General features: G+C 33.3%; 11 protein-coding genes and 1 pseudogene across 17 annotated transcripts; 6 read left to right on the top strand and 6 right to left on the bottom strand.

Annotated features, from left to right (window-relative positions):
• The first annotated feature begins 5475 nt into the window (after positions 1 to 5475).
• On the top strand, positions 5476 to 12808 carry LOC110635663 (shaggy-related protein kinase kappa). Its single transcript, XM_021785099.2, has 13 exons — positions 5476 to 5749; positions 6520 to 6761; positions 7034 to 7126; positions 7233 to 7292; positions 7361 to 7633; positions 8321 to 8395; positions 10056 to 10112; positions 10192 to 10332; positions 10468 to 10518; positions 11032 to 11127; positions 11947 to 12030; positions 12114 to 12216; positions 12425 to 12808. Exons 2-13 carry the CDS (start codon positions 6615 to 6617, stop codon positions 12511 to 12513), a joined length of 1269 nt encoding a protein of 422 aa, XP_021640791.1. The 5' UTR covers positions 5476 to 5749; positions 6520 to 6614; the 3' UTR covers positions 12514 to 12808.
• Positions 12809 to 21358: 8550 nt separating this feature from the next.
• Positions 21359 to 25687, top strand: LOC131182240 (uncharacterized). Its single transcript, XM_058151138.1, has 2 exons — positions 21359 to 22362; positions 24289 to 25687. The coding sequence occupies exon 1, from the start codon at positions 21561 to 21563 to the stop codon at positions 22317 to 22319; it is 759 nt and encodes a 252-aa protein (XP_058007121.1). The 5' UTR covers positions 21359 to 21560; the 3' UTR covers positions 22320 to 22362; positions 24289 to 25687.
• LOC110651662 (translation initiation factor IF-1, chloroplastic) lies at positions 24066 to 26397 on the bottom strand. Of its 2 annotated transcripts, XM_058151139.1 has the most exons (2): positions 25917 to 26397; positions 24066 to 24772 (listed from the first exon to the last, which is right to left on the bottom strand). In XM_058151139.1, exons 1-2 carry the CDS (start codon positions 26268 to 26270, stop codon positions 24749 to 24751), a joined length of 378 nt encoding a protein of 125 aa, XP_058007122.1. In that variant the 5' UTR covers positions 26271 to 26397; the 3' UTR covers positions 24066 to 24748. The 2 variants fall into 2 exon arrangements, with proteins under 2 accessions (XP_058007122.1, XP_021662753.2); XM_021807061.2 differs by lacking the exon at positions 24066 to 24772 and having other exon boundaries at positions 25697 to 26397.
• Positions 26398 to 27131: 734 nt separating this feature from the next.
• Positions 27132 to 30630, bottom strand: LOC110651663 (phosphoribosylamine--glycine ligase). Its single transcript, XM_021807062.2, has 4 exons — positions 29946 to 30630; positions 29052 to 29425; positions 28290 to 28820; positions 27132 to 27879 (listed from the first exon to the last, which is right to left on the bottom strand). Exons 1-4 carry the CDS (start codon positions 30226 to 30228, stop codon positions 27463 to 27465), a joined length of 1605 nt encoding a protein of 534 aa, XP_021662754.2. The 5' UTR covers positions 30229 to 30630; the 3' UTR covers positions 27132 to 27462.
• A 27520-nt stretch (positions 30631 to 58150) lies between these two features.
• On the top strand, positions 58151 to 60959 carry LOC110653020 (uncharacterized). The gene is made up of 3 exons (XM_021808642.2): positions 58151 to 58438; positions 58559 to 58810; positions 59868 to 60959. The coding sequence occupies exons 2-3, from the start codon at positions 58597 to 58599 to the stop codon at positions 60725 to 60727; spliced, it is 1074 nt and encodes a 357-aa protein (XP_021664334.2). The 5' UTR covers positions 58151 to 58438; positions 58559 to 58596; the 3' UTR covers positions 60728 to 60959.
• A 3191-nt stretch (positions 60960 to 64150) lies between these two features.
• On the top strand, positions 64151 to 86197 carry LOC110642609 (phosphatidylserine decarboxylase proenzyme 2). Its single transcript, XM_021794713.2, has 21 exons — positions 64151 to 64497; positions 64633 to 64712; positions 65539 to 65563; positions 66720 to 66779; positions 67857 to 67925; positions 68692 to 68784; positions 68860 to 68910; positions 70466 to 70549; positions 70901 to 70992; positions 71783 to 71938; positions 72051 to 72135; positions 73712 to 73823; positions 74094 to 74194; positions 76547 to 76594; positions 77299 to 77445; positions 83455 to 83550; positions 83995 to 84069; positions 84174 to 84266; positions 85184 to 85270; positions 85370 to 85420; positions 85866 to 86197. The coding sequence occupies exons 1-21, from the start codon at positions 64282 to 64284 to the stop codon at positions 86013 to 86015; spliced, it is 1971 nt and encodes a 656-aa protein (XP_021650405.2). The 5' UTR covers positions 64151 to 64281; the 3' UTR covers positions 86016 to 86197.
• A 1598-nt stretch (positions 86198 to 87795) lies between these two features.
• LOC110642594 (stromal 70 kDa heat shock-related protein, chloroplastic) lies at positions 87796 to 92096 on the bottom strand. Its single transcript, XM_021794697.2, has 8 exons — positions 91229 to 92096; positions 90456 to 90708; positions 90133 to 90212; positions 89894 to 90036; positions 89714 to 89812; positions 89380 to 89569; positions 88830 to 89228; positions 87796 to 88516 (listed from the first exon to the last, which is right to left on the bottom strand). Exons 1-8 carry the CDS (start codon positions 91775 to 91777, stop codon positions 88121 to 88123), a joined length of 2109 nt encoding a protein of 702 aa, XP_021650389.2. The 5' UTR covers positions 91778 to 92096; the 3' UTR covers positions 87796 to 88120.
• A 320-nt stretch (positions 92097 to 92416) lies between these two features.
• On the top strand, positions 92417 to 99760 carry LOC110642568 (MACPF domain-containing protein At4g24290). The gene is made up of 8 exons (XM_021794663.2): positions 92417 to 92743; positions 93759 to 94062; positions 94648 to 94886; positions 96274 to 96475; positions 97181 to 97249; positions 97379 to 97562; positions 97857 to 98023; positions 98804 to 99760. Exons 2-8 carry the CDS (start codon positions 93802 to 93804, stop codon positions 99488 to 99490), a joined length of 1809 nt encoding a protein of 602 aa, XP_021650355.2. The 5' UTR covers positions 92417 to 92743; positions 93759 to 93801; the 3' UTR covers positions 99491 to 99760.
• A 1783-nt stretch (positions 99761 to 101543) lies between these two features.
• On the bottom strand, positions 101544 to 104295 carry LOC110642685 (pentatricopeptide repeat-containing protein At3g16610-like; annotated as a pseudogene).
• A 92-nt stretch (positions 104296 to 104387) lies between these two features.
• LOC110642578 (uncharacterized) lies at positions 104388 to 107569 on the bottom strand. Of its 5 annotated transcripts, none has more exons than XM_058151136.1 (4): positions 107128 to 107569; positions 106014 to 106234; positions 104789 to 105209; positions 104388 to 104632 (listed from the first exon to the last, which is right to left on the bottom strand). In XM_058151136.1, the coding sequence occupies exons 3-4, from the start codon at positions 105080 to 105082 to the stop codon at positions 104483 to 104485; spliced, it is 444 nt and encodes a 147-aa protein (XP_058007119.1). In that variant the 5' UTR covers positions 105083 to 105209; positions 106014 to 106234; positions 107128 to 107569; the 3' UTR covers positions 104388 to 104482. The 5 variants fall into 5 exon arrangements, with proteins under 5 accessions (XP_058007119.1, XP_021650363.2, XP_058007120.1 ...); XM_021794671.2 differs by having other exon boundaries at positions 106142 to 106234; XM_058151137.1 differs by having other exon boundaries at positions 106142 to 106234; positions 107266 to 107569.
• A 1844-nt stretch (positions 107570 to 109413) lies between these two features.
• On the bottom strand, positions 109414 to 113435 carry LOC110642533 (60S ribosomal protein L3-2). 2 transcript variants are annotated; one of them, XM_058151133.1, is made up of 6 exons: positions 113259 to 113435; positions 112078 to 112182; positions 111182 to 111292; positions 110658 to 110962; positions 109967 to 110376; positions 109414 to 109839 (listed from the first exon to the last, which is right to left on the bottom strand). In XM_058151133.1, the coding sequence occupies exons 2-6, from the start codon at positions 112160 to 112162 to the stop codon at positions 109581 to 109583; spliced, it is 1170 nt and encodes a 389-aa protein (XP_058007116.1). In that variant the 5' UTR covers positions 112163 to 112182; positions 113259 to 113435; the 3' UTR covers positions 109414 to 109580. The 2 variants fall into 2 exon arrangements, with proteins under 2 accessions (XP_058007116.1, XP_058007117.1); XM_058151134.1 differs by having other exon boundaries at positions 113318 to 113422.
• Positions 113436 to 125862: 12427 nt separating this feature from the next.
• LOC110642523 (leucine-rich repeat receptor-like serine/threonine-protein kinase BAM3) lies at positions 125863 to 130563 on the top strand. Its single transcript, XM_021794612.2, has 2 exons — positions 125863 to 128862; positions 129860 to 130563. The coding sequence occupies exons 1-2, from the start codon at positions 126297 to 126299 to the stop codon at positions 130252 to 130254; spliced, it is 2961 nt and encodes a 986-aa protein (XP_021650304.2). The 5' UTR covers positions 125863 to 126296; the 3' UTR covers positions 130255 to 130563.
• The last annotated feature ends 3082 nt before the right edge of the window (positions 130564 to 133645 follow it).

Here is a 133645-nt window from a genome sequence, read left to right as displayed (position 1 = left end):
TCAATTTTACTGATATAAAAGTCAATTAAATGGTGAAAAAAAATCTTTTTATAAACCTTTTGATTTTTCTGGCCAATTTAAGTTGATTTAAAAATTTTTCTTTTAATTTAAAAAATAATTATAAAATTATTTTCTTTATAATTTAAAGGTTTTAAATTCAAGCCATGAAAATAACATTTATGCAAAGTAAGAGTAAAATTGCATAAATCAATCCTCTTCAAAATTCATAAATATGAAATGTTCATGTATTGAATAGTCTAAAGACTTTAATTTTACACAATATAATATATTTTAATTAATTTAAAAAAAATAAAAATGAAGTAGTTAATTTTGAGAAAATGCAAGATAATAATTTACCCACTATGTTAAATAGCTATTAAAAATATAATTTATTTAAAGTATATTTTATAAGGCAAATGCATTTATATTTTTAAAATAAATAATTAAATATATATATATAAAATAATTTAATCATAAATTTTTCATATTCATTATATAAAATATTAAAATTTAATTGAGATTAACAAAGACAAGCTTGAATTAATTTTTTTTTATAGCATATATGAATTTATAAAATTGGAAGACATTGTTAATGGTTGATTGATTTGAAACATCAAATATATATTTCATTTGTTTTCCTAATTTTCAAGAAGATGGTTAATTAAATATGTCTAATAACAATAATAATTTGGAACTTCACATAGCTCAATTGCTTTATGGCATCTTTTTATTATAAACTTTTGTTTACTAACTATTTATATTATACTAAAAATATTTTCCTTTAATTAAATGAATTAATTTTACAATTATGCATTTTATTATTAAAATAATTTAATGGTATATTTTATAATATTTCAATTCTCATTAAGATTAATTTTTCTTTTTTATGTTTCTCAATTTCTATCTAAAACTAACTTCTATTCTCATAATTTCTTTGAAAAGCATTCTAAAAAAAAAAAATCTAACCCAAAAAAATTGAGCATTAAAAAAATTAAAAGGAAGTGATAATTGATAAGTGGAATAAAAATTAAAAACAATGAGATTAATGGTGTATTATATGGTTATTTAGTTTAAAACAAAGTAAAATTATTTTATTTCAGAAAATAAGATGACTTAGTAAAATTTTACAATTTATCTTATAAAATAAATTTTTTTAGCAAAATAATTAATTATAAAAAATTTATTAACTTAATGAAAAAAATAAAATTTATTCACGTAAAAGTATGTATATAATATTTTTAATAATATTATAAATAAAATTAAATAAGGTATATTTATTTAACTTTCATATATTTAACATCTATTATGTTAATTAATTTAAAATATGGTGAAAAATATAATAATTTAACATGTGGAAGAAATTTTATTTTTTTTCGTTAAGTTAATAATTTTTCATAATTGATTATTTTATAAAAAATGAATGAGATAAATTATAAAATTTGATTAAATTATTTTAATTTTTTATAATAAATTAATTTTATTTTATTTCAAATCAAAGTAATCTTAGAATACACTATAATAATAATAATAATAATAATAATAATAATAATAATAATAATAATAATAATAATAATAATAATAATAATAATAAGACTTAAATTGAAGGCCCAATAAAAAAGGAAAGAAAAGCAGTAGATAGTTTAATAAGTTAAAATTTATTTTATAAATGATAATTATTTAATGAATTAACAATAATTCATTCAAAGGAGAATAATAAAATAAATAAAAAAAATATAGAATACCTATATATGATATATTTTAAACCAATAATCCATCTTTATCTTGAATTTAAGTATAATAGTCAAATAAATCTTTTATATTTTTTTATTGCTAATTAAGTCTTTCAACTTATAATTTTGATTATGCAAATTTAAAATTAATGTCATTAAATAACATATTAAAAATTAATAAACTAAATTGGTAATGTGTAAATATTATTTTTATACTCTAAATAATTAAAATATTTTTTAATAATTAAAGAAAATCATAATCATTTATAAAACTTAATCAATCATTCACTAAATATATTGAAAATAAAAATTAGGTCATTAGAAACGGCTATAAATCTTGTTATTATATGAGATTAAGATTGTAACACCCCAAAAATTTTATATTTTATTATTTTATGAGTATTATTAATATTTTAATTTTATTTAAATTTTAAGAAATTATTTGAGATTTTTCGATTTTAAAAATCGGGTTCGATTTTCCGAAAATATAAATTTAGATGATTTTTAAAAATTAATTTAAAAACCACGTGGCAAAGCTAAAAATATATTTAGAGTCTACGAATTTTTCTGAGTTTTCTGAAATTTTTTCAGAATTTTTGGACCTCGTTTTTTATCCCGAGGCAGAGTAAAAATTTAAAATTTTGTATCATGAATCGAACCGGCCTAATCAAATCGGATCGGATCAGACCGATCGAATCGGACCGACCTTTTCTTTTTCTTCTTTCCCCTTCCCCCCGCGCGTCCGACCTCCCTCCCTTTCTCTCTCTTTTTCTCTCTCCTCCCTCCTCCCCTTGCCGCGCCGCCGCCTGCCACCCCATTGTCGCCACCCCCACTGCCCCACCACCTGGCCGCCCCAAACGCCCCTCCCTTGCGCGCGCGACTTTTCGACTTCCCGACTAAAATTTGGCCGATCTAGCCACCAATCGGACCGGATCTTGTGTCTAAATTCATCTACTCGTCGAGAGCTTTCCATAAACACCAAGAACACCGAAATCCATTGAGCGTTTTGTCCAATTTTTGCTCGGGAAATTTTAGCCCATTTTGATTTTCGGGCTAGATTTTGCGCAAACCGTGAACCCCACGAGAAAATCGAGAGTACCAGAGCGCTCCACTCGTCGAGAGCTTCGCAGGGATATAAATTTCAAAATTTTCCGACACCGTTTTTCGGTGGGTCCCACGGAACTTCGCAGTGTTTTTCCGAGCATTAAATGAGCTTAGAAAATTTTGAAAAATTTATGTACTAACCCCCGTGTTGTGGGCTTCGTGTAGGTATCATCAATTTGCGGAAATTCGACAGTTGACCGGGTCTGTGAATTTCCGGCCAGACAGACCCGTTACCGGAAAAGTCTCCGAATTGGACCGAGATTTTGGCTACCCCCCCCCCCCCATTGTCAGACCTCCCGAGCGCGTCCCTGAAGTCGGAATCGGCAAAGGTAAACCCGAACCTTGTTTTTTCGTAATTTTCTAGTACTTAAATATGATTAAAAATCCATAAAATATTCGTGGTAGCTCAGAAAATTGTGATTCTTTTTGCAATAGCCTAGTAATATTGCTAAGGACCGCGGGGCAAAGTTTCAGAATTTTTAGAGCTTGTTTGGGTAGTTTTTGCAAAAATGATCAATTATAAGGACTAAATTGAAATTTTACATATTGTGATGGATGACTGATTTGATGGGTCCAGGAGGGGCTGTGTGATGTGATTGAATTGTGGATATATGAGTTGCGAATATAAAAGTGTGTTTTGATCCCTTTTGCAGGTTGGGTAAGTTCTAGGTATAGGGGAGACTCTGCCGGATTTTCAGCACGACTTAGGACGTATTTGGTCTTTTCTTGATTTGTATCGAGCCATTTTTATTAAATAATTGTAATGTAATTGTCAGGTGAGCCGGGACAGCCTTCTTCCTCCGCCCAGCCGCCACAGCGACCGTTGTCAAGTCTGTGAGTAAAATATTAATTTTAATTGTAATTTCACTATTATTATATGCTCAAGCATGCCCATGCATCACTTTTATGCATATATCTATGTAGATAAACTTTAGGCACGATTTATGTTGCATTCATAACTGTGAAAGTGTTATGTATGTTGTTGTGGTAATTTGGAGCAGTGTGCGTGCGTTGGCATGCGTGTGATGTGGTATGGACTATGGATAAGACGGGTAGACACGGCTTGAGATCTTCGCTGGGACCCGGTTCTTCGGGGTAGACACGGCTTGAGTTTTTCGCTTGGACCCCGATTTGGTTATTAAGTGGAAGTCCGAGCCGAGTTCTTCGCTGGCACAGTTGGAATTAAGAGAGCTGTATAGGGGATCAGCTCCTATATATATTATGATTGATATTACCAGGTGCGTGAGTGCTCCAAATTACCTTTTTGATGTTATGATGTGAAATTATTGCTGGTGTTGCATTTCACTCTACAGGGTGCATTAGTTTTAGATAGTTATAGAGATTATGGTTAAAATTGATATTTTACTCTCTGAGTCGAACGCTCACTCCTGTTCAACATTTTTTCAGGTTACAGGAGGATTTTATTGTAGTTAACCTGCTTTTCTCCTTCGCAGATTGTTCATCAATATTTGTGTAATTTTATTTACTCATAGAATTTCCGCATGTGTTAGAAATATTTAAATGATTCGGGTCTGTAATATAAATTGTTATGTGGACCTGTAACATTATTATATGCATGTTTGATGGACTGGATGAGGGAGCTGAGCTCCCATTTATCTTTATGTTGGTTTGAGTATGTGGAGGGTGAGCTGAGCTTCCCAATTGATGATATATTTTGTTTACAGGTCGGGTGAGTCAAAAACTCCCCGTTGAAAGGTCCACTTTATGGCCGGACTCTATCCGGTTGATTTCTTGAAATTGGGCCCAAATGGGCCTTAGAGTTGAATTAATGAATAGTTAGGCTTACTACGGGCCTCGGGGGCTTTAAGCTGGCCCAGGTCCTAGTGCCGGTCCGGCCCATAGGTTGGGTCGTGACAGAGATTATATTAGATACACTGATAAAAATAAAATAAATTTTTAAAACTACATTAAAAATAAAAATTGAGCTTAATATAAATATTTGATCTAATAGTTATAAAATTTATTTTCATGTTTCAAATTATATTAGATGCAATAATACAAAAAATATAAACAAATTTTTAAAATTAAATTGAACATGGAAATTGAGTAATTTGAAATGGATATAAAACTCATTTTCATATAGTGCTGATATTATAATAAATGCATCAATGCAAAAGATATAAGCAAATTTTTAAAATTAAATTGAAAATCAAAATTAAGTAATTAGGATTAATAGGAATAGGAAATCATCAAAAGAGTAATTTGCAAACTTATGGTTTGCATTTGATTGCATCTGGAATTTATTTTAGTTTATGAATCGTTTAATTTAATTTATTAACTTTAAAAATAAATTTAGTTATTTATTTTTAATAATTTTAAATTTATAAATTTAAAAAAATTTAATTTTTATTTCCATAAGTACTATATTTATAAATTAATTTGATAAAATATTTTGTTATATTATTTTTATTTAATTTTTAAAATTTTATTATAAATTTTATTTAATATTTTTTAATTATTTAATAAATAAAAATTTTAAAAATAATATGACTGTTAATTAACGGTGACGTGATGCGTATATAATTAAATTAAAAATAGTATCTAATTGGTTAAAATGAAGATTTGAAAGATTTAATTAATTTTTTTTTAAAAAAAATGGGGAAATGAGCCATTGACCCAATATTCATTCACTGTCAAAGACAGGAGGTGATTGAACATTGTCAGGTTACTGTCGGCGCTCACTCGAAACCGAAAAACCATAAAATCATCAAAAATAATTATAAAACAAATTCCTAAATTTCAATCGTCAGAAAACAATAACACTCTCCCACTGCTTCTCCTTCTCCTTCTTCTTGTAATCTGATCGATAGCAACAGTTTCGCTTCAAGTCGTTTCGAAATCGGAAGCTTCAAATGCTAGAAATGTGCTTCCGCTTTTCCTTGAAGCGTTTCCAGGTCAGTGTGATTTCATGATGAAGATAAATTGCTTCTCGATCTGTTTTGAATCTGTGGTATTGTAATCAGAGTTTTTTTTTTTTTTTTTTTTATTACTGAATTTTTTTTTTATATTTTGTTTTTTAATTATTCATGGTTTTTTTGGTGTTTTTAATTTGAATTTGGGTTTTATTTTTTACTAAGAAATTTTAATTATTTTAGTCTTAGATCTGATCAGTCTTGTTCAACTGTTCAAGTCAATTTCAGTGCTCGATTTTTCTTTTTCTTTTTTTTTTTTTGTTCTTTTTGCTTTTTTACTAGAGATTTATGCTTATTGTTTGCTATTGCTAGATCATGGCTGGAAGCAGAGAATATTAGTGGGAAGCATTCATTTTCTGCTTTCATAAACAGTGTTACATATAGTTCTGACTAGATTGTAACTTAGAAACATGGAACTTAATTCTTTATTAATTTTTCTCAAAAAAAAGTTATTTATTAAGGCAATCGTTGATAATTGATTTTAAACGATGACCCATTGCTGATTTTTTTTTGGGTAATTTGTTAACCTTTTCTTTTTTTTTTTTGTCGAAGGTAATTTGTTAACTGCAGAGTAACGTTGTTTAGGAATTTTATGATCTGAAATCTACCTGAATAATGAAGTTCTATGATTATATTTTTACTTCCTATATTTTTTTATTGATGAACAATGCTATGTGAATCTCATGCATTCCTATCCATCTTCTTTAATTATCGTTTTCTGTTTCTGACTTGGAATTTTGTAATTCTATTAGGAAGATAGGTGTTTGGATTGGATGGAAGGCAAAACTGCAAACTATCACAAGGTTGATAAATACTAGCAACTGTAATACTTCTAACGTTTACTATTATGGCGTCTGCCAGCCTGGGAAATGGGGGAGTTGGAAGTTCTAGGTCTGTTAATGGCTTCAAGAGTTCATCAAGTTCCATTGACTGGCTGGGGAGAGAGATGCATGAGATGAGATTGAGGGACAAGACAGACCATGATGAAGACAGAGTAAGTTGGCAGATTTTAAAAGTTGTTTTTCATTTATACTTTGATGTTTTGAAGTTTCCTTTCAGCTGTTGTAAATAATGCAGTGAGCGGCAGCTGTTCCTTTGAGTATCTCCTCTAGCGAGAACCTCCTTGGCAAATCGGTTCCATGGCTATTTGATCTTGAGAAGGGCGCTTCGCTAAAATTAGAAATGTTTGCTCTAGTTTTTATGAGTGGACAAAACTATGCAAATTTATGCTTAGTTGCAATGGTCCTCACGTTCTCTTGGTTGCAGGATAGTGAACCAGATATAATTGATGGTGTGGGTGCAGAAGCGGGACATGTCATAAGAACCACTATTGGTGGTCGAAACGGTCAATCTAGACAGGTTGGAAACTTATTTGTATAATCTGGAATATAAAAATATTGTGCTGGAGGTATCATACTGATTGAATATTTACGCTTTCTGCAATCTGTGTTGTTTGAGTTGACAGACAAAAAGTTATATAGCAGAGCATGTAGTTGGAACAGGTTCTTTCGGTGTTGTCTTCCAAGTAAGTAGAGATGTGCATTAAATTAGTTATCAACTCTTTTCTCTCCATTAAGTTACACTATTTTGCAGGCTAAATGTCGGGAAACTGGAGAAATTGTTGCTATCAAGAAAGTTCTTCAAGACAAGCGCTATAAGAATAGAGAGTTACAGATTATGCAGATGTTGGATCATCCAAATATTGTTTCCCTTGAGCATTGTTTCTTTTCAACAACAGACAAGGAAGAGCTCTACCTAAATCTGGTACTTGAATATGTTCCAGAAACTGTCAATCGCATTGCAAGGAATTACAGCAGAATCAACCAAAGAATGCCTTTAATATATGTTAAACTCTATACCTATCAGGTTGGTATCAATTTATAAGCTTTCTTCCTAATTGAATGGATGTTGCTTCTTGAGTGAGAATATGGATACTGGCAACCGTGCTCACATAATTGGCAATATAATTCCTTAGAACCAAGGATTTTCTAGTTTCTGTTCTTCTAACTGGGACTTTTGTGTGGAAGCCATTAAAAAATTGGTGCCATTTTAGACTTCTTTTTATTGAGTGCTTTAGGAATTAATGAACTATAACGTCTGTTGACAGCTTAGGTCCCCCTTTTTTTTTGTGGATTTGTCACTCTTATTTCTTAATTTTTTAAAATGGTTTCCAACATGGGGACTTCATTTTTTTTTTCACCATTGTTTAAATGACTCTTATCATTTAAATGACTCTATCATGTTATGCCTAGGATTGTTTTTTTTTTGGTGAATATGGGCATTCTTCAATATCAAGAGAACCATGTGACAAAAGTTCATAGGTCTATTTCTAAAAAATCTAAATTTGTTTCACAAACAACACAAGAAAATGCAGTCTGGGACTCTGGATTGTCAAAGCTGACCAATGATGGCTTAAATATCAGTGTTGGCGGATAGCGCAACTCACCATCAATTCTTATAATAATAATAATGACGATGACGATGAGATAATAATAATAATAATAATTATTATTATTATTATTAATTTTCTTGTGTTTGTTGTTTTGGATGCAGATCTGTAGGGCACTCGCCTATATACACAATTGCATTGGTATTTGTCACCGTGACATCAAGCCTCAGAACTTACTGGTAAGACTTTTTCAAGTTGAGGAACCTTAGTCATTTTAAATGAAATCTAGCATTTAATTTACATGTCTGTATTTAATCAAATATCCCATGAAAACAGTGTTTTGATTTTTGGTTTAATATTTTGTTGTGATAATTAAAAATATTTACTTTTTATTTCTTGCAATTAACTGCATTTTCTATTTATATTAAGTATTTTATGGTTAAAGATTGGGTTTCTGCATCCTAATTTTATATATAATAAAAGAAGAGAATGTAAAAAATTGAGATAAAAAATCATAGTTGAGAATAAAGAAAGAGTTGAAACTCATGTTATTTTGAGAATTGATGGTCATACTCAGTGTATATCAATTTACAAACAGGGCATTCTTTAATATTTTTCTTGTTTTACTAAGAAGTCATCAAATTCCTACACCTTCATACGTATTTAAGGTTATTATTATTATTTTTTTGATGATTTGAAATTTGAGGGTGAATTTATGCATTTCAATGAGAACAACACTATTTTCCAGAATTCTTCACGTGGTTTGAATTACTTCTGGACAACCTTGCGGACAATGTTTAGTTTAATGATGGTGGAACGATGGGAAACTTCATTTACAGAAATATGTTCTTTTTTTTCTTTTAATAAAAATATATTTAGTACTATTGCTATAGGGCAACCAATATATTTCTATGCATTGATTCAGACTAATGAATTCGTCCATTTAGATTGATTGTATCTATGCGGGAATGATAAGGAAGAGAAGAATTTACAAAAAATGAGATGAGTGACATCTCTTTTCCATTTCCATTCAAGAGTTCTTATGTGTTTCCACACCCCTTTGAGACCCCGAAAAATGGACAAATTCCTTTTCTTAGGAACATATATAAGATTCGTCACTACAAAAAGGATAATGGTAACCCTACCATTAACTATTTTATTTATTAACTACTTCATTTATGAATTTCATAGTTGGGTTCCTAAGTATAGGTCAACTCCCTTGAAGAGCATAAGTTGGAGGCTTGACTTCCTTAAAGTCTCAAAATCCCTTCTTGACACATTCCTATTTGTTAAACACAAAAGAACCTTCAAATTTATTGTTGATGTAGGTAGTTCAGAGAGTAACTCAGTTATTTCACATTCATCTTACCCTCTTCTTGTGCTTCCAGCTTATACAAATCAGAAGCTTCATGGTAATGCTTTCTTTTCTGCTATTGCTGGGCTCAACCTTGAGTCAGTTATATGTCATTGGTTTTATATCTGGCTTGTCACCCATCATCTTTTAACCTGAGATGCTTATACAAACATTAGATGCTCTATATCAGTGGCGGGTGGGGAGATAGGTGCATTGTAGGAATGAGTATTTGAGGAGTTACATTGCAATCCATGTTATACTGGCAAAATAAGAAAACTCGTTACTTGGGACCTTGGAAAATTGTCCTGAAATGATGTTGCACTGGGATTTGCAGTTTTTACTCATTTGGCGTAGTTTGTTTTCAGTAGCATTCTTTGCGCATCAGTGTGGCTTAAATAGAAGAGGATTTATCTGTATTTAAATCCAATTTTTTCACTTGTATTTATTTTTCTTTTGCTTCTATTGTGGAGGAGTACTCTGACTACTGCTGTTGTTGTTCCATCCTTTTTTCCTATTGTTATCAAAAATTAATTCTTCACTTTCAGGTGAATCCAAGCACACATCAACTGAAACTTTGTGATTTTGGGAGTGCCAAAGTGCTGGTAAGCTTTCGTGCAACAGTGATCAGTAATGATCATTTGTTATTTTTTGCTTGAATATGTTCTCTTTGCCATTTTGAAGGTGAAAGGAGAACCCAATGTTTCTTACATCTGCTCAAGATACTATCGTGCCCCAGAACTGATATTTGGTGCTACTGAATACACTACTGCCATTGATATATGGTCTACAGGTTGTGTGATGGCTGAGTTGCTACTTGGGCAGGTGGTTTGACATTCTTCATATTACCATTTCTTTGCTACTTCTCTCTCTGCCACCTTTTTTTTGGTTTGACAAGCATCATTTCCTTGCTACTTCTTAATATTAACCATTTCCCTTATACCAAATGATTGTGTGCAGCCTTTGTTTCCTGGTGAAAGTGGAGTTGACCAACTTGTTGAGATCATTAAGGTGATATTATCTTTTGATTCTGATGTGCTTTTGGAAATTTCTTGATTTTACCCTTTCCTAATATGTGATCTCAGAGTTAATTTTTGACCCAAGGTCTGAAATTATCAAGCTTTGGTATACACAAGGCATTTATTGAACTTTATTTCTGGGTTGAATTCAGCCATTCTGGAAATGAAATCAAGTGCTGTTGTTTAATTTCTTCTTTCGATGAATATGTATTTTGAATTTTTGATAGTCTATGGCTAAATGTTGTACCATGCATTTTTTAATTGTAGCTTATATTATTTCCTTTGGAATTTTTGTCCAACACAAACAGTGCACACTTCTATTTCAATAGAGCATGGAGCTGAAACTTAAATTGTTAAGAAAGCAATTCACATCAAAATGCTTACTTTTCTCATGTTTTACCATTGATATGTCTGATTAGCCTGAACTGAACTTGAAACCAGAGTTTGTTTCAACAGCCATTAGGGCTATGCTTAATAGCATATATATATATTTGTTGTTTTTCAGGTTTTGGGAACTCCAACAAGGGAGGAGATAAAATGCATGAATCCAAACTATACCGAATTTAAGTTTCCACAAATAAAGCCTCACCCGTGGCACAAGGTATATGTTCTTTAATCCTTTGCTTATGTATGAGCTGTTTCGTTTGAAATGAACACTGGTGAAATAAATGCATTCTTATGATTTAAACTCGGAAGGCACATGTTTATGGCCTAAAATCTTTCAAAAGAAGTGCAGTAATGGCTCCCAAGCCTCTTTAGAAAGACTCCTTGGGTAGAAACCTACTAGGCTTAGCTGCTATGGGGCTTGCAGAAGGACTGGAATTAGGAGCACGGTGTGCTCTTGGGGACTCACTGAAGTTTTATAGGAAAGGACTTCCATATTAAGTGACCTGTTCAGGAATTCACAATGAAAATTGAATACTTGACTAATAAGAAGCAACATGCTATGCTGCATGTGATTTTCCTAGATATGGTATTCAAAATAAGCTTCTGGAAATGTCTATTCTAGCTGCACATAGAATGTACATGATCTAAGAGTTCAATCCAACCAGGTTAGCCACTATAGGACCTGGAAAAACACTGGAATTTGAAGGGTTACGTGTTGGGGATTTACTGTGAAGTTTCATGGTAAAGTACTTCCATCTCAATTGACTGGCTTCTAGCCTTACCTAAATCCAGGAAATAATCACAATAAAACATTGAATATTAAACTAATTATTAGGCAATCTTTTATGCTACATGTGAATTTTCCAAATGCGGTTTTTCAAAATAAGCAGCTACAAACATTTATTTTACTTGTATTTCTTGCTCTTGTTTCTTTTATCTGCACTGTATTTTCCCTCCATTTTCTTCATGCCTTTAGTAATCCCTATTTCTTTAAGCTATTGAGATTCACTCTGACGTCATTCTCATCTGCTAGGTCTTCCAAAAGCGTTTACCCCCAGAAGCAGTGGACCTTGTCTGTAGGTTTTTCCAGTACTCTCCCAATTTGAGATGCACTGCTGTAAGTTTCTGTTTATTTAGTTCTTATTTTCCTGAGGTAATGTTCATTTATTAGTCAATTTATTTGCTTTTCTGGCACCACAGTTGGAAGCTTGTGTGCACCCTTTCTTTGATGAACTGAGAAATCCAGAGACTCGCCTTCCCAATGGCCGACCTCTCCCGCCACTATTTAATTTTAAACCTCAAGGTAAGTTGCTGGTTAACATCTCCATTACGTATTGGTGCATTTAATTGGGAGACAGGCACAATGAAAAGAAGTATCGGATTCTCTAATTTCTTTCAACTCCAGGAAAGCTATATAGAACTTCTGCCAGAATATAGTACTCTTTGCTTTGTTGATGCATCACCTATATATGCACTTGAACTGAAATATCACTTGCTCTTGTATTCGGCAGAACTTTCAGGCATACCACCAGACATTGTCAACCGGCTTATTCCGGAGCACGCTCGTAAGCAGAACTTATTCATGGCTTTGCACACCTAGCAACTGTTACAAAATCTTTGCATGTGCAGTGTCTTCTATGCGATTGTCTTATATCATCATACTGTAAAAATTCTCTGCTTTTGTTGTCTTCAACTTCTTTCCTGTGAGAGAATGCTGCAAAGATTAGTTCTTTTAGGACATTCTGGAAACCTGAGGTTTTGTTTTTCCAGTTTGCTTCTGTGCCTGGTAAAGTTGTTTTGTGGCTGTCCATAGCTTATGATGTATATTCATAAAAAGCCATCTGTTATGAGGGATTTTAGTAAGGTGAAATATTTGAGAACATTTATATGTTTAACCTGTGCTGAAGTTTTTTTTTTTTTTTTTTTATAATTTATGTTGAAATTGATTCTTCTCAACAGTTTTTAATCCTTTTTTCCATAACTGGATGTAGCATGATGAACATATTGTAGTGTTTGGCTTGTTTGCTAAAAAGCAACTTTTTTTTTTTAAAGTAAAAATGAAAAAGCATCGTTTTTTGCACATTGATATTTGACTTTTTGAAACCAAGAAAAGTAAGAATATTACTTCTCATAAAAGCAACAATCTAAAATAATTTACCATCGCATTCTATCATTATCACTATCATCATCATTACTATCATAGTTATCTTTGTTATAATGAACTATCATAATTATCTTTGTTATAATGAACGAATTAATAAGTTCTAAAAAAAATCTATAATATACAAGGTGTAGCTGCACACAACACAAGAAAAGTTTACAAAGAGTTTGAAGGAATATTTTTGTGAGATAAAGATGAAAGTATTGTTTTATGGGAAATTTACAATTTGATTTTAAATTTTGCCTTATATTATAATTTAGTTTTTAGATTTTAAGAAATTAATTATTTAGTCTTTGATTTTACATTGTATCACATTGTAGGTTCAGTATTTTTAATATATAGAATAATTTAGTTATTTTATTAATGGATAAAATTGTTGTAAATATTAAAATTATGAGGATTAAATTGTATTATATATATGAAAATTAAAGGGATTAAAAAATTAATTTCTTAAAATTCAGGGACTAAAGTGTAATATAGTGTAAACTCAGGAACATTAAGGGACTAAAGTGTAACATAGAGTAAAATTCAGGGATCAAATTGTAAATTCCCTATTATTTTATGAGAGAATTCCCTTGATTCTCTAGTGGCATCTCTTCTTATAATGAGACCATACCGAATATAAATGGTAATGTATAGGGTTGAAGAGGTTCTGGAGATCTTAATTTCTAGTGTTTTATGATAATTTTGCTTCTCTTTGTTGCAAAATGTTTGGATTTAATAGTCCTGCACATGAGCTTGTATGCTGCAAATATGTACCCCTGGAAATGATCTAGGGTCAATCATGCATTCATATTTGGCTTCAAGCAAGAAACAGAATTGGATTACTGAGAAGTCTTTACTTCTTTTCTTGGTTCAGGCAATTTCTTTAACATTTCTAGTTGTTCTGTTATTAAAAAAAAATCCCAATTTACAAAAATATATTTTTCATTTCTCAGGCTGTCATAAGATATGATGAGAAGAGGCTCAACTTGGAGAAGGAAGTCATAGCATCCATGGCTTTGAAATCTAGACTGACCAAACTGGTCAAATTGTGAAGTTCATTAAATGGTTTGGTTTATCTTTAAAATTCGCATATCATCAAAATTAGAAAAAATTTGACATACCATTTGGGTATTCGTCAATCCATTGCAGGTTACTTTGAATATAGTTTATATAGATAATTATATTATATTTATTTTTTTTAATAAAATATAATATAAAATATTATTTATGAACATTTATATTGAATATAATAATTTATATTAAATTGATAATATTATTATTAGATTCAAACTCGATTGAATTTTAAACTTTAAATTTTTTATTTTTATTAATTTTTAAACTGAACTGAGTTTGAAAACTCTTAATAATTTATATTAATCGTTGCTCAACTTTGAAGATACAAGATGCAAAACTAATTTTAAGAATAATAATTTTACTGAATAAAAATATAAAAATCTTATTTTTTTTTAATACTCATGAAATTTTTAATTATTTTTTTTAAATTAGTGATTAATTTGATGAAAAATTTTAATTTGAATTTAAAAAATAAAGGTAAAATGAATTTATTATTTTATCATTTTTAAAATAATATAATTAAGGTTTATGTTGTATTTGACTAAATTGTGTAATTAAACTATAATAACTTTATAAATTATATAATAGAAGTTTATAGAAAAATGAGTTGGAGTTAAAATTTCTTTTAAAATCACCATTAACATATAAATATATAACAATTAATTCGAATTTTATAATATATAGAAAATAATAGATTATAAAAATAAATTTGTAAAAAAATGAAAACTGAGATTTAATATTTCTTAAATTCAGTTGTATTATCTAATAATAAATATATTTTATTAATAAAACTTTAAATTTAATTAAAAAGTGCATGTAAAAAAAAATTAAAAGAGACCTAATCAGGCCTATCAGAAGTATTCATTGGAGCAGAGGTATCAACCAACAAATAATTAAACATAATTAAAGGTTAAACATCATAATTTTTAATCAAATATTAGTTAATTAACTACTTACCGGCTAGTTTTATGTGAAAAATTATTCAATGAAATCAATGTATGTATAATGATTTTCTTGTAACCATTGACTGTGGTGAGTCTCACCATAATCAATGATTATAATTAAATCGTTATATGTACTACAGTTGTACCAAATAAAAATTTTAAGAGTTGAAAATCCAAAATTCACGTATGTGGATCTACCATATACCTTAAGTTCATAATATAAGAAAAATCTCGCTAACTTACTTGAAAGTTTTTTGGAAAGCTATACATGGGATATGGATTTTTATTGTCTACACCGAATCTATCATGGATCCAAGATATAAGATGTACAATGGGATATACTTATTAAATATATAGGTCCTACGTAAACGTGTCTTGAGTTTATAATAGATTGAGCCTATGCCAGAATTTTCCTATGGAATGGATATCTATCAGACAGTTTCTGTGAAGACTACACTGAGATTGTTGAGGTCCTGTTGAGCGTAAACGCAGATGCCTGTTTGGTTCCTGATCAACATGGGAGGATTCCTCTGCACTTGGCCGCGATGAGGGGAAGAACAGAGGCCATACAATGGTTGATCACTGCACGTCCTGAGTCAGTTCAGAAGAAACTGCCTGAAGAAGAAACTGTTCTGCATTTGTGTGTTAGGTATAATCATTTGGATGCTCTTAAATTGTTGGTGACTTCCTTGCATGGTGATGAGGAGCTCCAGCTCCTCAATTCTGCAGACCAGGAAGGCAACACTATCTTGCATTTAGCTGCATCAATGAAGCAAGTTGAGGTATGTTCACCTTGTAGATAACTTGAGAAGGAAAATGAGTAGAAGAAAACCCAAAAACAAAAATCATTCACCCTCTTCACCCTGAAATTTTTCTGTGCTAGCTTTTGTTCTTATAATTAATAATTAATTAAGTACTAATCGATCAGCGGTTATCATTTGTGCAAACCATAAAGTATTTGCTTTCAGTACCTAAAGTGAAAGTGGAAGCAGTCACCTCGTCTGCAATCTTTACAAGCTACCAACTCTCAGATTCCATGACCATGCTAATTCCAATTCATCAAGATGAAACGACAGAAACTACAAGTAAAAGAAAACCAACATATCAAAAGGCAACCCAACCACAACTTCAAGCAAAACCCTCTCCCAGGAAGTTGAAAAAATATCTAGAGCACCAAGGTAAATGGATGAAAGAGACTCGAGGCAATTTAATGATAGTGGCTACTGTTATCGCATCCATGGCTTTCCAAGCTGCAATAAACCCACCAAGTGGACTCTGGAATGATTCCCAGAAAGGAGAATGCATAGGTGGAACGCTGAAGGATATGATCATAAAAGAAAAAAAAATAAATAAGCCAGGCAGTATATTTAACTATTACGTGTATTTATCAGCCAAGAACTCGTTATCTGCAACACTATCTCCTTCGTTGCATCTCTAGGCATAATCCCTCGGCTTGCATTCGTCCCCATGTTTGACAATCCCTCTTCCCTCTATATTATCACCACATACACCCTCCTTTCACGACCCCTCAACCACACATTGTCTTCAACTCCACCAGCAAAGACACATCCCTATTGGCCTTTCCTGCCGTTCCCTACATCCCATCTCCTCCATACACTGTCGAACCCATCACCTCTACTCCTTCCTATTTCCTTTCATCGAGGCTGCTTTGGATTTGAGGATGGGGATGGCAGAGTCAAGACTGTGAGGTTCAAGGTAAAAATGAGGGGGTGGCATCAAAGTTTTGGGTGAGAAGATGGATGCTGGGTTTGCGGGGGGTGAGTGGGTTGAGACGGTATTGGTTTGAATCTATGGCGGAAAGACGGAGATAGAAATTTAGCTGCTCAATTAAAATATATAATTTGTTAATAAATCACTTATATAAATGTTAATTAAGGAGATTAATTAATTAATGATGATAATTTTATATAGTTAATTGATAAAATCGTTTCATAATTATAAAATAAAAATATTTAATAAATATAATGATAAAAATAAAAATTTTAATTTAGAAAAAATAATTTACTAAAAATTAAATAAAATTGTTATTAGTTCAAAATATAATAAATGATTAATAAAGTGAATTGCTAAATTTAAAATATATTAATGATTTAATATTAAAAAAATTATCTAATTTATCTCAAATATATATTTTTTAAAAAATCATTAAAAATAAATTTAATTAAAATTATAGATTAAATAAAATAAAGGATATAATTTAACTTTTAATATTATGAAAGAGTTTTTTTTTTCTAACTTAAGTGTAAAAACATTTCAACGAAAAAAAAAATAGTAATGGGATTACGAAAAGAAAATTATTAATATTTTAAATTAATAAAAAATAATAAAAAAAATTATGTTAAAATTTTCTTTAATGATATTGTTTAATAATTTAAATTTTAAAAAATATAAATTAATAATTATAAGTTTATTGAATGAAAAAAATGATAAAATAAAATTAATAAAAAATACAGAGTTAAAAGATAATCACAATTTAATTTTTTTAGTAAAAAATTTATATCTTACTATTAATAAATAATTTAAAATTTTTTTATAAAATTACTATTAGACCTTCTAAAATTTTTAAAAATCTTAAGGTCTTGTACTCACTAAACTTTAATATAAAATAACATTAAATACTTTAAAATTTTAAAACTTTGAATGGGGGCAATGGACCCCCTTTGGCCACAATGCGACTCCCTCCCTGAAAGGAACAGTGAAATTTTTGGGGAACAGGGAAGATGAGTGGGCGGCATTCATGAGGAGAGAGCGATGCTACAATCGATGCCACCGAAGATAAGTGGTGGCTATGATTGAGGCAAGAATACCGAAAGTAAAATCTAATGCGACAATTCCGTCAGTCATTAATGGTGCCACTAAAAGAGACAGTATAATTATTTAGTGCATAAAGTTCATAATGTGATATAATTGTAAAAAATAACAAAAATTAATTTTTTTTTGCCATTTGCTTTATATATATATATATGACATCATTCACCGTAACAAAATTTATATATTAATGCACAAGTAAAATGATTGATTATTAGTTAATTCTATGGGCTAGTCAATTAATTGGCAAATGCAGTAAGATAATAGGTGGTTGGGTCTAATGGGCCTATGATTTCATTATATTAAACGTCAATTATAGAGCTTAAGCCCTTTTTTGAAAGTGATTAGAAAAAAAGCTTATGCTCGCAAAACCATTCTCTGATGGCTGCTGCCATAGACAACTTCAGATGATGCAATGATCACAGTGCAAGAATCACTAAAGATCTTTCATTCGTCATGGAAAATTTTCACATAAGAGTTAAGCTCTCATATCCAATCTATCACATCATATATCATCACCATAATTTCATATAAAATAATTTATACAACTCAACTCAACTAAGTCTTTATCTCAAAAATTTGAGATCGGCTATATAGAGTTGTTTTCTCCACTCTGAACGATTTTGGGTTAAATCCTCAGAAATATGTAACGCTTCTATGTCATGTTGTATTACTCTCCTCCAAGTCAATTTAGGTCTACCCCTTTTTTTCTTTCTATCCTCTAACCTAATGTGCTCTACTTGTCTAACTGTAGCCTCCGTATGTCTACGCTTCACATGACTAAACCACCTCAATCTCCCTTCTCTCAACTTATCTTCAATTGGCACCACTCCTACCTTTTCTCTAATACTCTCATTACGGACTTTATCTAATCTAGTATGGCCACTCATCCACCTTAACATTCTCATCTCTGCAACTCTTATCTTAGATGCATACGACTCTTTCAGTGCCCAACACTCACTACCATATAACATAGCAGGTTATATGGCTGTACGGTAAAATTTTCCTTTCAATTTATTGGGAATCTTACTGATCACATAAAACTCCCGTGGCACGTCTCCACTTCAACCATCCGGCTTTAATCCTATGACTAACATCCTCCTCACATCCCCCATCTACTTGAAGGACCGAGCCTAGATATTTAAAGTGATTATTTTGAGGCAGTATCACACCATTCAAGCTAACTCCTTCCCTATCACCAGTTTGGCTTTCACTGAACTTGCAATACATGTATTCTGTCTTCGTTCTACTTAACTTAAAACCCTTTGACTCTAGAGTACTTCTCTAAAGTTCTAGCTTTCTATTGAACTTGCAATACATGTATTCTGTCTTCGTTCTACTTAACTTAAAACCCTTTGACTCTAGAGTACTTCTCTAAAGTTCTAGCTTTCTATTGACTCCTTCTCGTGTCTCATCTATCATAATAATATCATCTGCAAACATCATACACTAAGGAATACTCTCTTGTATATGTTTCGTCAGTTTATATAAAACTAATGTAAAAAGTTATTTTCTATGTTAAAAATAGTTTTTCTTTTAAAAAAAATTATAATTATTTTTTTATTTAATTATCATATTATGATTAATTTATCATTTCATGTGTTAATTGCCCATAAAGTATGACGGCGAATGGCAGAAAGCCACATAGTTCTATCTTTCACTAGCCGTCAATGTATTGCCTCAAAAAGTACGCACTGGTTTGGTCAAATTATTTATTTCATTGTTGCTGGTTTTCAATTAAGAGAAATTGCTGGGAAGGTAGACCAAGCAATCAAATTTAAATTTATTTCTAAATTTTATAAAATTTAAATTAAATTTTAATAAAAATTAAATTAATAATAATAAATTAATAACAAATAGATAAATAAATTTATTAATAAATAATTATTAATTAATTTCATCATAAAATATTAGGAATGCGACAGTGAGAAAAAAAAAGAAAAAAATAAAATTGATGATTTTATTTTAGAAGAGATGAATATAATGGTAATTTTTCTTTTTTTTATTATTTTTATTTGAAAACTTGTTATTAAAGATGAGGGATATTTTTTTTTTTTAAAAAAATTAAAATAAAAATTAAGTAATATTATTAATATAAATTAAAATTGAGGGATAGAAATGCATTACTGAGTGAACCTTATCTCGTAAAGCGTGACAAAGCCACATACTTTCTTGTCTTATTCAATTATTTCTAGTTTTCAGTGTAGGGAAATTGCTAGGATTGCACACTGTCAAAGTCTACTGATTTGAAAATTATACAAATCCTTTGACACGGAGTCTGAGTGTGAAAGAAGAAAAAATGCACTCCAGTTCAAGTTTGTTATCCAAAATTTCAAGGCTTTCCAGCTTTAATTGAATTTTATAATTTTTTTAGATAATTTTATTTTTGTTTTCTAGTTAATTTTAGGACCGAGTAGAATTTGATTCAAATCGAATTGAATTGAGTCAATTTGATTTAATCAATTCAATTTTAAAATTAAATCGGTTCAATTCGATTTCAAATTATAAAAATTTCAGTTACTTCAGTTCTGTTCGGTTTTAAAGAGAAAAAAATCAGTTAAACCGAACCGAACTGAATAGTAATTTATATAGTCAAATCGAATTAAATCAAATCGAATTGATTTTTGAATTAATTTATTTTTATGAAAAATTTATGAATTATATTTAATTATATATATATATTAATTATTTAATTTCATTGATTAATGGTTATTAGGTTCAAACCAAAGTTAAAATTAGACCAAATAACTTGAAAATCAAGCCTAAATTAAAAAATCAATCAAAAGTCAAACCGATTAGTTTAAACCAAATCGAATCAAAATAAAGCAGTTCGATTCGGTTTTTCACCCATTTCGATTCGATTTTTAAAATTTACGATTTGATTTTTATAATTTAATTCGGTTCGATTCGATTCGATTTGAACCAAATACTCACCCTTAATTAATTTGGGTCAATTAAACATTATTTTTTTATTATAACAATATATATATATATATATATATATATATATATATAAGACGTATTGAACAAGCTGACTATATATTTAGAGAAGAATATTGCGCCTTTTACACCTACATACATCTAGAAGCACTCTCACATCCATGGACAAGGTTAATTGAATGTAAATATATCATATATATATATATATATATATATATATATATATATATATATATATATATATATATATATATAAGACGTATTGAACAAGCTGACTATATATTTAGAGAAGAATATTGCGCCTTTTACACCTACATACATCTAGAAGCACTCTCACATCCATGGACAAGGTTAATTGAATGTAAATATATCATCTCACTGAGAGAAGGTGAGTGAAGAAATTTAAACCTGAAATCTTTGAGGATGAATGAATTTTACTTACCACCTGAATCAACCCCTTTTGAGGCTAAATTGTGTCATCATTTTTCGCTTGTTGCGCTGCATGCTGCGTCATCCTTTGTTAGCCTCGTAAAGAGAATTTGCTTGGAAGCCATGGGCATTTTAATAGAAGAAAGGTCAACGATAAGGTAAGATATTTAGCATAATCTGGAATAAACATAAAAGACATACATGCATTTTGATTTTTTGTGTAAACCTTTCAACACAGGAAAAAAAAAAAAAATCCTTTTAGCCAAGTTCTGAGAGAGAACAATCATGGAGGTAGACCACCCATCAGATTTTAAAACCATGCCAATTCAAGATGAAGCAGCAGAAACTTCAGCCACAAGAGGAAAAACAGATCCACAACAACCACCACCAAAACCCACCGTATTGGACAAGTACCTAGATTACCAAGGTTATTGGTTGGAAAAGACTCGAGGCAACTTGATGATAGTGGCTACTGTTATTGCATCCATGGCTTTCCAATCTGCAACAAACCCGCCAAGTGAACTCTGGAAAGAAGATTCCCAGGGAAAAGAATGCAGATTTGGAAAGATAAGGGATGCGATCATAAATAAAAGGATACTCGAGGCAAGAAACTTAGCAATAGGCTGTGTCAATAAATATGACAGCCAAGAATTTATCATCTGCAACACCGTCTCTTTCTCTACGTCTCTGTGCATAATCTTTCTGCTTACTGTACTGCCCCTCAAAAACAGGATTTCTATATGGATTTTACTTGTAGCTATCTGCATCACACTGATTTTTGTTGCTGCTACTTACATAATCTCGATCAGGTTGGATCGTGGTAAGCCAAAGCAGGAAAGATTTAACAATGACATTCTTTTGTACTACGTGCTATTTTGGGTTTTGTTCTTGGGGATGGTTGTCATATTTCTTGTCCTTAAGCTTCTGTTTTGGCTATTCAAGAAACTGGCAATTGGCCTCTTCTATGCCATGAAGTTTCTATGTAAGATGGGGAAGCAACAGCAGAAGCCGAAAGTGATCGGCTCACCAGCAGCCCGTGTTTGAGAATGAACAACTACTAGATATTGAAAAATGAAGAACTACAACGGTTAGTACATATATAGTCTCCACAAAGTATCTTAAGATCAAGTATTTGTCCAGATTAATAGTGTGTTTCCCTTAAAGCATGCTTGGAATCGATCTGATATATGTTTACAAGTTAGGCTAGGAGTTCCAAAATCTACAGGAGAATATTATGAAGGCAATTTATATTGGATTCACTATTAAGGATGTTAGATGCATGATAGAAGAATATTAGGTGAAAAAAATATGTGTGCAATAAATTAAAAAAAGCCGCCATAGCCATGCATGGTATAAGCATGGCATTTGTTGTGCAGTGAACGATTGAGAAAAAATAAGAAAAAGAAGAAAATAATAATAAAAAAGTGTTTGTTTATATATTCTAATATTGTATTGCTTGAAATTTGTGTTTTCTCTCATCTTCAGTCTCTCTTTTCTTGTGTTATTGAGAAAGCTTTCAATTTGCCTGGTTAACAACTATTTCCAACTCACTTCCTTTATTTTTCCAATAATGTAGAATTCAAGTGAGTCTTACCTATACCTATACTCAGGTGTATACACCCAATCAATCTAAACACGACGCATTATATAAAATCAAGGTGATTTTATCTAAATTCATAATAGAACCTACTTAAAATAATAGTTTACTAATTTTTTACTAGTTAGATGTACATACACCAGTGTATTCCGTAGAATTCTGGGTTAATCAGGTTGAAAAGCAAAAAAAAAAAGAAAAATCCTAAATGATTCATCCAAGCTATTTGCAATAGGGCATTAACTTTTCAAGTTAGCTTATGTTGTAAAACTTTGTTTCTTGGCTATAGCATATAATAATACATGTTTAGTTTCCCTTTATTTAGGATCCTAGGATTGATTCTCCACTCTCTCAAAGATGTGTTCTATCTGAAAACGGCATCTCTAATGATCAAAGGCATAAAAACTTATCAACAACAATGACAACTAAGTTTTAATTCTAAACTAATTGAGTTTGATTATATGAATTTTTTTTTTATTATTCAGTTCTATTAAACATTAAGTGTGCTTCAATATTCAAAACTTATACGTTAAACATGACCAAACTATTTTAATCAACCGCCTCAATTTTAATTTGTCTCAATAATATCACTCAACTTTCATTTTATTTCAAAAAAGTACCTCTAACTGTAATAGTAAGTGAGAAATTACAATTTTGCCTCTCCTTCAAAAAGGAAATTATCATTTTATCTCTCTCTTTTCTTTCTTCATCAATTCTTTATGGTCAAATTAATTAATAAATATATTAGTAAAATTGCTTTATCTTAAATAAAAATTTTTAATTCATTTTTAAAATAAAATTATTTATAATTTAAAGTTTTCTGTATGTTATAAATTTCAATTTATTAAACTTTAATTTAGATTTAAATTTTTTAAAATTTAAATATCAAATCAAAATTTCAATTTTCATTAAAAATTAATTTTAAAAAATTAATTTTATTTTCAAATCAAATAATATTTTAAAAGTCTTTTTTTAAAAAATTAACGTTTTATTTAAAATTTAAAATTTATTTTTAAGTTTTATTTTAAATTAAAGTTTAATATAAAAATTAGATTAATAACAATAATACAAAATTATAAATTAATAAATAAATTTCTTAATAAAATTTTATTAATAAAAAATCACTTTATTAATAAATAATTATTAATTAATTTAACTATAAAAATATTGAGAATGTGAGAGTGAGAGACAGAAAATGAAGGAATGGTAAAATGGTGATTTCCAAATAAAAATAAAATATCTATTTAAGTTGAGAGATACAATGAAATGAAAGTATGGCATTCAGCGGCAGAAAGCCACATACATACCTCTTGTATATCTTTGTTAACAGTCAGTGTATTGCCTCTAGAAATATGCACTGGTCTGGTCAAATTATTTATTCAATTGTTTTCTAACATGATAAATTGCTATAAGGTACAGTTGGTTTGCGACTCTGTCAAGATCTCTATAAGCATAGGAGGAGGTATTGCTTTAAAATTGTACAAATCCTTGTCAGTCACCATCGAGCGATTTTGCTACGAAGCCATTGGAATTTTAATATAAGCAAGGTCAATGCTAAGCTGAGAAATTTAAACACAATCTGGAATAGACATATGAGACATACATGCCCTTTGGTTTACTCAGTTTTGTGGAAGCCATCCACCAACACAGAAGAAAATCTCTCTAAACAAGTTCTGAGAGAGACCAATCATGGAGATAGACCATCCATCAGAACTCAGAACCATGCCAATTCAAGATGAAGCAGCAGAAACTGCACCCACAAGAGAAAAAAGAGATCCACCACAACCACCACCAAAGCCCACCGTGTTGGACAAGTACTTAGATTACCAGGGCTATTGGTTGGAAAGGACTCGAGGCAACTTGATGATAGTGGCTACTGTTATTGCATCCATGGCTTTTCAATCTGCAACAAACCCACCAGTGAACTCTGGAAAGAAGATTCCCAGGAAAAAGATTGCAGATTTGGAAAGATAAAGGATGCGATCATAAATAAAAAGATACTCGAGGCAAGAAACATAGCAATAGCCTGTGTCAATAAATATGACAGCCAAGAATTTATCATCTGCAACACCGTCAATTTCTCTGCGTCTATCTGCATAATCTTTCTGCTTACTGTACTGCCCCTCAAAAACAGGATTTCCATATGGATTTTACTTGTAGCTATCAGCATCACACTGATTTTCGTAGCTGCTACTTACATAATCTTGATCAGCTTGGATGGTGGTGGGTCAAACAAGGAAAGATTTATGGATGAAATTCTTTTGTACTACGTGGTATTTTGGGTTTTGTTCCTACTGATGGTTGTCATATTTCTTGTCCTCAAACTTCTGTTTTGTATATTCAAGAAACTGGCAGTTGGTGTCTTCCATGCCATAAAGTTTCAATATAAGATGGGGAAGCAACCACGGAAGCCGAAAGTCATCGAGCTACCAGCAGCCCGTGTTTGAGAAAGAACAACTACTAGATTTTGAGAATGAAGAACTACAAAGGTTAGCACATATATGGTCCAGACTAATAGCGTGTTTCCCTTAAAGCATGCTTGGAATCCATTTGTATATATGTTTGCAAGTTAGGCTAGGAGTTCCAAAATCTACAGGAGAACCAATGCCAATGAAATTTATATTAGATTCACTATTCAGGATGTTAGATATAGAAATCTTGGTTCGTCAGTTTGAACAAAACAGATCCTAGATGATTCATAGAGCTATTTGTGATAGGTGGGTATTAACTTTTCAAGCCAGCTTATGCTGTAGAACTCTGTTTCTTGTTTTGTACTATACAAACAATAATGATATTTATAGTATATAATTGATCCTCTGCTACAGCATTTCTCACAATCAAAGGCATAAAAATCTTCCAAACAAGAACTAAGAATTATACAATTAATAAGATAACGTCAAGAGAGATGCAAATTCTAGAAATTGATTTCATATTTTCCACAAATTGCATGAAAATTAAAGGCAAAAATAAACAAATTAATCATTGCTTGTATCCTTGTTACGCATTCTATAAACAATACGGCCTCTAGAGGAATCATAGCGACTGACCTCAACCTTGACTCTATCTCCTGGAAGTATCCGTACAAAATTCTTTCTTATCTTGCCCGAAATATACCCTATGATCCCATCTTCATTGTCTAAGCGCACCCGAAACATACCGTTGGGCAGCGATTCAGTCACGTAGCCTTCATGGGTCCATTTCTGCTCCCCACTTGGATTGGCTTTTGCTTGGGTCGAAACATCTACTCTTGAAGCTGAAATTGTGAGGTTGAGCGGGTTCGTTCTGATGAATCTCTGGCCAAGGAAGACTGTTCTTGGAGAGAGATTGGTGGGTTTTGTAGAGGACGGAGAAGATAACCCAGGCGCGGCGAGGATGTGGACTTGGGCGGTAGTGGAGGTCATCTCCTTCAGGGTAGGTGAGAGCAAAATCGGAAGTTAAAATTGGAGGGAAAGAGGGTTTGGGAAGGGAGACAAGCCCTGGGCTTGGAAGAGGAGAGATGCGCGCTGGAAAAGACAACGAAGTTCGCCAAGTACTTTCTTTTAGTAATTATTTTGAAGTTTATTTTTTATTTTTTTTTTATTTCTTTATTTTTGAGTTCTTTGTTAGTGTTTAGGGGACTGCCTTGCATGTTGTAATTGTATTCCTTGCGGTTCGTTGCGAAGCTCTAATGATTGATCACTTTTCTATCAGGGGGAGTATGAAAAACTCATGTTTGCCAAGCCTATTCCCAGTCATCCAGCACTGGTCCTAGGCCTTACTATCTTTGGTTTTGCCACAAATCTCCTTTATTTTCCTCTGGGCTTAAAGGTTTAAACATGAGAGACCTATGAGTTAGAGAGGGTGTTTAACCACTCCTTATAATGTTGTTTTCTTTCTCTCATAATTAGTTGAGTTGATTGTAGATCCCCTTTGGCTTTCTCTCATAATTAGTTGAGTTGATTATAGATTCCCTTTGGACCCCTTTGGAGGTAAGGGTGAGTTGCCGGAGGATGAAGATGGGAATCGAGCCATACTAGGATTTCAGACCGGTTAGGGTCTGACCTTGGATTAGAATTTTGTGGCAGGGCTTAGGTCTCATTCATCTAATGAAATATATTTTTTGATAAAAAAAAATTGCCAAAACTATATCCATTATATTGCTCAAGTTGTTAAGGTTAATGTTTAACTTCTAACATTGTTAATATATTAACTATTCTGGTAAAATTATCTGTTACGATTAAAAATTATATCTATATGCATCCATCCCAAACAGGTACATGAGATAAAAAAGCTGAGGATTTCATTGCTCAAAAAATAATAATAAAAAAAGGGTGATGATTTTCTGTTGTTATTCTTTAATCGCAACCAGCCAACCATTTTATCCGTTCAATGGAAAACAAGAGACTTCTGAAGTGTAATCCCATTACAGATAGATATCTTTCAAATTCAAGAACTGCCCCAAGGGATTTATCTTTCTCTGTTTGATCATTGGACTGTATGCTAGAATGGCCTCTGAAGGGTAACCATTTATCTTCCATGGATGATTCAAAATATCCTACAATATGTAAAGTTTTGTATTTTCAAATGGGCAACATCGATTACCTCAGTGTTAATTTATTTTCTTGTAGCAAATTGCTTCTGGGGAAGTGCTCGCCACCCTATGTCCCGCCTGTAAAACCCTCCTGGCCAGTTGATTTCCTCAACTGCCAGATAGGCTTTATCCCTTGCCTCTTGAAGATCACTTCCCTTGGCAGTAACCCCAAGCACGCGGCCCCCAGTAGCAATGAAGTTGCCATCTGCATCCAAAGCAGTTCCAGCATGAAATATCTGAACTGTTGGAGCAACATTTGCAGCCTCTTCAAGATTTCCAATAACAGTCCCCTTCTCATAGGATCCAGGGTAGCCTTTACTTGCCATTACCACCACCATGGCACACCCTGGGGACCAGTTCAGTGATACTCCTCTTAACTCTCCTCTACATGCAGCAAGCAGAACTTGAGCCAGATCAGATTCCAACCGAACCATTAGTACCTGCACATTAAAATGAACCAAAAGAACCCGTATAAATTTAGGGTCATGGCTGCTAAAATATTATCTTTTCTGCAGTATTTAAAAAGTAACCATCACAACTAAACTGTAATTCTTAACGAGTTTAGAGAGACAACCTGAAGAATACTTGAGAAGATGAGGACAAGCATCATGGCTTTCCTCATCACTATAACATATTTACTCAGTGACTAATTTAGATCAAGATAATTAGACAAATGATAGTACCAAATGTTAGCAAGGACCAAGGAACTATCTACGTATGATATTGAATTTCAAAATACAGATTATGTTATATATGGATCCCAAATTCAATTCTTCCTAGCTATAATGCTCATTGAAGGTCACAGGTCATCTCTGTTGTATGTAAGGCATATGACAAGTTTGAAACTGACCTGGCACTCTGGATCGCCAAATCGTACATTGTACTCAATTAACTTAGGCAAGCCAGACTTCTTCTCTATCATTAACCCAGCATATAAAACTCCAACGAACTTACAACCCTCTGCTGCCATTCCTTTCACTGTTGGGAGAATTATAGTTTCCATAACTACTGACTGAAGTTCTTCTGTTAACACTGGTGCAGGAGAGTACGCCCCCATACCACCAGTATTAGGCCCTGTATCGCCATCTCCAACACGCTTATGGTCCTGAGCAGATTCTAAGGGAATAGCAGTCTCTCCATCCACCAGTGCAAAGAAAGATGCTTCTTCTCCTTCCAGATATTCCTCAACAATGACACGGCAACCTGCAGAACCAAAAACTCCTTTCACAAGCATTGAATCCACAGCTTCACATGCCTCCTCCAGTGTCATAGCAACAATAACCCCTTTCCCAGCAGCCAATCCATCTGCTTTGATAACTATAGGAGCTCCCTGGTCCTGAATATATTGCTTTGCAGCAGATGGATCTGTAAATGTTTGGTACTGCAACAAAATAATAAAACATCAGAAAGAGGGTTTCTAGTTTAAAGAACAGGAATGCATAAAAAGGTAAAGACTTTAAAATTTTAGTTTGACCAGAGACAAGGGTATACGCACAGTAACATTTAAATTATGTTATCCAACTGGTCGAATTCAGCAAAAACAATGAACTTTTTTATTCTGCATCATATGGTTATCAAAATTAAAAGTAGAGAGAGAGAGAGAGAGAGAAACCTTTGCAGTTGGAACTCCATATTTGTCACACAAGCTCTTCATAAAGTTCTTTGAGCCTTCCAAAGCTGAAGCCTCTGCAGATGGGCCAAAAGTAAGGATTCCAGCCTTCCCTAGATCATTTGCAATTCCAGCAACTAGAGGTGCCTCTGGTCCAACAACAACCAATCCCACATTCCATTTGCGGCAGAAAGAGATCACAGCTGAGCTATCGGAGATGTCAAGGTCTGGAATACAAGTAGCATTCCCAGAGTTGGAAATACCCGCATTGCCAGGAGCACAAAAGACAGCATCACATGAAGGCGATCGTTGCAAGGCATAGCAAAGTGCATGTTCTCTTCCCCCACCACCAATAACCAACACAACCACCCTTTCTTCTGCAACATTAGAAGATAAATACGGTTACAAAATGAATAGGATTGAGTCATCACAACCACTTCAATACAACACTCCATACCATCAATCTATACAAACAAATGACCCTCCCCAACCCTAACAATGTTGGTATCCTCGTGCACAGGAGACCCCTTTTCTATGGTCCATCCATTGCCAACGGAAAAGAGAAATACCAATACAATTAATCATTTGGGAACAACCAAGAATTCCACAAGTTACATTCTTTATACGACCATTGAAGAGATAATCAGAGGAACCAAGTATCCAACCACCACTCAATTTAACAATACTCAAAGGACCTCAGAATACTAAAACTTCTATTCTAACCATTTCTGTACAAAATTTGCTCTCTTCTCTGGCAAACAAAAAGCTCAAGACCCAAATAGAACACCAAAAACCTCAACAAATTACCACATTAGAGTCAATTACAGTAAAAATAACCTTTTTTTTTCCTAAAAAAAGAAGAAAAAAAGTACCAAACAATAAAATCCCAGTTCTTACCAGAAGCACCGTTGCCACGGGCATTAATCGAAACTGACGATTCTGATTTCTGGGAAACACACTTGAACACCGAGGAAAACGACCTAGAGCCCCTGATTACACGGAGGGAATCACAACGATTTTTGCTGTGAATGGAACTCAAGGGTCCCAGAAAGAAGGAAGACGAAGAAGAAGAGTTGCCAATGAAGCAAGAGAGATTGTTTGATAATCTGGCAGAGTTGGCACTGGTGTTGCTGCCATCAAGATTGAGAGAAGGTACCAGGTTTAAAGTAACACAAGACATAGCTCTATTTTGTCCCCAAAATACAAAACTACTCCCTGGAATTCCAAGAATTCTCAGTTCTGGAGCTATAAATTGGAGGAGGAGAAGGAAGAAAAGAGGAAAGGGGAAATGGGTTTTGCGTTGGAGAAGGGTTTAAGGCTTTTTAAGGACAAAGCCTCGAGAAAGTAGCAGAGATGAGTCAATGACGAGCATGCACAAAAGGAAGAATAAACGCCAACATCAAGAAAATGTTAGAAATAAATCAAAACAAGGTGCTTGGGCGCCATGGAATCGCAGAGTGGTATTGCTGATTTGCTGTGGTCCTCAACCCAATCCTGGGTGCTAGGTCCGCAGTTTAAGGTCGCCGGACACTGATAAAAGGAAAATTCGGTTGATTTTATGGTGCGGTCTCTTTATTCTTTAACATTTGTTTCAACTTTCAAGAAAAGTGGATGACTGGCTTTGAGCATTTTTATTAATAGTAATTTAAAATTATTTTTAAGATGATTTTTAAATATATTATAAAAATGAAAATAATTTAGATATAGCTATTTAAAATTATTTTTTTAAAATAGTAAATTTAGCTTCAATACTAAATAAATAGTGAATGGCAAAAAAATTGCACATTTACAAATTTTTATTAAAATAAATTATTTTTTGATTATTATTTTTTTAAAATAAATTATTTTTTAAATTAAATTGAATTTCTGTAATTTAAATTTTCAAATACGGAGATTGCATTTGGCCAGCCACGATTCATATTTTGTGAATTCCAATTCAAGACAGAGAATAAGCTGAAATCATATTAAAATTGATTGTTACTTTCAATTTCAATTTAATTTTGATTAAATATTAAAAAATAAAAAAATTGAAAATATGTTATAATTATAATTATAATTAATTTTAATTTTAATTTCCTAAATAATTTGATTAAATTTCTGTTAATTATATTATAATTATGTTTAATTTAAATTTATTTCCTAAATAATTTTATCTTATTCTCCTTATATAAATGTAACATTATTAAATTTTATTTCCTTAAATAATTTGATAATATTTTATCAACTATATTAAATCATAGTTCAGAAAGTTCTTTTCCTTAATTATAGATTTAACTTTTTTATATTATAATAATAATTAATCAAAACATTTTTTTCAACTTATTTTTTTAATTAATAAATTTAAAAATTATTATTTCAAACTGATTTAATTAATTTATAAGTTAAAATAAATACTTTCTATATAAAAAAATTATAATTTATATTTTAATAAATAAAAAATTATATTTTATTTTTTTAATTTCATATCTAAATTATATTTTGTTAATAAATGTAATTTAAACCGGTATTACCATTAAGTAATATTAATATAACGCTGAGGTAATATTACCATTATGTTAATGTTACGTCAACGTTAGTTAACATTAATGTTATGATTGGATTTAAGGAAAATAAGGAAAGAGAAAAATTATAAAGTAAAATAAAAATATTTTTTTTTTAGTTTGAAAATGAGGAAAATTTGAGAGAAATTAAAATAAGGATAGAAAATAATAAAAGAGTGTTATTGTTTATTTTTTCTCTATTTTAAAGAGAAAATGAGTAAAAAATAAATAAAATTATTTTTTTATTCTTTTAATTATTTATTTTAATTTCAAATAAAAATGATAAAATGAATGTTTCACTATTTAAAACGTTATTTTTTATTCTTATTTTCCTCTCTAATATCTAAATCATGTGAAAAAATAACTTTTACATTATTTTTATTTTTCTTCTTTATTTTCCCTCTTTTATTTTAATTCTCCCTGCTAAACTTCCCAAACATAGCCTAAGCGATTATTTAAACCCTTTTTGCAAAGGAATACAAGGTATAAATTTGACAAAAATTAAAGCATTATCCACGGGCGGTACTACGTGTACATTTGAGGAAGACATGGCCTCCCTAAAGGTTTTTGAAAATTAAAATTTTGCTTATAAAATTTAGTATAATTTTTTAAAACATATTATTTACCCCCCCCCCCCCCCCCCAATTATTGACCTCTTTAATATTTTTATTTTTATTTTAATCTCAATATTTTTATTCATATTTTTTTATTTTTTAATATTTTATATTTTTATTTTAATCCTATATTTTATTAGAATTTCATTTAATTTCATCTTAATATTAATTTTTTGCTCTAACATTGAATTTCTACTTCCGCATTGGCATTATCGTGCAAAATTAAGGGTGAGCATTCGATTCGAACCGAACCAAATTAAATTATAAAAAATAAATTTTAAATTTTAAAAACAAAACCGAACCGAAATGGATAAAAAATCGAATCGAATCAAATCGCTTTATTTCGGTTTAGTTCGGTTCAATTTAAATCGATCGGTTTTAATTTTTGATTGATTTTTTAATGTAGACTTGATTTTCAAGTTATTTGATTTAATTTTGACTTTGATTTGAACCTAATAACCATTTATCAATGAAATTAAACAATTAATATATATATAATTAAATATAATTCATAAATTTTTCATAAAAATAAATCAATTCAAAAATTGATTCGGTTTGATTTGGTTCAATTTGAATATATAAATTACTATTCGGTTCGGTTCGGTTTAACCAATTTTTTTCTTTTCAAAACCGAACCGAACCGAAATAACTAAAATTTTTATAATGTAAAACCGAACCGAACCAATTAAATTTAAAAAAAAAAAAAACTGATTGAACTGAATTAACTCAATTCAGCTCGATTTTTCAGTTTAAACCGAATTCTGTTCAGCTCTATGCAAAATCACACACACACACATATATATATATCATAGAATAAATAGATAATATTAGAGAAAACGAATCTATTATTAATTGCAAATTGTGATTAGTGAGTTTGAGGTCTGTTTGGCATTGTTAATAAAATTATTTTTGAAAAAAATACTTTCTAAAATATATTACTTATAGAATATTAAAAAATAATTTAAAATCAAATTTAATAAATTTTAATCATAAAAAAATTAAAATAATAAAATAATTTTTTTAATTATTTTTTTCAACAACGAAAAAAAATAATAATTTAAACCCTCTACCTTGATGCTAAATAAATTACTCAGTATATGGCTCTTCATTAAAATGTTATCAACTCTTCAAAGTTTATCCTAAGGTTGGCTTTTGGTCTATTAAGTTAGTTGACGTATTTAAATTGATCTTTGATTTAATAACAATAGATGGTGAGATTATCAATATTTAAGATTCTAGTTTTTTAAATATTATTTTTTAATGAGAATTATATAATTGATGAAAATTGAATCCTGAAATTGAAGATTAAAATTTTTTATGACAGCATAATTTATTATAAAAACTATGTGAATTGTAAAGCATTTTAGAATATAACATTTTTACGAATTTGAATAAATTTAATTAGCATTTTATTTATTTATTTTAATTTATTAAAATTTAAATCATACCAAAAAAAATTACTAACATATAAAAAAATATATTCAGATTATGTAACATCTTCCTTGTACGTGTTCTGTACGTTCTGTTGCTCTAGTGGCCTAATATCAGTCCATGCAAGTTAGGATGTCTGGAACTACACTTCGGTGATAGTGAACAGACATATAATGATGAAATAAATAGAAAGAAAATACAAGAAAAATTAAAGAAAAATAAAAGAGAGAAAATAAAACTAAATTAAATGAGCCGGCACCGCAACGATGGGTAACCGCACCGAAAAGGCCGTTACCGAACCCAAGACCACGGGGAATCATCGAAATTAAATTTCGGGACGTAAGTAAAGGTTTATTGAAATATAATTGACACTAGAATTATCAAAAAAGAAATAATAAATTAGTACAAAGAAAAATGAAAAAATCGATAAACAGACAAAAATCGGTGTTACTGAAAAATCAGGAATATAACCCGAAGAGAGGCATTTTGGTCATTTGACATCTAGAGTTACCTTTTGACCTCAATGTCCATTAAAAATAAATGCTATTGTACTTTGAAAATGTCATGAAAAATAAAAATGTGGTACATGATATAAACAGCAAAATATTAGTGGCAAATGAGCAAATTAAGGAAATTAAGATTAATAAATTATTAATTCAAGTTAGTGCTCCACTAACTCAAGCCTTGGGACACCTATCTAAGTCATTTGTGGGCAGAATTAGTTATCTTCAACCTCAAGAACACAACCTGCCGAATGGAAAATACCATTGAAGCTCCCATGGCCGAATTTGTCTAAGCTCCATGCACCCCATTCCAAGCCTCCTTTCCACTTGGTTTCTTCATTAAAACCTTACATACTCAACTTGGGAAAGCCATAGGCAACAAGAAAAAGAAGATTTGGTGAAGTTTAAAGGAAGCTCTCAAGAGGTAAGTGTAAAAATCCTCTCCCTTGCTTTAGTAAACTTGGTGTTTAGGTTGAGGTGAGTAGTTTGGTGAAGAGAAAGGAAGGAAATATTGAGATATGAACTTGTCTATTTTCGACAGCCATGAAGGTTTGTTGTATTTGAATTTTCCTTACCTCTAGTGGATGGGAATTAAGGTTGATTAACTCAAATAGAAGTTGTAGTAGGTTAATGTCCAAGTATGTACATGTTAGTGCTTGAATTAAGGGTTTGAAAATGAGATTTTGATACCTTGGTAAACTGCCATATTTGGCAGCCTATAATGTTATGAAATTGTATGTAATTTTATGTAATATATTGATGAGATGTCATGGTATTAAATTGTGGGCAGCATGTGTAGTTGCCATAGAAGTGTATGTGTAATATTGATATTGAGGTATGTTGAATTTTGGTGGAAGTAAATGTTGAACTTGAATAGTGTATTGTGTGCATTGAGCACTTGAGTGTTCTATTCAAAATACTTTGCTGGAATTGTGTACATTATATATAGAAGTGCCATGATTGAATATTGAAGTATTGGGAGGAGGAGGATTGTCAAAATTGGAAGTGTAATGTTCAAATGCAGGTTTTGTGTGTTGGCAGCACATAAATTAGGTCATAAGTGCAAAACTGTGAACCCAATTGGTATGAGGCCAATGGGGGATAAAACTAGACATCAAATAGGCCAACTTTCATGTAGAAATGTTACCAAAATTTTGCCTAGAAACTGACCTTAAAAATGATCAAATCCGGAATGGCAACCTTGTAAACCCAGATTTTTGACCATATGAACAGTAGTTATTAGGATGACCATAACTCACTCAAAACAGGTCCAATTGACCTGAAATTTTTACCATGGATAGCTTAGACATAGAGCTATAATTCTTATGAAGATACCAAAGCTCAAAAATAGCCAAAACCAAGTCAAATAGCTTGCACAAATTCAGATACCAAAACTACCAGAACTAAATGTGACATAAAATTGATCAAATTTTGTACTAAAGGTGCAATCTGTCCAACTTTAGTAAATTGACCATATCTTGGTCTATACAACTCAAAATGACCTGAAATTTGTGTCAAAAGTTCAATAAGACATAGAGCTACAATTTTGCATCTTTGACCAGAAGCTAAAAACCAAGAGAAATAGGACAATAAGCTAGACCAATCTAGCACACTAAAACTGAAAATTTGGTAATTACATAAAATGATGCTTGAAGTAATTTGGCAATGAATGCCAACTTGTGAAAAGGGTAAATTGCATTATATTGGCAGCATATTGAATTACAATTTGTGACATGTTGATACTAGAATCAACTTATCTATAGTACCTAAAAAGGTCAACATTTACATTGACTTGTAAATTATATGATAACTAGTAAACTCAAAAAAATGAAGAATTAAATAATTAATTTGTAATGTGCCATAGTTTGCCTAGTTGACTAGTTTGGATAAGTTGGCATGCCAATAGGATTCTGACAGTTGTTCTGTAAATGGCTTTATGCCATATTGTATTTTTACGGCGTATTATATCACACTGTGACTTTAATAGCCTACGGCTATACGTATTGTGTTATTATACTTGGCTTATCGCCAGATTGACTATATGCCTTTTTAGCCACACTGTTTGCACGCTGGGAGACACTTTGTGATCGATGGTGTGACGACCCGAGGTACTAGGTACTCAGTGCCAGTATATCCGTTTATCCAGTCTGGTCAGTGTATAGGCTACACGGGCAATTAATTTAAGCACTATTAAATTCAAATAGCTAAATCCAGTCTTCTGACATACAACACCACCAAAATTAGCGAATATAAAAGGTTAGCAAATAAAAGTAGAATCAACAACTGTAAAGAATATCGATGTCATAAATTCATAAACAATTCAATTACTTTATTTTAGTGTATATTTCTTTATATTTGGCATCACTAAGCAAAATTGTTTAGCGTGTTGCTTTTATAACGCATAGGTATTGGAGACACAACTGCAAAGCCCAGCAAACCTATGACCAGGTGAGACATCAGATCTGCACAGGAGTCTAGAGTCATCTGCACTACACTGCATACATGGTAAGACTTAGGATCTTGTGTAATGACTATCAGTTGTATTTTGACATTTTGTTATGTAATTTTGTATATTCTAAAACTTTAAGGTTTGTAATAATTTGTACATATAACTTTATATGGAGAATATATGGATGTATTTAAGTTATAATGGATTGTATTTTAAAACTATTTAAATATTGTAAAAATCAATAGACTGTGTTGAAATATTGAGACTGTGAAATAGTTGAGATTTTGATATTATCATATTGAACTATTTTTAACAGGTTTGGAAAGAAAGTTTATCCGAAATACAGACGGCACCTTGCCAGATTTTTATTACCATTTTTGAAACACTGATTTTATTAAAGTTTGAAAATAGCATCTGTATTATATGAATATTACATAAAAGATTTCTTAAAATCAAATTGAGTTCAGGAAATGAGTTGATTACAGACTAGGTGCTCCGGCACGCCGTATAGCACACCTTGCTCTGCTATACTGTAGACGAGCGGGGGGTGTTACAGATTATATTTGGTAGAGCGTAATGTAATACAATATGATCAATTATGTAATGCATTTAAAATTGTAATGTAATATAACATAATTGTCATTACGTTCCTATGTTTGATTCCAAAATAAAAATATATGTAGTGTAAAATAATAATTTTGATTTTAATATTTAATTTATATATAGTGTTAATAATAAGTGATGGTGATTGTAGTAATTAGTAGTTAAGTAGTAGCGGTGATTAAGTGATGGTGGTGGTAGTGGCAATGGCAATAATGATGATTAGAAGATTGTGATGGCAACAACGATAATTTGGTGGTAGTGATGGCAAGGTGAGACTATGATGGTGGTAATGATCAGGTGGTAATAAAGGTAACAGTAACAAAGCGGTGATAGCGGTAGTTAAGTGGTGGTGATAGCAATAGCAATGATGGTGACAGTGATAGCAATAGTGGTGACAAAGTGATGGTGATTATAGTAATGGTAGTCATGATAACGGTGGTGGTGGTGGAAATAGTGGTTGTAATAGCAAGGTGACCAGATAATAGTAGTGATGATAATGCTGACAATAGATGAAAAAAAAAATAGTAATCATAATTATACCCATTTTTATATGTAATGATCATTACATTATTTTAATCATATTTGATTACATTATATAATTTTCATTTCATTACATCAAAATTTTTTGTATTACTAAATAATGTAATTAAATATGCAATGTAATCACAATTACATTACAATTTTAATTATATCATATCAAACATGTTCTAAGATTAATCTAAATCATGACCTTTTTTTACATTAAAAATTAAAAAAAAAAACATGCTTTTTGAATACCTAATTTTTTATCCTATTAGATCCATAATCAATCATTGGACTATTAGCTTAATGGTAATTGATTCTTGATTGGACATTAATACAGAAAATGAGCTCAATTTGTTTGAAGCTGAACTTTTTAAGAATAGTAATTGATTTCTATTTTTCTTTATATTTTGAAAATTTATACTTTAGGTGAACAAAATTCAATTTAAATGGACAAAATTAATTAAATTTATTTAATTCAAAAATTCAGTTATTCTTTCGATATCGATTTAGTTTGATTTAATTTTTAATTTTAAATAAATTGTTCTATTTAGTTGAATTTGAGGTATTATAAATTTTAATTAATTTATTTTTTAAATTTTCTAAAATGATTCAACCAATGACCCTAACAAGGTTTTGCCATGTGGAGCAAGACTTGCAACAATTATGCTATTAATAGTGAGTTGATAACAAGAAGTCAACAATATAATGCCATTCAATACATGAATAAATTTGACTTGTTCTTTGATTATCCTTTTTTTTAAATTAAATTATTATAAATTTAAGGGTTTTAATTACTGTGTGGAGGAGATTATTCTTCTCTAACATTTTTTAATTAGTTTTCATTTCTAGAAACCTAAAAAAAAAAAATAATAACAACAAACAAATTTAACTGAATTAAACATCAAATTAAAAACAATCAATAAGTTCCACCAATGTCCAAATTAATTTTTAACATGTTTTTGTTACCTCTTCCTCCCATCTACCCTTCATTAAAAACACTCTAAATCTACACCATGTATTCCTCAAAAGGTTGCCTAACCTTTTATATCCCTCCTTCAAGGAGAAAAATTATACAATAAAATTGATATATATATATTACTATTAATTATGATGAGTTTCACCTTTATAGTTTTCTTATTGTCTTTGCATATACATCATCCTCCAATCTCTATCTCCAAACCCTCAAGATTAGAAAATCATAGCCCCACCTGCCCTTTTCTTTTCTTTAATTTTTTTTTTCCAAGAAAATAGAATATTATCAAAATGAAAGGGTATTCCAAGATCAAAATCATTGGCTCTACCAGTTCAAGATCCATGGACCTTTCATGTCCTTTAACTTCTCCAATACCCCAAAAACCCAATAACACAGAATTAGAAACAAAACCCCAAGAAACCAGCCACCAGAGCTTCAAGAATCCCAAAACTACTAAAACCACCACCACCACCAATATCAAGAACCTGCAGGATTCACTTACATGGCTACAAGCAGAAGATGATGAAGAAAACAATGCAGAGATGTTTAGTAGTTCTAAGCTGAAGAGGAACTCTTCAGTTTCTTCAGCTTGTGCATTTCATTCTGCTGTTAAGAAAGCCTTCTCCACGAAAAGATCATCCTCAGTTTCTGAAAGGTATTGTAGGATCCATGACCAATATGCAGCTTTACCATCACCTACACATGATGAAGAAGATGATGGTTCAATGGAAACAACAGCAAGATCTGTGAGGAGAAAGAATAGCGGAAGAAGAATCCTTAGAGCCTGTAAGAAACTTATTGGATTGTAGCTTTTCTTGTCCATATCTTCAAGGGGAAAAATAAAAGAAAAGAAAAGAAAAGAAAAGAAAATTTCTCTACTAATTATGATGATATGTGTCATATTGATCACTTAATTTCCTTTATGCTTTGTATTAATTATTGGGGTGCTGATTGGAGTAAAAAGTAAAGTTTTGGAAGCTGTAATGTTTGTGAGATAGCTGTGAACAAGTCGATTTATCTATTCAATAAATCTGCTTTTGTGTTCTTGTGGTGCATAAAGGGCAGGATCTATACATATACTTATTCTATTTCTGACTCTGATTTTTTTTTTTTTTGTTTGCCATCTTTCAATTATGCATATTACATGAACAATTCCAATCTTCATCTCTAGTATACATTCAAATTATGATTCCAAAATTTTCTCTTAAATCTTTATTTTTTTCTTTCACAAGTGGTTTGGGCTCCCTTGATTTTTATGCAAATTGCATTGAATTTAAAAATTATAATGGTCTTGCATTGAAAATTAACTTGAGCTTGTTGCAGGGTTTCATTGATTTTTGTAGTAATCATTTGGTTTGTCTTGAGAAATGAAGATGAAGAAATAGAGAATTTATTGGTATATTCCTAATATTCCATCTTAATGATCATAAAAAGACAATATAGAATTTGATTTATTTTCTCCCATAACTTCAGTTTATTTAAATATGAAAATACTAAAAAATTCAAATATCTACTGCATAATAAAAAAAATGTAAGATCTTTTATATATATATATATATTCTTATAATGGAAATCAAATATACTCATAATAAAGGATTCATTTACTTCTTGAGAAATAATTTATATATAAAAAATATTTTTCATAAAAAAATATTTTTTTATTTTATTATAATATTAAATTAATTATATGTATTTATATCATTTATATATAAATATTTTTTATATTTAATAAAATTATCAAATTTTAAAAAGTAAAAAACAGCTTTCTTTTTAAAAAGAGAGTTATTTTCTTTAAAAAATAATTTACTTAGTTTTCTGTTTATCATAAAAGTATATTTTATTGACTCATTTTTCTTAATACTCTAAACATTAAAAAATAATATATATATATATATATGTAACACCCCAAAATTTTAAATTTTATTATTTTATGAGTATTTTTGGTATTTAATTTTATTTAAATTTTAAGAAATTATTTGAGATTTTTCGGATTTTAAAAATTGGGTTCGATTTTTCAAAAATATAAACTTTGATGATTTTTAAAAATTAATTTAAAGACCACGTGGCAAAACTAAAAATATATTTGAAGTCTACGAATTTTTCTGAGTTTTCTGAAATTTTTTCGAAATTTTTGGATCTCGTTTTCGATCCCGAGGCAGAGTAAAAATTCAAAATTTTGTATTTCGAATCGAATCGGCCGAATCAAACCGGATCGGACCGGACCGGTCGAATCGGACCGGCTCCCTCCCATTTTTCTTCCTCCCGTGCGCGTCTCCTCCTCTTTCTCTCTTTCTCCCGTTTTCTCTCTCCCGCCCACCACGGCCACCCACCTCCCGCCACACTCACGGCTGCCTCACCTCCTTCCCCCGGCCGGCCGCCGCCCCAAACGGCCGGAAAAAGCGAGCGAACTCCCCTCCCTCGCACGCGAGACGTTTCGACTTCCTGGCCAAAATCCGGCCTATCCGGCCACCAATCGAATCGGGTCTTGCGTCTAAACTCATCTACTCGTCGAGTACTTTCCATAGACACCAAGAACACCGAAATCCATCGAGCAGTTTGTCCAATTTTTGCCCGGAAAATTTTAGCCCATTTTGACTTTGGGGCTAGATTTCTCACAAACCGTGAATCCCACGAGAAAACCGAGAGTACCAGAGCGCTCCACTCGTCGAGAGCTTCGCGGCGACGTAAATTTCGAATTTTTCCGACACCATTTTTCGGTGGGTCCCACGGAACTTCGCAGTGTTTTTCCGAGTATTAAATGAGCTTAGAAAATTCTGAAAAATTTATGTACTAACCCCCGTGTTGTGGGCTTCGTGTAGGTATCCTCAATTCGCGGAAATTCGACAGTTGACCGGGTCTGCAAATTTCAGGCCAGACAGACCCGTTACCGGAAAAGTCTCCGAATTGGACCGAGGTTTTGGCTACCCCCCCATTGTCAGACGTCCCGAGCGCGTCCCCGGAGTCGGAATCGGCAAAGGTAAACCTGAACATTGCTTTTTCGTAATTTTTTAGTGTTTAAATAAGATTAAAAATTCATAAAATATTTGTGGTAGCTCAGAAAATTATGATTCTTTTTGCAATAGCCTAGTAATATTGTTAAGGACAGCGGGGCAAAGTTTTAAAATTTTTATAGCTTATTTGGACAGTTTTTGCAAAAATGATCAATTATAAGGACTAAATTAAAATTTTACGTATTATGATGGATGACTGATTTGATGGGCCCAGGAGGGGCTGTGTGATGTGATTGAGTTGTGGATATATGGATTGTGAATATAGAAGTGTGTTTTGAGCCATTTTGCAGGTTGGGTAGGTCCTAGGTATAGGGGAGACTCTGTCGGATTTTCGACACGACTTAGGACGTATTTGGTCTTTTTTTGATTATATTGAGTCATTTGTATTAAATAATTGTAATGTAATTGTCAGGTGAGCCGGGACAGCCTTCTTCCTCCGCCCAGCCGCCACAGTGACCGTTGTCAAGTCTATGAGTAAAATATTAATTTTAATTGTAATTTCACTATTATTATATGTTCAAGCATGCCCATGCATCACTTATATGCATATATCTATGTAGATAAACTTTAGGCATGATTTATGTTGCATTCATAACTGTGAAAGTGTCATGTATGTTGCTGTGGTAATTTGGAGCAGTGTGCGTGCGTTGGCGTGCGTGTGATGTGGTGTGGACTATGGATAGGACGGGTAGTCACGGCTTGAGATCTTCGCTGGGGCCCGATCCTTCGGGGGGTAGTTACGGCTTGAGTTCTTCATTTGGGACCCCGATTTGGTTTATTAAGCGAAAGTCCAGCTTGAGTTCTTCGCTGGCACCAGGTTGGATTTAAGAGAGCTGTATAGGGATCAGCTCCCATATATTATGAATGATATTACAGGGTGTGTGAGTGCTCCAAATTACCTTTTTGATGTTATGATGTGAATTTATTGCTGATACTGCATTTCACTCTACAGGGTGCACTAGTTCTAGATAGTTATAGAGATTATGGTTAAAATTGATATTTTACTCTCTGAGTCGAACGCTCACTCCTGTTCAATATTTTTTCAGGCTACAGGAGGATTTTATTGTGGTTAACCTGCTTTTCTTCTTCGCAGGTTGTTATTCAATATTTGTGTAATTTTATTCACTCATAGATTTTCCACACGTGTTAGAAGTATTTATTTGATTTTAGTCTGTAATATTATCATCATGTTGGACCTGTAAATATATAATGATATGCCTGTTTGATGGATTGGATGAGAGAGCTGAGCTCCCATTTATTTTTATGCTGATGAGTATGTGGAGGGTGAGCTGAGCTCCCCAATTGATGATATTTTTTTTTTACAGGTCGGGTGAGCCAAAAACTCCCCGTTAAAAGGTCCACTTTATGGCCGGACTTCGTCCGGTTGATTTCTTGATATTGGGCCCAAATGGGCCTTAGAGTTGGATTAATGAATAGTTAGGCTTACTACGGGTCTCGGGGGCTTTAGGCTAGCCCAGGTCCTAGTGTCGGTCCGGCCCATAGGTTGGGTCGTGACAATATATATATATATATATATATATATATATATATATATATATATATATATATATATATATATATATATATATATATATATATATATATATATTTTAAATATTTTCCATGAAAAAATAATTTAAATTACAATTAATAATTCAAAATTCCAAAATGTAAGTGGGAATACATAACATCAACTATATAATATAATATTTGGTATAATATTAATCTCCTTTTGTCTAGGATGCCTTTGTATTGGCACTTTAAAGCCTTGTTTGGTTGGATAATCTAGCTACAGAAGAAGTATAAAAATTAAGTATATTTAGTTGTGATATAATTCAAATTTTCAAAAACTCACCTAAATTCTTCTAGTTTCTTATCATAAATTATACTACTTTCTACTTTGACTTTCTTCAAGTACTATGCTTTTATTTAAAGTTAAAATATTTATATCATTTTCACTAATATATTTTTACTTATTAAAAATTTAATATTTCAATTAAACACAATTTTTTTTAAGGTGCATGCATTTCCAAGGAGGTATCCCAGGCTTTTTACATATTTTGCTCAGCCCAGGCTAATCCCCCTGCGCCAGGTTGTGGGTGCCTCGAAGGGCAGGATGGCTGGCCCCAGGTTTTAAAACGCTCCATACACAACCCCGGATCGAGCCTGGGAAGTTGCTTAAGGGAGGACGAGCCCCAACCACTCGACCACACCCCTGGGGTTTTCAATTAAACACATTTAAATCATACTTCTTGTAACCCAAGTCTTCCCCATTTGCCCATAAAATTTGCTGCCTATGATTCCTGCCAACTTGCCTGTAACATGTCTCAGTTTCACATTGAGGCCTAATTACCTTTTTTTTTATTTTTTTTTATTTGTTATTTTGTCCTCTCAACCTCAAGGACAATTTCAAACAGAATTATGTTCACTTCATTGTCAATATATACACCATATCTTATATATGTATATTTCTTGTTTAGTCATTTTCAGTGTTTCAGATCTTATGCTTCATTCCTTATCTTCTTGGTCTATTACTTTAATTATTCCATTGTCATTTTTCTACCAGGCACAAGTACAAGAGATTCATCACAGTGATTTGCTTTCCATCAATCAGAAAAGAGTGATAGATAAGCTGTAGCCTGATTTTTCTCTCTAATTCCCCTTCATTTATCTTTTCAACAGAGTAGATAGGTGGATTCTATTCATCAAAAAATAATTTTATTACTAACAAAAATTATTAATTTTATTAAAAATTAATTAATAATTAATAAAATTTAAATAAATAATAAATATAAATTATAAATTAATAAATAATTTTATTAATAAATTTAATAAATAATAATTTTATTTAAAATAAAATAATTTTATTTATAAAAGGTTAAAATAGTACTTTTCATTTTGAAAAAAGGTACATAATATATGTTAAGGGGACTTTTTTATGAAACAACACTAAAGTTTTAGAGATTTTTTTAATAATAAAATAAAATTAAAGAATAAAAATAAAATACGAGGTAAAATTTAGGTATCAGCTATAAAAATTATATTAACTTATTCATACCATGCACACGTATATTAATTAAATTAATTCATTTAAATTCATTCAGTATAGGCAGAATGTGTGCAAAGTCTGATATCTAATTGCTGCTTTACATCATTTTTATTGTTAAAAAAAATGTAAAAAAAATATTTAGGAGTGTTAGAGTCGTTTAAATTGCATTCTATTGCAATTTTTAACATTTAAGAGAGATGGAAATTATTTTGTTAGCAATTTAATTTTTTAAAATATTATTAAAAAAAGTTTATAATAATTATTTTGAAGTATTTATAAATAAAATATGTAAAATTTTTATTAAAATTAAAATTTAATGTTTTTTAATAAATATATTTAAAGTAATTTTTTTTCTCTTATCATCAATCTTTCAAAGAATATGTTATAGCCCTATCATAAAAAATATGCTAAATATATAAAAAAATAAAAAAAAATTATATAATTATTTTGTAACACCCCAAAAATTTTAAATTTTATTATTTTATAAGCATTTTTTGTATTTTAATTTTATTTAAATTTTAGGAATTTTTTTGAGATTTTTCGGATTTTAAAAATCGGGCTCGATTTTCCGAAAATATAAACTTTGATGATTTTTAAAAATTAATTTAAAGACCACGTGGCAAAACTAAAAATATATTTGGAGTCTACGTATTTTTCTGAGTTTTTTGAAATTTTTTCGAAATTTTTAGACCTCGTTTTCGGTCCCGAGGCAGAGTAAAAATTTAAAATTTTGTATCTTGAATCGGACCAGCCGAATCGAACCGGACCGGATCGGACCGGTCGAATCGGACCGGCCTTTTCCTTTTTCTTCTTTCCTTCCCCGCGCGCGTCGACCTCTCTTCCTTCTCTCTCTCTCTTTTCTCTCTCCTCTGCCACGCCGCCACCACCTCCCCTGCCACCCCACCAGGCCGCCTCCCGCCTCCTCCCACCGGGCGCCGCTAAACGGCGGAAACGCGCGAACTCCCTTCCTCGCGCGCGCGGCGTTTCGACTTCCCCGGTCAAAATCCAGCCGATCCGGCCACCAATTGGACCGGATCTTGTGTCTAAAATCATCTACTTGACGAGAGCTTTCCATAGACACCAAGAACACAGAAATCCATCGAGCGGTTTGTCCGATTTTTGCTCGGGAAGTTTTTAGCTCATTTCGACTTTTGGGCTAGATTTCTCGAAAACCGTGAATCCCACGAGAAAACTGAGGGTACCAGCACGCTCCACTCGTCGAGAGCTTCGCGGAGACATAAATTTCAAATTTTTTCGACACCGTTTTCCGGTGGGTCCCACGAAATTTCGCAGTGTTTTTCTGAGCATTAAATGAGCTTAGAAAATTCTGAAAAATTTATGTACTAACCCCCGTGTTATGGGCTTCGTGTAGGTATCCTCAATTCGCGGAAATTCGACAGTTGTCCGGGTCTGTGAATTTTCGGCGCATGCACGTTCTGGGAAAAGTCTCGTAATTGGATCGAGGTTTTGGCTACCCCATTGTCGACGTCCCGAAAGTCGGAATCGGCAAAGGTAAACCCGAACCTTGCTTTTTCGTAATTTTCTAGTGCTTAACCAGGATTAAAAATCCATAAAATATTCGTGGCAGTTTAGAAAATTATGATTCTTTTTGCAATAGCTTAGTAATATTGCTAAGGACCGCGGGGCAAAGTTTTAGAATTTTTAGAACTTATTTGGGCAGTTTTTGCAAAAATGATCAATTATAAGGACTAAATTGAAATTTTACATATTGTGATAGATGATTGATTTGATGGGCCCAGGAGGGGCTGTGTGATATGATTGAGCTGTGGATATATGGATTGTGAGTATAGAAGTGTGTTTTGAGCTATTTTGCAGGTTGGGTAGGTCCTAGGTATAGGGGAGACTCTGCCGGATTTTCGGTATAACTTAGGACGTATTGGTCTTTTTCTTTGTTTGTATTGAGTCAAATTTATTAAATGATTGTAATAAAATTGTCAAGTGAGCCGGGACAGCCTTCTTCCTTCGCCCAGCTGCCTCAGTGACCACTGTCAAGTCTGTGAGTAAAATATTAATTTTAATTGTAATTTCGATATTATTATATATTCAAGCATGTCCATGCATCACTTATATGCATATATCTATGTAGATAAATTCTAGGCACGATTTATGTTGCATTCATAACTGTGAAAGTGCCATGAATGTTGTTGTGGTAATTTGGAGCAGTGTGCGTGCGTTGGCGTGCGTGTGATGTGGTGTGGACTATGGATAGGACGGGTAGACACGGCTTGAGATCTTCGCTGGGACCCGGTCCTTCGGGGTAGACACGGCTTGAGTTCTTCGCTGGGACCCCGATTTGGTTATTAAGTGGAAGTCCGAGCTGAGTTCTTCGCTGGCACCAGGTTGGATTTAAGAGAGCTGTATAGGGGATCAGCTCCCATATATTATGATTGATGTTACAGGGTGCGTGAGTGCTCCAAGTTACCTTTTTGCTGTTATGATGTGCAAATATTGTTGATGTTGCATTTCATTCCACGGGTTGCATTAGTTTTAGATAGTTATAGAGATTATGGTTAAAATTGATATTTTACTCTCTAAGTCGAACGCTCACTCCTGTTCAAAAATTTTTCCAGGCCACAGGAGGATATTTTTGAGGTTAACCTGCTTTCTCCCTCGCAGGTCGATTACTAATGTTTTTATAAACTTGTTAAATCTTAGAATTTCCGCATGTGTTAGAAATGTTTATTTGATTTGGGTATGTAAACTAAATTATTATTTTAGACCTGTAAACTTAATATTCTATACATGTTTGATGGATTGGATGAGGGAGCTGAGCTCCAATTTATTTTTATGCTGATGAGTATGTGGAGGGTGAGCTGAGCTCCCCAATTGAGTATTTATTGCGTTTACAGGTCGGGTGAGTCAAAAACTCCTCGTTGAAAAGTCCATTTTATGGCCGGACTCTGTCCGTTTGGTTTCTTGAATTTGGGCCCAAATGGGCCTTAGAGTTGGGTTATTGAACAGTTAGGCTTACTACGGGCCTCGGGGGCTTTAGACTGGCCCAGGTCCTAGTGCCGGTCCGGCCCATAGGTTGGGTCGTGACAAATGTGGTATCAGAGCCTAGGCTCCAGATTCTTAGGGAATGTTTGTCTAAAGTGTTGGGAAGAGTCTACTAGGAGTCACTTGCGGAAAATAGGGTTCACATTCGTCTTGCATTGTCATCTTTGCTTCTAGTTTTTGCTTCATATATTGTGTGTAAATATGAGTCTATAGAGCTGTGTAATGTACAGTTTTGAATTTTGTGGGCTAATGCTGCTGAATTTCAGGAAAATGAGTAGAAGCAGGAGAGCTGCCACTGCACCAGAACCAGATGTGCCTGACGAGGTGTCGGCACAGGATGAGGCGCCTGCCCTGAGGAGGCGGGGTAGGAGGCCTAGAGCTGCTCAAGTAGAAGAGCAGCTGCCACCAGTACAGGATCAGTCTTTTATGGCACAGGGTCCCATGGACCCCATGGTAGCTACTCTAGCTGGGTTGCAGAGGACCATCGATATGATGGCGCAGTATATGGTCCACCCTCCACAGCAGCAGCAGTCCACCGCACCAAGAGGAGAACCTTACAAACAGGTAATCAATTTTAAGAAATTGGTGCCTGGTACTTATGATGTGTCAGACGATGCATATCGGTTTTTGGATTCCTGCAGACAGGCAGGAACAGAATTACAGTTGACTAATAGAAGACTGATAGATTGTATGCAGCATGTCATGGGGCCTATGCCTAGACAATGGATGAATGACTACGTGTTACCTCGGATGGAGGGTTTGACATGGGCTCAGTTTTTAGAACTTTTCATCAATCGGTTTGTGCCAGAAAGCTTCAGAGATCAGAAACAGTGGGCCTTTGAGGCCTTAAGACAGAATGGCAGGTCTGTAGATGAATATGCTACAGAATTTCTGGAATTGATCAGATATGCCCCTACAGCAGTAGCTACAGAAACTATGAAGGTGAAGAGATTCCTAAAGGGGCTTGACAGGAGGTATGCAAACCTGGCCAGGATGTCGGATCAGTCTTTTAACGTGGTAGTTGATCGAGCCAGACAGATAGAGATTAGCTATGCTGTGGATGACAGCGGAAGGGCAAAGAAAAACAGAGTAGAGGGTTCTTCAGGTGTTCCCCACATGGCTACTACATATAGTGGTGGCCAAACTAATTACAGAGGAAGAAGCAGGAATAAGAGAAGTGGTTTCAGACACAAATCCCGAGGATTGGACTAGAATGCGGATCCAGCGGTGTAACGATTCGAGTACAGCAGATTGGTGCAGTTCAGATCCTCCTTGGCACCTTGTGCAAAGTGTGGAAGAGGACATTGAGGACCTTGTATGATGGGTTGGAGTATGCTTGTGTGTGGCCAACCAGGTCACTTTTCTAGGAATGCCCGTGTTCAATGAGCCACAGATGGGGTCACAGGATTACATTGCAAATGTTCCTCGCCGATTGAATCGGTGCTTCAAAGCATGGCGGCGATCGATTGATGCCAACAGGCGAGGACAAGGGGCGTGGATTTGGAGGCGGTCGGAGGTAGAAGTCGATGCTCGTGGTAGGGGTCAAGCTCGGGTTTTCACCACGACCCACCAGATGCTCGAGCTTCCAATGCGATGGCGAGTATCCTTCTAGTCTGTTCCTATGAGGCTCGTGTTTTAATAGATCCGGGTGCTACGCACTCATTTGTCTCCCCTGTGTTTGCCATGAGGTTGGGTAGAAACCCTACAACCTTAGAGTGCCCTTTGTCGGTAGCTACCCCACTTAGTGACAACATAGATGTAGATATGGTTTTTCCGGGTTGCCCAGTAGTAGTGGATGGAAAGATCCTCCCAGCAGACTTGGTTCCTTTACCAGTAATAGATTTCGATGTAATCTTGGGGATGGATTGGTTGGCAACTCATTATGCCACCTTAGACTGCAGGAACAAAAAGGTGTATTTCCACATACCTGGTGTGGAAGAGTTTAGCTTTGATGGTGACAGGAGTGTGGCTCCATATAACTTGGTGTCAGCAATTAGTGCTAGAAAAATGTTGAGGCGTGGATGTCAAGGGTATTTGGCATTGGTGAGAGATACATCTGTAGAAGGTGTCAGCATGGAAAATGTTCCTGTTGTCAGAGAATTTATGGATGTCTTCCCAGAGGAGCTTCCAGGGTTGCCACCAGGAAGAGAAATAGAGTTTTGCTTTGATGTGGTGCCGGGTACAAATCTCATATCAATGCCACCTTACAGGATGGCACCAGCAGAACTGAAAGAGTTAAAGGAGCAACTACAAGAGCTTTTGGACAAGGGTTTTATACGTCCGAGCACTTCACCTTGGGGCGCTCCTGTTCTATTTGTGAGAAAGAAGGATGGGTCATTGAGGTTGTGTATCGACTACAGACAGCTGAACAAGGTGACTGTGAAGAACAAGTATCCACTTCCTCGGATCGATGATTTGTTTGATCAGCTCCAAGGAGCTAGATTCTTTTCCAAGATAGACTTGCGATCAGGCTACCATCAGTTGAGAATCAGGAATGAGGACGTGTCCAAAACGGCTTTCAGGACAAGATATGGTCATTATGAGTTCTTGGTGATGTCTTTTGGACTCACTAATGCACAGACCTTCATGGACTTGATGAACGAGTGTTCAAGCCATTTTTGGACCGCTTTGTCATCGTATTCATAGATGACATTCAGTATACTCGGATCGAGGAAGAACACGTGTGGCACTTGAGGATGGTGTTGCAGACTTTGAGGGAGCACCAGCTATATGCCAAATTTTCAAAATGTGAATTTTGGCTAGAAAGCATCTCATTCTTGGGACATGTGGTTTCTAGTGACGGTATTCAAGTGGATCCCAAGAAGATTAAAGCTGTAACTGATTGGCTTAGGCCTACAACAGTCACTGAGGTGCGAAGTTTTCTGGGTTTAGCTGGCTACTATAGGCGTTTTGTGCAAGGTTTTTCTAGGATAGCAGCTCCCTTAACTAAGTTGACTCGGAAGAACATTCCATTCATTTGGACAGATGACTGTGAGGAGAGTTTCCAGAAGCTTAAGGAGTGTCTAACCACTGCCCCTGTGTTGACACTACCTATGAGTGGTGAAGGATACACCGTGTATTGTGACGCCTCCAGAGTTGGCCTAGGGTGTGTTTTGATGCAGAATGGAAAAGTAGTGGCTTATGCTTCAAGGCAGTTGAAGAGGCATGAACAGAACTACCCCACCCATGATTTCGAAATGGCGACTGTAGTCTTTGCACTAAAAATCTGGAGACACTACCTGTATGGCGAAGTGTGCGAGATATACACCGACCACAAGAGTTTGAAGTACATCTTCCAACAGAGGGACTTAAACATGAGACAGAGGAGATGGATGGAGCTCCTGAAAGACTATGATTGCACCATCCAGTACCACCTTGGAAAGGCCAATGTAGTAGCAGATGCTTTGAGCAGAAAATCTTCTGGCAGTTTGGCTCACGTTTCAGCGGAGAAGAGACCGTTGATTCAGGAGGTACATGAGTTGATGGATCAAGGTTTAATCCTAGATCTTTCAGATGAGGGGGTATTGCTGGCTCATTTTTCAGTGAGGCCAGACTTGAGAGACAGAGTTAGAGTTTCCCAGCACAGAGACCAACAATTGATGAAGATCATAGAAAGAGTACAGCAGGGTGAAGGTGGTGAGTTTGGATTTGCCAATGATGGCACCCTAGTGCAAGGTTCTAGGATATGTGTGCCCGATGTGGACAACCTCAGGAATGAAATCATGCGAGAGGCACACTACACACTGTACAGTGTCCACCCAGGTTCCACCAAGATGTACCATGATGTGAAAGATAGCTATTGGTGGAATGGCATGAAGAGAGACATCGCAAACTTTGTGTCCAAGTGCTTGACTTGTCAGAAGGTGAAGTTTGAACACCAGAGACCGTCAGGGAAGCTGCAAGAGCTCCCTATCCCAGAATGGAAGTGGGAAATGATTACTATGGATTTTGTGACTGGGTTGCCTCGTACCACACGAGAGTATGATTCGATATGGGTAATTGTAGACCGCTTAACCAAATCAGCTCACTTCTTACCTGTGAAGACTACATATTCTGTGGCACAGTATGCTCGGCTCTACATTCGAGAAATAGTCAGATTGCATGGAGTTCCGGCTTTCATAATATCTGACAGAGGGCCCCAGTTCACTTCTCGATTTTGGAGAAAGTTGCAGGAGGCACTTGGCACACAGTTGAATTTCAGTACGGCTTTCCACCTCGAGACAGACGGAAATTGAAGGACAATCCAAACATCGGAAGACATGCTTCGCATGAGTGTTTTGGATTTTGGAGGTCGATGGGATGAGCGGCTAGCTTTGGTGGAGTTTGCCTACAACAACGATTATCACTCCAAAGATAGGGATGGCATCCTATGAGGCACTATATGGAAGAAAGTGTAGGTCTCCTCCGTGTTGGACAGAAATGGGGAAGCGAAGGTGCATGATGTAGACCTAGTGCGGTACACTTGAGGTAGTTCCTTTAATCGAGAACGATCGATGACGGCTTTCGATGAGGCGTAAGAGTTATGCGGACCCAGACGGAGGGATGTGGAGTTTGCGATGGCGACTATGTATTCTTGAAGGTTTCTCCAATGAAGGGAGTCATGAGATTTGGAAAGAAGAGCAAGTTGGCACCTCGGTATATCGGACCTTTGAGGTTCTTGATAGAGTTGGAGCGATTGCCTACCGGTTGGAGCTACCACCCAACCTTTCTCACGTTCATCCGTGTTTCACATCTCCATGCTCAGGAAATACATTCCAGATCCTTCTCATGTACTACAGCCGGATGTGATAGAGCTAAAAGAGAACTTGACATTTGAGGAGCAGCCTGTAGCCATAGTGGACTACCAAGTGAGACAGCTGAGATCAAAACAGATCCCTATGGTTAAGGTTTTGTGGAGGAGTCGATGGTGGAAGAGTGCACCTGGGAGTCAGAACGGGACATGCGTAGCAAGTACCCTTATTTGTTCAATGTATAATCATGTGCTTTATTCTGCCTTGTGTAAAAATTCGAGGACGAATTTTCTGTAAGGAGGGAAGAATGTAACACCCCAAAAATTTTAAATTTTATTATTTTATGAGCATTTTTGGCATTTTAATTTTATTTAAATTTTAGGAATTTTTTTGAGATTTTTCGGATTTTAAAAATCGGGCTCGATTTTCCGAAAATATAAACTTTGATGATTTTTAAAAATTAATTTAAAGACCACGTGGCAAAACTAAAAATATATTTGGAGTCTACGTATTTTTCTGAGTTTTCTGGAATTTTTTCGAAATTTTTGGACCTCGTTTTCGGTCCCGAAGCAGAGTAAAAATTCAAAATTTTGTATCTTGAATCGGACCAGCCTAATCGAACAGGACCGGATCGGACCGGTCGAATCAGACCGGCCTTTTTCTTTTTCTTCTTTCCTTCCTCGAGCGCGTCGACCTCTCTTCCTTCTCTCTCTCTTTTCTCTCTCCTCCTGCCCTTGCCACCGGCCAGCCACCTCCCCTTGCCACCCCAGCCGACCGGCGCCGCCTCTCAGCCTCCCCAGCCAGCCGGCAGCCGCCTCCCAGCCTCCCCAGCCAGCCGACCGCCGCCCCAAATGGCGAGAAAACGCGCGCGAACTCCCTTCCTCGCGCGCGCGGCGTTTCGACTTTCCCGGCCAAAATCCGGCCGATCCGGCCACCAATTGGACCGGATCTTGTGTCTAAAATCATCCACTCGACGAGAGCTTTCCATAGACACCAAGAACACCGAAATCCATCGAGCGGTTTGTCCGATTTTTGCTCGGGAAGTTTTTAGCCCATTTCGACTTTTGGGCTAGATTTCTCGAAAACCGTGAATCCCACGAGAAAACCAAGGGTACCGGCACGCTCCACTCATCGAGAGCTTTGCGGCGACATAAATTTCGAATTTTCCGACACCATTTTCTGATGGGTCCCACGGAACTTCGTAGTGTTTTTCCGAGCATTAAATGAGCTTAGAAAATTCTGAAAAATTTATGTACTAACCCCCGTGTTATGGGCTTCGTGTAGGTATCCTCAATTTGCGGAAATTCGACAGTTGTCCGGGTCTGTGAATTTCCGGCGATGCACTGCACGGAAAAGTCTCCGAATTGGATCAAGGTTTTGGCTATCCCCCCATTGTTAGACGTCCCGAGCGCGTCCCCGAAGTCGGAATCGGCAAAGGTAAACCCGAACCTTGCTTTTTCGTAATTTTCAAGTGCTTAACCAGGATTAAAAATCCATAAAATATTCGTGGTAGTTTAGAAAATTATGATTCTTTTTGCAATAGCTTAGTAATATTGCTAAGGACCGCGGGGCAAAGTTTTAGAATTTTTATAACTTATTTGGGCAGTTTTTGCAAAAATGGTCAATTATAAGGACTAAATTGAAATTTTACATATTTGTGATGGATGATTGATTTGATGGGCCCAGGAGGGGCTGTGTGATATGATTGAGCTGTGGATATATGGATTGTGAGTATAGAAGTGTGTTTTGAGCTCTTTTGCAGGTTGGGTAGGTCCTAGGTATAGGGGAGACTCTGCCGGATTTTCGGCATAACTTAGGACGTATTGGTCTTTTTCTTTGTTTGTATTGAGTCAAATTTATTAAATGATTGTAATAAAATTGTCGTGAGACGACCTTCTTCCTCCGCTACCGGTGACCACCGTCAAGTCTGTGAGTAAAATATTAATTTTAATTGTAATTTCGATATTATTATATGTTCAAGCATGCCCATGCATCACTTATATGCATATATCTATGTAGATAAATTCTAGGCACGATTTATGTTGCATTCATAACTGTGAAAGTGCCATGAATGTTGTTGTGGTAATTTGGAGCAGTGTGCGTGCGTTGGCGTGCATGTGATGTGGTGTGGACTATGGATAGGACGGGTAGACACGGCTTGAGATCTTCGCTGGGACCCGGTCCTTCGGGGTAGACACGGCTTGAGTTCTTCGCTGGGACCCCGATTTGGTTATTAAGTGGAAGTCCGAGCTGAGTTCTTCGGCACCAGTTGGATTTAAGAGAGTCAGTATAGGGATCGGCCCATATATTATGATTGATGTTACAGGGTGCGTGAGTGCTCCAAATTACCTTTTTGCTGTTATGATGTGAAAATATTGTTGATGTTGCATTTCATTCCACATGTTGCATTAGTTTTAGATAGTTATAGAGATTATGGTTAAAATTGATATTTTACTCTCTGAGTCGAACGCTCACTCCTGTTCAAAAATTTTTCCAGGCCACAGGAGGATATTTTTGAGGTTAACCTGCTTTCTCCCTCGCAGGTCGATTACTAATGTTTGTATAAACTTGTTAAATCTTAGAATTTCCGCATGTGTTAGAAATATTTATTTGATTTGGGTATGTAAACTAAATTATTATTTTAGAACTGTAAACTTAATATTCTATGCATGTTTGATGGATTGGATGAGGGAGCTGAGCTTCCATTTAATTTTATGCTGATGAGTATGTGGAGGGTGAGTTGAGCTCCCCAATTGAGTATTTATTGCGTTTACAGGTCGGGTGAGTCAAAAACTCCCCGTTGAAAAGTCCATTTTATGGCCGGACTCTGTCCGTTTGGTTTCTTGAATTTGGGCCCAAATGGGCCTTAGAGTTGGGTTATTGAACAGTTAGGCTTACTACGGGCCTCGGGGGCTTTAGACTGGCTCAGGTCCTAGTGCCGGTCCGGCCCATAGGTTGAGTCGTGACATATTTAACCTTTTATTTTTAAAATATATTATTTAATATTATATTTTTTTATTTCTTTCGTAAATAAAAATTAAATAATTAATAAATTTAAAATTATAAGATTAAATAGTATTTTATTGAAATTATATATTTATTTTTATTGTAAATTATTCTGTCTCACATAATTAGTAAATAAATGAAAAGTGTTAAAATGAGTTTAAAAAATTATATAAATAATTATTTTATTAAATAGGGATAAAAATAAAATTAAAAAAATAATAATATTTATTAATTTTTTAAAGTGATAAATAATTATGAATAGAATAATTTTTAAAAAAATGATAAAGAGTAGTAAAAAAAAACGTAAATAATTAAATTGAAAGAAAAAAATTAAATAATTAATAAATTAAATATATATTTTTAAAAAATTATTCCAAAAATTTTTGGAGGTTCCTATGTCCCATAGCTTAAAGCCTTACGCCTCCTCCTTGTTTTTTTGCCACATTTTTTAAAATTTAAGATTTGCGGGACGCAAGCTCACATGGGCAAAAGATAGCCCGGCACGCTAGCTTGTGGGGCCGAGCTGGACAGATTAGGTTGACACATGTCCTACAGATTGGTTTATTCGATTTCTTTAGGATTTTTGATTCCGACAGTGCTGAAGTTGGAGGGCACCTGATATCATTTGAATATCTTATGTTTATTAAATTTATATATTTTTTAAAAAATTTTTAATTTATAAGTTAGTTTTTGAAATAAATTTAAAGGTTTATTGTGGTAGGGGTGAGTATTTGATTTAAATTGAATCAAATTGAATTAAATTATAAAAATAAATTATATATTTTAAAAATTAAATTTAATTAAAATAGATGAAAAATAGAATCGAATCGAACTACTTTATTTCAGTTTGATTCAATTTAAATTGGTTAGTTTTGATTTTTAATTGATTTTTAAATTTTGATTTAATTTTTAAGTTATTTAATATAATTTTAATTTTGATTTGAACCTAATAAATATTAATCAATGAAATTAAATAATTTATATATATAATTAAATATAATTTATAAATTCTACATAAAAATAAATTAATTCAAAAATCAATTCGATTTGATTTGGTTCGATTTGAATATTTAAAATTACTATTTAGTTTAGTTCGGCTTAACTAATTTTTTTTTTCTTTAAAATTAAATCGAATTAAAATTTTTATAATATAAAATTAAATTAAACTAATTAAATTTTAAAATTAAATTAATTAAATCGAATTAATTTAATTTAATTTAATTTTTTAATTCAAATTAAAATTTACTCACCCCTACATTGTGGTACTTTAATCGTGTGAAAAGAGTAAAAGCGCGTATAAAAAGTCTTACATTACTTAAATATTTAAATATTTATTAAATTTATATATTTTTTAAAGACTAATTTAATGCTGAATATCAGCGAAAGATGATAAAACGCCAACCCACTTGAAATGTAGAATACTTAAATTTTTTATTTTTAATTTAAGTGAAATTACATACACGAAAGCAATGGATAATCAAATAAAAAAAGAAATAAAATTTAAATTCGATTCGAGTAATTTTAAAGTACTCTAATAGGATATTTAGACACTCGAATAAGCTTAATAACTGAATACTATAGAAATTTTATATTTTCTAAATTAAAAATTATGAAATTTTTTATTATAAATTAAAATTAAACTTGATTATTATATAATTTAAGTTGAGATACTATTTATTTAATTTATCTTAAATTCCAATTAAACTGTTTTATTATCTTTACTTTAAAGGTTAAAATATACATCTAACAAATTTTATTAACCTTTTATTTTTTACATTTAATGATTAATATAAAACAAAATTTTATTATTTTATTTTTTTATACTATATATTTATAATATTTAAAAATTTAAATTTAAATTCAAATTCTTTCATTTATTAATATGATGTAAAACTTTTTATTTCACCTTTTATTATGAAATTTATGAAGGAAAGCTATACAATAATTTATATTTGTCATTATTATTATAATCTATTAATTTTTCTTTACAAATATATATGCATTTCTTTTTTAGGGAAAAATATTTTATTACTATTATCAAAATGTTAAAAAATATATTTTTAGAAAATAAAAATTATTTAAAATATTATTATTTTTAAATTTATAAAATTTCTTAAAAATAATAAATATTACGTAGGGAAAATTTATAATTTGATTTATAGGTTTTGTCTCATATTATATTTTAATTTTTTAATTTTAAAAAATTAATTACTTAGTCTTTAAATTCTACACTATATTATATTTTAGCCGATGAATTTTAATAAATGAATTGCTTAATATTTTTTATTTTAATATATAGAATAATTTAGTTTTTATATTTTTAATATTTATAATAATTTTATTTATTAATAAAGAAACTAAATTATTCTATATATTAAAATTATATATAATATAATATAAAATTTAATTATTAAATAATTAATTTTAAAAATTTAAAAATTAAAATATAATTTAATTTTCTAAAATAAGAGGTTAAAATATAATATTATATAAATTTAGAGATTAAATTGTAAATTTTATTTTTACGAATGGTGTTAGTAAATTTGGAAATAACATTAAAAAAAGCCCCGGAAAATGGGGCACATGGGGCCGAAATAGCACCAAAATATATAAATGAGATTTCGCCAAAATCCATTCAAAAAATACAGTGGCGGAGAAATTGCGCTGCATGCAACAAAAAAAATCAAACCTGAAATCCAAGAAAGACAGAAAGAAAAGCTGTGTGGAGCGTATAATTAGGAATTTCACCATAATAATATTCCTTTTTTCATCTATTTTTCGCATTTGTCCAACCCCACAATTACTCGATAAATCGAAAAAGGAAAAAAAAAAAAATCAATCTCCTCATCGCCATTTCTTCTCCCTGCTTCTAATTCTTTGAATTTTAATTTTTTTTCTCTCCCTATTTCTGCCCCAATTTCAGTTTCTATGCGTACATGTACGTGTTAAAGTCGTTAATTTTTTCTTAAAAATTTTTTTAATGATGAAGTCTTGATTTTTAGATAGAGAAATGGAAAAAGCTGATTTTTTTTTTTTAAATTTGATTTTGTTTTTTCAGGGGGAGAAAGGTGGACGAGTTGGAGATAATCGAGAAATATGGCTAATGAAGCTGTCGCTAGTAGCGGTGCCGGTGGCGGCGGAGGTGCTAATGAGGTTGGGCCAGCATCGGGGGCTTCTTCGCCGAGAAATAAGGTGAAGTTCTTGTGTAGCTATGGCGGTAAAATCTTGCCGAGAACCGCCGATGGCCAGCTTAAGTACGTCGGCGGCGATACGCGTGTCATTGCCGTTCCGAGAGATATTAGCTTCTCAGGTTTGGCGCCTAGTTTGTACATACAGCTCTATTTCTCATTAGACATGTTTTCTAATGTTCGTTTAGAACCCATTGCTTAAGGCTTCATTTGAATTCTCACATTTTTTATTTCTTCTTTGAAAATAATTTTTTTTAATTTTATTTTAAATATGAGAATTAAAAAAAATATCAATTAAATCGAATTCTTCTAAAATTTTAGATTCCAAACTCCAAGAGATTTAGAGGAAATTGGAAAGCCTGCACTTGTTTTGGTCTTTTCTAGTGATAGCTGATAGCCCTTATTCTCTTTAGAAGAAAGTTTGTGATATTGGGATAAATTGCATTTACCAAAGAAATTAGAAAACGAAAATGGTATGATGTCATGCTTAGCAAAAGAAGTTTAGGCCTAATATAATTGGTTGCTGCTGGTTATAGCAATTGTAAAGCCTTATAGAAGTCATCAATCCAGTAAAACAAGAAAAGCTTTCCATTGTTTTGAACAGTTTAGACCAAACAGAAATGGCTCTGGTTAGGATCATATGTATTTGGATGCTTGAACTTTTGATCACTAGTGAAAGATGGATTAGTCTGGCATTTTGCTTGGATCCATTGATGGGAAAAGGGAAAGAAAAGAAACAAGATGATTAGATGATAATTGTGGTTGAAAAATGTGGAGGTAAGGCCAATGAGGTAGCTGATGTGAAGTAAGGACCTATCTGTGACTGTAGTCCTAATTTTATCAACAATAGTGGTGAAATAACAAGTGATTGAAGTGTTAAGACCTGAATAATTACATGGAACCATGCTTAAGGATCCTACAAATGGTAAAGTCAACTTTTAGTAATTAGTGAGTTTTGTTTAATTTGGGCTCTTTGACTGCAAAAAAAAGCTTGGCTGGCTTTGCTCCTTTCCCAAGTGAAAGTATTTTTGGCTTAGTTCTTTCTGTCAAATGGTATCTGTTAAAAGTTAGTACTTTTTGATTGTTATGGTGACTTTTTAACTTGTTCTTGTGCACATGTAAAATGGGGTTATTAAGTGACAAATTCCTCCCTTTTGTGGTAATGTTTGTAATATGCAGAGTTAATGAAAAAGCTTAGTTCAGAATTTGAAGGGGACATGGTCCTCAAGTACCAGGTGATACCTGAAAATCTTGATGTGTTGGTGTCTGTAAGAACTGATGAGGATATAAAGCACATGCTTGATGAATATGCTCGCCATGAAAGTGAAGGAACTGCAAAGCTTCGAGCTTTCCTGTTCCCTTCCAATCCTGTCATACTGGAGAACCAAAATGCCTCTACAGATCCTCACGCAACAGAACAACATTACATCGATGCCATCAATAACACAGTTCGTTCATTTGCCAATTTTAGACCTTCCCCTATCAATGCAAATCGCCCCACCTTTAGCATTTCTGCTTGCTCTTCTCCAAAAGGCAATTCCTCTGATAGTATTAATTTTGATTTTGTGCCCCATGAACCCACTTTCATGAATAACTATCATAATACTAGACGTCCATTGCATAAAGTACATAGCTCTCCTAGTCTCTACAATCTCAATACCAATCACCACCAAACCAACAACCACCACAGCAATCACCATTTCTATCAGCAGCATCACCAATACTATCAACACCACCAGCAACACAATCCACATGGTTATCAATCTTCTAGACCACCTCATGACCCTCACCGGGTGACACCATCTTCGTCATTTGGATGGCCAGACATTGGGAGGGCCTCTTTTACTCCCCTAAACCAATATTATCCAAACGCACGAAGTGTAGGAAACTCAAATGTACATAATATGTGGAGTGGAAACTTGAGCAAACGTGGGTACTATGATGATCACTCTCTATATGGATCTAGAACAGTGAGATTTGAAAGTCTTCCTCCGAGTCCCAGGAGTACAACTGGAGTAGAGCATAACTTTCTGATTTAAAGAGTTTAAAGATGGTATACAATTTTTTTTTTTTTAATTATACTTATCCTTGCTTGTTATCCCTATATAAAAAGAAAAAGAGAAAAAAAAGAGAAAGAAAGATGCATGTTTGCCTTTTGTTTTGGGTGTGTTACATGGTTGTATTGTTGGGTTGAGTAGGTTTAATATGTTACTTGTGAAGGAACCGTGGAAACCTCACGGAATTAAGAAGCTATAGTTATTATTGTTTGAAGATTTTCTCCTTTCTTATCTTGCAATGGATCTTTTATTGCTCTTCTGCATCAGGCCATATAGCTTTAAGTCCTTTGAAACCCTTTTCTTTCATGTCATTTTAGGTTTTTCCCTCGATTTTTTTCTTTTCCTATTAATTTTTCACAATTTTATGCTCGAGCATTTGATTCTCTACGTTGTATATAATCAAACCATCTCAATCGAACGTTTATCATTTTATCTGTAATATGTGTTAAATTTCTTATTTAATAGATGAGCTCATTGTAATTTTATTCATCAACATATTATCAGACATTTATCTTAATTTTTGCATTTTTTATACTCATATATTTTATGAGTACATGAAAAATTTAGAATACCTAAATAGATGACATGTCATTAAAATTAGATTATGATATTATGACAAATAAAATTCAATTTCTTAATTGTATCTTCTAATGGCTTGTCATTGAATCAACTTATTATTTGATATGATCAATATTAAAATTGGTATTGAAATCGAAATTAAACTAATTTAATTTCTTAACTTTAAAATTAAAATTGCCAATGTGATTTCGATTTCGGCTAATGATCGGCCATGGCCGCTGTAGCTATGGGGCCTAGCTCTGCGCTGTTAGTTTGCGTTCTGCCATACAATGTGCTGCCATGGGACAGATTGACAAAAAGTAGACGTCGACTAGCAGTACCACTTTTCTACTTCCAAGTGCACGAAGAAAGTAATGGATTTAAAGACTGCTTTCATCTCAATAACATCAATTAAATAATTTAAATTCAACTATTTCTTTTGAATGTGACTATTTCTATCACAATTATTATATTTAAAATAAATAAATAAATAAATAAATAAATATATGTATATATATTCAAATTAGCAGATCCAACTACAAAAAAGACATTGATTAACACTCTGGTAGTATATTTTTCATATTTTTTAATATTTATGACATACAATAAAATAAGTCAATTAAAATTTTTTCTTAATCAATGAAAAAATTAAATCATTTAAAAAAAATGATTTATTTATTTTTTTTAAATAAAATAATTTTTTTAAATTTTAATAATTTTATTAAAATATACAAATATTTATACATATAATATAAATATATATTATTAACTTAATATTAAAATTAAATAATAAAAAATATTTTTTATTTTCCATAAAAAATTTTTATATATAAATTATTTTTTATGAAATAACCGAGCTTGAAGTTTCATTTATTTTCTTAAAAATATTTTTTTAGAAAATATTTGCTATATTTTTTAATATTTAAAATATTAAAAAAATATATTAATAAAAAATATTTTTTTAATTAACAAAAAAATTAAGTCATTTTTAACTTTTTTTTTTAAGAACAAGCTGTTTTTTTATAATTTTATTAAAATATAAAAATAATTATATATATATATATACCATTAATTTAATATTATAATTAAAAAATTTTAAAAAAATTATAATTAAATAATAAAATATATTTTTTATATAAAAATATTTTTCATATATAAAATATTTTTCGCACGACAAGACCAACTTCCTCATTCTTTTGACTTTATTGTTCTTTATTTATTTATATCTCTCTTCTTTTTTTTTTGTTTTGCTCTCATACAAAGTAGGGCTATGCACGATTCTTGGGAGAATCGAACTGAAATTGAAAAATCATATTGAACCGATAAAAATAATATCGAATCAAATTTATTTTGATACTTTGATTCGGTTCTAGTTCTTCACTAATAACTGAACCGAAATCGCACCAAAACCGAATTGAAACCATACTGAACCAGTATCGAATTTATATATATGTTTGTTTAGATGTATTATATACTTTCAATATAATTATATATACTTATATACGTATATATAATTATGAACTAAATATAACTTAATATTACATTTCATTTTTTTATATTTTCTTAATAATTTTAGTTATAAATGCATTAAATTACTTTATCATTCTTAATTATAAATATACTATTATCTTTTATATATATATATATATATATATATTAATTCTTAATTATATTTGTATCTTATAATTAAATATTATATGATTAATAAATCGTTAAAATGTATTTTATGTGATATACTATTATATTATATAATATATTTAATCATAAGTTATATATGCACCTTATAATTAAATATTATATAATTTAGATATAGCTAAAAGATATATTATGTATTAATAATTCAATTTAAAACTTAAATGCTAATTAAGTATGACTTTTTTAAAAAATAATTATATAAAATTATTTTAAGAACCGATAATCGAAATGAAATCATACCGAACTGAACTTGAATCAAAGAACCGAGAAATATATCGAATTGAAATCGAAACAATGAAAAACCGAATCGAAATCATACCAAAATTTCAAAATTCCGGTTCAGTTCCTATTTTTAGGCGAATTCCAAACTGAACTAGAACCGAACACACCTAATACAAAGCAATCTTATTTGCAGTAAGTTATGAACATTTTCTCATATTTTTCTTATTTTTTATATAATAAAATTTAAAAAAATTCTTAATATTTATTTAATATATATTAATTATATTAATAAATTTTTTAAACAATAAAATGGATTTAATATATTTTTTAGTACCATTAATTTTTACCAAAACTTAAGTTTAAAATCCCATAGTTTTAGAGATAATTCCACTTCTATTAAATTTAAGCTCATTGATAATAAACTTAATTAATTTATAATTAATATATTTAAAATAAAAATAAATTTTATTTAAAATATATAATTATAATATTTTAATTTAATATAAATTATAATTTAATATTTAAAATTTAATAAAATTTATAATTTAATCCATCCATCTAATTCTCCTTATAATTGACCATTAATTATAAAAAAAATATGAAAATACCTTTAATTTTATATATTTTTTAACTTAAATAATTTAATTTATAAAAATTTATATTATAAATTTTAGTAACTATTTTATTTAAAATATAAAATCTTATCGATTAAACTATTTCAGTTAAAAAATATATAAAATTAAGACATTTTTGTTAATTTTTTATATAATTAGCAGTGAATTAGATTTGAAAACTAAATTGTATGTCAAATATTAAATTAAATTATAGTTTACCCTTTAATTTTCTGTGGCTAAGAATTTCTCATTTCATTCTCCTTTCAACGGATGAATTATATATATTGTTGGGTGGGGGCCACAGGTATAATGGAGAAAAGTCGTCCATCTTTTTCACTTTGTCCGGAATTTCGATAGATATTCTGCTCGATTCAATCTCATGCACCAGTCCACCTTCACTATTCAAAGCCTATCATCGACAGCGAAGCGAGAGTTAGAGGAACTGAAATGGGTCATGGAAGCTCGAAATCTCCCCCAGAGGTCGAGGAAGAGTCTCACCTTTCTCGACCGAAGCAGAAGCTTCACATCCACGGTCACCAGCACCCACATCTCCGTCGTATTTTTCGTCGTTCTCATGGAAACGGCTATGGCTCCGGTACTTCTTGTCTTAAACTCGTCAATGCTGAGGATTTTGCTGGAATCGCTCTCCTCACTCTCATTAGTGTATGTTTTTTTTTTTTTTTTTTTTTTTTTTTTTTTAATTTTTAATAATATGAAGTCTGCGTACTGAGGAAAGATGTTTTCTCATTTTGATTTGAGTTATTCAAAAGGAATTGAATTGGAATTTTCTGGTATTAGGCGGAGATGAAGTTCAAAGACAAGTGGCTTGCTTGTGTTTCCATTGGAGAGCAGACTTTCCGTACAGAAATTTCTGATCAGTTAAGCATCTCTCTCTCTCTCTCTCTCTCTCTCTTTCTACATTACGAAGGAATTTGGAAGCTTTGACGCAAAATTAATCAGCATATAGCATTTTAATTTGTGTTTTTTAACTATATATTAATCAACTATATCGTTATTGAAAATTACTGTACTCGACTGGAGTTGGTGCTTCCCATCTCAACTGCATTAGTGGGTCTCACAAGCATGCAAGTGAGGGAGGTTTATCATTTCCCGTTTTATGTAATAATTTTTCAAATTATTATTGGTTGGCCTCTTAATTTAGACGTAAAGATTATTAGATAGGATTGGAGCATACTTCTCTGTTGCGCCTACATTGATGTGGGGTCTGTAGAGGAGTCCTACAAATGGGACGTAATGCTTTGTGAGAGGATTGAATGTATTACACAATCATATTGTACAATCAATTTAGGGGCTAAGGATAATTCTTTTATGATAATGATATTGTCATTGCATCAATAATTAAGAGGGTGAAATTGCCTGCAACTAGTGTGTAGCTAATCATATTTTCATGAAATTTGCTCATATATGAAGTTACCTATAAACATTCTTGTTTTTGGTGTTACTTTTCGGAAAAGAATGAAGTTGACCAGCATGTTTCATGTTTTAACATGCTTCAATGACCTGATATTTGGGTTAACTTGTCAGCTTAATGTTCAAAATTCTTCCCTGCAAGAGAATATCTTCTTTTAAGTCTTCATTGCTCGGCAGTTCCTTTTATTCTTTTTCTACTCTTTTTGTTAATTTTCTGTCAACTTGTCTTTTAAGTTCTACAATGTTGACTGATTGTGTTTTGATTGTCTGCAGTACAGAAAAGCCTGTTTGGAACTCAGTAAGTACTTATACCAATACCATTTCTTGTGGTCTATAAAGCTAATCACTTTTCTTATTTTCCACTTCTTTCCATATCCATTGGACTGGATAAGCCATACCATCATGTAATCTGGCTAACTAGCAATGTGGTTGGCATACAGCGTGCTGCATTCACGTTTACTGTGCTTCAGCTCCAGCAGTAAATTTAAATATATGTGTATTCAATTTGATGGTATAGTTTTGAGGCTTGAAATTATTTTGCCATTCTGTATCCAAATCTTTTGGGACATTAATACAAGGATAAGGGGTGCAACTTTAACCCAAAATTCAAGATTACAAAAAGCATCTGGCTATTGTTCAATTTATTCTACAAAACTTACATATTTTGATTTGCTAGTTCAGCAATTCCATGAAAAGATTGTCAGATGTTGCAGAAAAGATTATCAGATGTTGCAGAAAGTGGAATTTATCCTCTGAAGAGATTGTATTGCATTTTGAATAACATTCCTATTGATTCAAGAAAAGACACTGTTGTGACAAGAAATGTGTTCAGCAACCCAAGTTAATCTTGTTACAGATTTCCCATTCTGGAAAGTAAAAAGATACGCAATGCAAGTCTCTTTTAGCTTAGGGAAACAACAATTAGCATCAGTGTGTGCACATTTCCTGTCTGCTAGGCATTATACTAAATTAATACTGGTGTATAATTTCATAGTAGTTGAAGCGCAATAGGTCAATACTCAATAGTCATTTTACGGAAACAGCCTCTAAGCAAAGCAGGCGTAAGGCTTTGTACATTAATGGCATCTCGAAAGCCCACAAGCGTGGGATGCTTCGTGCATTAGATCACACCTATAATGTTCAGTTGTTTATGCTGCTGATAGACTGGCTCATTTGTCAAATTTATACTTCTGTTAAAATCACTCTATAATATTGATGGCCTAAAACTTAATTTCTTGTTGGTTTGTCAATTGTGGCATGAGAAAATCCATTTCCACATCCCCCCCCCCCCCCCCCCCCCCTTTCCATTCAATCTTTTAACTTCTCTTTAGTGTATGCCTAAATCAGTAATCTTTTTGGAGATAAAAGTGGTGTATTGTCATCAATTAATTGGTTATGTAGATCTTAGTGATTGTGTTGCATCTTCGAAATTTGATCTCATATTTCTGGCACAGGAAAAGAAACTTATTTTGGAAAGGAATGGGCCTCATGTTGCTAGGATCTCAGTATTTGAGGTAAGCCATTAGCTAATTTGATTATACATTGTTCCTTTAGATTGCTTCATAGAATTAGCTTGATTAAGGGATGATGTTATATTTATGATTGTGGGGCCAATGTTAACTTCAAATGAGTGAGTGTTCGTGGATGAAGAGGTCTAGTATTTTTGCCCTTTTATTAAATTTTAGTGCTTTCTGGAATAATCATGATCACTTTTGGTGACTAAAGATTTCTATTTTGGAATCATTTGTGTTGTACTTTGAATCAAACGGAACTTTTTGGTGCTGAAGTGTTTCATTTTATAAAATAAAACTAAAACACTGAAGTTTGAAATTTGATGCAAAATTGCAATAGCTACTTACTGCCAAACTTCTTCAACATACTAATGAACCTTTCGCAATATGGGGGATTCCACTCCATGGTTTTAAATATCAATTGTTTCAGACCGATTCAACTGATTCCATTACACTGTTTTCGATTCTGTTATTTAATACCTAATCTGCTAAGAGTTTTGAAAAATTCACAGGATTGGCAGTTGATTCAGTCTGATTTCATTACCCTGTTTCCAATTCCGAAACCAACTCCTATTCTGTTATTTGAAGCCCTGTTCCAGTCAAGGACTAGAAAAAAACATGTGCTGTAAACTCGTTCATAAAAGAACATATGCACCAGGATATGATATGCCAGTTTTTAATTTGATTTCATATGATTTTAATTTTTTAATTATTGGTTTTATGCTTATAAAGCCCATTAACCAAATCCTAATTTATCACCAAATTTTCATTGTTTAAATTAGGAAAATAATTGCTATTCTTTAAGGGAAAAAATTTAAAAGATGCCTATTTGCTGTATTTCTTTAATGAAAATTATGCAGTGGAAAAACCACTCAACAGTATCCAAAATTTTCCTACACTGACTTAATGGAATCTATTATTTATCAACACAGGCTCATTCTGTATTGTAGCATTAATTGCGTAAATGATCTTTTATTTTAAACTATTTGAGTTTGTTTCTATATTATTTTTGTCATAGAAGTGTGGTGATTGTATAATTTCTTGTATTATTGTTTACTTCATCAAATTTCCCATGTGCAGACTAATAGAATATCAAAGAACAATCTCATAGGCTATTGTGAGATTGATCTACTTGAATTTCTAACACGGGTAAGCTGCTTGACAATTAAATCACTTCTCATAATAAGTATGTGGATATGTAATTATTTAACATGTTGAGAAACCTTGTTATGTTACATTAATGTGATGGACGTTATTCAAAATTGTTGTCAAGATTATTATTATATCTAAATGCTGTTATAGCCAACCTCAGATGAATTCTTCATTTTTCTTTTGTTTCTAATGAAAATCCTCAAAAAGAATATATTAGCTTAAAAAAATTTAGCCTTATTTTTCTTATATCTAACAAAATGTTAGATGAACATCATATTTTTGGAAGTTTGTGTGTAATTTGTAGAAACTCCTTGAAACACATGATGCAAAATGGAGGAGAATAATTGTGCTTTTGATTCAAGCTTTTAGTTACTTGTCTAAGTGCTTCAAACGTTGTAAAGACTTTTAGATAGTAAAAAATAGGCCCAAGGTCACTCATATGGCTCCATTGTATGCAAGTTTTCTTTTTTGTAGTTGTCATTTGACATGGACAAATATGGTTCTACTAATGATTTGTTGACAATATATTCAATGTTGTAAATATTCATGCTTGTTCTTTCCTTATTTATATTTCTTTTATTTTTGGCATCATTGCTATCATTATACCTTGAGCTGTTTATTCATGCTTGGAGAAAATAAGGATTAGCATATTGATAACTGGATGTGTTCTGGATTTGGCATCTATATTAAAATGCATGTTTACATTTTTTTTTTTTTTACCATTTAATTTTTTTTCCTTTGCTTTTTCTTTTTTAATTTTCAGGATTTGGATTCTGACTTTGAAGTCTTTGAACTTTTTGATCCTTCTTCATCTGACATCATTGTTGGCAAAATTTCTATTTCCTGTTCTGTTGAGGTGTGCAATATGCAAAACTTGTAATTTATACGAGTGTTTGAAATTGGTATTAACATTATCTAAAAATATTGGTAGGATCCAATTGAAACAGAGAAAAGCTTTGCAAGGCGCATCTTGTCAATCGTGGTATGATTTACATCTACTATTATATTTCTAATTGGCAATGAAAAGTGGTGCTGCATACTAAGTTTCATTGTTGTCATAAATCACATCATGATTGTGTGACCTAAATTGTAGCTCTTCTTAACCTCTAATGTGGGTATTGATAAGATTTGCTAGAAATGTTTCCTGCTTTTAGGAAGTAACAATAATAGTGAGACATGAATCAAAAATTGGGAGAGAGTGCAAGAAAGGTATTGGGGTCTGGAACAAACCATATTAAACATATTTTTTTATCAGTTGCAAATTTACATGCTTTTGATGTGTTTGTGTATGATTGACATGTACTTGTTTGTTGGAACATCACTTGTGGAAACAAGTTCGACATCTTAGTGTACAAGAAAATTAAAGATATATAAGTAAAATTAAAGATATATAAGTGTTGGCAAACCAAACCAAAATGGCTTAGGCTGTTTTGCTGATGGCGAGCCCAATTTCAAGCCAATGCAATGTGTAGTCTACCAGTTTGATATTCACACTCCTATTTCCATAATTTTCAATATAGTATCAGAGCAAGTCAGGGCCGGTTTCAGTTTCAGTTCAATTTTACATTGTTTCTGTTGCATTTCAATTTCAAGTTTAAGTATCAACTGGATGACCCGCCCTGTTTCCACTTGAGAGGGAGTAGTGGAATATCACTTATGAGAACAAGTCCCACATCGAGAGTGTACAAGAAAATTAAAGGCATATAAGTGTTGACAAATCAAACCAAAATGGCTTAGGCCATTTTGGTGATGGGGACTGGGAGCCTAGTTCAACATGTAGCCTACCTGTTCGATATTCACTCTCCTAGGTCCATAATTTTCAACATTGTTAAATATTGGCACTGCTAGCTGGTTTATATTTTAATTTGTTAGGTCCATAATTCTCAACTTGGTATCAGAGCAAGTCTTAGTTTTGCTATTACATTTCAATTTCAAGTTTAAGTATCAATCAGATGACCCGCTCCGTTGTCACTTGAGAGAGTGTGTTGGAATGTCACTTGTGGGAACAAGTGCCACATTAGTAGTGTACAAGAAAATTAAAGGACCAAACCAAAATGGCTTAGGCCATTTTGGTGATGGGGATTTGGGAGCCCAGTTCAACGTGTAGCCTACCTATTTGATATTCACACTTCTAGGTCCGTAATTTTCAACATTGTTAAATATTGTGCACTGTTAAATGGTTTATATTTTAATTTGTTAGGTCAATTATGGTTCATAACCCAAAAGTTCTCCACATTTGTAAGGATGTTTTTACAGGTCAAGCTAATGGGATAGTTGATTTAATAATTATTTTGCACTATAAGTATGGTATGCGATTTCACAAAATTTGGAATTGACTGCAATAAAGCATACTGTTTTCCTTTTCCTTTCCCTTTTTAGTGGGGTTAAAAATTTAGTTCACCGAATTTCATTTTTATCTCTTCTTATATATTTTCATTGACCAAAAGGAAATACATTTCATTGCAATGTCTAAATATTTCATGAATCTATTATTAATTTTTTACTTCTCTATTTCTGATCCCTTGTACAATACATAGGATTACAATGAAGATGGACAGCTTTCATTCTCGGAGTTCTCTGAGTTAATTAAAGCTTTTGGCAATCAAGTGGCAGCTAACAAGGTTTGACCATATTTACTTTCACTTGAATTGTAATTCTTTGTACATATTTCACAATATTTTCTTTGAAAGTATAGGCATACTAACCATTTGAGTTACTTTGGAGATCTTTGGGATGTGAATTTCAAAATTGTAGATTTTGAGGCTTGAATATTCAGGCTTTGCAAATTGTTAATGAAATTTCTCTAGTTTCAGTTTTTCTATGCATGTGTTTCAACTTTCAATATAACAAATTTGGGTTTTAGGAATTGTGTCTAGAAAGTTATCTTGATTGAAAATTAGCATATATGCTTTATTTTGGAATATTGTTTTGTAGAATTACTGTCTTAGCATTATGTTTACCTTGTCTACTAGAAAGAGGAGCTTTTTAAAGCTGCTGACAAGAATGGGGATGGTGTTGTTAGCATGGATGAATTGGCTGACCTTCTTGCTATTCAACAAGAAAAGTAAGAAACTTTTAAATTCAGAGGCTGTAAGCTTGAATTATGAATGTCTTTAAATCAATTTATGCTGCCTACCTGAATTGATGTGTTAGGTTTACAAGATGACTATATATAAATCATGTTTCTTTCTCTTCTTGCCATGGGAGTGGTGGGTAAGAGGGTTGTAAAGTGTTTCTCTTCCCCTCCACCCAAAAAATCCCTTTTTCTTTTTATTGTTTAATCTTCAAGTTTTTCATCTATGTGTCATGCATCCCTCAATATGCTTTGTGATAATTGTACGATGTGAAATTTACTCTTAATCAGTTGCATTGTTTGATTTATTGGTCATCTGACAGTATGTAAAAGAAGTATTGAAATTTGAACTCTTTCCACATTTGCCACTGTTTGATTACCAACCTGAAAGCCATTTTTTTTGTTACATGGTGATTATCTCTTTCCAATATGCTGTTCTTAGAGCTCTATTAACAACCTTTGTTTGCAATGTGGCTTGGCCATGACACAAGTTTTCATTGTTTTTTTTTATTATTTTATTTTTTATTTTTTTAATGTTGATACTGATTAAATAAACTTGGCCTGCTCATTGAATATGTTTAGTGAAGGCTTTTGTTGTTCATATCAGTCTCACATTCTTTTTTCTGTTTTTGTTACGCTTTTTTTTTTTCTTCAAGCACTTGTCACTGGGCATCTAAGAAACATGCATTCATCTTGTCCTTAAAACTTTTGATTAGTGTGTGATTTACATTCCCAGCATATGTCTTAGTGTACTCTTTATGTTTGTTTCTTGCAATTGCAGAGAACCTCTTATTACTCATTGCCCTGTTTGTGGTGAGATTCTTGAAGTTTCTGATAGGCTAAGCACAGTTGTTCATTTGAGTATCTGTTTCGATGAAGGGACTGGAAACCAAATTATGACCGGAGGATTTCTGACTGATAAACAGGCTTCATATGGGTGAGAACTTTGTTAATATTGAGCCTTAGAATTATAGCTCCTCATATTGTAATCTTTGGTGTTATATTAGTGTAGCATAATTCAAATGCTCATTGGAACTGCTTTTTGATAGGTGGATGTTTAAACTGAGTGAATGGGCGCACTTTTCAGCATATGATGTTGGTTTGAACTTTGGGTCCAGTGCTTCACATATTCTGGTATATTATTTTTTCCTGCATTCTCTTTTGCATCTCTTGCTATAATTTTCTATCTTGCAGCAGCCACTTGTTGGGGTTTGTTCTTGTGAAGCTTAAATTTGCTGTTCGCTGATAGTGCTGATAAAAGATGAGTTAGTTGAGTATTTAGCTATCTTATTTTCAGTTATTTCATTTTGTGTGGTAATACTTGCCAGTTTCAAGCCACCAAGTGCTTTCTATCAAGTCCTTTTTAGTGCTTCAACCCTTCCTTCTCCAAGCGCGTCTAACATTATCAAATAAGCAAATCAATGAAATTAATGTAACCATCTCTCCTATTGCTCTATTGTAAGTATCATATTCTGTAAGTTTTTGGAATTTCTCTTAAAATGGTTGTGCTACCGGAGAATGACAAATGATTTGGAACTGATGGAGTTTGGGCTTTCCTTTTTATTTTCGTGGATGAGAGAAAGGGAAAAGAAGAGGGAGGGGGGGGGGGGGGGGGGGCGGCGGGCGGGGCGGGTTGGGAGGGAGGAGAGGAGAGGATGCTATTGCCTTGTGGCGTACAAATGCACTTGCTCTCTCTCTCATGATTTGTACATGAGTTAATGGCATGGAATAGCTGTAACTTTATGGCCATGGATCAGACAGTCACAATGGAATTCTTCAATAGATGTTTACAAAGCAAATCAAACTAAATGTGCTCATATTGTTGGTGATAGAATTAATGGGGTTTGACTTTCTTATCATCAGGGAACATAGACTCCTACCAAGTGATTGAGACTATTAGTTAAGTGATTGGGAATTTCTGGTAGTACTGATTGTAGGTTTTTAGAGTGTGATATATATATATTATATATATATATATATATATATAAAAGGAAAAAATTAAGGGGGACAAAAACAGGACTAGAGGGCAGGTTTGACACATATGCCTCTAAAATAATCAATGTTAGGACTTGAAATTTTAAATAGCGAAATTCTTGAATTAAATTCAAGTAAATAAGGGGCTAAATCACCTAAAAGTCATAAAATTTATACAATTTTCTGTTATGTTCAAAGCTATAAAATAGCTAAATTTGGTTTGATATCTGATTATGAATTGCAATTGTGGCCGAAAGTGGCCATCCTTGAATATCCCTTTGGTCACAACTACAAACTCTTAATTAAAATTAGGCTACAGTGGAATTGGCTCTATTTGTAATCCAGGCCATAATTGCAATTAGGCATTATTTTTGGTTAATAACAAAGCCTATGAAATCATCCTTGATATAACATTAATAAATTTTGTACCAAAAAAAAAGGCATTAATAAAGCATTATTACCCAATTATGCCCATTATATATGGGTCTTAAAAAAAATTTGTGGCGTTCAATGTTCTCTTACAAGAAGTGGTTGCTCAGTGCTCAGAGACTTCAAAGCTACAACCCTTTTTTGTACGCCCAAAATTCTTATTTGCATTTTGCACTTGCTCTATGGCTGCATCAATTTAATGCATTTGCATAGAATATCAGGCATTGTTGATTCTGTTAAGTTACATTTCTTTACATGTGGCACTAATATCGGATGCTCACAATTAGCTAATAGCTTGTTGCTTTAGGTATTTGATCGGAGGACAAAGAGACTAGTGGAGGAGTTAATTGATGGAAAGATTGTAATGTCAATGAGAGCAATTTACCAATCAAAGATAGGACTTCAGCTTATAGACAAAGGTATGAATTTTTTACTGTAAGATCACCCTTCAGTTCCTCAAAACATTCTCTCCTATCTTTCCTCGTCACCAGTACACAGCTCATACAATTCCAAGAATTGGTTTACTTTTACCTTGATCCACTCCTCCTTGTCATAATGCTAATATCATACATCATTCCTCACTATTCAAAAGTATGGTCCTAATCACTCGGAACGTCAATGTGAGAATTGTGGATATATACTTTTCTTAATTGCAGTCCTGCAATTTATGTTGGCAAATTTGGATGCAGGTGCCAAAGAACTCTTGATTAGCATTTCTGAGAAGCAGGGAAGGAAAATGAATGCTGCTGAGTCTGCAAAAGACATTCCCCAATTTGTTGAATTCTTTAAGGTATTATATTCTTGGTTGGCCAAAAAAGAATCTGTGATTATAATATTGACTTCATTTATATGTCATGGCTATTTAGTTTAAATAGAAATGAATTTTGAAGAGTATCTAGTGTGTTTGTGTCATGGGGTAGGCTGGGATCCTTTTTCAACCTTCCCCAGACAAGTTGCTATTCATGTTAAATTCATCCAAGGTAATAATACAAAATGATATACATGAGCTAGTTGTTCACTCTGTAATTTATTGCATGCTGATTCTTCTTTTTCTGGAGCTATTAAAAAAATATCTTGGCTAATTAATTGATACAGTTTATTATTATTATTTTTTTCTTTTGTCTTTCTTGGTTATAAAAACATTACTGTAAGAAGAGTGCTCTAGGCTTAGGATTGAAATGTGATGTTCGGGTTCTTATCAAGTTTCAAACGAGAAAGCTGATTTGGTCATGTCTAACGCAGAGAATCAAATGCCCCCTAACATGGAAGTGTGATAAGTTAGTAGAGGAAGGAGTGAAAAGGGAAAGGTTTTACAAGTTTGGGATATTAATGTGGACTTAGTGTCTAACGAGCTAAATGGCGGAAAAGAATCCATATAGCTGACTCTAACTAGTTTAGGATTAAGGCTTAATTGTTGTTGTTGTTGTTTCTATAATGTCCAATTATGATGCATTGTCTCTGTTTTTACGACTGAAGCCAAAGAAGGGAGATTTGATGATGAGTTTGTGTCCTGTGAGAGAGATAAGGAAATGGTTAACCATCTCTACTTCATTGTTCATTTTCTTGGGACATATTTGGTTCCTTATTTTCCACCTTTATTTTGTATTGTTTGGTTTATGCTTAGGATGGTTGTTAAGAATTTACAATGATAGGAAGTTGAGTGGAGTTGCACCAGGCGAGGTTGGGGTGGGGTTGGTGAGAGGATCTTGTAGCATGGGGTTTTGGTGTTGGTGTGAGGACCATGTGGCATGGGAGCTTTTCTTTGTGCCCATGCATAGTGGAATATGATGTTAGGAATATAGGAGGCTGTTTTACCACATAGAGTATTCTATTGTGACTCTTGAGCTTAAGTCTAGGACTTTCTTATAACAACTTCTCACTATATTATTGTTTTCTTGGGGTTCATGTTCCTAATGAGAGTTTCTTTATAACAAGCTTTTCTACATATTGTAATTTTGTTATGAATAAAGAAAATATTAATAAAAGCCATCGAGGGAGTTAACCCAATTGCCCTAAAAAAAAAAAAAGAAAGACAACCAGAGCGAGGTTCTAAGGCAAAGGATATAAAATAATACGAGTTCTAACAAAATATTGTTGCCTACTATAAAATTAGAGCTGTAGGCTAGACTATATGAGCAAGGGAGGTTCTCTCTCTTTTAGAAACCCTTATGAGCTTATGGCTGTTTTTATATCATCCCTCCTACACATTGACAACTCTTGATCCCCTTTTAGAAGCTTCTCTCATATTCATATGGTGTAGTGGGATGTATCAACCTTAGGCAATTTAGTTTAGAGAACAGTTACATACCAAGATAAAACTTAGAAAAGAAGACTGTCTAGAAGATGATTACTTATCAACCGGTTAATTTTGAACTTTAACCTCCAATAGTACCATGTGGATATGGATTATCTAGATGTTTTCTCCAACCCCAACCAAAATGATAATCCTTGGAAGTACTAATGCTTTACTTATGGTAACACTTTGTTGTGATTATAAATCTCATAACGGGAAAGTATAAACATAAAAGGGTAAATATAAGAGGTTAGATTGCAACATTGACTTGACTAGTCATTTTGATGTGTAAAGTAATTCAATCACTTATATAAGTCTAGATTAAAATGAATTAAATTATAATTTGATCAGTACTTTCTCCAAATTAATATGGTATCTGAGTTTGAACTGGGTTATGGGTTTCAGCTGCTCATATGACTGCATAATTGAGCCCGTATTAGATTAATAATGCGAACTAATTGTCAAGTGACAATCATATGGTTCCACGGGAAGGGGGTTGTTGTGATTAAAAATCCCACATTGGAAAAGTATAAACATATAAGGATAAATATAAGTGGTTAGATTGCAACATTGATTTGAATAGCCATTTTGATGTGTAAAGTAATTTAATCACTTATATAAGCCAGATTAAAATGAATTAAATTGTAATTTGATCAATGTTCTCTTCAAATTTAACACACTTAATACCATTTCCATCTTGTGAAATTCATCTCTGTTTGCATGCAATTATGTTTCATTATTCTTGGCTACTTTGATGTTATATTTGGATACAGTATTCTATTTTCTATTGTCATGTCAATTAATGTACAACCTTCATTAAAGTGATCATATTTGGTTATGGTGTTGTAGGATCAAATCAATTTGGCTGAAGTCAAGTATCCTTTGGAAAATTTTAAGGTAAACAAGTACATATTGAAATCTTTATGCACACAATTCAATTCTCTTCCTTTTGCATTGTGTTTGAGCTTGATTTGTAGAGAGTTTTGATTGCTTAGTCATCTTTCTGTTTTTGGATAATGGATGAAATCCATGTGGCCTACCTTGTCATCTAGTATAACGCTATGTTTTAACCGCATTATAGATCTTGATTGCTTATGGACTTCACTTAGCTTTGAGACATTAATGAATCCTTGAACAAATTTCAATATGTTGATTTGTAGTAGCATAAATTATTGATGTAGACATTTGGCACCTTAAATGGAAATTACGTTGAATTGATTGCTTAGATTATTTACTATGTTTATGAACAAGTTTGAGTTTGATTAAAACACTGAACCAATTGTGCAAAAAAAAAAAAAAAGGAAAAAAAGAAGCACTGAACTAAGCTTGAACTTTATTTTTTGGGGTTGGTTTAAGTTTTTAAGTCAGCTAAGCTCATTTAAAGGTAAATGTATGGGTCTCAAAGTTGAATAACCTAGTGCGTGACCTCTTTTGACGTGCTTTAGCCCTTTGGAAGCCAAGGAATCACACTCATGTAATTTGGAGTATTTCTTTTGGATCACTTTTAACATGAGCATTCATAGTTTTAATGACAAAGAGTGGTTAACATTGCTGAGCTGAACTCTAAATAGATTGTTCATTTGTAATGCTTCTACGTGCAGACATTCAATGAGTTTTTTATAAGGGAGTTAAAGCCTGGTGCAAGACCAATAGCTTTCATGGAACGTGATGATGTTGCTGTTTGTGCAGCTGATAGCCGTCTGATGGCATTTAAAAATATAGAAGATAGTTTAAGATTTTGGATCAAGGTATTTCTAATACTTTCATCTTAAAATTATATGGTTCTCTTTTATTCTTGTTCATCCATCCCTTAGATAATGGATTATGGCTTGTTTTCAAAAACACTTTTTCAGTTGAAAATTGGTATGTTATAAACACACAATGCTCTAGGGAAGAGCGAGTTATGTTGAAATTCTTAGATTTTAAAGCTTGCTGTACATTTTGATAGATATGGTTTATTAATGTGATTCTTTATATGACAAATTATGTGGTATTTTTGCTGACAATAAACTATTTGGACACTTTCTTCATCAAATATTGTTCTTCCTTTTTTTCTTTATTTTGTTATTCTTAAGAAGGATTTTTCTCTTTCATATTGGCTAAAACTATTTCATACCAAATTTATGGCTTGTTAGGCTTTCATAGGCAACATTGGTTGTTGGTTTATGCGTTAACTAAAATTATCTCTGTTTCTACTTATTCCAATTTTATCATTATTGTTGTTTGTTGTTGTTTTATCGGTGGTAATGGTAGCAAGGCTACTGTAAATTTAGGCTACAAACAATAAAGTTTTGTACTAATTGTGAAAGTCTCAACTATAATTATCTTGATATCAAGCTGTAATATGTAAGAGCTAATTTTGGCAATTTGTTGGAAGAAGAACTTGAGCTGATTGAAAGGTCTTAGTGTTAGAATCCCTCAATTAGTGTAAATCCCTTAATCAGTGTAAATTAGCTGTAAATTAGAATATAATTAGGAATAATTGTATTTATCGACTATTATTAGTTTCTTAGTTAGTCCTAGCCTTTGTATATAAATTAGAATGCTTGTAAATTATTTTAGTACGAAGAAATATAAAAGAAAATTTTTCAAATTCTCTGTTTTCTACATGTTATCAGAGCAGTACCAAAATTTATTGACGTGAACAGTTTAGTTCTAGGTAATTTTTTTTTTGTCAAGCTTCTACGTCATTCTGGGAAGGGAGGTGATGTCACCACCCACTTGAGGAGGAAGGACACCAGCCGATCGGCCTACGCCCGAAGTCCCACCACCGTCCGGTGAAACGCGTGAGTGCACTCGCCTCCAGAAGTCTCGCGTTATTCTTGACGCACCGTTGTGTGCACCCTTTTTTTAGGTGATTTCTCAGACAGCACCTCTTGCCGACGACCTTCTCTATTCGGCGCGCCTCTGACCAACGTGTTTCCTCACCTGGTTTGCACATTTATATTTTTGGGTACCTTCCGTTGCCCAGTTTCTTGCTTTCTGTCTCAGTACCTATTTCTTTAATTGAAAAATGACTGATGAAAAGAAGAAAGTCTTTGAAACAAAGGTTGGATTTGTTGGTGATAATCTCTCTTTACAAATTAGTCCTGTAAAGTTGGATGGAATTAATTATTTGGCATGGTGTAGATCTTGTCTATTGTTCATTCAGGTTAGAGAATTGTAGGGGTATATTGCTGGAGATAGAAAAAAGCCAAAAAGTACTAGCTCTACCTACAGTCAGTGGGAGTCGGAGAACTCTCTTGTTATGTCATGGCTCATCAATTCTATGTAATCTCATATAGCTTGAGGGTATTTACTGTTGGACAGTGCCGCTACCATTTGGAGTGCTGTTTCTTAGACTTATTCTCAAGTTGGGAATGATGCACAAGTTTATGAGCTTAAGAACAATGTTTATGGAATGAAACAAGGTGAGTTGACTGTCGCTCGGTATTATGCGGAATTGAGTGGTCTATGGCAAGAGTTGGATTTCTATCAAGACTTTCAGGCTTCATGTCCGGCTGATGTAGTTAAGTTCCAGAAATTGGTTGAGAAGGAGCGCATATATGATTTTCTTGCTAGGCTAAATGTAGAGTATGATCAGATTCGGGTCCAAGTGCTTGGTAGGGATCCTTTGCCCACCTTAAGGCAGGCATATTCTTATGTTCAGCAGGAGGAGAGCAGAAAAAGTGTCATGATCAATTCTACAGCTGTTGATAAGGCTAGGCTGGCTGCTAACTCCTTACGAGAACAGTCATATGGTCCATCAGATAAGGATCACTTGCATTGTGACTACTGTGGGAAATCTCGGCACACCAAAAAACAATATTGGAAGCTGCACGGCCGCCCAACTAAAGGGCGTGGAGGAAAAAGGATGGGCTCTCCTAGATCACAAGCAAATGTATCTGAGGCTGTGAGTGTTTCTGAAGATACTGCTATCACGGGGATGTTTTCCAATGAAGAGATATAGACTCTAAAACGATTCCTATTACAGCTTGAATCACATTCCACTACAGTTGTCTCTTCTAACTTCGTCAACTCAGGTAATGCTTTTCTTGCCAATCATAATAATTCATTTTGGGTTATAGATTCTGGAGTAAACAAACATATGACAGACTTTTCGAATAAATTTGTATTCTATTCTCCATGTTCAGGCAAAGAAAAAGTCCGCATTGCGGATGGATCCTTATTTAATGTTTCTGGAACATGTTCTGTTAAATGTACTCCTACTATAAGTCTTAGTTCTGTCTTACATGTGCCTAGCTTTCCTATTAACCTTTTGTCTGTCAATTTTATCACAAAAGCTCTCAACTACAAAATTGAATTTTTTTCCCACTCACCGTGTGTTTCGGGAGTTGATAACAGGGAGAACGATTGGTAATGGTAGGCTGCAAGATGGACTATATCTATTGAATGATTGTGTTGATTAAGCCATGTTGGGATAGTCTATGGGTGCTGAGGAAGAAATTACTCAGTGGCATAGGAGACTTAGACATCATTCATTTACTGTTTTAGAGAAATTTTATCCTCTTTTATTTAAGCAATGCAAAACTGAATTGTTAGTAAGTGATGCTTGTGAGTTTGCCAAACTTACTAGACAATCTTATCCTGCAATAAATAATAAGGTTTTAGTTCCTTTTATGACTATCCATTCTGATGTGTGAGGGCCTACTCAAACTGTGTCTTTATTAGGTTATATATGGTTTGTGACCTTTATTGATTGTTGCAGTAGGTTAACTTAGGTATATTTGATGAAAGGGAAAAATGGTGTATTTTCATATTTTTAGCAGTTTCACAAAATGATTAGTACCTAGTTTGATGCTCGTGTTAAAATACTGAGAACTGATAATGGCACAGAATATATGAATGGAGTTTTTCAGGAATATTTGAAGTCACACGGAATTTTGCAACATACTAGTTGTGTTAACACTAGTGCTCAAAATGGAGTGTCTGAGAGAAAAAATAGACATTTACTTTAGGTTGCTAGGTCTCTTATGTTTACAATGAATATTCTCAAACCTTACTGGGGGGATGCAATTCTTTCTGCTGCATATCTTATTAACAGGATGACACTCCGGACTTTGGAATTTAAGAGTCCTTTAGAGGTTTTGTAAGGTAAAAATTCATATACTATTCCTCCAAAGGTCTTTGGTTGTGTTTGCTTTGTTCATCAGCCTAATAGGGGGAAGTTAGAACCTTGAACCCTCAAGTGTGTCTTTGTTGGTTATTCCAGTACGCAGAAGGGGTATAGGTGTTACCACCCTCCTACACGGAAATATTTTGTGAGCATGGATGTTACCTTTAGGGAATCTAAATCTTATTTCCATCCACCTCTTCAGGGGAAGCATAGGAAGGTAGAAGAGATGTCTTTGCCTTCTTCTTTGTGCTCTACCAACTTTCAACTTCAAAGGAAAAATCTGGGCCTAAAACTTATACCTAATAATGATACTCAGGGGGGGTCACCTAAATCTCGAGGGAGACTGAATAGACCAGATTTGAGAATCTATACTAGACTGCTGATCAACCGGAATCTCTGGATTCAATTCCTGAACATCCTGAGGTATGTGATGAGTCTCCTTTAGTTCCTGAAGAGTCTAATTTTAATTCTCAGTCTACTCTTCCTTCTTCTAATAATGATCTTGATATTCCTATTGCTCTCAGAAAATGTGTTAGAACCTGTACTAAACATTCCATTCTGACTTCATTTCCTATGATTCTTTGTCTCCATCCTATAGAGCCTTTCTATTGTCTGTTTCCTCTGTTTCTATCACACAGGATTGGAAGAAAGCATGTCTTGATCCAAAATGGAAGGCAGCCATGGTGGAGGAGATGAAAGCTCTAGCAAAGAATGAGACATGAGAACTTGTTACTCTTCCAATGGGGAAAAAACCAGTTGGATGCAAGTGGGTGTTTACTGTTAAACATAGAGCAGATGGTTCAATTGAAAGGTATAAGGCTAGGCTGGTAGCAACAGGCTTCACACAGATGTATGGGGTAGATTACCAGGAAACGTTTGCTCCTGTTGCTAAAATGAATACCATCAGAATTTTACTATCATATGCAGTAAATCTGGAGTGGGATTTGCAGCAGTTTGATGTAAAAAATGTCTTTCTACATGGTGATTTTGAAGAAGAAGTATATATGAAAATTCCTCCAGGGTTTGAGAATGGGAAGACCAAAGGAAAAGTTTGCAGATTGAAGAAAGCACTGTATTGTTTAAAACAGTCATCTAGGACATGGTTTGACAAGTTTAGTAAGACTATGGCTTCTTTTGAATACTACCAAAGCAATGCTGATAACACTTTGTTTATAAAACACTATAAGTGTAAGATCACTCTAATTATTGTCTATGTGGATGATATTGTAGTAACTGGTGATGATAGGGAAGAAATGATTTATTTAAAGGAACAACTAGCACAGGAGTTTGAAATCAAAGATTTGGGAAGGTTAAAGTACTTTCTTAGAATAGAGGTTGCCAGATCAGATAAAGGAATCTTTATTTCTCAAAGGAAGTACATACTAGATCTGTTGGAGTGAGCAAGAATGCTAGGTTGTAAACCAGCGGAGTCTCCCATTGAGGCAAATCACAAATTGCAAGCTGGAGTTGGGGAATCCGTGGATATTGGGAGATATCAGAGGTTGGGTGGCAGACTGATTTACCTTTCGCATACCGAACCAGATATAACATATGCTGTGGGTCTAGTGAGTCAGTATATGCATAATCCTCGTGAACCTTATTTGGAGGCTATTTTCCGCATCTTGCGATACTTAAAATCTGCACCTAGGAAATGACTTCTTTTTTCAAAGCATGGCCATCTTTAGATTAAGGCCTTTACAGATGCAGAATGGGGTGGATCTCTTGATGATAGGAGATTGACATCTGGTTACTGTACTTTTGTTGGTGGTAATTTAGTCACTTGGAGAAGCGAGAAGCAAAATGTGACAGCTAGATACAGTGTAGAGGTTGAGTTTAAAGCAATGGCTCAAGGTATTTGTGAATTATTGTGGTTACGAAAGTTGATGGAGGAATTAAAATTGTTGGAAACTAGTGGTTTGTCCCTGTTCTGTGATAACAAAGCTACCATCAGTATAGTTCACAATCCAATTCAGCATGATCGGACCAAGCATATAGAGATTGACAGACACTTCATAAAAGAAAAAGTTATTAATGGTTCCTTAAGTATCTCTTACGTAGGGTTGAAAGACTAGTTAGCTGATGTGTTCACTAAGGGATTAAGTTGTAAGGGGTTTTATACCCTAGTTTGCAAGTTGGGCATGTGCAACATATATGAACCAACTTGAGGGGGAGTGTTAGAATCCCTCAATTAGTGTAAATCCCTTAATCAGTGTAAATTAGCTGTAAATTAAAATATAATTAGAAATTATTGTATTTATTGGCTATTATTAGTTTCCTAGTTAGTCCTAGTCTTTGTATATAAATTAGAATGCTTGTAAATCATTTTAGTATGAAGAAATATAAATGAAAATTTTCCAAATTCTCTGTTTTCTACACTTAGACTCAGTGCTAACGGGGAAAAATCTTGATATAGCTTCACTCTCTCCTTCTCTCGTAACAAAGGCATAAGATACTCTAGTGTTATTGGCATGAAGTAGAGCTGCTTCAAGTTTGTGAAATCACTGTAAGAATCAGGATATAAATGGTTATCTAAATTGTAGACGTACTTTTTTTCACCCCTGTAAATATTCTGATGCATTCCCATTTATGGATTCTCTTGTTATAATAGTTAATTTCTGCTATCATTTTTTATAATTGCTAGGGCAAGAAATTTTCTATTCAAGGCCTTTTGGGGAAGGAAATAAGTTCTTCCACTTTTGTTGATGGATCGTTGGTCATATTTCGATTGGCACCACAGGTATTTGGTACAAGCTACCTTTATTAATTCATAACTTGAATATTTGGTTGGAAATTTAAGTTTTGGAAGAAAATAAGAGACCCAAGAGCTTGTTGGGTCCAAATAATTTCTCCCCCTAAGTTCTAAGGGAGCTTATGTTTGAACCCACATATGCTGGGATGATGAAGAAAGTGTCTCAGGATATAGCTGCAGTTCAATCTCTCATTAATAGTTTGGATGTTGAGAAAGTAATGGTGGAGAAATGTGGTGACTGGATAGTAGGACTTTCTTCACTAATTAATTTGTATGTGTACTTGCTCTTCATTTAGGTGCTTAGCGTAAAACTTTTGGATTTTTCTCCACTTCAGTGCTCTTCAGCTGGCTTCTTATTTTTGTACTGGAACTTCCTGAAACTACGTTTATATGTTTTTCATTTCTGGCCATAATTTCTTTTCATTGTTCCAGGATTATCACCGTTTTCATGTACCAGTTTCTGGAACCATTGAGCAATTTGTCAATTTCCCCGGAAATTTATACACAGTACGTGGATTAATGCAACTTAATGAGCATGTTTAGTTGTTTGTGATAATTTTCTATTTTATTATCAGATCGCCTCCCTTATGCCTACCTGTTTTGTTTCTCAGGTTAATCCTATTGCTGTCAATAGCGAGTATTGTAATGTTTTCACAGAGAATAAGCGAGTTGTATCAATCATTTCTACTGCAGAATTTGGAAAGGTTTATTGTCACAAACTCACAATCATCTGACTTACAATTTTTAGTTTAAACCTCCTCACCTGTAGTGTGTAAAAACCATTCATTTGCAAAGGCAGCGATCTAATTTTCGCATGCTTGATGTTGTAGGAATATGGATGCAGTGGCACCCTGGTTTTAGGCTAGCATCTGTTACCCTTTTTCTGTTGGTTGAGTCTTCATATTTAAAAACTCGGCTAAACCTTAAAAATCTTAATTTCAATGTAGTAGTTGTCTATATGACTTTTTCCTCTGTTCTACTTGGTTGGGTGCCCCACGTGAGTTTGAATGCACACACACACATATATATATTGGCACATCTTATTCTCAGATAATGCTTAGGATTTTGAAATGCTGGATCATGGGTTTGGTTTCTACTGTGCTCCTATTGACCAAAGGCCATTTTTTTGCTGAAGTCTCCCTGCGAGCACAATGAAGTTTTTACTAAATGCAATCATTTGGATGGATGAATCACCATTTCTAAATCCATTGGTGGCCCATATGGCAATGCATGGACGCCATCATATAAATTTTCTGCTATGGAAAATGTAGTCAATGTGTTTCCTTGTTTTCTTCTTTTCATCTGGATTTTAGGGAAGGGAAGGGGGATCATAAGTTGAAGGATGTGAACAATTTGTGATTTCAGGGTTCAAGGATTGTTCAAAGTTCTCCTTGTATGTAGTGATACGCAAGTAATCTTATTCTGCTTAGGTTTGAATCCAATCTAGAGATAACTGCATTCATACTGTGCCAGATTAATGCAACAGAAGCCAACCAGCTCACTTGTTTTAACTTTTAGCCCTTGACAATGAAGTGTTTAGCTTCAAAACTTATCTTAGAAGATGCTGCACTATTTCAGTTAGCTAAAATAGACAAATTATTTCTTTTTATTTTTGCTTAAGGTGGCATTTGTTGCAATTGGAGCAACGATGGTTGGCAGCATCACATTTTTTAAAAAGGAGGGTGATTCCGTCAAGAAAGGAGATGAGGTTGGCAATTCATAATTTAATTTCGCTTACTGTATGCCTTTTTTTCTCCGTGCATAAAAGCCAGGCTTTTTAATTGGCATTGCATGTGTCATGTTACAGTTTGGATATTTTTCATTCGGTGGAAGCACAGTGATTTGCGTCTTTGAAAAGGTTGGTACTACTTATGTCCTTTCCAGATGTATATTCCCCATTTTTTGACATCAAGATACATAATAGTTGATACCATACTCTCTAAATTTGTATCTATGCGTGCAAATGTTTCTGAAATTTTAAAAAGAACAATTTTTTGCTGAGTTGTCCTTTTGAAGTTCTAATACTTCAAACGCATGACTCTATTTGTTTCGCAAAAAATAACTCAAATTTAAAAAATATTTTTCATGAAAAATTTTTTTAGGAAAATATTTTTCATGAAAATATTTTTTATATTTTAATAAAATTATCAAAATCCAAAAAATAATTTTCTCTTTCCTTAAAAATAGTTTAATTTTCTCTTTGATTAGGACCATTAATCCATTTCTCGAGTATGATGCTAGAAACAAAACAAATTGTTAGTATTTATACATATTTCTTATCTAATTAAGGGGACATTGTGCAGGGTGCAATTCAGATTGATGAAGACCTCCTAGTCAACAGTGCCAGGTCACTGGAAACCTTAGTTTCTGTTGGAATGAAGTTGGGTGTTGCCGCAGGGAAACAATCAGAAATTGATTTGCCAAACTTGAAAAATTGTGTGTTAGAAGCTTGAGAGAGATCAGGTATTTCACATAATACTTTGATTCCACATAGCATGTGGAATTCTCTGTAAATGTCAGTTTCATTTCTTTAACATATTAGTTCCATGGCTTTACTGTTTAACAGAATCAATTCCATTAGGAACTATTACCAACATTGTTGTGATTGTATTAGCTACGATATCTTATTCAACTATGCATTAATGTTTGATTGAAATAAGTACTTGAAACTTATAAATCTATTTGATGCGGTCCATGGAAATTATTAGCAGGTATAAACCTGCAAAATAGAGAATAAATGAGTCAGAGGTCTACCATGATATTTCCGATGAGGACCATCCAATGCTCAAGTTAGAACTGATATGAGAATAGTGTGTAAAGCTTATTAGAGAGGATGACATATCTGAATATGGAGATTTAAAGTCAATATACAGGACTTGGATAAAATTCTATTGAGATTTAGTTAAGAGAAATTCGATTAAAGTGATTCGATTGAGGAAAATCTAATTAAAGTGGGATTTAATATCCTGAATAAGGTATCATGCTTATTTTTAGCAAATAATCTTAATTAAGATGTTTATCATTCGATCGGTCGAAATATACATTCGAATATTTTGAGGTGGTATTGTATCACTATTCTATATATATGTTGACAAGTTTGTCTCTTCAAGTAAACATTTAAAGTAGATTGTAGTTAAATATTTAATTAATTTTAAATTTTAAGAAAATATTTAATTAATTAGCGTAATTTAATCATAAATTATAAATATTATTTATTGAAAAATGTTATTATGGATGGAACTAATTAAGCAGGATTTAAGATTTCAACTCTGAAAATTGAACACAAATGTAATTGCATCCGAGGGAAGGCTTCCTCGCCAGCCGTCAATTGTTGGTGACTGGTGGTGGCCACCTAACAGCCAAGGATGACTAGCAACAGTAATTAGACTTATGAGTGTAATAAGTTTATTACATTTTACTGAATTTGTTAAATTTTGAAAATTATATATATTTTTTTCAAATAAATGTTATTCTCTTTGAAATTGATTTAATTTTTTTTTTAAATTTCTATTATTTTTTTCTAAACTTTTAATTATAAAAAATAAAATACATAAAATAAATGAAGTCTACTTAAAAGGAAAATATTTTTAATATAGTTAAAACAATAAATTTTATGTAGTCTTTTCTTAATATACTATGCATTTACATTGCTTCGTTAAAAATTAAATATTAAATTATTTCTAAAATTAATAAATTTTACTTTTTGATGCATATTTATTGAATAGAGATATAATCACAAATAAATAAATAAACTATTATTTGAAAAAGGAAAAACCTATAATTTCAAATAACAAAGAAAAATAAATTTATTTTTGTGGAATGGAGAAATTATAATTATAAATTTTATATATTTAAGCAATAAATAAATAATACGCATCTCTATATACTTTAGTATCGTTATAGAAGCCCATGGCTGGAGAAGTTCTGTGAAGCATATTAAGCCATTTGTATTAGTGGAAAGCTTAGGCGTGTATCACCACCATCCTCCGATGGCTGCATTATCAAAGTGAATACAAAGGCAGCTAAGATAATTGCAGTCCGTGAACTCACCCAGTCAACCAAACTTCGAGTCCTCTCCTACCAAAAAAATACAAAAACCTTTTCCTAGGTCCAGAGTCCAGACCAAGTTCCAGTCTTCAGGCATGAAAACATTCATACATAAAGCTACAAGTGAACCTAAAATTCAAACCTTATTTTAACGTACAACTGCACTTCATGCAAGGTTCCTATGAGTTCTTCAAAGGGTGATTCACTCTATATATAATTGGATCACTGGCAAATCCATTGAAGCAACTCCAAGATATGGCTCTAATAACAAAACTAGCAATAATCAAAGCCATAATTAAAATCTAAATAATGTTATAATTTAAAAAACAAAAAAGTGCACTATTATGGGTTTGCTATTAGGTGCTTGGTCCTCTATATTCCTAAAAACAATTCTTCTCTCTCCAAAGAGCAAAAATGTCTGGAAATGCAGTAACCCTTAAACCAGGCAGAACCAATTTCTTATACACATCACCAGGAAGGGGCTCAAAAACTAGCCAACTGTCTTGCCATCTCACTTGCTATCGGTGAAGTCTGCATCAATAACATCTCCATCAGGTCCTTTGTTTGATGAATCTGATGGTCCAGCTTCACTTCCAGGTGCAGGGCCAGTACCACCTGCGCCTGGTTGGTTGTAAAGCGACTGGCCAAGTTGCATGACTTCTTGATTAAGGGCAGCCATGGCATCTTTCATTTCTTGGGTTGATCCACCTGCAATTGCATCCTTGAGCTCCTTGAGTTTTGCCTCAACCTTCTCTTTAACTGGAGCTGGAACCTTGTCTCCTAGCTCTTTCAGCTGCTTCTCAGTCTGGTAGACAACAGAATCTGCCTGGTTCTTTGTGTCAATGGCATCTCTCTTCTCCTTATCCTCCTTTGCAAACTTTTCAGCTTCATTCACCATCCTCTCAACCTGCACATATTCATTCATGTATCCTTAAACGATATTGAAATACAAGCATGTTTTACCAGATCAAATTTGACGAGCAGTTTATAAGCAGGGCAATCAAAGGAAGATAATAGGCTACTTGGTTACTATTTAGTGTAATTCCTATGCTCTCAAATTTCAAGGACACCATTGCATTTATCCCATACAGGTACATTTCCTCGCAAGAAATACAGGTTCAAAGTTTTGACTCCAGTCCAATCACTATGCATCTCAAATGTCAATTAATGGTAAATGCCATAAGAACTCAGTTCATATCATGCTCATTGGCAGAACATACCTCATCACTGGGTAAGGTACTAGCACCAGTAATGGTGATGTCTTGCTTCTTGCCAGTACCTTTATCAACAGCAGTAACAGAAAGAATACCATTGGCATCTATGTCAAATTTAACCTCAATCTGAGGAACTCCTCGTGGTGCTGGTGGGATACCATCAAGGCGGAAGCTGCCAAGGGATTTGTTGTCCCTAACAAACTCTCTCTCACCCTGAAGTACATTAATTTCGACACTAGTCTGTCCATCTGCAGCAGTTGAGAACACCTCTGATTTGGATGTGGGCAGTGTAGTGTTTCTGGGAATGATTTTTGTCATGACCCCTCCAAGAGTCTCCAGACCAAGTGACAAAGGTGTCACATCCAACAGCACAATATCACTGACATCTCCAGACAATACACCAGCCTAGCCTCCAACAAGGAAGAGCACAGAATATGTCAACTTACCAACAATTGATACCAGAATATCAAAAGAAATTAACCTATGTGCATTATTGCAAAAGCACATAACAAGTACATAACACAATTTTCTATTAATAATAGGAGAGTAGAACAACCTGAACTGCAGCACCTAGTGCAACTACTTCGTCTGGATTTACAGTAACATTTGGATCCTTCCCTGTCATTTTCTTTACAAGTTCCTGTACAGCTGGCATACGTGTTGATCCACCAACAAGTATCACCTCATCAATGTCTTTAAAGGAGAGTTTTGCATCCCGTAAGGCAGTTTCAACTGGTGTTTTAAGCCTTACAAAGAAATAAAAAGAACAATAATTAGATCAGGGTGAACCAAGACCAGGATTTGAAGATATTATGCAAATGCATGTGAAAAATACAATTAAAATGCATCAAGAAAAAAGTCAATAACTAAGTCACAGCAATAGTAGGCACCGGTCAAGCAAATCTGAACACAATTCCTCAAACTTGGCTCTTGTAAGTGTGGTCTCAATATGCTTGGGTCCATCAGCAGTAGCAGTGATGAAAGGCAAACTGGAAACCCAAAAAAAAAAAATCAGCAACACAATTTCCCAGTATTGAAAATTGAGAGATCAACCAGTACAACCAATATACCTGATGTTGGTCTGCGTCAGAGATGACAGCTCCATTTTAGCCTTCTCAGCTGTCTCAGTCAGCCGCTGAAGTGCTTGTTTGTCCTTCAAAAGATCAATGCCTTCATCATTCTTAAAGTTGGCAGCGAGCCAATCAACAACTCTCTGCATAAACAAGAAGTGTATCGTTTAAATCTCCAAGTAACAAAAGCAAAAGAAACACGAACATTCATTGCAATAGGTCAGTGAAATAACTCAAACCTTATCAAAGTCATCACCACCCAAATGTGTATCTCCTGAAGTAGAGAGCACTTCAAAAACTCCATCACCAACTTCAAGCACTGCAGTCAGGATATTAGGAAATGAATACAGAATTTTACAGTGTGGAATGGAATTATTTTAAAACTAAGCAAGAAAAATATTATCATGATTTTGTACTTTGTAAATGTGATACAACCAAAAGAACTTTGTGAATCAGCAGAGGGAATCATCAGAAAAAATTATCACCGATAACAACTTAATCTCCAAAACAAAAACACAAGTGAAACCATGGAAGCAAGTATTTCAGGCAACAATCAGAGTACCTGAAACATCAAAAGTGCCACCACCAAGGTCAAATACCAGGATAGTTTCATTGTTCTTCTTTTCAAACCCATATGCCAATGATGCAGCAGTAGGTTCATTGATTATACGAAGAACTTCCAACCCAGCAATTCGGCCAGCATCTTTTGTCGCTGTCCTTTGGGAATCATTGAAGTAAGCAGGCACTGTGACCACAGCTTTGGTCACTTTATCATTCAAAAACTTCGAGGCATCGTCCACAAGCTTCCTCAAAACCTATATTTGAAAAACCAACAAATCATTGGCAATCAATTATCCTCAAATTTAAAAGTCCAAACTGTATCCCAACCACGAAAGAAAATGTGAATATAAAAGCACGCCTGCAGTCACATATTCCAATTTAAATAAAAGCACGCCTGCAGTCACATACTCCAGTTTAATACTTGTGTGCGTGTGCGCGCACGCGCAAACAATACAAATTCCTCAAAACTTCACAGTGAAAATCTTTTGCAAAAACTTAGTAATTGTACCTCAAGAACCTGAGCACCATAACTAATCCATTCATTCCACAATCTTCAAGTTAATTGCTAGACAAAACAAAGTTAAATACAATATACTAGTACAACAATGGCAAACAACTTTCCTCCATGCAAACTTTTATGCGGAATAAAAGATGCTCAACACAAGAGTTCACATTATTTTTAAAGCAACGTCAACCAACACCAAGTTATTCCAAGAGCAATATTAATCTAAAAGAATCAACCACCACAGAGTATAACAGAATTTAAGTTTATACCTGAGCAGAAATCTCCTCAGCAGCAAACTGCTTACCAATTGCAGGGCAATCCAACTTAACATTTCCATTCTCATCTCTTACCACTCTATAAGAAACTTGCTTGGACTCCTCATCTACCTCAGACATCTTCCTCCCTATAAATCTCTTCACAGAGAAAAAGGTATTCTCTGGATTTACCACTGCCTGCCGCTTTGCAATCTGTCCCACAAGCCTATCCCCGTTCTTTGTGTATGCCACAACTGAAGGTGTGGTCCTCTGACCCTCCGCGTTTGTCACAATCGTCGGCTTACCTCCCTCCATAGCAGCAACTGCAGAATTGGTAGTACCCAGGTCGATTCCCACAACCTTCTCATTCACTACCCTCAAAGGTCCAGTGCTATTCCTTCTCCTTGTGGTGTTACTGTGTCTCAGAAAAGCCGCCGTTGGCGACCTCAGATTTTGACCAAAGAAAACAGTCTTTGGCGAAAATGAAAAACTGGGTTTTCTGGAGGAAGACGAAGAAAACCCAATACCGCCTAGAACGTGAATCTGAGCCGTGGAGGAAGCCATTTTCTATGGTTTTTGATGAAATTAGACTGAAAAGACCGACAGCTATAAGCGGGAATTAAAGTAAGTGAATAAACCAATTCAAAATCCCAACTACAACGGACAGAATTGGGATAAAACCCTAAATACTTTTGTGCTTGTGGTTATACAGAAGCAGAGCTCGGAGAAGATAAGACATGCGAGAAGGGTTTTGGGCTTATAGAGGACGAGTGTGAGCGAGAGAGACAACGTGAGATGGTTAAGGGTTTGGTGATGACACGTGGAAGAATTCCAGAACCATCTAGGGCTGCACACGGGCAGGAATATTGACCGTAGGATTGGGTTTTCCCGCTGCCCGAATGGAAAGATCGAGGTGGTCGTGGTGTTGCTGTGCGGGTTGTTTGTTAGTGTTAGGCTGAGACTGAGTATGGGCTCAGTCATGTGGGTCAGCCCATCATGTTGGGTAGTGGACTTAGGCTTTCGGCTTAAAATGGATCATACCCAATTAAATTGATCGGTTGACGTGTCCTTCTGTGATTGGTGAGCTGGAATGTTTAGGGCACAGGCAGTGAAGTTATCTCTTACCAGCGTTGAAGAACCACTGCCTTTATTTTGGCTGCTTCCAATCTATCCGTGGGTTTATCTGTTGTAATTTTTCCTGTTTAAGGGAGTTGAAGTCACAGTCACTCACATGTCAATAGAATCTCACACTTCCTCTGGTCAAACTAAAATATTACTTCTTTCTCTTTACCAAAATTCTCTCTTTCTCTGTGCACATTTTTCGCTTCTTTTTTGCCTGTGAGCTTAGGGTTTTTCTCTCTCCATCTCTGTAGAATCCACCTTGAATGTTTAGCAATCTGAGCGAAATCTAGCGGTTCGTAGAGGAAATTTTTTAATTAAGTAGATGCTAGTGATCTCTGTTTTACGTGAATTTTAGTGTATTTCTAGCTCGATCTTCGTCAGTGTCTGAGGATTTGAAGAAACCGATCGGTTTGTAGTTTTTGATTCTCGGCGTGAGCAATGTATTATATGTGCATGTGTTGGTTCGCATGAAAGAGTTTAGATCTGTTTTCGAGTTAAAAAATGCGTGGAATTTGATTAATATTAGTTGTACAAGCTCGCTTAGATGCACTGTGGAAGTTGGATCAGCTTGATATTGAAATTTTCTTGGAATTTAGTTTAATTTGAGCTAAATTTAGGTCTTTGGTTTCATATGTGATTATTTTGTTATGCTCTTATTTATTTTTTGTTAAAGAACTGCGTGAAGTTTGTCTAGCTACAAATTTGAGAGTAAAATTTTATCTATTTATCTTATGCCTAGAAAATGCTTGTTTTCGTTGATAGAGCAAACAATGTATATCCTGTATTACTATGAGGTTATGTATTTGCTCTTTGACTAAGATTATGTGAATTTTAGCTAAATTAACTTAAATATGTGTATTTTGAACTACATGTAGAGTTTCTATTAGATTTCTTGAAAATCATGATTTTTTCTTATTTTGAGTTGTGCATGTGTATTAACTTTGAAGAATTCTTGAATTTCTTTTTTTTTTTTAATTTTAGCTAAAGATGTCTTTGGCATCATATATTAAACTTTGCTCTGTTTTTAAATATTTATTTATGATGAGAAAATGTGTAAAGTTTGTGTTTGTATAGCTGAAGATAAAAGAGTCAGAATAGAATTTGATATATTTCTTTACACATAGAAAACACATGTTTTCGTGTTGAATTGATCTAACAATGGACATCATGTATTAAATATGAAATTAGGATTTGGTCTTTGACTAAGAATATGTGATTTTTGGTTAGATTGACTTAAATATGTGTATTTCGAACTACAAGTAGGGCTTTGATTTGGATTCTTGAAAAATCTTGAATTTACTTAATTTGAACCTTGTATATGTATTTTAATCTTTAGAGATGTGTCACATGTGTTCATTTTGGTTTATCTGGTGCTTAGTGGTCCAGGCTTAGGGCTAAATGTGTGTTTTTTGAACTTATGTAGGGTTTGGTTCTCCATTTAGTGAAGTGCAGTGATGTGTTGAGTAATGGCACTTAGACTTCCAGCTCCAAAGGCAGCTGAGGTTGCAATTGGGTCCATAGGGCATGGATATGATATAACAGCTGATTTAAGGTTGAAATACTGTAAAGGGGGTGCAAAGGATTCACAATTAATTGAGATTGATGAAGGTGGGGGTGGAGAGATTGTTCTTCCAGGTGGGATATCAATACCAAATGTGCCTAAGTCAATAAAGTGCGATAAAGGGGAGCGGACAAGGTTTAGGTCTGATGTCCTCTCTTTCCAGCAGGTAATTGTTCATTTTTTCATATAATTACCTTTCAATTTGATTCTCCGGTTATATGGATTGAATTTTTATTGCTCTTATGCATGGTTTGGCTATTAATTGGTCGGAAATTTGCATTCTTATTCTAAAATATATTTAGCATTAACAGGCAATATAGCTTCATCATTGAACTGACGTATTTTATTGCATTGCTATCTCATGTGAACTCTTTGCATTTGACCAGGGATTCTCTCTGTTGTGTGCATGTGCTTTTTATGGTGTTGCTATGTCATGACTGAACATTAGTAGAAGTCGCTGTGAAATCTATATTTCTACTACTTCAAATTTTTGGGGTATTATGATCAGTTTTGTTTGGATTTGGTTCTTAGAGTTGGCTAAATATTCAAATGCTGAGGATTGTTAGATTGCATGCTATTGTTTAAGGTGCTGTGTTGGGCTGTGTGAAGAAAAATTTTCCTCTCTTACATGAGTTGCATGCTTTATGTCTCCAAAAAAACTAATGATAATAGTAGACATATATGGATTGTCTGTATGTTTTGGATATCTTTTACCTTACTCTTTTTTTTTTCTTTTCTTCTTTCCTCACAGATGTCTGAGCAATTCAACCAGGAAATGTCATTGACTGGAAAAATTCCCTCTGGTCTGTTCAATTCCATGTTCGAATTCACAGGTTGTTGGCAGAAAGATGCAGCTAATACTAAAACCCTTGCTTCTGATGGAGTATTCATTACTCTTTATACAGTTGCATTAGAGAAATCTCAAATTGTACTTCGTGATCATGTTAAAAAGGCTGTTCCATCATCATGGGAACCTGCAGCATTAGCAAAGTAAGTATTCACAGCTGTAGTTTAGGCAATTAGTGAGATTGTTGTCAATCATCATGCCTCAGCTGAGTTTAAAAGCTTATCTTTTAATTCTGATAATAAATTATTTGATGACACTATGCGACTCTTAGTTTTCTTTATTTTCATGATTTTGACATGTTTGTTTGTCAATATAGTTTTTGATTTTTTTTTTGCCAAACATGATAGGGTTCTAAAATCATAAAATGATTATTTGGAGACAAGCCATGATGCGCATTCTGTTTAGTATGGTTTAAATACTCTAAAAGAGAAGATCAAAGTCAAACCCATTAACAAAAGTTCATAGGGAGAAAAAGAGAGACAGATGAGATGAGTGAACATGGAATTGAAAAGAGTAGAAGAGCTCTCTCAAACCAAATCTGAAAATTTTCTGCCAAAAGGCTTCTCTAATTATATTCATAGCATCCCCATTTATAAAGACAAAAGTTTAAGGATAAGAAATGTATAATTTCAATTCACTAAATTAAAATTCTTGCAAATTGTAATTTTTTTTTCAAATTAATGCTTTTGATTCTCCTCCCAACAAAAATAATGTAGGCCTCCATCTCCTCCTCCCCCACAACCCCCCTCCCTCCCCTTTCCCTTCCCTTTCGTTTAACTTTAATTCAGGGCCCTTCTACCATTTTAATGCAAAAGAAAGAATAGATGTGGCATCAACAAAACCAATGCATGTTTGCAGGCCTATATTTTCATAGTTCTGTTATATTGATATTCTATGAACCCATGATGCGCATTCTGTTTAGTATGGTTTAATATTCTAAAAGAGAAGATCAAAGTCAAACTCATTAACAAGAGTTCATAGGGAGAAAAAGAGTGACAGATGAGATGAGTGATCATGGAATTAAAAAGAGTAGAAGAGCTCTCTCAAACCAAATCTGAAAATTTTCTGCCGAAGGCTTCTCTAATTATATTCATAGCATCCCCATTTATGAAGACAAAAGTTTAAGGATAAGAAATGTATGATTTCAATTCACTAAATTAAAATTCTACCATATTGTAATTTTTTTTTTTTTAAATTAATGCTTTTGATTCCCCCCCAAACTAAAATAATGCAGCCCCCCATCCCCCTCCCTCTGTCCCTTTCTTTTAACTTTAATTCACGGCCCTTCTTCCATTTTAAAGCAAAAGAAAAGAGTAAATGTGGCATCAACAAAACCAATGCATGTTTTCGGGCCTGCGTTTTCATAGTTCTGTTAAATTGATATTCTATGAACCTTTCTAATCTACACTTACAAACAAAATTGTCCATATTACATCAAGTGGAGGTAGAAAATTGCTTACCATTTAAAATGAACTATGTGTGCTATATTAAATTTGGAACTAAGATTTTTACAATAAGTTTATTCTCCAGGTTTATTGAAATGTTTGGCACTCATATTATTATTGGTGTGAAGATGGGCGGGAAGGATGTCATATATGTGAAACAGCAGCATTCATCTATTCTTCAACCAGCTGATCTACAGAAGAGACTAAAAGAGATGGCTGATAAGAGGTTTTTAGATACCAGTGGACAGTATAGCATGGCTTCTGAGCAAGTTTACCAGAGTAACAAGGTTTGTGGAATTTTTGTTATTTCTACTAGTTTTTGGTTTTCAATTTTGAGCATTGAACTTGTTATTTAAAATTAGTAATATTTGTTACTCACTTTGATTCGATAAAATTGTATTCAATAATCAGAACATACTAGTAGTCTACTTGTACCTATAATTCAGGTAATCTTTGACTGGAAAAGATCATGTGAATAAATTGATGTTTAACTCTAGTAATTTTTTTACTAGCAAAATTCATGTGAATAAATTGCTGCTTCTTTTCTTAAATTCTTTTGCCACGTCTTTGTAAGCTCTCCTCCAAAGCTTATCTGTTGGTGGGCCCGTATCATTGATCTGTTACCTTTGTAGGGTGTTGTGGCCAAAGTGTAACATTTCATCCCTTGTTATCATGGAATTTTTTAAAAATTAGCTCACGACAAAGAGAGGTTATATATAGCGCAATGGACCGTGGTTAATGGCTGTAGCAGCAAAATGTGATGGCCTGTAAAGGGATGTAATGTGTTTTTTCTGTGATTCTCAAATATCTATTGTAAAACAGCCTTATCATGATGGCAGGCTATAAAAACAATACATAATGCCCTTTACCTTGTGTAAGGAACCTTTAAACCTTGCCTTTTATGTGGAATAGACATGTTGCTGCATACAGATGAATTCACATATTTGGTTTATATCTTTTCTAGGCATCTTATCTAATCATTGTTGTTTCAGTTGGAAATCAGGGAGCAGCGGCTGAGGTTTGCTGATACCAGTTCCTCAAGTTCTTATTCTCACAAGGAGGTGTGTTTTGTCACATATTGTGTTCTTGATATCATAGCACTCCATTGAAGGGTTTTGAGGATCAATTGGGTTGTCCTTTGGCAAAATTTTAGTTTTTTTTTTGTTCTCGTTTAATTACTATAATTTCAGGATATCATGATAATTTACAAAAGGAGAGGCGGAAGTGATAAACTTCTATCCCATAGTGACTGGTTACGCACTGTTCAATTTGAGCCTGATGTAATCTCAATGTCCTTTATTCCAATTACCTCTCTATTGAATGGAGTCCCAGGGAATGGATTCTTGAGCCACGCCGTAAATCTATATCTACGATGTAAGTAAAATTGCTTCAGGACATAACGTTGTTGGATTTTTACTTTTTTATTAGCAGTGTTGCTAATTGTGATCAATGTGATCTTTATATCGCGTTTGCATGCTCTATATTAGTTCTTTCTCAAAACACCTTCGATCCTTACCCCTCAATTTCTTTTCATTTTTGACATGTGACTCATGTTCAGATCTCTTCATATGGATTATGATCTATTCATTGCTTTTCTTTAATCATAATGCTGCTAAATATTGTTGCACCATTAAAAATAACTGTCTTGGCTTTGCTTATGAGTACCAGATAAGCCCCCAATTGAAGAGCTACACCAGTTTTTGGAATTTCAGCTGCCAAGGCAATGGGCACCAGTGTTTAGTGAACTTCCCCTTGGGCCACAACGGAAGCAGCACAGTACAGCATCTTTACAATTTAGTCTCATAGGCCCTAAGCTTTTTGTAAACACCAGTCCAGTAAGGCCTCTTCTCTTAACAAATTGTTTCTTATGTTTCTTACCTGGCTGTGCCTTATCATTTGACTCAAAATTTTTCATGTTCTTGTATGTTATGTATGACTTTATGAATGACTATAGAATGTTTTTGGATAGCACTACATCTGCTAGATCATTTGCATAATAGTTAAATTGATTAACATGCTAACAGGTGGCCATCATTGGCTGAAACACAGTAATTGTTGGGTCTAGAATTCTAAATATGCCATGCCATAATTTTGAGGTATAACTTTTTTGAAGTAAACAAATCTGATCGACTTAGTAATTTTCAATTTATTTTACTTTTGTAATAAGAAATACTTGCATGATCTAAAAAGTAGGACATGTGCATTAAGTACTTCCATGGCAAATACTGTTGAAGGGGTGAATTTATTTATGGAGTTCATATCTTACTATTAGAAGTTTTGAAGTGAAGAATCACATGGACAGAATGTTTTGTGAGTTACTATTGTTGGGAGTAAGGTGTCATAATAATTTGTCACGTGTTTTTTATGGTTCCCTTAGTATTCTAACAAAAACTGTACTATTTGTACAAATTTATAGATGATTGTAGGGATTTGCATTTCTCCTTGTTCACCTGAAACATCTCCTCTAGGTAATTTTCTATGAAACAGTTTGGGTGGCTCTAATTTATCTGTATTTGTACATCCATTGATGGTATTGAAAACACCAAAACTGGCTGTAGCTATTCATTGATTGTGTTTTATTCGACAGGAACCTGAATTTATAAATTCCTTGACAGGTTGATGTTGGTAAGAGGCCGGTGACTGGTCTTCGGCTTTATCTAGAAGGCAAACGAAGCAATCGCTTGGCCATTCACTTGCAGCACCTTTCATCTCTTCCGAAAATCTTCCAACTCGCAGATGATCCACATGGTAATTTCCGTCAGGATTCCTATGATCATAAATACTATGAGAAAGTACAATGGAAGAATTTCTCTCATGTCTGTACTGCTCCTGTTGAGTCTGATGAGGAACTTTCTATAGTAACTGGAGCCCAATTGCAAGTTGAGAATTGTGGATTTAAAAATATTCTCTTCTTACGATTGCGATTCTCGACTGTGTCGGGAGCTGCGGCTGTAAAGCATCCAGAATGGGATGGATCACCTGGGTTGGCACCTAAATCTGGTCTCATATCAACATTAATCAGCCATCGGTTCACATCAGTGCAGAAGCCACCTCCAAGACCAGCTGATGTGAATATAAATTCAGCTGTGTACCCTGGGGGCCCCCCAGTGCCCGTTCAAGTCCCCAAGCTTCTTAAGTTTGTTGACACAACAGAGATGACGAGAGGGCCCCAGGAAACTCCTGGCTATTGGGTTGTTTCTGGGGCTAGACTAGTTGTTGAGAAAGGTAGGATTTCTCTCCGGGTTAAGTATTCCTTGTTGACTGCTGTATTACCTGATGAAGATTTGGAACCAGAACACTAGCAGAATTCATCATCCCAACCCCACCCAATTGAACAAAGGTGAAAAGTACAGAAGTTGCAAAGGGGGAAGAACGGCAAAAGTTATTGGCACTAAGGTTGCAAATGCAGGAAGGTGCAAAATGGAAATAATGATTGATTGGGAAGCAGTTGGCAAATTGTTGTTGTAATTTGTTCTCATCACTGATTTTTCCCCTGTAATGTAATTTTGCTTCCATTGTAGATTCCCCATTTTGGTGCCTTCAATCTTATAACAAGGTATTTTACATCCTCATTCTGCTGGTGCTAGCTGCCTGTTTGACACCTGCAGTGACCTGCACCGAGCATGGTGTTTAATCAGTCCTCATGGCTTTCTTGGAATATAATTTTGGGATCTAAGAAGTTGCATGAGGATCTGGGTCCTCTTCGCTAATCCATTCCTCAGGCACTGCAAATTAAAACAGCCCTGTTGAACCTTGTGCTTGGCCTTGCAGAGCCCTAGCCAGCGCCCATTTGAGGGGGCAAAACATTCAGCTGGGTACAATTTAATTGAGTGTGAGCGAAATACGAGTTCTAATTTGCTTTCTCATATTTTTAAGGCCTTGAATTAAGAGTGTCTAGGACTTGGTTGATACAATGGTGTCAAGAAACATGAAATTGAAGTACCACTTTTGTTGGCCACTTGCCAAACATGAAGATTCAGGGGTTCGTTAAGCAGAGTCTTGGCCAGCCTTTCCAAGTAAAATTTCTTGTTCATCAATCATCATAGTGTTGTAAAGCTGACCGCCCCCTCCGAGTCTGGAAACAGTAAATGAAACCCATTCCGAAAGCCACGATGCACCAGTACAGGCCATCCTGAGAGGACCATATGGTTCTTGCAGGGAGAACAGGTATGCAATCCCACCTTCACAAGTCCTTTCATGTAGTCACCTCAAAGATGACAACAATCTTTTTCTGAAAAACATCTACAGGAATTCGTTTCTAAAAGAAACCAAAGGCAACGGCAACATCTGCTGAATCATCAAAGGAGCTTTCTTTTGCTACTTTTCATTCATTTTCCTGTTTTAAAGAAGTTAAGCATCAAAAAATAAGATCAGCTTTAGATATGGATATAGGTCACTTTCATAAAAAGGCTCAAATCTCAATCATCCCATATTAGTGGAAGACAAGGAGAAAAGATAGATCATAAAATAATTGAAGATTCTAGTAATCAGAAGGTTATATAAATAAATTTAAAAAATAAATTAATTAATTAAAAAAAAAAAAAGAAACATTAAGCCCGCAGAAAGTACAGCACATACAGTTAAAAGTGGTAGCAATCAAATTTTGGTTAATGATTTCATAGTTACACAGCTATTATTATTATAAACATTCAACCATTATTTGAAACAAAGCATTAAAAACAGAAAAAATAATTTGTTTAAAATTTTTCCTTTTCCTAATCTTCATTTTCGTTTTTTAAAGTAGAAAGCAGAAATAAGTGAAAACTCGTGCAAATATTTAAGGGTCTTACTAATCAGTGAAAACTCGTGCAAATATTTAAGGGTCTTACTAATCAGTTCATCCAAGAGACAGACATGGAAAACAGAGCATTACGCAGTAAATGGTAAGGGGGGGAAGAGGGTGGTGGAGGGGAAGAAGTATGTGGAAAGAGAATGATACTCATGAGTGCTGCACTACCATGAAAGAGGCAACTTTTGATGTCCATGTATGTATACCTTTGCACATTTGTTTGTCTGTCTCTCTTCCTCTGTCGCCACTGGCAGTTTATTTTTATTTATTTTTTAACCAAGTGTAGGAGGAGAATGTAGGATATAAAAAAAAATGCAGATAACTCTGAGAAGGTGTATTGGAACACAAATGCATCACGAAGTTACCAACATATAGATGCCTCTATCCATGAAATCCTGAGAACGTGATGAGATAGAAGGCTGTTGTGTGGATTGCCAGTTCCTTTGAAAATCCTGAATCTGCAGTAATCATGGTCATTTCTTACGGTAGTAAAGAAAAGAATGGTTTAGCCTAAACAGTTATTCAAAGATTATCAAAGTCCAGACATTGATATCAAGATGATAAAATCACAGCAGCAAGCAAAAAAACCAAAAGAAATGGCATGTCATGAGAGTCTCAGCAACTTCTTTATTGCCTACAAGTGTGGAGAGCTATTACATTCTGAATATTAAGGTGGCAATTTCAAAATGACCCAAAACAGTTTTAGATCCCTTTTTTAATGCCTGGCATTGTATGACGTTTCAAATTCAGGCTGCAGTGTATGGCGGCAAAGGAACCTGGAAAGTGTCAATCTGAATAGTAAATGAATTTTTACCTGATGCAGAATAGTTGTTTCATAGCCAACAAGTTGAAACATGCTTACATGAGATCAACCATTCTGTAAAATATGCATCCTTGTCCTTCCCAGAAATCTACACAATTGCGAATTCCATCCTTGAAATGATGAAACCGACTTGCATCTCTTAAATGTAATATTTCTCTATGTACCAAGAGATGAGTTTTATAGGAATATGGCAATCACCACATACTCGCAAATTCTTGGTTAATAGAATGGGGCTTATTGGGGCTCAGATTAAGAATTCCAAATGCAATACAGCAATAGGCTGTTTTTCACTATGATCTCTTCTTCAACATCTTGAAGAACATAGCTAGATTTCCCATTATAACCCAACCTTTTGATCTCCACCAATAGTTCATCAATTTTATTATTTATTTATCTGAGGTGACTGTGGGTGTGACCTATCTCCACCAATGAATGCATGAACCCCACCAATCTCAATCCAACTACACCCAGGACTTGTCTTAAAACCTCAGTTCCTCTGCAGTATTCTAGCTTGTGTTGCAGCATCCCATCTTTCAACAATACCATACATATTGGATAAAAGAACAAAACTTCCTGTACTTTCACTTCCTAGCCTCTGGATTTTCTTCGACACTTCTTCCCCAAGTTCAACTTTCCCATGGACCCCACAAGCAGCAAGCAGGGCACTTCAAATACGAACATCAGGCTCAAATGGCATCTTCTCAATGAAATTGAACACCTCCTCAAAATTCTCTGCCCGGCTGAGCCATGCATATATAATGCTCCACCCTAGGAGTGATGTTAAAATCTTTACGCAGGCATTAAACCAGTTTTTACCTTCTATAACAAGTCCAGAATGAAAGTCACATCATCTGGCTCTAAACCTTCTGCTAGCATGTTGTCGAATAGCAATAGCGCTTCCAAGCCAAGCCCATGAATTACATAAGCAATTGTCATTGCATTTCATGATACAATTACCTGCTTATGCATCCTATCAAAAACTCTCCAGGCAGTATCAATCTTTCCACACTTTGCATACATATCAATGCAAGCATTAAAAATTGTGGTTTCAGATGTAAAGCCATGAACAGTTGTGTAACAATGACTGCAAGAACCATGTTGTCGAGCACAGCCAAATGAGCACAAGCCAGCAGGTCACCTACCATGGTTTGCCAATTCTGGATCCATTCTAGACAATCGCATCTTATGGAACGTATGTAAAGCCTCTTCTGAATTACTATTGTCCATACATCCTGGGATAATATCACTATATCAAACTGTATCTTTCAAACCCATTTCATAAAAGAATTTGATTGTGTCACTGACAATCTCCACACTTCACATATGTTGAAAGTAGAGTATTTCTCAACATCAAATCCGAAACAAAACCTGATTCGACAGTATAACAATGTATGCCATTTCCATGTGCTAGAGTCTGCTAACTTTGCACAAGCTCTAAGTAAGGTAGCATAAGTTACAACTGTTGGAATCACATCAAAGTCTTTGTGCCTCATCATTTCCTACCAAAGTTCTAACTCATCCTGTCAAAGTTTCTTCTGGCATAAGCTATGTACTGACATTTTCCATACTCATCCTGTCAAAGTTTCTTCTGGCAACTACGAAATCATCAATATAACCCTCCCCCACACAAAAACCATGTACTGCCATGCCATTCCTCAAAGCACTAGCCTGAGCAACTGCTGGAAGAACCGCCACAATTGACGAAGAGTTGGGGCTTATGAAATCCTTTTGCATTCGGACAAGCAATTGTACAGTTTCATCATAATACACCCGATGCAGAGAACCCAGCAACCGTGGAATTCCATGCAACATCTCTATAAGGCATTTCACTGAACACCGTCTCTGCATCATCCAAACATCAAAATTTCGCATTCATGTCAAACAAAGCCATGGAAACGTAAACATCAGAATCAAGCCGGAGCCTTTTGGATGAACATGAATGCCTATGCCTTCTTCAATTGCTCGAAGAGTCGAAAATGCTTTAAGAACAGAAGGGAATGTAAATTTGGAGGGCTAAACACCCAATTCCAGCATTTTGTAGTACAAATTAATGGCTTCACTAAAGGTTCCATTCCAATTATATGCCTTTAACAACAGATTCCATATTAGAACATTTTTTCGCTTTTGGGAACTGCTATCGAACACGCGGCGTGCATAATCTACGTACAAATGCGTGAGTTTTTCGCTAGTTTGGTTAAAATCGTCACCATTACCAGGTGGGGTGTGGCTTTTAATAAAATGTCCTCATGAGAAATGGGATTCTGATTATGGTGTCTGAGTGTGACCAAGGATATGCTCGAGCGAATAACTCTTTATCCAAATGTTCGAGTTTAGGCACATGTTGCTCAGCTGTCCATTACTAGCCTTCCAGTATTATTTTGGCCGTTGCAGCATCAATACAAAATAGGAATCGAGAGGATTTATGTAGTGAGCAATGTGAACAGAACAGCAAAACCAATCAATACCTGAAGAAACACATGAATTCAAAGACCCATTCTGGATCTCTATCAGTTATCAGAAGTTTACTGCGTCCTGAACATGCAAAAATTCCTTAGAAAAGATAACATTACTCAGCTGAAGAAATGAGTATAGAAGTGATGTGCCATTCTGTTCTGTATATTATGCTATAAACAACAATCTTCTGGTACACCAAAATGCAAGTATATATATAGCATAAACAAATTAAGGTAATACAAGATTGTTATGTTCATGGGAAGGCCAATAAATCCCTTCCCTTGCGCATGGAAGAGGAGCTGGTTGAGCAATGTAAGTGGGATAGTGCTGTCCAGGCATCACTACTGAAAAATCGGATGCACACGATGTTGTTGGTACCTGTTTCCAAGTCACAACCAACTACGATCAATCCAAAGAAGCATACAACTATGTTGTATAGACATTCAGAAAAGACCAATGAGCTTTAGCTCAGTGGCGTTGTGTTTGAATTAGAGTCCATTGAATCAAAAACCATTTCAGAAATAGAAGACTTACTGTCTGTGGATTTCCAAGTTTGTCTACTGGTCCTGATTCCAGGGACCTGTTGATCACCTCTTGAGGTGAAGAAAAAGGAGGGTTTGGCCTAAACAGATGTTCGAAAATCGCCATGATCAGGAACATTGATATCAATATGGCTGTAGCAACAAATCCAAAGGCAATGGCATTCATTGATGTTCCAAAATTTTTCCATGGAGCTTCTCTGTCGATGACTCCAGTCTGAGATGGGGTAGGGTCTGAATTTGCATATATGTTCCATGGCTTTGATCTTTCAGAACTAAAATCGCTCATAGTCCTGTTCTGTTCTTTGTTGAAACTTCTTTAGATCGCGTGAAATGGGCTACCAGACTGACAGTTCAGCAGTTGTTTTCTCTAAGGGACGTCCTTGCTCATTTGTTGATTGCCAGTAGTACTGACCCTGAAAAGGTTTAATATGAAAAGAACCATCAGAATTCTGATACATGAAAAAAAAAATTCAGATTACTTGCTCTGAAATAAGATTCTAGAGAGAATAAAAGTAACAAGTACAAAACACTTGGATTTATCTTAATGCCAGTTCCAAGGCTTTCCATGAATCATGAAACACAATGTCATTAGGCTTCTCTTACCTTCTCAATTATTAACCATGTCTCAGTGCAACCTAATAATAGCTATAATAATGTTTTAAGATTAAATGAGAGGAAGCTTAAGGATAAATTGTATGCACAAAACAGCAGAGATATTAGTAATCATCATTAGAAAAAAGGAAGAAACTGTTTTCAAATCATTTCGGGGGCAAGGATAGACTCATCTCAAATGCTTTAAGAAGAAAAAAGAGAGAAAGCATCCAATTTAATATAATGATGGCATAATTTTTTAGTGATTCAATGACTGCTTGTAATGAAATGATCAGAGATGACACCTTCAGTTTCTACAGCATAAAGACACAAATGCCTGCAAGAATTCATTAGCACAAAATTGCAGAAGGCAAGATGATGTATCAGATTCACCTAATTGTTATTCTAAGAAAAGGAATTGAACATCATTTGATGAAAATGATTTTACAGATGAAGATCCAGCTTTAGCAATTTTCAGAGAAAATGTGAGCTCTGTTTCTGCAAATTAGACAAATGGCATCTTGATTCTGACAATCTAGCAAGAACTAGCAGAATGTGTAGAACTAACACAAAATTTCAGAAGCTCAAGTTACAATGGTCAATGAAATGAAGAGAAAAATACTCACAGAAACAAAACAAAGAGAGATGAGATGCAAATTCTGCAGAACTTGCAGTGATGCACTTCTTTTTCAGTGGGCGTAAGTGAATTGGTAAATTATGATCAAAGCTATAAATAAAGCAAGTATGAACTAACCTTATTATGAATAGTAGTAGTTGGAAGGCATTTGGTTTTGGTCCAGAGAAGTAGGAGCACACATTATCTGAGACTAGAGATCCTATAGCTTAGCTGCCATGTAAAAACAAGACACCCACACTTCTCAATGAATAATTTAAACCATGTAGCTAGCTTTATAGCCCAATAGAAAATGTAAAGACAAAGTTATATGATAATCGCAGCAGTACAATATTTCTCCTTTTTTTATGTTTGATGTTCTTGATGCCTAACTTAATGGATACTATACCTTGTCTCAAGAAGCATACTTAAAAGAAATCAAAAGCATGGGCCTTCATGTCTGGAGAGCTAAAAACAAAGAGTGGCCTATTGGGTGCTTTAAAAAGTAGTCACCTTTATGTGCTGAATTACATTAAGAGATGGAAAAATTTTCTTAACCCTAACCCTACCTTCATTAACCTCATTTCAATATTGATTAGACCCTGCAAGGTTTATAATTTATCGATCGCACCTCTAATTATGAACTAACAAATAATTATATGCACTATTTGTCACTAGCCACACTGATCAAATTTCACATGAAAAATGATTATAACTATCATCAAGTATTAATGCATAATATGTAAGGGAAAACACATGGGTTAGGCAAGAAAGATGGGAATTACTTTTTGCAGGAATCCAGATTATTACTTTCTGGATTAAAGGTTAAAGGTCAACTGTGGATGGCATGGGATATTATTAATACCTAACCCTAATTCAAATCCAGCATAACTATTGAGAGGTAATCATGGGAAAGGTAGCCAATATCTCATATAATCACACATAATCTCTCCACTGAATAAAAGAAAGATAAAGAAAAGCAAAAGCTGCTACAGAAAACCATAACTTAAAAATAATCGGGGTTTCGATACTGAATAGGCATGTGAACAAAAGCCAACATAAGAACAAAGAATTTAGAGAGAGAGAGAGAGAGAGAGAGAGAGAGAGAGAGGATCATTGTTTGGTACCTTACAGCTATGCTGTACCAAACTGCCATGATTCAAGAGAAGAAAGAAAAGGGTGAGTTTTGCAAAAGTATAGAGCTAGGAAAAGGAGATGATGTAGACCACATTTATTCCCTGTATTCTTACAAAATTAAAAATAACCTGATGAGAGCAACCCATTACTTTTGTCAGAAACACTGCTAAAGCCAATAGCTTTATCATTTGAAAAATCCAATCTTTACCAGTAAACAAGAAAACATTCCACCAGAAACCTCTCTCTCTCTCTCTCCCCACCCCTCCTACCCCCTTAACCCACACAGGTTATTACTGAACTGAGAATCCTCTGCTACAAAAGTTGAAAGTATTCCAGATGAGAAATGAAGCAAATGGTAGTAATAAATAAAATAAAATAAAAATAAAAAAGAAAGAGAAGGAAAGAGGAGGGGGAGGGGGAGGGGGGGGGGGGGAGGAGGGGGAGACCTATTTTACCAACCAAACATTGAATGAGACTCTTTTGTCAACATGAGAATCAATTTGTCTGAGAATGATAGGAAAGCCTATCTAGACCTAAATCCCATCGTAATCCTCAAATTTGAAAGGGGGGCATCATTCCTTTGATCTTGCAAATTATTTCTTCATTTATTCAAGAGAGAAACATTTTCCCATATCTAATCTGAGATTTCTTTCCAAAAAGATATCTGCATCCAAGATTTTCTAGCTCAGGCCACTTCTAACCCAAAACTTTGAAAGCAAAACTATATTCAGACTAGTAGTTTTCTGATTGTGATGACCTATTACTGTTTTTCTTCTTTTTCCTAAAAGACAAAAAGAAAAAGGAAAACGAAATTCCATTTCATTACAAAAGAAATCCATGCCTCATCAAATCAACATCAGTGACCTCTCTCTCTCTCTCTCTCTCTCTCTCTCTCTCATTTTGTTTTATTATGATAAAATTATAACAAAATTAGATTTTCCATGTAGAAAAGGTGATTTCAAAGATAGATAATTGCTCTTCCATTTACATGCAAGACATTTTGCAAAGGACATGGGGTCCCATGATAAGAAAGCACTCTAAAACAGACGTTGAAAATAGATTGAAAGCATGTATTTCCCTCCTTTTCTTTTGTCTTTCTTTTCTCTTTTTTCTTCCTATCCAACTAATCCAAGTCTCCATCTCAAGCAAAGCCCTTTGCTTTTCCCACAACTCACCAAGATATGTTCTTACATATTATAGTAACAAAAACAATGTGAAAGAGGAAGTATATATAGATTGCATGAATTTCTGTTTTGGGTTTTTTTTAATGCAATAATAATAGATTGGTTGAGTGTGACAAGCATTGCCCAAGATTTTGGATTGAGTTCGAGATAAGTCTCGATATGGCATACGTAGAACAATCCACCGTCGATCCACATTACGCTACAATATTTAGCCATCAACATTGGTACGAGGAATCCACCCGGGTTGGAACTATGCAATCACACTAGACTTACCATCAAGTCACCATGGTTGGTAGTAATTTCTGCTCTGGGTTAATAAGCTGTAAGTTATGGAGTTTAAATTCATGACAACAATCATGATTCTAAAAGAATAAATATATATTTTAAATTGTTCCTGAGAAAACCTTTACGCAAAGATAGGTTTTATGATAAATCTACGTCAAATCAGATGTATATATTCATACTTTTTTGGGTTAAATTGTTGAACGTGGTTTGGTTTGCTTTTCCACTTTTAGCTCATTCACAAGTGACCCTCCACTAGCTTCACGTGCCTCCTCTGTTTAACAACTTATGAACTTTGCATACAAGATTGCAGACACATATGCTTATCATCCATCTTTCACTTCCTCACCTCTTAAATAATGTTAAGGAAAAATTCCTATTTAGTTAATTTATTTTTTTATTTTAGTTTATAAATTATTTAATCCCTTTCATTAATTTTTTATAATTATAGATAAAAACTATTCAAATTACCAAAATTAAATAATTATATTATTTAAATTATAGACATTTGAGTTGGAAAAAATATCTGCTTTAAAATAAATTAATGTGCTTTTTAAAATGAATTCTAATGAAAGTTTATATATCTAAAAAACTAAAAAGGGAGCTTTCTTTCTAGCAAAACAATTTTCTTTTTTCAAAAGGTTGATTTCTGGACCAAATGAACATTGATTTATCATAATTCAGAAAATGAATCTAAAAGAATCATAATTTGCTCTAAAAACACAAGTCAAAAACTCATAACTAATCAACATCATCATGCCCTTTGAAAGGATAAAAACTGGGGCCATTGACATCATTCACACGCGGATATATATAAATTGCAGTAATTAATTTGATTATAAAATCTGCAAACAGGTTAAGTAATCATTGAAGCAAAAAAATTCTGGCCACCAAACCAACTGAATAATGAACTCAATATTTCAAAAGCAAGGAGAAAAGGTTATGATGTTTATTTATCTTCTCCTTTGCAACTAAAATCAAGTCTTTGCCCTCCCATAGAACTTTGCCTTCTCCTGGGTTGTCTGGAATCTACCATGGCCAAACTTGGAGGATGTATCAATAAACTTGAGCTTAATCTCCTCCAAAGCAACCCGAGATGTCTGATTCAATAATGATTGTCTCAGGGTCACGACACGCTTCTTTGGTCCTACGCAGCATCCTTTTATCATCACATAATCTTCCTTCACCACACCATAGTGGGGGAATCCTCCCATTGGTGTGATATCCTTTTCAGTCCTGTTATGTGTGACAGATATCAGCAAATGTACCAGCATTACCAAAATCTTTATGAATTGCTTAAGTAATATCAAGAGGCATAATATTAAGTATGGGACCATAGGAGGGAACAAGCACCAGTGCTAACCTGTCATATTCTGTAATTGCAGTATGAGACTCCTGGCCAGACTTCCCAAGCTTATAGATTTTCTTATTCATCTCAGTACGGTGATGGTAACCGTTCTGCCCAGCCCTAGCAACAGTAAATGACACCCTAGCAGGATGCCAAGCACCAATACATGCCACTTTCCGCAGACCACGGTGGGTCTTGCGGGGGAGACGGGTGACACCCCAACGAGTAACCACACCTTCATAGCCCTTCCCCTTGGTCACACCAATTATGTCAATCATCTCGTCCTTTTGAAAAACCGCATCAATAGGTATCTGCTTCTCAAAGAAACTGTAGGCAAAGTCGACCTTCTTGGCAGCATCACCACCATTTACCTGAATCTCCATCAAATGAGCTTTCTTCTGCTTCAAACCTTTCATCTTCCTGATCTGTAGAAGTCAAACAGTCAGATTTAATGCCAGCTCTAAATTCAGATTCTCAAGACTTGCATCTACCAACTCAATCATGCCAAAAAAATGAATAAGGATGAAAGAAAAGCATTTAAAAAAAGGGTAAAAAGTACCAAATCCATGAATCCTCTGAAAGGAGGATCAGAAATCCATCAATGTCGTAAGGTGCTACTCAATTGTTGACAAATGATTTCTCATTAAAAATTAGGAAACTGAATGCACAAGAACTTAAAAATAAAAATCATTGAAGAGGAGAATACCTGGGTGTGTGCCAAGACACGAATGACAGAACAATGCTTCTTCATTTTCTCCAATTGAGATTGAACATCTTTCTTCCCATCTTCAGATTCAAACTTCTTAGAGTACTTGGTGAATGCCTTCTTCTTGGACTTGCACCAGTTCTTGTAGAATCTCCTCCTCACATCCTCACTCAAATGCTGGGCCCAGACGGTGTTCAGTGAACGGAGACCACGGGGTGTTTTCATATAACCTACAACCCCAACTACCACCATGGGTGGTGTTTCTATGATGGTAACAGCTTCACATGTTTCTTTCTTGTGGAGCTCTGAAAGAAGAGGGTACAGAAATTACAGAACAAATAAGCAGGACAATTATTAAAATGTAGCACTGTATTTAGAATACATTCAAATCAAGTAGAGAAAGGAAAACATAATGTGCCCCAGAAAGACATCATCACATTTAGACATGTATAGTTGCAACTAAATGCTGAAAGACATCCCACTATGATAGCATACTAAGTAAAGGATAATATTAAAAGACTCACTTGACCCTGGCTTCTCAACTTCTCTGACAATATGAGTCATCCCTGCTTTGTAACCCAGAAAAGCAGTCAATCTGCAAGTTTTTGTTGGATCATCTCTGGGAAATGCCTTCACTGTAAACATCATAGAAGAGAGTAAAATACCAACAAGTTAACATCACAGAAGAATGCGAAAAAATCAGCTCCTCAGATAATAACAAATATTGAAATATATGAATTTCAAGGCACATGAAATCATGAATGGATCAATGCAAAAACTGTGCAAGTACAAGACTCATGGAAACGTATAAGATGGATAATATACCATACGCAAACACCACGTTAGAATATTTTGCATTAAAAGCTACGCCAACTGGTTGGCTGTGTGCAGAATTATATCTGATAACAAACTAATGCTAGGCCATTTAGTAAAACTCATACAGCACAGAGAACAAGTTATATTGAAACATAAATATTCCCGTGCTGCTTTGTCATGCCAAAGAAGAAATGAGATGCCAAAAGAATAAACTATACATTGAATTTCTCCTCTAAAAGATCATAATTTTACACCTGTCAACAAAAACCAAGACGCCACAACACATCGAGCACCTAGCTAAAACTAAAGAAAAACCACAATAAGATCAAAACTAACAAAACCCACTATAGGCAACAGCAATTTCTGATAAGAAAAACAATCAATGCATAACTGCAAAGAAAATCAAGGAATGCATATCACAAATAGTTATCAAGAGTACAGAAGCTCTTAGTCATGGCTATTGTTTATGATATATTGATGTAACAGCAGCAAATTACAACTATGCATCTAGAAAAACAAGATTATCCACCAAACTCAAAACAACAATATACAATGAATTATGAACAACTTCGGCAATAATGATATCAAAACAAGTATTGAAAACCTTTTCCTCTGTGTCGGGAGGCTCTCTTTCTTGGGAGAAATCCCAAAGAGCCATGTCGAGGGTGTTCAAACTTGCGATGAGACATGCTTTAACCTCAGGATAACACTGCAACACCAATGAAGGTCAAACTTATTTCCTTGAAAGACAGAAAAATCATAACAAAAAGAACATATTTTTCAAATGATAGTCAGTGAAATTCAAAAGAATTATTTATCAATCTATATGAGTATATAAAACCAAATAAAGCATTAAACTCTCAATCAAATGAATTAAAACAAATATTATTACATACAGAGCTAAAAATTAAAATAAATTTTTCTGATAAAATCATAATGACTCAAACACAGGTACATAAAGAGAAACATTCAATTCAATTCAAATGATTAAAATTCTCAAAAAGAATGGTTAGTTTTTAACAATTTAAAATGAATTGTTTTATAATATAATGGACTTCCATAGGAACACGGCGTCAGAGAAAAATTTCCTATCTTTGCATAATAAAAAGATAAATTTAAATAAACAAGGGAAACCATTCAAATTAATTAATCAAACCTGAATGAAATCCTCAAAAGAAACATATATGTTTCAGCTTTTAAATTAATTTAAAATATATATATACATATATGCTGTATCATCAAAATGCCATAAAACCAAAAGTTCATAATCTTTTCATTACTAAACATGGAAGAATTACTTTGAAAAAAGGATGAAATTATATCGGCCTTTGACCTGTAAACATATGATATCAACACCAAACCTCAGTAGATGAAATGAAAATGCCCCCCAACCGAAGGCCTATGGCATAATAATAATGCCAAATCTCGAAGCTCAATGGTATTCCTTTCCAAATACCCAATTCAGGATATTGACAAAAAGAGCCGTTTCCGAGACTCCAGCCTTGATTATTCTTATAAAGAGAAGTCATTTCAAAATCAACACGAGGCAAACCGCAATATCAAAATGTTTACCATGACAAAGGCATCACAAAAACACCTCTAAAAATTTTGAAAAAGTGCAAAAAACAAGCAAAACCAAATTCCTTACAGAGACCTGTACAGATCTAAACTAATCAATTACTGAATCAAAAACCGCAAACCAAATCAGCCCATATAGATTCAATCAGCTAGAAATTGAATAATCACATGTATTTATATATACATTAGAGAAATGAACGATAGTACCTCAAGACGATACAAGATGAGAATATCACTACAAAAGCAGCAGCTATACTGTGAGATACCTAGAAACCTTTAGCTAGAGTTTTTATCTCGCTCGCAAATGAGATCCAATGGCTGCGACTAGCGTCTGATGGGTGTTCCTGTCCGTTGGATGGGTAATTTGGGATTAGGGTTAGGGTTTTCTGCAAGGCGCCGATTGGGCAGCCATGGCAAATATTATGTGGGCTTAGAGAAGAGAAACCCATTACTCCCCTTGTTAGTCCACTCCAATATTCAAAATTAGGCTGGGCTTTTGGACATTAATGGGTTGGACTTGGATCTCATTTTGTATTTTTGATTTTTTTTTTTTTTTTTTTTTTAAAGGCTACTTGAACTTCTACCTCATGGACAACGCTGAAGAGGATTTTAGTATCATTAAATTAAAGTTAATTAATTTTTTATAATTTTTTAATTTGTAAATAAATTTCTTTATAAGAATTATATAATCATGATGTATATAATTAATTTGTAAATTTGTGGGATAAATTATGGTTAATAAAATTATATACAAACATTTGAGGGGTTGAATATTTGGAAAAATCATTAAGGTTACCTTAGATTCTAAGATTTGGATTTAAAATATTTGATTTAAAATTATAAATTTAAAAATCTTTTATTTAGCTAATAAAAATAATTTTTAAAGATTATTATATCATGTAGAGTTGATACATTCGACTGAAGTGAGATGATTTTGAAATAATAAGCCAAGATCCAAGTAATTATTTTAAATATTTATCATGAACACATAGAATTTGAATTAAATTTAAATTCATTTTTATTTAAAATATCGAAATAATATATTTATTTTAACTCTAAATTCATAAGGTCAAATCCTTCTATTTAAACATAGCATAATACATTTTCAAATTAATAATAATTTATATACTTATATGTTTTGTTATTAAGAAAAAAAGGGAGGCATATAGATTATACAAGATGTATAGTAAAGAATGTTATGAATGTTATGCTTATCATACATACATACATTTGTAATAAATTACTTTATTGTACTTATTATATACCTCTCTAAATGGAATTATAAGATGTAAATATGTTATGAATTTCAAGTTAAGATAAATAAGTTCAAATTCTCAATCTTTATGATTGCATATTATTTATATTTTTAATTTTGATGCATCATTAATAATGATTTCAAAAATTAAAACAAAAATAGATAATATTAGAGAATTTTATTAATAATTTTAATTTATATATTTTTTTAATTTTAATATATAAAAAATAATGTAATATTTTAAATTTTTATTAATTATTTTAAATTTTATTTTTATTATTTTTATCTCTCAAATTTTTTAATAAAGATTTTATAATGGAAATAATTAAAATTTCTCTCTCTATATATAATTAATATATGTTAATATATTGTAAGTTATTTTATAAGAACAATTACTTATTATAATATTAATATGGTAACTATTGAATAATTTATAATTTACATATAATAGAAAATGTTACGTGGTAATACTATAAAAGAGAATGTCATGTATTAGTTACGTGACAATACTATAAAAGAGAATACCATATGTCAAGCTTTTTTATTAATCATTTCAAATTTTATTTTTATTACTTTTATCTCTTAAACTTTTTAATAAAGATTTCATATTATAAATGATTAATATATATGTATAAATTATTTTATAATAATGGCTACTTATCATAATATTAATAGCGTAGCTATTAAATAATTTATAACTTAGATATAATAGAGAATCATGTGACAATACTATGAAGAACAATGCCACGTATTAGTCACATGGTAATGCAATAAAGGAGAATGTAACGTATTAGCCACATAACAATACCATGAAAGAGAATTATAGATTTGCTCAAACAATAACAAGCTTATATTCATTGCAATCAAATTCTTAGAATATAAATCCAACAGGTTAATTAGTTTAGTTGGTAAGGATGAAAATTTTTCTTTCTTATTAATCAAGATCTGAATTTATTGAAAAGCAAAATTTATTCTCAATACACTCAGTTAATATAAGGGTACAATGTGGAGAAATTTTTGCATAGATTCGGTCCATTGTAGACCTAAAATATAAATATGTAAGATTCACATATTTAATAAATAGGTCTCACTATATATCTTATGTCTTGAGTCTATAACATAAAGGTAAAGAAAATCCTATACATGTGAAAATCCTATATATGTGAATGAAATTAAACTTGCTTAAACTAATTGAAAAAGGTTTATATTAATTAGGTTAGAAAGGTCAATTTGAACTATATTATACATTTGATAAAGAGTTGGAGGGAAAATTTATACCTTACTATTATTAGACATGAGAACATGTTCATATTCTTATTCTTATTATCAGGTTTTGAGAAAATAAGCAGATTTCATTGACTAGAGAGAGAGAGGATTTCCAATTTGCCAACTCAAGGACAACAACGGAATGCTTTAACAAGATGCCCCACTAGCAACGAAATTTTTCAATGAGGATATCAATAAAAAATTTCAACTACCCTTTTGAGATTTCAATGCCTTTCAACTTGAGAATGCATGCAAAGCAATAACCAAAAGAAAGAAAGGAAGAAAGAAAGAATAATGAATATATGCTTTGAGCATTTAAAATTGAGTATAATAATAATAATAGTAATAATAATAATAAAGAAAATATATTGCAACCTGCGTTACTGAATCTACCGCTTTATTTTTGATATCAACAATTAAGAATTATTTTCTCCTATTTTTTGCATCAAAAACTAAATTATAAGCTTCTGATAAAAAATAAGCAGTTTTAGTAAGATTTATAATATGAATACCTTTACATTTTGCGGTATTCACTTAATCTTGTTAGGCACATGTGGTTTTCTTTTAGTATTCAAGACTCTTTATTTTGGGAGTGTATATGATACCTGGGTCTAGGGAGAGACATGTAAAAAAAATTATCAACTTGATCCTTAACTCAAATGTTATTTTTTATTATTTATTAAAATCTCCCTTTATTTATATATATATATATATATATATATATGTTGTGAGAGGAGGGGGAAGCCATAAGTGACAATGATGATATCAAAAAGACAGAGAGTGGACAAACCCAGTTGAATATGAGATGGAATTCCACCAATGCCAGGGTGATCAAGCCCCACATGCTATGGTCAATATCATAATGTTAAAATGGGACATACAAATTAATAAAAGTATCAATCAATTTCATGTTAGCCGCAGACCTTCAATTGTAGGGTTCTTTCTTAGGTACTATATTATATATATTCTCTTCCCAACATTCCCCACCATCCCTTATCTATATAGCTCCTTTTGGTGCATGTCCCTTAAAAGAAAAAAGAAAATTGTATCTTACGAAGAAAAATGTAATTTTCTTTCAAGAATGCACTTCTTCTTTTCCACAACTCTCATTAAGGGTAAAAGAATCAATATTGTAATACACATTTAGCAAGTAAATTTCAGATTTTTCAAAGGTGTAAAAGTGTAAAAAATTTATCAATTTGGAAATAATCTCATCGATTTTCATTCATTTCTAAAGTACAGGAAATGAAAAGGTTTTCAATTAAAATTTCTTTATCTATTTATTGTGATATTATTTACTTTTATCATTAAAAAGTTGAGAGTTATCTTTCACAGCATAAATTCGTCTTATTGTTAATTAACTTAAATATTATATTTTATACTTTTAATTTTATTATTTATTTTTATAAATTACTAATTTTAGTTGTATTTAGTAAATATAAAGTTTTAAACATAAGGGGAGAATTCTTTTTCTATCATTTGATATTTTAGAAATAGTGATAATATTACATAATTACAATTTTTCACATAATTTAAAGAAAGTAAGATAGATAGAGTCTCATCATAAAAGTAACAAATATCACAATTAGTAATTGAGAAATATTCAAACTTAATAAATGCTCCTCCACTCCTTACATGATTGTTGTCGACAAAATTACTCAATTTAAATGTTTAAACTTGTAAATGAGAATCGCAAAAATAGTTCTATATTTCTCTGTTATACCCCCACATACGAAAGTCTCTAAGACTTGAAGTGTGAACAAGCACAGACTCACTTTACTTTGTACTAAAATATTCAACTAATAAATAGGTTGGTCAAGATTCAAACACTGAATCTTTTAGTCAAAAAATATTCAAACTAAAAATTTAAGTGTACAGACGAGGAATTTCAAAAATAGTTATATATCTTTCTATTAATTATAATAAATTATAGTAAACTAGAGGACAACAAAATTTGGCAGAATAAGTGGTTTCATGCATGCATGTGTTTCTGCTAAGATTGTTAGCTTTTACATGCAGTATATAACTAAGGTCTTTAGCTTAGAAAACATTTGGTAATTAAAAAACAGTATCCAAGATAGATATGATACTCTGAAGAGATAATATATGCAAGGAAAGTTTTATAATGGAACCAAAAGTTAGGTAATAAAAATTATCAATCAAACAATGGACAAGATTTTTGCAGATTATGAGGTGTTATTGTTGCTTTGCATAAGCACTTAATTTGACAAGATTAACGACAAATTTTAAATAAGATTCTGTCCACTTAAATGGGTTTTTGTCTTGTTTCTCAACATTTCTTTGTGGAGTTGTACTTTTGAGGCCTTGGATTTATTTTTATATTAAAGGTTTTGGAAGACCAAGTTCTTGATATTTAATTAACGAATACATATAGAGAAAACAACATTTAATATTGAGCGTTATAAATTCAAAACACCAACATATAGATATTATCTATTTTATCTGTAGGTTACATATGTCTTGAATTGATAATAAACAGATATATATAAGAATTTCCATTTGCAATACAAGGTAAATGTACAATAAAATGCTTTGTAATTCAATATTAATGGGATTTAATCTTGAAAACTTTTGACTATACAGAGCCTTTACTTTAAATAATTTTACTAGGAGACCAAAGACTCATAGGCTTCCATATACATGATTGAGCTTTCTCAAAAGTTGATAACAAACTTGGCATTCAGGGATAGGCATGCAAATATAGTGAGGGCCAGCCTGCAACCAAAGCAAAAGGTGAATTCAGAGAAGAGTGTTACTTTTTTCCTGGAAACAGGAGTGCGCTTTGGACTGGTATAAATTTAGCTTCCAAAGGTGTCCTAGCCATGATGCCCTAATGTTTTCAAAAGGAGAAAATATAATTCTAAGGGTAGGTGATGAACTGATGATCCATTTGATGATCAATAAGGGATGGTGTAGTTGCTTTAGTTATAGTGTTATAATGTATTGAGAACTACCAGTTTACTAGGGAGGTGTGCTTTGTCTCTTTCTTTCTGGGGTAGTGCATGGTAGTCTTAGTAAGGTTTTTGCTTTGTTGAGTAGTTTGTGCACACTTTAATCAATAAACTACACTAATTCCATTGTAGAAAAGTGCACCCCACTTCAACATTTTAGCCCACCTTTATTTATTTATTTTTTCCAATCTTTTATTTTATTATCCCTCTTTTCCATTTTGTCTTAAGTAAAAGAGATGAATCAAAGAAAATTTCAATAATTTGTTATATTTTCTAACTCCCTACATCTTTAAAGAAGATCAATCAGTACAAGTAATAAAAATGGTCAATAATTTATCTAACATTAAAATTTATTAACCATTCAAACTTAAATCTTAATTTATGGAAAACCAAATAATAATAATAATAATAATAATAATAATAATAATAATAATAATAATAATAATAATAATAATAGCAACTAGATTAATTCTTTGCTAGTCTAGTATAAAGAAATGATCAAGAAGTGTGACTTTGGGTAGTTCCAAGTAGAAGGAAAGAGTTGGCATAAACATGACTTTATGTACAAGGCTTGCTAGTAGCATTCTTTTTTCTTTTTCTTTTTCTTTCTTTCTTTGCTTCTCTTTAAATCAAGCCCCATTCTTGTTTTTTCTTTTTCTTTTTCTTTTTTTCCCCAACGGTTGCACAAGAAGACCATAAGGCCAATTTGCCATCTCCCAATGGTACTTCCCTTTACCCTCCAAGCAAACACAAGCCTTCCCAGCCATCTTTTGAGGAAAGCTTTTAAGGGCATGGCATGCCAAAGGCGTTCAAAGGGTTCTAAGCCTGAAGCTGAAAGCAATTAAAGCTAGCTATCCTGTAGCTAAAGCTTGTCTTTATATGCTCATGTCTTAATTTTTCATAATTTGAGAGCCTCCTAGTCAAAGGGCAATAATGTTCTTTAATTTCTATTGTTCCTTTCTTATTGATTAATTTGATACTCTAATAATTATGTTATCTATTACCATTAAGTACTCAAAAAAAAAAAAAAAGGCACCCCATTTCCCTTACTGGCTTGGTGCCCTTCCTTTTGCTCCTCTCATATTTAAACTTGAACCTTTTATTTTTATTTTTCCACCCTTTTGCCTTTTCTTTTTCATCCCTTACCCAATACAACAGATTTTGTGTATATATTTGCTAATGGCTAGCACAAATTTTTGATCCATTAATCATTGAGTCCAATTCAACTTGTTCTCTATCTATTATTTAGACCAGAATTTTATTGTATAGACTCCGTCTATCATATATTCAAGATACAAAATGTATGATAAAATCTACATAAATCTCATTATTTGTGTTTTAAATTTATAATAGATCAAATCTGGATAAAAATTTTTCCATTTAAGTTTTGTTCGGCAATAGTTTTTAAATTAGCGTTTAGTATTTTGATTAAGATCAAAATATTATCTCTCTTATTTATATTATTTAGTGATATAATATTTATACTAGTATTTCAAGATTGGGCGAGTGGCTCATGAAAAGTTATTTTTTCATAGTTTTTATAAGTTGAGAGAGCGTTTTGACTATAGTTAACAAGATGATACTACTTTTTTTATATTTAATAGTTAATCCAACAATTATTTTTACCGAATACTTTTGTTTTAAATCATTATATAAGCAGCTAATTTCTAATAGTTAAACTTTAGTCAAATAAATAATAGCTATTAAAATAACTAAAATATATTAAAATAATTAATATTACTGATCAGGGCATTAAACCCATATCTAACATTCTTTTGAGCAGCTGGAGCTCCAATTCTAGGCTAAAATTAACTAGGATTTAATTAAATCACTATTTTGAGATAGATGTCTACATCAAAACAGTCTAACAAATTTACTAGAGCAAATTAACCCAAGATAAAAAAAAAATTACACATTAATTATGGAAAGGTACAAGACTAATAAATCCAAAGTACTTTGGACATGCTAATTAATAAACATTTTTACATAAGACTATCATTGCTTGGCTAATGATGAAAGTAATGAACTTTGAGAATATTGAAGCTCTGTACTTGAGTGTTTGCTTGATTCTCCTCTTTCTTTTTCCTTTATAATGGATGTTCTCTCTAGGTTAATTTTTAAATTCTTCAGGAGTTAGCATGATCTCACATCTATAAATTTATGCTCCAAAGTCTAACGCACATATAGCAGTCAATCACTTAGCATATTAGTCTCTGCCACAGGTTGGTTTCGGTCTGTAAAATTAAGGACTTTAAATCTAATTATGGGGTCAATTGATTTTAATTCTATTCGATTTGAATCAATTCGATGATTTTTTTTTTTAAAGAAAAAATGTTGAATTGAGTTGGACTGTATTGAAACCGGTCAGTACAATTTCAATCAAATTCAAGAGAAAAGGGAAATGATTTCAATCTAATTCTAATTGTGAAGCTTCAGTCTAATTTAGTCATAGATTGGACAAGGACAACTTTGATTTGACTTCGAACCTAAATCGAACCAAGGCCAATTTGTTGCAAACCACATGTACCTATAATTGTTCAAATATAGGTGAATTATTCTATTCTAAACAAATAATTTAAACTTTTAGATTCCGTTTGTTTCATAAAAAATAATTTGTATATGAAAAATATTTTCATGAAAAATATTTATATCATGTATGTGTGTTTTCACACTTAATAAAATTATCAAAATCGATAAAATGGATAATGACTTAATTTTTTTTGTAGTAGAAAAATATATTTTGTTGAGTATTCCAAATGCTAGAAAATGCAGAAGTTGATTATGATAATTTATGAAACAAATAAATTCAAGAAATGGCTCCTCAAGACTAAGCTAACTAACAAGCAATGGCTCCTAAAACTCAAGCTAACTAGCAAGCTTAAAACAAAGAAATTGACTGTTATCATGTGGCACAAAACGTAGGCAAATCAAATTGTACAGAAAAAGATCACAAAAATTGAACAATATGTGCAACTGTGGAGGATTTATTGCTTCTTAGTAGAGTGCATATCTATGAAGCTATAGCAGTGAAGCTTTGTACGACGTAGGGCCGGCTGATGTGGAGTCACTTTCCTCCTAGATAATTGGAGAGTGCTATTCACGCGCCTTGCATATTTGTCATGTGGTATTATTTTTGAAGCATGCATGCATGCATTATAAACCTTGCTCTTATTACTATGAATTCAAGACGTAAAAATATGAACTCCATATTTATGTCATGGATTCATAATAGATCGAATCTAGACCCTTCCTTGCTAGTCCTCTCTTCAGTGGTTTCTGCATACATAAAAGTTAAAAGAATGGTTGTAACAAAAGATAAAATAAAACAAAACAAAGGAGACTGTTGGCCATTGTGCCGCTACTCTTATCAGTTTGATGAAAGGGAAAATCTTGCTCTACAGACAGACACCTTTTGGTTCAATTCATTGAGAGGACACTAGCAGTAGCAGTAGCAGTAGCAGTTCTCTGTGCAGTCACATTCTCCATAACAGCAATGATTTTTTCTTTTAATTGTTTCTGAGGAGGATATAGGGCTTAACAGTACCGTATACCATCAAATTTTAGAGCCACTAATTTCTTTCTTTTTTATTCATAAGCAATTAGTCCTGTTTATTATAATTTTTAATTATAATTTTTTAGTATATCATTGTATGTGTACTAATATTGCCCCACTAAATTTTAAATATATCTTTGTTTAAATTAAATAATTATAACTTTTTAATTGATGCTGTCGTGGTTCTTTGTGTTGCCAAATAGATGTGGCTAGATCTCGGGTTGCCTGATCACAGAAAATGATGAGGTTTGCGGCCTAACGACAACCACACCAACTATCAAGTTAGGAAGAATTTAGAGAACAATAGCAATGAAACAATTATTATAATAGAGTCAATAAGCGTACCTAAATAGGTGCTAGGAGCCCATTTATATAGTAGTAAAAGACATAGTAGCATGATTTCAGTAATCTCGTTGGCTAATCCCGTGCTTTCCCCTAGCCATGCATTATGAATTGTACTGTTATCGTGATTCTCAGCGAAGATCATGCCAACTATATTCAATCATCATATACCTTATATTTATCCGATCTCTGAGCTGGTGTACCAATTTCCCAAACATCTAAGATCTGAACCACTTTTTGATGAAATGATCTTATCGAATCTATTAAAGGTCGGAGAAGGTTTGTCTTGAACCCATGGTTTATGGGTTTGGTCTCTCGTTGGCTCCAGGTCTACTAGATCCGACTTGTTTAGATCGGATTTTGGTCTAAACTATATAATTACATCAATTAATATATATTTATATGCATTGCTCCTACTGATAATTTTTTCTGAATCTTTCACTGAGTACTAAGAGTTTAACCTGAGTCTTCCAGATTCAATATAGGCTATGTCCACTGCTGGTAGTAATCAAGGTTAATAAAAGGATTTTTTTTTTTCTTTTAGCTCAGATGAACAATGCAACTGCCAGAGAAGGAATGTTACAACCTGTGACATCTAAAGCTGCTTTTAATTATAATTCCTAAAGAAAGATGAGGAAGAACCTGGTTCTCCTTCCTCCTGTGTACTGTATAGTTCGATTAGATGGCAGAAAGTGAGCTACATTCTTAGTTTTTCCTTGCAATCCTTTTCTCCTCCTTTTTTTTTTAATGATCATCATTAAATTTTTTTAGTATCTAAAATGGTTGAATGGTGCAAAAAAATTCATATAACCGATCCCAACTAGCTTGAATTAAGATTCGTTGTTGTTGTTGATCATCATTTTTCCATGATAATGGTTTGTTAGCCTTCCTCTATTGGACTTGGTAAGAAGGGAAGCCTGCTGCATTTAGAAAATTAAATAAAAAAGGAAAAATTAAAGCTTATAAATTCCTACAGAAAGAATTGATATATATGTAAATATATTTTTGCCAAATATTCCTGACAGATTTTTCAGCAGAGTTCTTGATTGTGATGCTATAAATATGAGAATGGACCCAATGTTTTTGGGATAGGTACAAACAACTGGTCATTTGGAAACAATATATGGAAAACGAAATGGCAGATGTAAATCAGAAAATCAAGTCATTTGTTAATTTCTTGTGCTTTTGCAATTACTAAGATCATAAATCAGAAAATCAAATCATTTTGTTAATTTGCTCTGCTTTTGCAATTATTAAGATTATTTGATCTTTCTTTGACAGAACTTTTTTAAATCAAAGAGAAGACTAATAAATCTAGAATGGGTTGATTTGGCTTCTTGTGTTTGGACATGAAGATCTAGCCAAAAGTCAAGTTGAGATTAGATGTTTCCACTTAGGATTTAACCAAAAATAAAGAATTCTTCATGTATGTTAAATTGAATTGAGTGACCAAATGAAGGTTTCCAGCCCATAAGACAGGCAGACCAGAGGATAGTGACCCTTCAAGGAGGGGCAGACCTGCCCATCAATAAGACAGATAGAGACACCTCAAAAGAGCAACCTCCCAAGTCCCTAACCCATGAGAGAGTATCAAGCACAAGTGGAGCCAACCACTATTTTATGACAAAACCCACATGAAAGAGAGAAGTTCATGTTAACACACGAGCACTCCTTCCCATGTATAAGGGGCCATGGATTTTTCTTTTGAGAAAGAGAGAGACAGATAGAGAAAGAAAGAGGGAATAGGAGTGATGTGAAGATGGGTATTTGATCGTGTTCAAGTTATTACAAGAGCACTCTTTTCCATGCGAAAGAGAGAAGGAGGGAGGGAAGGAGCTTAGATAGGTAAAGAGATGGAGGGATCAAGGATTTTTCTTTTGAAGTGGAGGATCAAAAGCAAATATATCTTGCTCTAGCTTTTACTTTTCAGCCCTCTTTTAAGACTATTCCATCTTCTAATAAAGCTCAAAGGCACATTAAACAAAGACAATTGTTGGTCCTGTAGGGCAAGGAAGAAGAAGAAAGAATAAAGTTGATCAAATAAAAAAGCTTCCACTGGTTCCCGCTTCCATGCAACCTATCCATACAACACAATTATATATTGATCATTCAACAAACATAGTAATGATATATTAATAATCATCATCTTTTACTTCTTGCAATTCCCACTGTTCCTTGCAGGCACATGTTTCCAACTCAAGATAAAAAAATTTAACACCTTATAGGTAATTGAAAATTACCCTTATGCATCAAAATACACAATTGGTGTGATTTCAAAATCTATTTTTGGTCCAACCTACATTGCAGTACTAGTATGATTCTGATAACATGTGTATGCAACTTTTTGATGGGTCCTCTATGCATCATCTAGGAGCTAATGTGCTTTTTTATGTCACCCTTGCATATGATTTATGTCATAAGAAAGGATTAAATATTGGTTAGCTGTACTACTACTCTTGGTAATGGAATTTCTCTGTGCAATATGATTTCTGACTGAGATATATATCCCAAAGTTATCCAGGAATGATGCTTAGCTTTCTTTTACTTTTATACTGCATTAAAAAAATGTACCTGCAATGGCCTAAAATGATAAGATAAAACTCTCTTGGAAGAAGTTTGGGGTCATGCTCCTGCTGCTTCTCCTGCTACTTGCTTTTCTTGCAATTGTACAGCATTTTATCAATACCCATTATCCAAAAGAGTCATTCTCTTGCCCTTTTTCTATCATTCTCTGCTGGAAAAATTGATTTTCATCACTGAAACACTCATTGTGCATAATAAATAGCGAATTTTTTCCTTGTTTCAGACTGATTCACTGCATCATAATTTGGAGGTCAGGAGTTTAGACCATGTAAATAGCTTCCCTGCAATGCAAAAGAAATAGTTTTGCTACAAATATTTCACCTTTTGTTAGAGGCTGCAATGCAAAAAAGTCTAATGCACTGAAACACAATTATCTCTTAATTTGGTATGAAGAAGTCTAGTTTCTTAATGTTAATAAACCTCATTAATGGAAGATTTGGGGCTATATAAAGCAGAAATAACATTGTAATAATTTCATGCATCCATTATTTTCTCCACTAGTTTGCAATCATAATATAGAGTAGTCAGTGCAAAAATCAGAGGATACATGTATGGTTGTCATTTATCAAAAGTAACAGGGCAATGCAGCCATTTTAAATGATTCAAAGCGCAATTCCAACATCTCTCATTCAAAACAATAAAGAGCATCCTTTGATTAAAGCTAAAGGGCATTTTTGTCATATGAATAAAGAAAGAAGGAAAGATAGAAAGAAAGAGCAGCAGCGGCATCCAACTTTACTTTTTCTTCCCTTAATCTCAACTTTAAATTTCTGTTATCCAACGGCTTTATCATTTTTATTTCTTTATAAACGTAATTACTGTTCCTTAAAAATAATTAAGCAAGCCCCTTCTTCTCCTTCTCTCTCCTTAATTTCTGCTTTTATTTTTCCTCTTAGCTCTCTCAGCTTAGGGAAGCTTAGGAAACAGTAGTATAGCAAACAAGAAAGAACCATTTTTCTCAAGAATTTCAATACCCTCTTCTTCTCTCCCCTCTCTTTTCTTGTTAAAAGGAAAGAAAAGAAAGGAAAAGAAAAGAAAATGAACAGAAAAGAGAAGCAAAGAAAAGGGGAGGCTTAGCTTCTTCCTTGTATTTGAAGACGCTTTCTGTGAAGATGTTTGATTCCTTAAGCCCATGCACACTTGAAGTTTCTCAGATTCCCTTCACTTTTCCTTCCTTTTGTAGAAAATCCATCCATACCCAAGTGCTTAAATCCCTTTGTCTTTGCTTCAAGTCCTTCCAAACTCAATTCCCCTGAGAAAATTATCAACAAAACATGGTCCCCTTCATTGCTTTGACCTTTCTCTCTATTCTTAGCACCTCTTGTTCTGCTTCTTTAGTCAGTGATTTTAACGTTTTAGTCTCACTTAAACAAGGATTTGCATTCCCAGAACCAGGCTTGAGCACATGGAATTCGTCGAATCCAAGCTCAGTTTGTTCTTGGAATGGAGTTGTTTGCTCTCGCGGGCGAGTTGTGTCATTAGACTTGACAGATTTGAATCTGTATGGCTCTGTTTCACCTCTGATTTCAAGGCTTGATAAGCTCACCAACTTGTCTCTTGCAGGAAACAACTTCACAGGCACCATTGAAATTGTCAGGCTGAGTAACATTCGGTTTATTAACATCTCAAACAATGAATTCAATGGTGGTTTGGATTGGAACTACTCAGAAATGGAAAACTTGGAAGTGTTCGATGCTTACAACAATAACTTCACTGCTTTCCTTCCTCTTGGGATTTTGAGCTTGAAGAAACTCAAGTACTTGGATCTTTGTGGCAATTACTTCTATGGCAAAATCCCAGCAAGCTATGGGAAACTGGTGGGGTTGGAGTATCTTTCGCTTGCAGGAAATAATCTTCATGGAAAAATCCCTGGTGAGTTGGGCAATCTCACAAACTTGAGGGAGATTTACTTGGGGTATTACAATGTTTTCGAAGGTGGGATTCCCGCAGAGTTTGGAAATTTGGTGAATCTAGTTCACATGAATTTACCACAATGTCAACTAGATGGTCCAGTTCCGAGTGAGCTAGGAAAACTGAAGCTGCTTGATACTCTATATCTACATGCCAATCATCTTTCAGGTTCTATTCCAAAGGAGTTAGGCAACCTGACCAACTTGGTGAATCTTGACCTCTCCAACAACGCACTTACTGGTGAAATCCCTTTTGAGTTCATCAATCTCAAGAAACTGAAGCTCTTCAATCTCTTCTTGAATAGACTACACGGCTCCATTCCAGACTATGTTGCAGAATTGCCTGATTTGGAAACACTGGCGCTATGGATGAACAATTTCACTGGTGAGATTCCTCGCAAACTTGGCCAAAATGGGAAGCTTCAGACTCTTGATTTGTCCTCAAATAAGCTCACTGGTACAATCCCACATGACTTGTGTTCCTCTAATCAGTTGAGGATTCTAATTCTCCTGAAGAATTTCCTCTTTGGGCCAATCCCAGAAGGTCTGGGGACATGTTATAGTCTCACTAGATTGAGGTTGGGGCAGAACTACTTGAATGGCAGCATTCCAAATGGCTTCATTTACTTGCCTCAGTTGAATTTAGCAGAATTGCAGAACAACGTCCTGTCAGGAACGTTATCAGAGAACGTTAATAGCTCGTCTAAACCTGTTAAATTAGGCCAACTCAATTTGTCAAACAATCTCCTCTCAGGTCCTTTGCCATTATCGCTTTCTAATTTCTCTTCCCTCCAAATCCTTCTGCTTAGTGGAAATCAATTTTCAGGTCCAATTCCACCTTCCATAGGAGACCTCCATCAAGTACTAATGCTTGATCTTAGCAGAAATTCACTTTCAGGTCCAATTCCACCTGAAATAGGAAACTGTTTCCATCTCACTTTCCTTGACTTGAGCCAGAACAACCTCTCTGGCTCGGTCCCAACAGAGATATCCAACATCCATATCTTGAACTACTTGAACTTGTCAAGAAACCACTTGGACCAAACAATACCAAAATCCATTGGTTCCATGAAAAGCCTCACTGTTGCTGATTTTTCTTTCAATGATTTCTCCGGAAAGCTACCAGAATCTGGCCAGTTCTCCCTCTTTAATGCCTCCTCTTTTGCAGGCAATCCTCAACTTTGTGGTTCTTTCCTTAACAATCCTTGCAATTTCACCACCATCACCAATACACCAGGAAAAGCCCCAAGTGACTTCAAGCTCATCTTCGCTCTAGGCCTGCTGATATGCTCTCTGATATTTGCAACTGCTGCCATAATCAAGGCCAAGTCTTTCAAGAAAAACAGCTCTGATTCTTGGAAGCTGACAGCTTTCCAAAAGCTAGAATTCACAGTCACAGACATCCTGGAATGTGTGAAAGATGGAAATGTAATTGGTAGAGGAGGAGCTGGGATTGTATACCATGGGAAAATGCCAAATGGGGTCGAAATTGCAGTTAAAAAATTACTTGGTTTTGGCACCAACAGCCATGATCATGGCTTTAGAGCAGAAATTCAAACACTAGGCAACATTAGGCATCGAAACATCGTTAGATTGCTCGCTTTCTGCTCCAACAAAGAAACCAACTTGCTGGTTTATGAATACATGAGAAATGGAAGCCTAGGAGAAGCATTACATGGCAAAAAGGGTGCCTTCTTGGGTTGGAATTTGAGGTACAAAATTGCCATTGATGCTGCTAAAGGCCTGTGTTACCTTCACCATGATTGTTCACCATTGATTGTTCATCGAGACGTAAAATCCAACAACATTCTATTAAATTCAAGCTTCGAAGCACACGTTGCAGATTTCGGATTAGCAAAGTTCCTCATTGATGGGGGAGCATCGGAGTGCATGTCAGCAATTGCAGGGTCTTATGGTTATATTGCTCCTGGTAAGTACATTACTTCAGTTTTTTTTTTTTTTTTCCAATTAAATGATATCAAGAGTCAGCTTTTGAACATACTATTACATCTTTACACACATTACTAATGCTTGCTTTCTATTTTTGTGCACAATTATACCGTAGATGATTGATGGCTGATGGTTACCTTGTTAGTTAAGTTAGTTATTCTGTATAGTAAAATTTTCTCGTAATGTCAAAACTGTGAACATTTTGGATCAAGAACTTGAGATGAACAAAACAAGAATCATTCATAACAAAGGCAGTGAAAAGGTTTCGAGTTCAAGAACTATATCACCAATTCTTAGTAGACCCACTGAATTAAATTTTGCATCCCATGTAAGTTGTACTGTATATGATACTGCATCTCCTCTTCATCTCTCTCTTTCCCTCTCTCTGATAAATTGGCAGGCTGCAGAGAAACCACCCGTGATTTGTGCTGAGAGAGAGAGAGAGAGAGAGAGAGAGAGAGAGAGAGAGAGAGAGACATAGAATTTTTTTGGTATTCACAACACAACACTCGAACAGACAGAAAAGAACTGAAGCACTTTGTTGGGGTCCGCAAAAAAACCTGATATCTCAATCTTAGAGGTCCAAATCTGACACATTTTGATTATTTCAGTCTGACAATTGATTCTAACGTAACAGCACGTTGAGATTAGTGAAAGCTAACCGACATGCACACCTATTTAAAACACTAATCTTTTGCGTGCAGTTCCTGATTTTGGTCTCTTAGGTGTAAAGAGTTTTTTTTTTCCCTTGAATTTTCACTATTCTCCATATATATAAAATTTTTATATATTTTATTTTTTTATATTTATTCTTTTTTTTTTTTAATTTCCTTAATCCCAACATGAAGATTCTACAAATAAGGTTTTGTTGTGCTTGGATTCTAGTAGTCCTATGAGGCCTAGTCCAATTTATGTCAAAGATTAAATTGTTTAGCTATGTCATAACTAAATTTTGTTCATCTAATTTGTCTTTGCAGAATATGCATACACATTGAAGGTGGACGAGAAGAGTGATGTGTATAGTTTTGGGGTTGTTCTCTTAGAGCTTCTCACCGGTCGGCGGCCGGTCGGCGATTTCGGTGAAGGGGTAGATATTGTACAATGGAGCAAAAGAATGACGAATAATCGCAGAGAAGATGTGATGCATATTGTTGATCCAAGACTAACAATAGCACCTAAAGATGAAGCAATGCATTTCTTTTTCATTGCAATGTTGTGTTGCCAAGAAAATAGCATTGAACGCCCTACAATGAGAGAAGCAGTTCAAATGCTATCGGAATTCGCTCGCAACTCTCCAGACTATTCTCAAAAATTAAAAAATGATAAAAAAGAAAAAACTTATGCGAAATCTAAACAGGACCTTTTGGCTTAAGAGACTTGAATTTTTTTTTTTATTTCTTAAGTATTTTAATGGTGTCTTTTGGCTTGATTTTTGTTATAGCTTTTCTCCTCTCTCTCTATAAATGTTCAAAGTATATTTTTCTTTCTAATTCTTGAGCTTAGAATTAGGCATAGGAGTTTTGGTGACCATATAGATAATGTAGGAATAATTTGTGGGTTGCACTTCTTTTTAAGGAGTGTCCCCTTAGCTGTAGAGCTTGCAATCTTTTTATTAATGGGGTCATGCATGCTCTTTGTATTGTACACTCTTCTCTATACAATGCTATATTTGATTGCTTTACATGTTACTTCAAATTTTTTTTTTTTTTTAATCTCTACCCCTTTTCCCCTTTTTGCCATAATCAATGTTTATAGCTGTGCATAGACAGCATTATAACTTCTGAGTGTGTGGATCCAAGGCATCATAATTAGAAGCATCCCTATATAGTAATTTTTTAAAGTAATTTAATAAAAAATTTAGGTTCTGTTTGATTCATGAAATTTTATATTATTTATTATATTCAGAAAAATAAGAAAATTAATGAACGATTCCATTTTAAATTGAAAAAATATTTATGGATAATTGTTTTTCTTATCAAAGGGAAAATGTATCTCGCCTTTAATTATATATTAATCATAACACGCATTTAGGATTTGATCAATTTTTTTTTTTAAGTAAAAAGATTAGAATAGTGAGGATTTGAATTTTAATCTGACGATTTAGCAGGTGAAATTAATAAAAATAAAAAGAATAAAATAATGTGAAAATTTGAACAGATGCAGATAAACGCATGGTTGATTTAAAATTCCAAGTGAATCAAGTCCTGAAGTTCAAGGACGAAGAGGAAGAGAATTTTGGATTCAACAACCTCCCTTGGCCCAAAGCATCTACCTATGGCATCTCCATCTCTTAAAGGTTTGTCTCCTTTTTCATTGCCTCCTTGGCTACGAGGTGGAGTTTTTTATGGATAAAATAGAAAATGTAAATTTCATTAAAATGCAAAATGCTCTATTGTGAATCGTTATAGTCCCATTCTAGCTAAAATGTAGACTGCCTAAAAGGAAAGCAACTTAAGCTGCAAGTTTTATGAGTTGTTTCAAATTAAGAGCAAGTAATCTTCTTATTAATGTGGCAGAAGTAAATTCTTATCTCTTCTTTTGTGTTTTTAAAGAGAAAGGCTCTTATTTTTTCTCTAGAAACTCTTCTTTTTCCCATCTTCTTTATTTTCTCCTTTAGATTTACTCTTAGACGGCAACCAATGAGAGTTTATCACCAATGACTATCTCATTGAAATTTTTTTGTCCTTTTTTTTTTAATAAGCTTATAAATCTGTATTCATTTGAAATATATTTGCTTTATTTCTTAAAATCTATGTTTGTTAAAAATGGATCTAAGATTCTTTTTCCAATATCAGGATTTGCTCTCTCATTATGGGATCTTATCTCCCCTTAGTAGATTTTTTTTTTCTTACAGTATTTGATGAGTTTCTTGGCGGTTTAAAATACAATATGAATTGCTTAGAGATTTTGAATTTTTAAGTACAAATAATAATATTTTTATCAATGTAACATGTTAGTATGACTTGTTAATCAATTAAAATTTGGTGGTTTAAATTCTTGTATGGGCTGCAGTACATAGCAAATTTCCAAGATTAATTATTAAAAAATGCAAAAAAATGTATATATTTACAATTGTAATGTGAAATGAAAACTATTTACCAAAGTGACATCCTACATAAGAAAATGCAATTAGGAATAGAGTTTTCTTAACAAATGAGTGTTCGACGAATTTCTCTAAAAACACCACTCTAACAAGAGGTTTTTATGGTTAGCATAACACAATAATTGGAGAGATAAATAGCTTATGAACCAGTGATTAAAGAGAGAATGACTTATGAAAACACTTTTGAGAGTGGCATTTTCATATGAAAATGCCAATAACTCTTTCCATCTATAAATATCAGCTGAGTTTTATTATTATTTTTTACTATATTCATTCAATTTTTTCGATTAGTTCTCTTCCCTCTCTTCCCCCCCCCCCTTTTTTTTTATATTATGTAGTAGTGCTCTTAATAATTTTATTATCTTCAGATCATTTAGTTCTCCATTGAATGAGGAACACTGATATTTAGATTTATATTTTAATATTTTTTTAATAAATTTTAATGTCATTGTGAAATATTTATAAGTTTAATTTTAGTAATCATTTAAATTAAATAATTTATTAGAAGTAATTTTAGATAAATATATGAAATAAATTGAAGTTGTAGTAAAAAGAATAACAAGAAATTGCAAATGTCTAAGTCGTTTGAATTAAACATATATATTATAATGTACATAATAAATTGATAATGATTTAAATGTAAATTAAATTTAAAAAAAATACACTAATGTCTAGCCAAGTGTCCTCCTGTGCCATATCGTGGAGGCCTCATTGTGCATTGTGGATTTCGACGAACACCGACATATATATTATATATACATCAATTAATAAAATTAAATACCACATTTAAATCATAACATATATATTATCTCTTGCTCAATTTATTTATGATTCAAGGATAATTACAATGCTTTAAATAATCACACAATATTTTAAAAATTTAAAAAATAACACATAAATTAAACAATTATATATTCAATTGAATGAATATATTATTTGACAACAGTATTAAATTTAATTTTTAATGTAACTTAAAATTTTATAAAATATATTTTTACTTTTCAACAACTAGAAAGAAAATTTAACTTTTAATTTTCATTCTGAAAAATAATTTTAAAAAAAATTAATGTATATTTATTACATTAAATATATATAAAATTTACCTATATAACATAGTAATTCCCAATAACTAGTAAAAAAAAAAAAATACAACTTATATTCATTTGATAAAAAAAAAACTCTAAAATTATCATACCAGTTTTTATGCTTAATTTTTATCATCCTAAATTTATTATAATTTAAATGTACAAGACAATATTATGCAAAAATTTTACACTATTTTAGGATAATATTATGCTTAATGACTATTTTTTTATTATATTTTCTAATATATTTTAATAATTTTACAATCTTTCTATTAGCCTTTTTTAAAGTAAATTCTATTTTTATAAATAGTTTCATATTCACATTATAATTATAAATAACTTTTTTTTTTTGCATTTTTTAATAATTAATTAAGTTTCCAAAAAGGCAAAACTGCAGAATTTTTCTTTTTGTCGTTAAAAAGGAAAAGGACCATTACCATTTAGAAAATTATTTTCTTTTGCTGAGAAATTTTTTTTTAATTGTCTATATTTATATATATATTTTTTCTTTTATTAAGAGATTGTGTTGTTATAATGCATTATCAAATTTTATTTAAAAAAAAAAATCTTCTTAT

Source organism: Hevea brasiliensis, chromosome 8 (genome assembly GCF_030052815.1).
Source record: "Hevea brasiliensis isolate MT/VB/25A 57/8 chromosome 8, ASM3005281v1, whole genome shotgun sequence".
NCBI classification, from domain to species: Eukaryota; Viridiplantae; Streptophyta; class Magnoliopsida; order Malpighiales; family Euphorbiaceae; genus Hevea; species Hevea brasiliensis.
The sequence above is the reverse complement of the archived record's forward strand: the minus strand, read 5'-3'. Positions and strand labels throughout refer to the sequence as shown.

Excerpts from the sequence above, each read along its gene's own strand:
- LOC110635663 (XM_021785099.2), top strand. The coding sequence starts at position 6,615 with ATGGCGTCTGCCAGCCTGGGAAATGGGGGAGTTGGAAGTTCTAGGTCT. Across the intron at positions 11,128-11,946 it reads AGCCTCACCCGTGGCACAAG|GTCTTCCAAAAGCGTTTACC; the intron begins GTATATGTTCTT and ends CTCATCTGCTAG. Across the intron at positions 12,217-12,424 it reads ATTTAATTTTAAACCTCAAG|AACTTTCAGGCATACCACCA; the intron begins GTAAGTTGCTGG and ends TGTATTCGGCAG.
- LOC131182240 (XM_058151138.1), top strand. The coding sequence starts at position 21,561 with ATGGAGGTAGACCACCCATCAGATTTTAAAACCATGCCAATTCAAGAT.
- LOC110651662 (XM_021807061.2), bottom strand. The coding sequence starts at position 26,270 with ATGACCTCCACTACCGCCCAAGTCCACATCCTCGCCGCGCCTGGGTTA.
- LOC110651663 (XM_021807062.2), bottom strand. The coding sequence starts at position 30,228 with ATGTCTTGTGTTACTTTAAACCTGGTACCTTCTCTCAATCTTGATGGC. Across the intron at positions 29,426-29,945 it reads CCGTGGCAACGGTGCTTCTG|AAGAAAGGGTGGTTGTGTTG; the intron begins GTAAGAACTGGG and ends CTAATGTTGCAG. Across the intron at positions 28,821-29,051 it reads ATGGAGTTCCAACTGCAAAG|TACCAAACATTTACAGATCC; the intron begins GTTTCTCTCTCT and ends ATTTTGTTGCAG.
- LOC110653020 (XM_021808642.2), top strand. The coding sequence starts at position 58,597 with ATGGCTAATGAAGCTGTCGCTAGTAGCGGTGCCGGTGGCGGCGGAGGT. Across the intron at positions 58,811-59,867 it reads GAGAGATATTAGCTTCTCAG|AGTTAATGAAAAAGCTTAGT; the intron begins GTTTGGCGCCTA and ends TGTAATATGCAG.
- LOC110642609 (XM_021794713.2), top strand. The coding sequence starts at position 64,282 with ATGGGTCATGGAAGCTCGAAATCTCCCCCAGAGGTCGAGGAAGAGTCT. Across the intron at positions 68,785-68,859 it reads CTATTTCCTGTTCTGTTGAG|GATCCAATTGAAACAGAGAA; the intron begins GTGTGCAATATG and ends AAATATTGGTAG. Across the intron at positions 74,195-76,546 it reads AATTTGTTGAATTCTTTAAG|GATCAAATCAATTTGGCTGA; the intron begins GTATTATATTCT and ends ATGGTGTTGTAG.
- LOC110642594 (XM_021794697.2), bottom strand. The coding sequence starts at position 91,777 with ATGGCTTCCTCCACGGCTCAGATTCACGTTCTAGGCGGTATTGGGTTT. Across the intron at positions 89,570-89,713 it reads TGTTCAGATTTGCTTGACCG|GCTTAAAACACCAGTTGAAA; the intron begins GTGCCTACTATT and ends TTTCTTTGTAAG. Across the intron at positions 88,517-88,829 it reads GTACCTTACCCAGTGATGAG|GTTGAGAGGATGGTGAATGA; the intron begins GTATGTTCTGCC and ends GAATATGTGCAG.
- LOC110642568 (XM_021794663.2), top strand. The coding sequence starts at position 93,802 with ATGGCACTTAGACTTCCAGCTCCAAAGGCAGCTGAGGTTGCAATTGGG. Across the intron at positions 94,063-94,647 it reads ATGTCCTCTCTTTCCAGCAG|ATGTCTGAGCAATTCAACCA; the intron begins GTAATTGTTCAT and ends CTTTCCTCACAG. Across the intron at positions 97,250-97,378 it reads GTTCTTATTCTCACAAGGAG|GATATCATGATAATTTACAA; the intron begins GTGTGTTTTGTC and ends CTATAATTTCAG.
- LOC110642578 (XM_058151136.1), bottom strand. The coding sequence starts at position 105,082 with ATGAGCGATTTTAGTTCTGAAAGATCAAAGCCATGGAACATATATGCA. Across the intron at positions 104,633-104,788 it reads AACTTGGAAATCCACAGACA|GTACCAACAACATCGTGTGC; the intron begins GTAAGTCTTCTA and ends ACTTGGAAACAG.
- LOC110642533 (XM_058151133.1), bottom strand. The coding sequence starts at position 112,162 with ATGTCTCATCGCAAGTTTGAACACCCTCGACATGGCTCTTTGGGATTT. Across the intron at positions 111,293-112,077 it reads CTCCCGACACAGAGGAAAAG|TGAAGGCATTTCCCAGAGAT; the intron begins GTTTTCAATACT and ends TGATGTTTACAG. Across the intron at positions 110,377-110,657 it reads GTGTCTTGGCACACACCCAG|ATCAGGAAGATGAAAGGTTT; the intron begins GTATTCTCCTCT and ends TGACTTCTACAG.
- LOC110642523 (XM_021794612.2), top strand. The coding sequence starts at position 126,297 with ATGGTCCCCTTCATTGCTTTGACCTTTCTCTCTATTCTTAGCACCTCT. Across the intron at positions 128,863-129,859 it reads TTATGGTTATATTGCTCCTG|AATATGCATACACATTGAAG; the intron begins GTAAGTACATTA and ends TTGTCTTTGCAG.